General features: G+C 42.1%; 1 protein-coding gene across 1 annotated transcript; it reads right to left on the reverse strand.

Annotated features, from left to right (window-relative positions):
- Positions 1-18,860: 18,860 nt before the first annotated feature.
- NR3C1 (nuclear receptor subfamily 3 group C member 1) lies at positions 18,861-116,318 on the reverse strand. Its single transcript, XM_048491415.1, has 9 exons — positions 115,841-116,318; positions 112,347-113,515; positions 75,255-75,418; positions 42,536-42,652; positions 38,838-39,116; positions 37,650-37,794; positions 23,836-23,966; positions 23,050-23,207; positions 18,861-21,842 (listed from the first exon to the last, which is right to left on the reverse strand). Exons 2-9 carry the CDS (start codon positions 113,510-113,512, stop codon positions 21,690-21,692), a joined length of 2,313 nt encoding a protein of 770 aa, XP_048347372.1. The 5' UTR covers positions 113,513-113,515; positions 115,841-116,318; the 3' UTR covers positions 18,861-21,689.
- Between the last annotated feature and the right edge of the window lie 27,861 nt (positions 116,319-144,179).

Raw genomic sequence — 144,179 nt, forward strand, 5'->3', positions numbered from 1 at the left:
TATGTCCACTAGGCCTTGCCTAATGAATAATTCTCACACGTATGAATGTAAAAGCGTAAAAGGTCTCAAAATTCATAGAGGCCTTTGATTCTAGAGTTGCCAAGCACCAGGAATTCTCCCAGAATTAAGACAGATTTTTAAATTATGGTGTTCAGTTCCCCTGGAAGAAATTGCAATGTCAGGGGGAGACTCCACACGGCATCTTTTTATGTTCTCTCCCCTATCCAAACTTAGCTCTCCCCAGGGACCATCCCTAAATCTCTAGGAATTTCCAAAGCTGAAATTGGCAACCATAACTGCCTTGTATACATCCAACAACTCTACTTGAGCCCCAGAATTAGTACTAGAACTCCAGCTAGCCCTGGGTGAGCTTCACAGAAGGAGGTTTCATATCCCTCATCTAGCTTGATGTTTGGCCACATGCAAAGCCTGCTAGTTGGGCAGCTGCCTGCTCGGCTCACTTGCTCCAGGCCCATGTAGGTCTTCTGACTCCCTGGCTTGCGTCACATCAACACAAATAGTCTTTGATTTGACCAGGAGTGCTGCTGTCTCTTTCTTGCCACTATTTTATGGCGGCAAAGAGTGACAATGCTGGCAACATACCAGTGGCAATGGATGTGGAGTTTGACCTTGTAAAATGGTTGGGTGTATATAATATGTATATTAGGAGAGTAGAAAACACAGATTCTCAGTCGCTTTTATATAAATGAGTTTACTAACTATAAAGGGAGGGCTACATGGAGATAAAATAAGAAATCCTTTCTTTCCTGTTACACATCTACATCACTATACATTTTGTTACATCTTATCTATCTGGCGTTTCCTCGTGGTCGCTGTGTCTTCACATGTCATCTCGTGATGTGGAAAGTGCTCAAACAAAGAAACATAGTTAACTTTATAACCGCTGATGTATGTGCATGTAATCAATGTCTACCTGACTTACCAATAGCTAATCAATGGACCAGGTCATAAAATAGTGACCTCAGCAACTTGTTTATATACACACAGTTAACCCTTTCATGACTGAGTTGTAACAGGCACTTGCAAATACCAACAGAAATCCAGCCACAAATTAAAGCATTTGAAAAAATATATTGACATAAGGGTGTGTACGGATGTGGGCTTCTTAAATATTTTGCTACTTCTTAAGAAAAATGGCTAGAAAAATGGACAGTCTCAATGAGAAATGCATACATGAGCTGACAGTGAAAGCACTCTGCCAAATGGGACCTCTACCTGCTGCCTCCAATTATTTGTACCAAACAAATACTATCAAACGCTATGTATGCATATTCATAAGTAAGCCCTAATGATTACTTCTAGAAAAACAACACAGGATTTTAACACGATTCTTTCTGCGAAATGCCTGTCTAGTTCATTGATACCATGTGTCTTAATATATACTTTTGCCAGTCTGAAACTGGGGCAAACAATGTGCCAGGAGGCATTTTACTGTGGTAAGCCCACATTTTCCTTGAGTGCTCCCACTTTGAAGCAGAACATAGTGGGAAAAGTATCAGCCTAGGAGGAAAGTTGAGCAGAACTGTATACTCCTTTTGGTGAGAGACATGAGTGACAAACATGGGTGACCACAGATCAGCACAAGATGTGGATATTATAGAGTTTTGGTATAAACAGATAGCAGGAAGATGAACCATAAGCATGGACTCAGGCCTACCCGCCTGCTGTCTGTCCCATTTTTATGTTCAGAATAATAGAGAAAAAGCTACACCAAGATGTGGAGCTGATTAACACAGGGTGTGGTATAACAACATTTATTTCCTCAGGAGATTTTTTTATCCCTCTTTTTAATTTCAAAAGCATTCAAAGTGGCTAAAAACATAAATCTTCAAAAGCTTTCTTTTAAAAAGAGATAACCTGACACATAATCATGTTTTTCAGAAAACAGTAGCCCTGTATCTGCTTAAAATAGTAGGTTAACAGGACAGATTTTACCTGGCATCTGAAAAGGGTTTGTGTAAGTAGCAAGTGAATCTGAGTAACAAGAGATTACTGTAACTGGGATGCTACCACAGAGGACATCCTCTCCAACAGTCATAACTTCATAATCAGAGGGATGTAGAGACACCAGGCAAAAAGTTTAACATACAAAAATGCTTATTTGGGAGCAAACATTCCTTCAAACAAATCAGTGTCTGAATTCTACTTTGAATTCTGCTCAGAAACAGGTTGAGAGTCAATAAAACTGACCCACCCAATTCAGGAAATGTGTTTCTTATGGGCATCTCAGGCATCAATCTGACTGCTGTACACTGGACCAGTCGAAGTTCCCAAAGCATCTTCAAAGGCAAGCTGATGTATAATGCCTAAAAGTAATCAAAGCTGATAATTACTAGAGCATGAATAACCATGGCAAAATAATTTCTTCCTTGGAAGAGCCAAAGCTGGTGAAAAATATTTTGTGCGAGGGTAAAGTTGTATCTAAGAGTACCCTGGATCTAAGAACACTTTACATCTGATCTGCAAAGGGATGGGTAATCTTATCTGGAACAGAAGTGCCGTATAAATTGATCACTTGCCAACAGTGCCTCCATTGTGTCTGTATTCTTCAGACTTGTGGCACTGTTTGCTGCTATGGATATAGACGTTCAGGTGACTGCAAACTATTTGCAGCTTGGAGCTAGTCAGGATTTGCGAGGTATTTTTATATTTTTGTGTCACTGTGTCTCCCCCTCACTGAAGGTTTTTTCACCTCACTAATATAAACCCTGCCTATACTACTTATAATGTCTACCTGTCATGTAGCACGGATATGTCTTCAGAGCTGCATTGTATGCTAGAGGGGAAAACATCTCTCTTATAAAGCATATCTACTAATCTATGTTATTAAAATCATATTTCAATAGAGATTCTGAGTTGTGATAATCCAATGGTGCCTGAAGCTAAAGTGTATGAAGAGTTTAATAATATATCAGCCATTTTAGAGCGCTTTACTCTTGGCAGGGGGTTGCTCTGCCTACATTCTCCCTAATTATGGAGGCAATGTAAATTGGCCAATTATGTGCCCTGCACAAAGCTTCCATCTCATTATCTTTATAATTCAGTGAAGGATGTAGCTCAAGCAAACCTTAATCCATCAGAAGCAGTTCACCATGGCAGACCATTCCGTCATGATATTATAAACTGCTTCCCTTAACTTTTGAAAATTGGAATTCCATGTATGATAAGGTAGACATAATAATATTCTGTAAGAATGATCAGAAGCAGGGTTTCCAAAAGGTCTGGAGAAAAAAAGTCCTCTTCCTTCAATACAGATTTAATGGGTAGAAATGGGCAGCTGAAGCTTTGGTAAATGTTATTCCATTAAAGTTTCCATTAACAGGTTGGGTCATTTTCCACCCAGGCAGCTGGGATCCCTAGCTGGGAAAAGAGGACTCTGCATTTAAAAAAAACCCTGTTTGCTACTGTTTAGTTTGCTTATAACTGAGGGATGACAACTCACCCTCACCTTCCTGTTTTGTGGCCATGTAGGCAGGAAAGGCCAATGGCTCCATGAGGGGAGTGTGGGGGCATGGTTTGTAGAGCATAGTATTCTAGAACCTTGAAAGTCTTCACTGTGACAGGCCTACACCAGGGCAGTCCCATGTGTTCCAGTGCAGAACACCACTCACTGAACAGGTGCAACGCTGGTTTTGCTATTGCTTAGTTATTTGTGTATTTAAGATGGAGAAATATAGCATAAGGGGCAAAAGATATTTTAGAACAAATAAAGGCAAGAGTGAATTTAATCTGAAGATTTCTTGTGGGAATGAAAAGCAGGGTTTAATGTTCCCCGTGTAATTAAACTATCACTGATAGGTTTCATCTGAACCATCAGTAAAGGCAGATGTGTCATCTTTGCCAGTCAAACAGAAAACTGTGTAACATATAACCAGCTCCAACATGGCTGCTGCTGTAAACAGCACTATATTGGAGCTGCAGCCATATTCATTTATTTAAAGCATTTTAATGCCCCCTTTCCATCCAGTCAAGGGCCACAAGGCAGCAAACATGATTTTTTTGAGAAATTAAAATATATTTAAAATGATAAAACAATTCAAATATAAAGATAAATACCAGAAGGGGGCCCAGTAACTGTTATTGAAAGTATGCCAGACAAAAGATAAAAGTCTTTGCCTCCCAGTGAAAGACATTGGAGACGCACAAATCTTCCTGGGAAGAGAACTCTTAAGTTTAGTGTCACAACTGAGGAAGCCCTGTGTCAGGTTACCACCCATCTGGCTTCAGATGGTAGAGGGGTAGCTGAAGCAGGGCCTCCAAAGATGATCAGAGTGTACGAGAAGATTCCTGTGGGAGAAGGCAGGTCTTACAGTATGTTGTTCCCAGGCCATTCAGGTCTTTAAAGGTCCATATCAGCACCATGAATTCAGCCTGGAAGCAAATTGAAAACCAGACTGGAATATGATCCCTATCACGCACTCCATTTAATGCTCTGATTACAGCATTAGGAACCAGCTGTAGCTTCCAAATAGTCTTCAAGGGCAACTTCACATACAGCCTATTGCAGCAATCTAATCAAGATGTTACTAGTAGGGCATGCACTACAATGGCAAGATCCTTTCTCCAACTTTGGATCATCCAGGGAGTGCAACGTCATCCAGAATAGGGGATAACTCACTTCCTAGGTTAGACCCTCCCCACACCAATAGCACGTCTGTTTTGTCAGGATTAAGTTGACAAGCTGTTTGTCTCAGGGCCAAAAGGAACTTAAAATTACTGTTCTTTCTGTCTCTCAGGGGGGGTAGGGTGGGACCGGCTCAAAGCATAAAATGTGAGGAGCCATTTCAGTTGCTTTCTTACTAAAGTTCCCTGCTAGCACACATTTTCACCTGGTTAGACTACTTAAGAAGAGTAAAGATTTCCATTTTCTTCATATCATGCTAAAATCCATATTTGGGTGGGATTAGCCTGGAAATGCTCGGCTTCTTCCCATGGCAGGAAGGACAAAGGATGTGGCTGTTTATATACAACTGCCCAAAGATAGAATAGTAGTGTTTGGATGCCTTTACAAGAGCTGAAATCTCTTAGTACTTTTAAAAAGGCATATTTTAAATCTAGGTGATTAAATTTTTGCAAATAAGATGTTCAGAAATCAGACTTCTATTTCTATAATGCCAGTTTCCTCTCAAGTTATGCATCTTATTGAATCACTTTAGTGATGTATTTACAGTGTAAACTGAGAAGTATTTTGAGTAGTTTTTCTTCTAAGCAGTTGGCAGCATTTACATGGCAGCTGGCTACGCAGCTGCTCCTGTCTGCATATAATTTGCTGACTTGCTTATGAACCAGAGACATCATAGGGAGGTCATGCATCATTTAAAGTCAACTATAACATATATTTTAAAGTTGTCTGCTGCTGTTGCACATAAGCAATGATCACATTCATTTACGGTTGCTATGTCTTTAAGGAGAGAAATGATCAATGCTGGAGGAAGTTGTGGTCATGAGAACTGTTTTATTGTAACATAGCAGCCAACTAACTGAACTGGTCACAACTAAGCCTCAGTAAATTTATCTCCTCCAGTTATGAACACAAGATCTGAGCCTCTCCTTTCAAGAGAAATACAGAGTTGTACTTATCTGTAACTGTAGCTCGAGTGGCTTTCTGTGCAGACACACATTGGGGACTGTGCTTGCCTGGCCTGCCATGGAAAGATTTACAAGCTTTTGTCTGCTCTGCAGAATTGAAGAGCACTTGTTTCCCTTCCCCTTGGGAGGAAAGATTCCCACCCAAATGGTTACATGATGGGAAGGGGAGGGGTGCTATTCCCCCAATTCTCCTAAAACCACCACCACAGCTAGACAAAGAAGACCTGGAAAGCCAGTTGCAGCCCACAGTGTTGTAGGAGGTAGGGATGTGTGTCCGCACAGAAACCTACTCGATGAACAGCAGGTGGATGACAGGCAGCAAACTGGAAAAACGCGAAAAAACTGGCAACCAAAACAGTTCCATGCAGTAGCCCAGCCGAACCATGTTCAAAACCCCCATTGTCATTAATAGTGGCTTCCACAAATGACAGTCAATGAGACAGTCATTGAGAAAAATGGGACAGTCTATGAGAAAAAGATCAAAGATGTGTTCAGGAGGCAGAAGTCCTTCCCCTGGGCTGATTCCCAGGAGAATTTTTGGAGGATGGCAAGCCTAAAGGCTACACTGAGACCTGCAGGTGGCTTAACCGATCAACCTTGTGCCCAGGAGAGTGGGGAGGGAAGGTACTGTATGATTCATTGCACAAGGACCTAGATTCATGACAACACTCAAAGAAAATAATCTGCATGGTAGTGGTTAAAATGGGAGAAGCAATAAAACCCCAGCATAAAAACAGCAGTAAAACCATCAAGACAGTGTAATACTTCAGCAAGGTAAGAGTTCAAATAAGGTTAAAAGCAAACAACTATTTTCCTCCCTCCTGAAATCTTCCTGATCAAGTGGGAGAATAGCTGCTAAACAAGAAATACCAATTATCTGCTTGAGGACAAAGTTGGGAGGTAGCAGTCAGGCAGGAGAGTGTGAGGTCTGCTCTGTTACACAAGTACTAGAGATTTACTCAGCCACTCCCAATGGGCTGTAGCCATTCAAGGTCAAGTGCTTGATCTTGTCTTTATCTTACAAAGCAATTCAGCTTTTTCCCCAGTATGCAATTGGTCCTATGAACTTTGTTGAAACATGCTTAAACAGGAAGACTGTGGAATCTTTAAACTGATTTTTTAGAATTGCTCGGCTAAAATGATACTCAGCCTGGCTTCAACCTTCTTTTCCTGCAGAAGTAATCTTTACACTTTTAACTACGATTATTTCTTATTCCAGAGTCTAACCACTGCCATACTCACTGAGTTTTTGTCACCCAGTGCTGGGTTGTCATTGAGGTTCAACAGTAGAGTGTCTTGCTTTGAACATGAAAGGCCCTAGATTAAATTCTTGGCCTCTCCAGAGGTAGAATGTGATGTGAAAGGTCTCATTTGGAGACCCTGGAGAACTACTACCAATTGGAGGAGACAACACTTGAGGTGAGAGCTTAATGAATACTTGAACTGAGAGTCAGTAAAAGGCAGCTTGCTATGTTCACACAATTAGCCATTTTGCCCCCTGTGCAGTGTATAATGCCTATTTTACTTTGCACCAGCCATTATTATTATAAGCTGAGAGATGAAACATACATTTCCTTTTTGAAAGAATTGTTTTCAAACTAGATTGACCTTCTGAAATGTTTATAGCCTTCATGCTGTTAATGAGGTCATAATGAGACGTGTGACATTTCTTATTCATTCAAAGGCTGCTGGAGAAGTAGAAAGTGATGTTTGCGCAAGGTGGGAAAAGAAAAAAAAATACCTGCCACTACATGGTGCCACTCCCTCACCTATCAAGCTGGCTCATCTACTTATTGTTACATTCAGCATAGGAATGGTAGAAAAGTTAAAGGGCAGATTCAAACATTAGACATTTTCTACAAAGCAGTGTGTTTGTGTGACTGCACACTTCCTTGTGCTATCCATAACATACTTCTTTCTGAAAAAGCCCTGGATATAATTTTATTTATTCAAATATTTATACCTCATCTTTTCTGTTGGCTCAAGGCAGCTAGTCGGAGGAAGTGAAGATGGAACACTTGAAGTCTTGATTCGGACTGAGTTTGTCTTCTTCCTTCACATGTTGTTGGTAAATGGACCCTCAAAGGGGTGGCATGCAAGGGAAGGGGAGGGGAGGAGGGGAGGGAGTGAGGGGTGGCATGCAAGGGAGGAGAGGGAGGGGCCCCGGCATCTGGACATGGCCCACCCACCCTAGCGGAGGGAGGGGTGGCATGCAAGGGAGGGGAAGGAGGGGGAAGTTGTGTGGAAAAGATTGGAATCTTCATTTAAGTTGTGGGGAAAAGACTAGAATCTTCATAAAAATTGTGAAATGAAATAATGTAATTTTTGGTGCTGGCCTCTTTCTGGATGGAACAAAGTCTCCCTCCCTCACAGACTATGTTGATCAATGAGCAGCCTGTTACCCTCAAACCCTTAGGGGCTACTGTGAGAAAGAAAGGAATTCTGTATCCATATACCAACTCTTTGCGTAAGTGGCTTGTTAGTTGTTGAGCAGGTGGGCTTATGGATCAATGATGGTTATGATTGTATGTGTGCCTGCTGAAAGCTGCAGTATGATTTATGGCTGCTTTAATTAATACAGAAGGTAAGGAACAGAGGGGTGTCTGAGCTAATAAAAGCATGCACTTCTAAATTACTATTACAAGGGTCCCTCGATTTTTAAAAACACTGAGGTTCTAGGACAGGGGTAGGGAACCTGCGGCTCTCCAGATGTTCAGGAACTACAATTCCCATCAGCCCCTGCCAGCATGGCCAGCCATGCTGGCAGGGGCTGATGGGAATTGTAGTTCCTGAACATCTGGAGAGCCGCAGGTTCCCTACCCCTGTTCTAGGACAAATATGCTAGAGCTGGGAAGAGACTTCAGATTCCAAACAGCATTTATAAGATGTAGTTTAACAGATGTGCTGTTTAGACATCTAGTCCTGAAAAATACCCCAATTTAGGTGACTTGTTCTAGTATACAGAATTTGTTTTAAGAAGGCACCTTATTTGCACTTGGTATTGTACTAATATTGGAAATGTTGGTATCTAATTGTGCCAAGTTCAACTAATTAGGCACAAGGCTTTGCTTTTTGAAACCATAACTACTGTTCTGTCATACTACCAGTATTATTAGTCCTTGGGATAAATGCTGCCTCAGCAGGTTTCCCACAAGGCATGCCATCTGGGTTTTAATATAAAATCAACAAAAAACCTCTCATCCTAGAATGAGTCAGTTCTTCCATTCCACATTCCCCAACTTGGCAAACCTTTCATTGTGAGTTTGTTCTCAATTTTATTGCATCATAGTGTTTTAATTATAGAACTTGCAATCAAATATGTGAGGTGGTACTGATAGTCTGTATCAATTAACTTTTTGCTAACTTAAAATGTTTTGATTTTCCCCCAGAAAATCTTTGTCACAGGCAGTGTTTCTTGCAAAAAGAAACATTATGACAACAGCAATATAACAGCAACAGCATTATGACAACAGCAATATAAATCAGTCTGTCCCTCCACCAAAAGGTTTATAAGACAACACAACTGTCCTATGCATTTTATCATTATAAATACTGTCCACCTTTAGACCATTCACATGTCAGAACAAAGCCCAACTTCCAAAGGATGTGATCCTCCCAAATGTGACATAGTGCCTATGTGTGGAGGGATCCCTTCCCTTCCACAGATACAGAAACATCAAAGTTACAAGGTACGAATGATCTGGTCTCCCTCTTGGATCCCAAGTCTGCTTTTAACACATAGTCATGGAATGCAAGTTGTAGAAAGACCCCATTTAAGGTCTCCCATTTCTGTAGGGGGATGATTGCATATTAATGAAGCTGCCTTATACCTTATCATTGGTCCACCAAGGTAAGTTTTTATCTACTCATTGCCTGCTACATGATCTTTTTAAACTGGAGATGCTGGCAACCTGTGACCTTCTGTTTTCCAAGCCGTGGATGAGGGATGAAGCTACAGTAGGCCATATGGAGCCCTTGAGCTGCATGGATTTTTGCTCAGAACTTTACTTTGCCTGTGACAAATTTAACTGTTTATAGGATCTTGATGCCAATCAACATTTCTGCTGACAGAAATATTTGTCAGTGGAGGATCATCTCCCTCCTGCTGCAGCTCAAATGCATTTGAAATGCATGATGCATCTGAGGGACAGGGGAGGTGGGATTTTTTTTAAAAAAATTAGGTTTCAGATATTTCTACAAACCTGGGGCACTTTTCACTGTTTGGGCCATGTTGAGAATTATGTAGTAGGGCACTGAAATGGATCATTTTCCTCTTGCCCCTTTTCCCTTCCCTGAATGCCTCCAGAACTTCTCCTCTTTTCTGTTTTCCTTCCCAACCACCAGTCAACCTTCCTTTATCTGCCCCTCCTCTCAGCTTTTACTGTTCCTTCCCCTTGGCAGCCTCTACCTGGGAAATCCAATTGTTCAGTGTTGGCCCAGATGCATGGTACAGGCCCCCAGGCCAGCTCCACTGGCACAGAGGGGACTCTGGAAGGACTTGTGTACCTCCCTTTCCCTTGTATTTCCCTCTCCACACGATTTCTTCCCTCCTAGCAATCCCCATATCATCTACCCCTCTCTTGGTTCCCTCTTTTTTCACCCTCCAACCAATTTGCTTAACTTCTGCCTGCTCATCTTGAACTATATTTTTTATTTGATTTATATCCTGTTTTTCTCTTCAGTGGGGACACAAAGATCCTTACATCATTGGCCTCACTTTTTGCTGGTTGTGGCCAGACCTGACCCTGATGAGTCCGCTCTTCATTAGAAGGACAAGGGAAGGTCAGAATAGTCCTCCCTACTTCCAGCTTTTACTGTCAAAAAACAAGGACTGAAGGTTGCTGTAGTGCTGTGGATGCCTAGTAATCCCTATAATGGCCACTGAGGTGATTCATTTCTGAATCCATTATTTTGGGATTTTTTATCACCTCTCAATGGGGGGGAGCTTGTTTTGCTTTTTATTTTTACTATGTTTTTTTTACAAGCTTGTAAAAATATCTGTATTTTCTGTTCCTGGCTCCAGTCACTAGATTTAAGTATGCACAGGTGTGGCTATGTTGAGAGTTGATATAATTTATTAACATCAACAGAAAATCTGGAAACATTGAAGGCTAATGAGTTGTCTTGGTTTGTCAATTTGGCCATGGAACAAATTCACCTGCTGTTTCAGAGAATACTTATCTTATTTCTGGATATTTTAAATCTTGGCAAAAGATAATAGAAGTTTATCAGGAGTAAAAGAATTCACAGGACCAGGCATCTAGGTCCATAGCTGTTCAAAGGTGTGAATTTGTAGGCAACATGCTATTTTTTTATTATTACGTAGAAGAATTTAGATATACTTTTGATGTGGAACTAACTATTGTGAGAAGCAATTGAGCAATTTTGAGGACAGTAATCAAGAACACATCTATAACTTTGTAAGGCGAAAACAGAGTTGTTAACTGGCATACTTTGTTAGCAGAATGACCTAAATAAAGTTTTCTCTCTCCCAAAGTGGGAGAATTCAAGGACATCAGATTCAAACATATTGTTTTCAACAGCCGCAATAACATGCACACTGAGCCTTGAATCTCTTCACCTTGCTCTCAAACTACTTGAACAGCTTTGCAGTTGTATAGTAACTGTGGTGGTGGTGTGGTGTTTCCTTTTTCTGCTTTTACATCAGCACCAGCTTCATGAAGCCATTTAAAGTAAAAGTGTGGGTAACTACTTCAGGGCTGGGCACATGCACAACATAACATCAATATTTAGATGAACACCGAACAATAAGACTTCAATACACATGGTGGTTGACGGACTGGTTTATCTACTCTTTATTTTAAAAACTGGCTGCGGTCAAAGGCGGAAATGACAGGTCTGTGTGTAGGGGAAGCTAGGACTTCCATCAGGTGTGAAAACATGCATGTACAAAATACTGTTGACTGCAAAGCACTGTCTGAATATCTGGAAAGTAACTTCCTGAACAGGCTTAAGCTGCTCACAAGCAGCTGAACTGCCCAATGGAAAATCTGTTCCCTGCTTATCCAACTGTGAGCCCAACTGGCAAGTGTGTGAGAATACCTAACATAAACAATTTTGAAAATATAACAGATGTTTTGGAAATCTAAAGATAATCACAGGCTTTCTCTGTAGTAATAGCCAGAATGAGTCTTTTTTTCCATTTTATGTATTATATTAAAGTATATTTCTTATATTGGTAGAAATTTGCCGGGAAAGAATAACCCCATCTGATATTTTCCAAAGTATTTACATATGATTCTTTCCTAAATTTTGCCAAGACTGCAGTAAAGATTTTGTTATCTTGGTTAATAAGCAATACCAGATGATAGATACTATATGAATGTTACTTTCTCTTGTATTAAGTAATACCATGATTCAGGGCTTTCCCTTTTAAAACAAACTCATTAACAGTGTAAACCTAAACAGAATAATACTGAAGTCTCCCAGGAAATTGTTCATACAGTGGCATTCTACAATTTTATGAGTTAAGGTGACATTTAAAGTCCTGTGCTCTGTGAGGCTATATGTGAACATAATCCGCCCATAACCTGCAGTCGTTCTTATCTATAACCTTATTTTCACTCATTATAAAATCTCAAGCCCCACAGATTCCTCTTTTTTTCTTAAATCTTTTCTGATAATTCAACTTACAATTTGAGGCACTTTGAAGCAGAGGCGTAGCTGGGCCAGTGTGCGCCCGGTGTGCACTCTGGCTTTTTCGCCCCCCCGGCACACCCACCCCTGCGGGGCCCCCCCACTTACTTTAGAAACCAAGCAGGCTGGAAAACAGTCCTGTTCCCTTCCAGGCTTCAAAGGCCCTGGTGGGAACATTTCCCACCACGGCAGGGTGGGAGTGCCGCAGGGGGGGCAGGGGGGAGTGCCACAGGGGGGCCACGGGGAGAGGGGGGAGTCTGGGGGAATTTTCCACCCCCCACGTGACCCAAAAGCGTGTGCCCGGTGCACCCCCCTGTCCCCTGGTAGCTTTGCTGCTGCTTTAAAGTAAAGAAAAAAACCCTTATCCTCCTAACCTAGTTTCTCATAGTCAAATACTTTTAACATCAATTCCCTCTTCCCTCCTTTATTTCCTTTCTCGTCATCTGATCATCATCTGATTAGCCCCACCTGCAATACAATACTATCAACCACATCTTTGCATAACAAGTTCCACCCAAACACCTACTGATCGGTTCCCCACTCTGGGACATGGCCAATATATACCCCAAACATTTCCTTCTCTCTGGACACAGTGTGTAACAGATTTCCCTCTGTGATACACCTCTGAAGATGCCAATCACAGATGCAGGCGAAACGTTAGGAACAAGATCCACCGGACCACAGTCACACAGCCCGGAAAACCCACCAGAACCAGACGACAGTATCTCTACACATTCCTTTCAGTTTGGGGGTTTTTTCATGTGACTATAATTGTTAATCCTTGACATCATTTCCTTTTCTTTAATCTTCAGGTGGTTAGCCAGGACTGAGGCAATTTTCTTATTCAACTTCTCTTTTGCTGGATTTGGATCCTCTGGATTTGGACCTTTCTATGTCTCAAGCCTTTCTCTGATTTGATATTGAAGAATGGTTAAATCATGTGTTTTAACCTCCAATTGTACAGAGACCTCATATTGTTTTAAAGTTTTCACTTCCTCTTTGGTCTTTATTATTTTGTCTACTGTATGTGCTTTTTTGGAATTCAACTTTCATTTTTTTAAATATACTTTATAAGCTCTGACATTATCTGAGGAATGTTGTTATTGACAGAGTCTTTCAGAGAATCTATTTCTGCCTTAGCACACTAGCAGATATACTCTTAAGATTTGTGGCCATTTCATGTATGTCAGTGGACACCAACCACCTTCTAGTAAAGGCCATTGCCCTCTAGAAGTGGTTGTTTCCTGAAGTATTTTCATGAGAGAAATCTTATTGCCAATGCTATTTCTCGTCGTTCATCCATACATATGCTTGCATTTGTAGTTTACTGATTTTGCTAGAATTTAGAGATGCATAATTTAATTCTGAATGAGCATTATGAACTGCAGCATACCTGTTTAATATTAAACAAATATCAATTAAATTATCTTGAACTAAAGTCCAGTGCAAGATATTATACATGGAGTAGAGAAAGTGAGGGAACTTTAATACTGGAACTTCAAAGCATACAGTGACATTGATGGACAATAGATTCAGGATGGCAAAAGGAAGTACTTTTCACTCGAAGTGATTAGCTTGTAGAATTTGCTGTTGCAGCATAACACTGCCTTTAAAAGGGGATTAGACAAATTCAGAAGATACAACCCTTAGTGACTACTAGTCATAGTGACTGAAAAGAACTTTTGTTATCGCCAGCTATAACTTCCGAATACCAGTATTAGGGGGCCAACAAAAGAGCAAGGCTCTGTGTCCTTCATTTCTGGTCCAACTAGTCACCTGTTGTATGAAACAGGATGCTAGACAGATGAACAATTTGTTTGATTCAGTATAGCTATTCTTGTGATCCTATAGAACTATGAGTAAATTCATGAATGGGATTTTATTTCTAGTCTAACACCTTCCACTGGGTTTCCTCCTAGATATCTGCCTTGGCCGCACAGTGAGAGGCAGCACTCCATCTGCCTCCGGCAGCATGGTGGTTGAGGAACATCTGCAAGCACTTTCTCTATTTTGGATTTTTTAAAAGCCCTTCCTTAAAAATTTAGTGTGTGTCTACAAACATGTGTGTGTAGGGGGGCAAGTTTGGAATAAAATCACCTCTGAATGTGGCCCCAATGTGCAGATTTAAGTATGTAAAAATGAGGCCATGTGGATTGTTAAATATATTGATTGCTTTATAAGGTTCTGTATTCCCTCACTCATGTCATCTCTGTGGAGCACAGGTTTTCAACAGCTTCCATTACCTGAACAGTTTCGGTTAAAGCTCTAGTTTCAAGGATTTATCCTCATCTACTGTTTGTGACTGGTAAAGCAGTTTTTTCCAGTGCTTTTTTTAACCTGAATTTGAATGTGCAATCTCACTGTGGTTTAATTTCATCTCAAATATTTGCCTCTATTCACTTCCTATCAATTTTTTGAAACCCTTTCCTTTTTCTTTTTGGTGTTAAAGGTTTACAGACTTAACTGTTCACATGTATGACATTACTTATCTCTAAAGAATATTTAAGTCATGTTTCCAAGGCAATAAGCCATTTATTTGTATTCTACTTGGGGAATAAGCAGAATTTATTGCTCATCAGTTTCTAGATTGAGTTGCATTCACTGGGAGAGAAACGAGTATCAAGAAAATGCAGCCAGCTTTCAACCACTCTGGGGACAAATAAAACTTTTCTGTTCCTGCTAACAGCCTTACTGGAAATTTCAAGAATCTGACACTAGTTCTCATATGAGAATTGGGTGGTGGTGGGAGATACGGAGGGCTTTGTGAAGATATAAGTCTTTTTCTCCAATTTTGTATCTCTCTGCTTTAGTATTCTAATTTGTTGACAGTAATGGCTTAGAAGTAACTAAATGTTAATTATTGCATTGTATGAGAACAACAGTGTGCAAGCAAAGTAAGTTGATGAAGTTAGTCTTTAGTGCTCTGTACGAGACAAAAAACTACTTCAAAGATATTTGAACATGTAATGAAAAAGCAGATTTTTATTAATTCTGTCCATTATTCAGCATTGCTGTAAATGGTTTACATTTACTGCAACTTCTGTACAGACGTGTGGTTTTGAATTTTACTAGAACAGCGAAATTTAAAATGAAAAATAAATGCTCAACAGTTCCACACAAGATTTTACAGTCCAACATTTCACTGAGTAGGTGAAAAGACAGTTACTACAGAGTTATTCAGCATGAATAAAAAACTACAACTTTTATTTTTAAACAGGAGTCACTTGTTTTAATTTTTACACTGTTTAAAATTACTGTGAAAAATAATGAAAAAAGCTTTTTAATAATGCCATACACCAGCATAATATAGGATTTGTCTCCATTATATATCTTTTAATATACAAAGTAGAATGTTGACACACTACTGAATCCGTGCTCTTAGAATGGGAGGGGAGGGTATTTTCATACACAGCCTTTGACCAGAAAACAAAAGCCTCAAGAAAGGTCCTTTAATGTTTTCCAACAACATGAGGCTCTATTCTTTGCCTGAAAGTATTGTTCCTATAAAACAGCAGTAGTACAAAATGTGTTTACCTCTGTAGAGCTGATCCCACTAGTTTTACGATTGATCAGATGGTGGATGAGGCTTAGTTCTGAAAGGGTGAAGATGATGATCCCTTACAGAGTTCTTAAAGGATACACTTCATCTTGAAAAGGCTCAAATACCAAGGTCTTGCCACCCATTTTTTAAAATCAATTTTTAATCCTCCTACACTTTAGAGGTCATACCTGACCCCACAGAGACATTTTAAAAATGTGAAGAAAATTTGGGGCCATTTTATTTGCAATTTATTTTCTTAAAATAATGGGATCTATCATTTTTGTGGTGTTTAGCCTCCCTTCTCTACCACCACCCCTTCTGTATTTTTATGGGTTCTGCTAAAATTAGGCCCCTTCCGCACATGCAAAATAATGCGTTTTCAAACCACTTCTTCAAACCACTTGAAAGTGGATTTTGCCATTCCGCACAGCTTCAAAGAGCACTGAAAGCAGTTTGAAAGTGCATTATTCTGCATGTGCGGAATGAGCCTTAGATTGGTGGAGGCAGTTGACATACTTCCAAATACTGAAAACTAATTTACTATCAACATTGTTATCTAACAGCAATTCAGCTAAGATGCCAGGTATCCAATTTTTTTTCATAAAAGCGAATAGGATCCAAAGAAACACAAATAGAATGAGTATTACAAGTGCTGTTTTGTAAAGCTTGTTCAAAGAGTTCATGTAGTTCTTTGATATACACGTAATTCTATCATAGCTGTTATTCTACTACTTGTACAAGCAGAATAACACCTTTGAATTTTGTTCATTTTCACTGTGTAATGTTCTAGAGTAAGTGGAAAATAGTCCTGTGTTAGACACATGTAGAAGTGCAATTCTGATTCAACACTTCAGAGTACATGTGTACTTTCAGCACTGTGCTTTCCCAGATCCAACTCAAAAGTCATACTGGGGATCCCAGTTACTTTCCCTCTTTTGGATTCTCCTGGACAGCTATCACTAATTTCACTTTTTTCAAATTCAATTGGAATAATTTTTTATGTAAATCCTACAACTAAACTGGGATTCAAACACTGAGTAAATAAAGTGTTTTTGGCAAGTGTCAGAGGATTAAGTTCTTTCCATGGCCGTGTAAAATTAAGCCCCATCAACTTCCTGCAGTGCTGGACAAAATGAAGATGCAGAGAACTCTCTGATCACTCTGATGCTCCTACACATTTGCAAATAGTGGCTGGCTGGTGTGCAAGCATAACAGAGAAGACTGCAGTCTCAGTCCACTTTCTACCTTATTCATGATACCACAAACGCAGGCATTTTGTAAAGCGAGGAGGCTGCATTTTCAAAGACAGCTTGGCACTTGTTCCACCAACTGAATGCATATTTACGTCTGCTGCTGTTTTCAAGAAGGTACTTCATTTTTGGTTTACTCTGGGTGGCAAGATTGGCACACTAATCCTAAACACATTTACTGAGAAGCCAGTGCCACAGGTTTTATAAGCATTTACTTCAAAATAAGTGTGCTTAGGTTTACAGCCTAAGGCTCTGATCCCTGCTTTACTGGTTCAAGAGTTGTAAAATTTCTTTTCTCCATTAGCATGCCCTAACATACCTTATGAAAGGCCATTCCTATTAGATCCCATGTGCAGGTTAACATACAGCATGCATATCTGGGGCTATCCAATTATTCCCATGTAAGCATGATATGGCAAGGCACTGAAGAGACAGAAGTCAGAATTTTCCCTGCTTTATTCAAAGTGCTTTTTTCTCCTAGCACTAAAAAGACTAGCCAGACAAGAAACAATACATGTTTGTTGATGCTTATGTACTTTAAATGGCTTGTGTTGAAATCTTAACAGCATGTTTAGCTTGAAAGTTCTTTTCCAAATCATTTGCATTTAAAAAAAATGAAACCCATAAATTGAACGAACACATGAAATCAAAAGAATCAGAGCCTTTCCTCCCCTGCTAAAGTACTTATTCACATGTAATCATAGTACTGATTCTGGTATGTTTCAATTATATTGGTAAACAGCCACACATACATTTGTCCATGCACACCACTAGTTAGACTCTGGTAGCAGGGACTAAAATGATTAATATGTCACTTTCAAAGTTTGACTTTTCTATTTTTCTTAGAAATAGGGACAGGGTATCATGATCTATCTTTTCAGGAACCTCATGGAAATACCTGATTGTTAGAATTAGCTAAAAACTGGCAGAACAAACACTTTCATCTGATTGGTTTGCAAACTACTATTAAAATACTCTCTGAAGCTTATGTTAACTGTTAAACATACATACCATTAAGTGCTCATTAAAGAAGACCAAGAGATTGCTTACCTGCAACTGGTTTTTCTTTGACTGGTCATCTGTGAGTCATACAAATGAGTTTTACCCTTGTGCAGAGCACCATTCTTTGGAACCTTTTAAAGCTTTAGTAAGGGAACTGACATTCTTCTGGAAGAGCAATGAAAAGCAACTTAAGAGAAATGTTTTCAGCAATGCTGCACATGCAGCAGTCAGAAGAGAAGTGGGAAGATACTTATCCCACTCCTTGGGGCTGTGCAGAGAGGCTTGTCTCAGTGCCTCAGAGAAAGGGCATAAGTGCCTGCTCCCTCACTAGAGGTGTAAAAGGTTCTGACGATTTTATTTGCAGTCACAGCAACCAATCGCGGGACTTCACAGAGGCCATAAAGAATACTTACTTTTGTTAATAGATGTGATATTTTACTCCCATGTATTGAGCATAAAGAGCTGGGGATTTTCACTTATAAGCTTAACATTTAAAAACAGGATTAAGAGGCATTCAGGTAAAATTCCTACTTTTACCATGAACATTTCTGTTGAATAATAGAAATGTAGTTAGTACACTGTGAATAACCTATGCTCTATATTTACATATTGCTGGTAAATGTATGCATTTTACTGCCAAATTTGACAAGCTGCTTTGCTGTGCTCTGTGAGGCTGTATGTGAAAGTAACCCCAAATATCCAGTTGTGTACATGAATAGGCAAATGCCTGCATGAACACACTAGTTCTGTTTAATTTTTTTTCTTTTTTTTGCAGTTGAGGTCAAATAAATCTGTACAGCTTGTATAAGTTTAGTCCTGGAATGTGAGGGGTAACCAAGCACACAGGCTCGCTTACATTGTCCAACTTTCAGCCTGTTTTTTTTTTTACAGATAAGAGGTCTAATGAATTTTGGTTTCAGCCCCAGGAACCCCCCTTTAAATGCTGGGAGATTCCTTTAAATGAAAGGAAAGAAAGAAAAAGAACAAGGAAAAACACATAAAATCAGAGTACCTCTTCAGCTATTTCAGAACAATGCTGCCAGGATTAATACTTCCAGACATAACCATAATTCAACACTTTTGTGACCCCCTAGAAAAAATATATCATGTGTCATGATAAAGCAATCTGTCATCTAAAAACCATTCTTATCATACACTATACAAACTATTTTACAATCATTTGATAAACTGCTTTTAAAGCTGTAGTAGCCCTTCCATTGTTTTCTTCAAATAGCAACCAATGATACATATTTGAAACTATACCTAAAATATATTAATAGCTTAATGTTCTAGTATTTGATTTTTAACCCCCTTGTTAGGTTATTAAGTGCCACTATTTTCTCTTACAGAAATATTCAGGCCACTTAAGAGTAAAAAGCTCACCCCCCTTTCATTAGAGTGGCAAAATATTTTACATTTTTCAGAAAATTCCTAAGGTGCTCAAAGAATGGGCTACTACAGCTTACAAATTGTTTAAAATATAAATCAGTGATGACAAGGAAAATTTCACAAGACATATGTGGTTGCTTTATGGCACACTAGTAATTTGATACAGAAGGGATAGAGCTGCACAGACACTAACTTCTACTTAAACCACAGAATCAGTAGCGGAATTTTCCTGTTCTCCAGGAAACAAGATGAAACAGTTGATGACAACAAGGTGAAAAACGGGTGTGTAACCATACACAGGTTTGGGATTTTTTTATCTTCCACAAGTAAGAGGATTTTTTAAATTGTAGTTTGGTCTATTTTATCTTCTGCATATCTTATTTGAAACAAAACCTTTTAAAGAATTATTACAATAAACATAAAATATTGGGCATAATTACAACTATTTTGTAAGTCAATGATATTTATATGTTTTTATATATATGTATTTATATAAAAAGTATGTATGCATGTACATGCACATGTACATATACATACATATATATATATAGTTCCTGACTGTTAAAGTCAATGGAAATGTAGCCATCAACTTAAAATGGCATCAAGAGTATACACGTCTGCCCCAATCCAGTGAGTGATCCATGAGCAGAAAGAACATTCTTTCTACTTGTGGATCTGCTCTACTGGGAGTGCAAAAAGCTTCCATAGAGGCAAGTCCCCGATGTTCAGTACTCAGGGTAACTCCTGCACTGTGCACAGGTCGTGCAACAGGTGAATTCCACTAACAGCTCTAAGTCAGTGCTGACATCCCTCACTTTCTTTTCAACAGATAATCAGATCTGTCAGTGCTGATCACATCCTGAGGCAGAAGGGAGAAGTCTCAAAAGCAGAACTCTGCTCTAACTCCGGTCAAATTTAGCAGTTCTAAGCACCCCATAGAGGTAAATGTACAACTTTGCACCTTGTGAAAAATGATTGGTCAACAATATTGATCTCCTAATTTCTTTTTAAAAGCACAGGTTTTGTGGCTTTTAAATTGTGTCCAAGGAGAACATTAGACACACCATTGGTTGTGCATATCAGTTTTGTTCTGCTAACTATAGCTGCTCTGGATTGTGGCCACTGTATACATATACATATATATATATGCATCAATACACACAGAAGTACACACACGTATGGCAATAAATTGAGTATGGAAAAAGTTCATTTCTCCACATAGAAATAAACCTTTTAAAAATTATGCATATTTTCCTGAAAGTTTCCTGATGGGCAGTCAAGACTGATCTTTTTACTGTCAATCTAGCCCAAGATCCTTACAATTATGGCTATCGCATTAAATGGAAATATCTAGGTTGTTTAAAAAAGTTTACAGATCTGTTTAAGACAGAGCTAATTTTTTAGTAGCTCACAGAACATGTTTGACAAATAACAAAAGTATGTATTTCAGATTTGATTTGGAATAAATTTCAATTCCTACTCCCACCCCCCTTAAAGAAGGCTGAATTTATCGGTCAAAATGATTTACATAGAAGGGTCACTATGATAGTCTTGATCAGGTTAGAAAAGTCAACCTATATTCACATGAGTATATTCAAAGAGCAATATCTAGAGGTCCTTAAGCTATGAGCTGCCCCACCTTAAAAAACAGCTATACAATAGGCATCTTGAAGTTTTACAAAATTATGTAAGAAAAAATGAGCAAGCTTTCACTGTATATAAAGTTAAAGGAAATTGCTAAAACCAGACAATAATAGCTATAAAAGGCACAACTTCCCTTTTCTGATATACAGTTGTAAACTTTCTTCATGTTAACATGCACAAATCAAAAAATGCTACCTTAACTATACAAAAAAATCTATACCAAAACAAAAATCTAGAAAATTTTATCCAGCCAACTTGCAAAAATTCCTAGCAGAATGTTGACAAATGTAGACTCTGAGCTTGACACCGCTGGTTTTGGTGCATCCTATACTGCCGATACGGTGGTGTAGCACATGGATGAAAGAATCTTAATCCATATTTCCTTCCTTTTCTTCTTCCTGTAATCATTTAGTTAAAGGGGCTGCTTCTGAAACCTAGGTCTTGGCCCTCTGTAAACCACATGTAGTGCATAATTACAAAAACAAAACAAGAACACCCAATATAGTTGCAAGGACAAAATTAACAAGTCTTTTAGTTTATAAAAAAAGAAGCTATAATGACTTTTTTCTTAAGGCAATCTTTCTGTATTAAGGCAGTCATTTCTGATGAAATAACAGTTTTTTGATATTTCCATTTGAATATTTTGGTAACTGATTGCTGATGATTTCTGCCAACATTTCTGGAAACTCAACACTCATGGATTTATCCAAAAACGTTTGGAAGCAAAAGCTTAGAAGATTCTCAACCACCTGCAAATTATAAGAGAGAGGGATGAAGAGAGCTTTCCAGTATGCAAACACAAATACTGCTGCTGTGTTGTGAAATAGTTTAAATCATAAGACTAAATTATCAAGATTTCTGAATCTGTAGTAGCATATATAAACTCTGAACAGTGATTGATGGCAATGTAAATTAAACTGAAAATGAACACTAGCTTGGTTCAAATGCAACAGCAAGCCATTGTCAGTCATCATGGGGAGAACTGGGATGGGGTTTGTTCTGTCCCTTCTCCACCTTCCCGTCATGTACAACTAAATAATTAGATTTTTAGGTTCATGATAAACTATTTTGCTCCTGTGCTCAAACTAGTAAGCTATGGTCAATGCAAACTAGAATTCCAATAAAGATTTCTTCCCAGCTAGAAATCCTTGGAGAGCATAAATAGTAAGTAAGTCAGTGGAAACAGAAAAGTACGGTTTCCTGCAAACATGGGAATCTCAAATTATCTGTTAACATGAAGGAACGGAAACAGGGAGTATATGATCCTAGATTTCAGAATTCAATTTACGGAGCAGAAAAACTTGATTTACGATGCCTCTGCCACTATTTAAACACTACACCAAATCACAGTTTGCTCAATGGACACTTCAGAACCCAGAGCACCATTTGACACAGCACAAGGTATTATAGCTAGAAGGAAAACAGCTGGCTGTCCTCCTGCTGCACGAATACACTGGCTTCTTGGGAGGCTGACCAATGATTACATTCCAACCTATGTGTAATGCATTTTGGTACTTTCTGGCAAACACACCACAATCAGTTATCTCTGTTCCATGTCAAAGATTACCCCAACAATAATCAAAAAACATACAAAGAATCGTTCTGCCTTACGTTTTATCTAGCAGTACAATACTGCATAGTAGGTTCATTGTCTTTCTTCTCCTAACGGTACATCTCAATGCAAAATATCTATTCTGGCTGAATCAAGAGTTCACCCCCACAAAATACCGAAAGTGGGAAACAATTTATGTTTGTAATATCCCAAGGCCCTAAGTACCAGAAAGGTATGCTGTTGCTCCTGCCTTCATTGCCATCTCTACTGCAGCACTTTGATTTAGAAGGGTCAATACCACCCAGTCCGGGGGACTTTTCTTTTTTCACAGGATACCAGCTGCCAGTCCTAATTGTTGTGTGCACTGACTGAACAAAAGGCAATCTACATGTCATAACACTTACATCATGCATGGAGTCCAAAAGTTTAGTCAGTTGATAAAATCGCTGCCAGTTCTGACTTGAGTTCCCTTCTCTCTTCACAATGGCTTTTCCCAGCTCTTTAATGTAGGTCATACGAATTTCTTCAAACAGGGCTTGGCTCTTCAGGCCCTCCTTGGGAACTGAAGATTAAGGTGCAATATTTAAATACTTTCCTTATTCAAGTATTTATTTACATAACACCATACTCATCAGGAATCTTGAGGCAGCAGAATAGGGAAAAGATCAGTTACTTTAATAAATGAACAACTGGTAGCCAAAGGAGTCATTTTACATGTTTAGTATTCAACCTTAGAGGAACATTTAATATTGACTAGTGTATATGCCTTGTCCCTCCTTCATTCATACAATGAAAGAGATATTACACTGATTATGTACACTGAAAGCAGCTCCCTCTGCATACTGGAAGCTAGCAAGGCTGGATCTGAGAAGTTCAAATGAGGCTTAAGATCCAGAAGAATATTTCTACAGAAAGAGGGGAAGAGGTGATTTTCACTGAATCCCCTTCCTGAGGCAGACCTTCAACTCACCCTTATCTTGTTCCTAAGGTTCCCTGTCCTCGAGGAGCTGCACTGGGATGAGGCATTATGGGCTGTACTGGGAGGATAGAGAAAGCTGTACTCCCCTTTGTTACTGAAAATATCCAGTGGATCTAAGCCAGTGATTTAATCCAGCCGGAAAATAAGCTCTCTGACCCCATGCAACTGTTGATTAATTTCATTTTCAAAGGCACGTTATACATTCACCTACCTGTAGAGAGAAGTAGCAAAGTTTTCATACAGAGATATTCTTCATATGAAACTTGAAGCCGTGCTAACTCATTAGTAACCATCAGTAAGCGTTTGCATTGTTCATACATGCAGGGTAAATTCATTCTCTGCCTGAAAAAGAGAGTCCACATTTGTCAATATTAATACAAAGGCCAATCCTTTTCTGGATGGAATTGTCAAGGACAAGAGACCAGCAGAGTGAGAAATATTGGGAACATCTCTGCCAGTTGTAATGTATTCAAGCTGAGCTTATGCCTCACTTTCTGTTGTAGGTGTAAGAACCTCTTGGCCCATACCTTGCGGCTCTAAGTCTGAAGCCTTGGATGAGTCAGCTGAGTGGATTCAGCACCAACCCAAGATGCAGTTCACTATGTTTTTTACTCTTATTTAAATTGTACTTTGCTTTAGATTCCCCACTTTAGTGTAGCAAACAAATAAACATCTAACAAATATTCCAAAAGAGTCAACAAAAGAAGTTCGGATGTCAGGTTTTTAGGAGCAGGGATTTATCAGGAAGCCTATTCCCAAGTATTCAGTAACACATGAGTTTTCAAACAGTCAAAACAATCATATCTTATGTATGGTTGTGCAAATGTAATTCCAGTAGATTCACACTCAAGGAGGTTTGCAGCCAAACTACTACTAAGCTTAAACAAGCTACTATTAAACCTTAATCTTGATGCTTTGGACTGAGTTCCCAGAAAAGATGCTGTTCTATGCTATGCTACAGGAAGAGATATAAATCCTAAATTTTCCATTCCATTCAAACCTACAGAGCAATTCCTAATAAAAGCTAAAACAAGCAAGATATCGAAGACATAAAGAAAACAGAAGAAGCTGAAAACCAACAAACAATTCACCGTAAAAACAGTCAGACATAAAAAATCATAATTAAACTGGTAAAACCAGCTAAACTCCATTCAGCACTCCAACAGCATACATTAATGGGCCAGATAACCTTCCCAGGGGAGGGAATTCTAAAATAAGATCCACTGCTCTCTGTACTCTGTCAGTATAAGACCAACCACTGGAAAGGATCTGTAGCCCTGACCCAGGTCATTTAAAGCACTGAAGGTCAAAACCAGCACTCTGAAGTATGTCAGGAAACTAATAAGGAGATTGTGCCATTCATTAAAAGTGGTTGTCTCAAATCTTCCCCAGCTCTCTCAGGTGGGCTGTTATAGTTTGAAACAACTGATATTTCTGAATAGTCTTCAAAAGATACCCTCTAAGTAAATTTCATTACAGAACCCCAACATGGTATTTTGGTCACTCTCCTCTAGGCAGCAGTTGATGCATTAACTGCAATCAGCAAAAGGTATTAATTTCTACAGATACTTCATGATCATCCAAGAGTAGAAGCAGATCAAGGAATACACAAAAGTGCATACCTGACCTTTCACAGGAAGGAGAAATTCTGTCCAGAACAAATCAACTCTTAGACCACCCACAATCAGTATTTATGCCTCTAATGAGCTTCAAATTCCAGACAGCTGATCGAGAACAACTGTCCTGCATCACCATCCGCGATCTCTCTGACTGCAAAGCAATGACCCCAATCTCAACCAGCATGGCCCGTGATCATGGTACCAAAATAATCTCAGTGGACAAGCAGATTACTCGATTGCACCACCATCTATCTCCCAGTACAGGTGTTCTAATAACACTGATTTTGACTAGGCCTAAAGAGCAGAAAGATCCGTATCTACCGATTTCATCCAGAAACCTTGGACCTGCTCCAAAATTCTATATTCAACCACTATCTGTGCCAAAGCATGAAAAATGTGAGGCTGATCAGTGATTGTCGACTCCAGTTACAACATTTTAAAACAATGGTCTTAACTCAAGGAGACTGGAATAATTCCATCTCAAAGGAAAGCATCCATCATCCTGGATTACTCTAGTAATTTTCTCAATGAGACACCTCTCCAGCAACTGTCAACATTTTCATAGGTGGAGATGCAAAGTGTCCACAAATTTTGAAGCCATGGAAAAAGCCTGGGTTTTGTCTATTTTTCTGAAAGTTTATGTCTTGACAAAAAATGATGAATTGTATCTTTAAGAGTCCTGTAAGAGAAATGGACCTGATGAAATAATGAACTACAATATGACCAAATGGATGGGTTAAGTTGATGGTTATGGGAATTATATGAATTATGTGTAAAATTAATATATCATGCTTGAGTTCAGCCTGAGTGCAACGAGTGTTTATGAGTTTATTTAGGCTATTGTGGACGTTGCACTCTAAGAGGTAGTGGTGGTTGATTTACATATAATTATGACATGAATGTGTACTATACACCTGAGAATAATTAAAAAATAAACATGAATACTAAATATACCAAACCTGCAGCCAACTTTGCCTATTAGAGCAAATGGTTAATAATGATATGGAGCTAAAGCAAATCTGCAGTGTAATTACATTCTAATTTCATTGCAACTACCCTGCAATTACAATTCCCATTTCTCCTTGTGTTAAATGCCCTGTGAATACACTTGTTGTTATTCTAAAGCTTGGGGTTTTTTTTAAAGGTAGTTATTTAAATGCAGCTATCTCAATATTGAAAGAAATCCCAAGGTGACTTTTTATTCCCCAACACTCTATTTTATTTTAAAATATTTGCACTTTGCCATTCCTATCATTTGAGGAAGTATACAAGTAAATTAAAAATAGAGACCAGTCAAATTAGAAATCTACAACACACACATACCTTAGTGTACAGCAAATCAATACATTTCCCCCAGACAAAAATAAAATAACCCAGTGAATGTAACAACTGAGTGGGGATCAGAAAAGATTTCTCCAATCTGACTTTCTGTCCACCATTGGCTTCTATCCGATGAGTAAGTTCATCAATAGGTTATTGCACAATATGCTAGAGATGACAAATTACAAGAAACTATTTTTTTGCTGTCCAACGTTGACCCATATGCATCTGAAAGAATTGAGCTTTGCATATGCCACCAGAAAGATTGGATTACAAATGACCCAGTAACCTTTGAGGGGTGTGTGTGTGTGTGTGTGTGTGTGTGTGTATACACACAGAGAGAAAGAGAATGTTTTAGCTTGTTGTTTGCAGATTGTGATGGCCAATGGAATAAAACTTTCTATTACTAACAGGCTTCCAGCTTAACTGAATAATTATCCGAGATGCATGGCTGCCTTATGTTGTATATAATACTTCTTGGTACAGAAATTCATTTTATGTTGGCAAAAAATGTTTTCCAGACACCAAGCAACACTTTAAAATGGTTTTTAAATGTGGTTTTATTATGTATGTTATAATTTTGTACAATAAATAAAAACATTGTATGGTTGCATAGTTCTACTTAAGAAAGACTCAGAAGCTGAAATTCCTATTCATTTAATAGATAACAGATGAATAAACAGTACAGATATTTTTGTTTATTTTTGTTTATAGAGAACTAATTACTTATCCTTAATAGGACTGCAATTAAAAATAAATAGATGAAATAAATGTGCTCAATTATTAGTGAAAACTATTGTAGGCAGTAAGCTAACAATTTCTATTTCCTGTTTACATCTTGTTTCCTTTTCTAAAAATGTTTCAATACAAGTTAAAGCTCTTTGGGGGAATTCTACACAACTGCATGCAGCAGATCATCTCAGCTACTGTACCAGTGGGCTGATTAATTAACTGAGGTGCAGAATATAAGTTGTTCATTTTCACGGTGTAATTAACTGGTTACTCTGACATGAAGAAACATTTGAATATCTCAGTTTTCTTGCCATTATCAGAATTATTTGGAAATATGGCAAGGATGTAAATTATTTTGGGAATCAGGTTCTTTTACCCACTGGCTTCATGCTCTTATATACTGGAGCAGGGGAGAGATTAGACAGGGTGTTAGTTGATGAGTTAAAGAGGTATATTTTCTCTCCCTTCAAATACAGCAGCTGCTTGGCAGCTATCCAGAGTTCTTGTGGCTTTACCCAGCTGCAACCATATCAAATCGCTGCCTGAAAGGCAATCTACACAATCTTTGTTCATTGCTTGCTTATTTTCACTTCCTTACTTTGGGGGATGATCTAATCCTTGCACATGCAAGCAAAGAAATATAGGTGCTCATCAGTTCATGGGATGATGAACTAATAAGATTAAATAAGACAGACTGAAGTTCAGTGATGCCCGATCTCACAATGTATAACAACTTAAACAGATGGCCTATCAGGTCCCTTTCAGTTCTCCCCTGGCTCCTTATTGAGGGCTGGCATATATCGACTTGCAAGGACATACATCCACTACAGATGCTCGCTCTGTTGGGACAAGCCTTCTGTGTGTGTAGAAGCCATCTCTGCACAACAGTTTGCCAATGCATGCCAGTCCGTCTCAGCTGGCTTAACCAGCTACCATACCCCTTATCTAAATGCTGAGGTCTCCTCATGTTAACCACGAGGGAAGAAGGGAGTTTACCTCCTGTCTTCTCTCATCATTGTACCTCATTTCTTCTCCTGTTATTTTGATTACACTTTGCAACAGTGCTTTTTCTTTTGCACAAAGTGACAAACAAACCATGAGAAAATGAAACTACATTTATTATTCACCCAAACACCCTCAAATTATCATCTGAAGTTCAAAAGTATTTCTCGGTTTAAAGCTGAAAGAATACTTAACAAAAACAATTGATGTACTGCCAATTGATATTCTAGTTTACAAAGAAGGAACAGTAATGAAGTCATTCTTCATTCCTTGAATTTGAAGAGTGGGAAAGAGCTTGACAAGTGGGCTGTTTTGGCAGTTGACAAACACCCGAGGAAGCAGTTTTTTGATGGCCAGGAATACACGCAGGAGAACAGTATTTGAATGTCATTAAAAATAATGCTGGACTGAGCTAGAATCAGTAAATGTGTATCAAGGTTGGTCATTTAGAATCTCTGCAAACCAACCCATCTACCATTCATCTTGCTATTACCATCTAAGTTAAAATTGCCAATAAATTAATTGCCTTTGTTCCAGTAGCTCAGAAAACCTATCTTCAAAAAAAAGTGAGATTCATGGCTGTGAATTATTTTCTGTATTAAATCCAAGTGAAAGAACAATTCCCCCCGCCCCCCTCTTATTTATTTATTTATTTCTTAGATTTATATACCGCCCGATCCCCGAAGGGCTCCGGGCGGTAAACAACATTGTCTAAGCATCAAACAGGAGCAATCGTACAAAATATAAATATATAGGCTCCATCCCATAAAATGACTTAAAACTCATAAAAACAGCGAAACAGTAATACATAAATAAACAGATAGAGGCGTCCAACCCCAATTTAAAACCTACCCCAGAGGAAAAGGGGGGGGGGCGGTGGGGCTCCTCAATAAAAGGAGCCCTGATATAACTGCACCGAAACACGGAGCAATGAAGAGCGACAAGGGGACACGATATCAGCGGCTGGACACTCCAAAGGCCCGGTGGAACAACACGGTCTTACAGGCCCCTCGCGGGAACTCACGGAGGTCCCGCAGGGCCCGGACCTAACTGGAGGAAGGTGAATTCCCACCAGGCGGGGAGCCAGTGCCGTAAAAGTCCCTGTAGCCCGGCGTGGAGGCCAGCAGCATCATAGAGGGCAGGGGACCACCAGCAAATTGGCCTCTGCAGAAGCATGAAGGTGCGGACTGGGGCAGTGTGGGGTGATCTGCGGTCCCGCAGAGTACGAGGAGGTCCCAGGCAGCGCCAAGGACCTTAAAGGTCAACTTACCCACACCTTGAAAATGATTGAATTCAACCCGAGGGAGCCAATGCAGCTGACGTAAGCTTTACCCAGGCTGGATATTATTGTGTTCTCTGAAGCCTCCTGTGAGGCAGGCGTGCTGCATGCTGGACTTCCAGTTTTAGCTTCAGAATCAAGCGCAAGGGAAGGCCCTCGCGTTAAGAAGCGGAAGTTACAATAGTCCAGCCTGGGAAGGTGACGACGTTTGCATGTGGATCACGAAGTGGCTAGATCCGTTTGGGAGAGGAAGAGGAGCCAACCGCCGGGCCTGTCGGAGATGGAAAAAAATGCAGTCCGGGTTATATGGAGCCACCTGGGTGCTCCATGGAGAGAGCGAAGTCCAGGTGGACCCCAGATGGGAGACGGAGGAGGTCGGCGCCAATGAGACCCCCTCCCACACCGGCGGCTGGAAGTCCCCAACCTCACCCTCGCGGCCCAGCCAGAGGATCTCCGTACTTCCGATGGATTCCAGTTGCAACCTGCTCTGTTGCCCAAACCAACCAGCTACCGCCTCCACAGCAATGCTGGAGAGCAGAAGGGAAGCGGCAACAGCTCCCCCCCCTCCATCAACAGAATGAGCTGGGTGTCATCCAGCATATTGATGACCAAATCCAGCCCAAAGCTCCAGTACCAGCTGAGAGCAAGTGGTAGCATATAGATGTTAAATAATGGCGAGGGGATAGCGAATGGCGCTCCCTGAGGTACTCCGCACTGAAGCGGGCACCTCCCTGGAGGAACTTCATCCCGCACCACACTGCTGACTCCGGTCCCGGAGGAGCGAGGAGCCAATCCCACTGAAGGACAGTGCCCGCACCCGGAAGCAACCAGGCGGTGGGTCAAAAGGTGCGTGATGCGAAACCATATCAGCAAGCGCTGCGGTAAGATCCTAACAAAACCAACGAAGCGCCCGATCCGCCTCGGTCAGAAGCGCTGTGGATCACGGAGGTGTGTCTCGCGATGGCGACAAAGAGCAGTCTCCGTCCCACATAGCTTAACAGCGCGGAAAGCCAGACTGGAAGGTTGATCGAGAGGCCGTCGTCATCAGGAAACCCCTGAAGCTGCTCCAACACCACTCTCTCAATTACAGCCTTCCCCAGAAGCGAAAGATTGAGCCAGGCAGCGTGGTAATGGCCAGATCCACCGAGGATCCTAACGATGGTCTTTTTAAGGTGGGCGGACCACTGCCTTTCCCTTCAAGCCTACATCCGGAAAGACCCCTTGCTCCAAGGGAGCCATTGATGATGTTATTCAACAGATGGGGTCGTAACTCCGCCCGGCAAGCTTTTATAAGCCAGGAGGGGCACGGATCCAGAGGACAGGTAGTAGGTCTAACAGCAGCCAAGGTCCTGTCAACAGCGGCTTCAGAGAGCAGGGAGAACTGGGCCAAACTTGGGCCTGAAGACGACAAGGGAGCCTCCAGTTCGCTAATTGTAGATAACGTGGCAGGAAGGTCCTGGCGAAGCGACGTGACCTTATCTGCAAAAAAGCTCATAAATGCCTCACAGCTGACAGCCAATCGAGAATTTGTGGACCCTTCCGATAAGGAGGTCAGAGACCGAATTATACGGAATAATTGTGCCGGGCGAGAGCTAGCAGATGCAAGAGAGGAGGAGAAGAACGCTCTCTTCGCCTCCTTCGTTGCCATCTCATAGGCCTTCATAAAAGCGTCCTATAAGATGTTGGGCGCGAAGCTCGTCCGCGAGATTTCCGCTTCACTTTTCGCTCTGGTGCGTCCTAAGCACCACGTTTCATATGAGGCGCCAGCTCCCTCGGTATACCAAAGGAGCCTGCCGAATTACGACGTGAGGCTGACGAGGAAAGGCGCCGAGGGGAGCAACAGTCTCCGATGGCATCCCAGGGAGGAGGCGAGGAGTTCCAGTCCTCCACCTGCTCATCCCGGAAGGTGTGCGGCCCGAGGTTCAGGGTCCCGCCAAGAGCATTCCAAGGAAAACCAATTGGATCCATAGAAAGTCTCAGCGAGGCGGAGACATAAATCAACCCCTCGCCTAGGCGGCGAGGTTGGTAGACGGCTTAGGTCCATCCGAACCTTCAGGGCATAATGGTCAGACCATGGCACTCTATCTATGGAGGATATGACCATATCCACCCCCAAACCAAAGACCAAATCCAGCGTGTGACCGGCCTCATGAGTGGGGCCAGAGCTTACCAAGGAGAGGCCTAGTGCTGCCATGGATGACACCAGGTCCGCAGCCGCTATACATGAGGCGGTGTCGACATGGACATTGAAGTCACCCAGAACAATAAGTCTGGGGAACCGCAATGCCCAGTCTGCCACCACCTCCAGCAGCCGCAGCAGGCTGTCCCTCGGTGCGCTAGGCGACCGGTACACCAAGAGGACAGCCATCCTCTCCGCGGCCAACCACTCCAGGCCGACACATTCCATGCCGGTGATCTCTGGGACGGGGGCAGCCCTGAAGGGAATGGATCACCGCCCCATTTAGCTGCACAGTTGATATGGAGCACTGAGGAAACAACATGACGTCTATGAAAGAAATGAAAATGCTTGCAACATTCCTTTCTTTTTTCCCCACAATCTTTCCCCCTCAGACCTGAGGTGGATCTAGGAATTATAGTTCCCACAATGCCTTATGTTAACAGTCTGATGTTCTGTGAAGGGAACATGGGACTTACTATTGAAGGTTCTTTCTATTTCAGGTAGAGGACTATATCCTCTTAAGCTGAACAATCCTTCTCCAGTGTTCCTTGGAGGCAGCAAACAGGTCTCTCTATCACTGAGGGAGAGAGAGCACCCACCCACTATTCAGTTAATAAAAATACTCAGTGGGTACACACAGAGGTGGGATCCAACCAGTTCTCACCACTTCTCTAGAAGTGGTTACTAATTTTTTCTGAGTGCCGAGAAGGGGTTACTAAAGCAACCTCCCTGCCCAATAGGGACTGGAGGTGCATGTGTGCGGCGGCGCCACTGTTTAATCCCACCACCATCGGAACCTGTTATTAAAATTTTTGGATCCCACCACTGGGTACACATAACTCCACAATGTGTACCCATCCAGGAAAAAAAACATGAGAGTTGTTCAGTGTGACCTCTGAACTATAATAAGAGATGATCAGAAACCAGGAACATAAATTTGCGGGAGAAATGAATATGCAATGACAACTAAAAACATGATCACAGTATAATGAATGAATTGCTGCATAGACCACAACAAAGGACTTCATACCAAATTACATGTGGGTCCAGGGTGTCCTTCTCTTTCACAAATAGAAGGAACCTTTGTGGCAAAGGTCAATGTTGTGTTCTCATTTGAGAAAGATGAGGGAGAACATCCTGCTAAGCTTGGGATGTTAAAAAGACAATGACAAAATGGAGGGGTGTGTGTGTGTGGGGGGGGGGCCAAACTGGAGCACCGTTTGAACAAGCCACCACCCACAAACTATACCAGTCATGGCAGCAGAGTCCATTTTATAGTGTCTGATAAATGTGGAAACAGAGGCCCACATTGCTTCACTACAGAAGCTAGTGCTGAAAGCTGTGAATGTGGAGGTACTTTTAGTTGAATGAGCAGAGACCCCCTGAGAAGGCTGCAGACCTTGGACGTTCATCCTGTGGCAGCACTTTCCTTTAGCTACCACCTGAGAATTACCTTGGATATCTTCTTGCCCCTAATCATAGGGTGATATGCCAAGAATTTTCTGGTGGGAGTCATTCATATCATGTATGTTCAAGTCCAGTTCTTTTCTTTGGGATGTGCAGGTTCCAGAAAGAAGGGAAATCTGTGAGAGGGTGAGCTTATCTTGGGCATAAAGGAGATAATGAGATAAAGAACTACTAGATCTTTATGGAAGACACATAACCCTTTTAAGATGGAAAGGGTTTCCCATTAGACACAAGCTGTGCTGAAATCACTGCTATGGTATTCAGCAAAACCTGATTAAGTGGCTCGAATGAAGGCCAAAGTCAGTGTGTGAAGGACTATTTGTAGACTCCAGGGCTGGAAGCAGTGGACTACTGAAGGATAAGCGAAGGCTGTTCCCTTGCAAAAGTATTTCCTCAACAGATTTCTTGCTTGAGAGAAACCGTCTACACAAGTTACTGCAGCCAGCTATCCACACAGGTATTTGCTCTGAGGCCCTGCAACAGTCAGTTTTGCAGAAAAAGCAACAACTGGGGAAGATCAACTGTGCCTGCTTGATGGTTCTTCCTTCTGCACCTCTTACATAGGCATTCCAGGCACAGTGGTGAATCCTCAATGCAGAGGCTTTACAGATGGTAGCATGGTCTATGTAACATGATCTGAAAATTCTTCCACTCCTCAATCTCCGTGTGGTCACCCAAAAGCAGATTGGAATGACATACTGAGGCAGACCAGGAAAGTCCTCAGAGGTTGAACAGAGAGATTTATTAGGTCCCTGAACTACAGCCTCTAGGAACAGTTAGGAACTATGCATTAAAACTTTGTCTTCCCCTTTTTGAGTTGGATAACTGTGGAATTGGGAAACAACATTCAAAACTCTGTCCCGGCATTAAGTTGTCAGGGTATCTGTCTGCTTTGTCAGGTGACACTGATAACGAGAGTAGTATGTCACCTTGGTGTTCCCCCAGGAGGCAATCAAGTTCACATCAGGGTGACAAAACCACTGTGTCAACTTCTGATTAAATCTTTGCAAACTGACCATTCCCTTGGGCCCAGCTGGCTCTAACCGACTCAGCTGGCCTGGACACTGCCACTCTGCTGATGTGCTCTACTGTGAGGGCATGATGTGTTGTTCTGTCTAGAGAATCACTGCTTGCATTCTCTGCCGAAGAGAAAGTCTGCATACAGGTGTCTGGAAGATGAAAACTGTGTTGGAAGTGCCTCATCACAAACTGAATGGTTCTGAATTCCAAAAACTGATATTAGTGGTTGCCTTGGATTATAAGTGCCCTGAACATGATCCATCAGACCACCAAGCCTGCACCCATGGTAACATGCAGACATCCAGATACCAGTGCTGTTATATGGGATGATGCAGTTTTGTTAGCTAGATCTCAACTGTTGAGGACCTTTTCAGAACACTGCAATACAGAAGGGTTGACAGTCAACTAAGCAAAATCTAAAGTCATGGTGTTTTCTAAATCTAATCACCAAAAGAAGTATAATTGAAAAATTAATGGGAGGAGGACCAAATTAAGAATGCTCATAATAAGACCTGAGTCACAACAAAAGCCATAATATGGGTTTTTACAGTACAGAGTTCTGGTATGGATCCACTAGATTCCCCTTGATCATTATTGTTGCAGAAGATTACAGAAATCCAAGTTGTGTGGCTAATGTCTCTTTAAAGGCTGAACTAGGAATACACTTGGGAAAATCAGCAGCGTGCTCTGCAGTGAATAAATGTCTGTATGACTTGGACTTTATCAGTACCATGAAGAGATCCCATATTGTAAGCTCCCCTGTCTTACCCAAAAGTGCCCTTATCATACTTAGGTTTTGTTTTTTTTACAGAAAATCATTTATGCTTGCAAGATTAAACTCCCTTCTCAAGCAATGCAAAAGAATTGCATACTCAGATAGACTTTGTGACTGTGCTTCTGGACAGATAGAAACATTGTGGAGTATGGCTTACTGGAATGGGATACCTTTTGCAGTATTAGGAATTTGTGGATTACTCCTCTTTTTTTGTGATAAGGAGGGGGTGTCAATACCAGATAAGGATAAGAAACTACTGGTGTGGATTCAGGAGATACAATGGCTGTAGTCAATTTTTTTCCTCATGTAATTGCATTCAAATGACTTGAAGCATGGTAACTGGTAATTTAAATTATTTATTTTTGTTGCACCTACTGTGACACCGCTCAAGGCCTGTAGGCTAAATGGGCATTATCATTAAAGAAAGTAAATATAATCCACAGATTAGTTGTTATGCGAATTTGCCTATCAGAAGATGTGATCTGATGTTCCATTAATGGAGATCATGCTTCAGTTACTGATCTGCTAATCTCAAATGTTGATAAGGAAGTAAGTACTACTGCAGGAGTAGTACTGCAGGAGTACTGCCTGGATGGGGCAGTGCTGGCTACTACAACCATGGAGCCCAACAGTTGGGCTACAAGCATCAGATAAACTGTGTTGACAGACTGGATCAATCTTACAATCTCCATTCATTTCTTGGCTTTGTCTGGGGATAGTGACAGTTTCCTGTAGTTTAAAATTAATAATGGCACCAGATGCCAAGCTACTTCTTAGTGTAATTGATCAGGGATTCATGGGCTGAGAGGCATTCAATGGTGGTCTGGATATTCGAGAATGTTCTGCTTGTGAATTAATTAGAAGGTCAGAAGGTCATCCAGGGAAGGATGTATATGAATATTCCTTGTCCTGTGCCTTGCTGCGAGAAAGATGATCGACATGGCCCTGAACAGGAAAAGTTTCTTCCCAAAGGTGAACTGAAGTCATCTTATGTTTGGGAGGGTACAAAAAGATAGGTGCATGCAGGTATCCTTCAGTCAAAGTTACAAACATCATGTAATCTCATTGGAGAGCTTCTACAAATGTTTTGAAGATGTCCATCTTGAATTTTTGACAAAGGCAAGAGACAAAAAGAGGAGGCACCCAAAGAAAAACGAATAACAAGCTTTGCAAAGAAAAAACTCAGAGGTCTCTGAAAACCCATGCTCTCTCAGAGAAGGCAAGAAAAGAACTGAGTAAACATGTACATTCTTCCTTCTCAGAAGCAAAATGAGCTACCAATTTCCTGCCATCAAGGGTTATGGGAAATGGAGCATAGTAGCACGTCCTGCTCTTTCTCAAATGAGAACTATACCCCCCAAAAGCATCAGATAGCTCCTCTTCCCAGCCTCAGTGCAGTCCAGGAATTGCAGTTCCCAAAATGCCTGTCATTAATGATTCTGTGTTCTGGGCACTACAATTCCCAAAATGTACAGAGGGAGAAAAAAGAAAATAAGCCCCAAGGGAGATGCTTCATCTTTCCACGACATGAACAAGGCAGACAAGTTAGATTAAGGTGGACGGGAAGAGGAGAGGAAACTTCATTAGGATATCTAGAACCTGTGGCATTCCTGATGACATCATTATGTATTCCATGATGTTCCCAGTTAATGAGAGCACAGATTTCAGCTCTAATAAAATATATTTTTTGACAAATTATTCTCACTGCTCCCCTTAGTTTGTTCAAACGTGAATCTGACATGAACTGGGTAGGGTGAACATCACCTATACCTAGAAATAACAGACTTCAGGTATGCAAGCACTAGATAGCAATGTAGTTAGATCTAGCAACTCTTTTTAGTAACAGACAAAAACAATACACATCCTCTTAATATTTTGTTGTTGTGGAAAATATTTGATGCAGTTATTTAATTTGGCTTGCATTTTAGCATTAAGTCCATCATCTAAAACGTATAGGATGCAAACAACTTTCATACAAGATTGAAATACAGAAATAACACATTCTTAAGAAACACGTGATTGTTAATTATTGTTTCAGTGAATTTTCTTGATGTGTTACAGAAATTCTATTCATGTTATTAGGATTCTATGTTACACTATAAACCACCCAATAGTATTAGAGATATCATATATTATGCAGAGCTCATGATATAGAGGGCATCTGAAGGATAAGGCTTATTCAAAAGTGGCACAGCATTTAATCGTCTTAACTTAATACAACAAAAGGATGCACAGATAGGGTACCTACACCAATATCAGTTAATATAAACAAACATGCTATCTATACGTAATGTGACTGATACTGACCAAGTATTATTGCCTCTAATCCTGATAATCCAAAATATTTTTAAATCAATAAAACATTATATTTAAAACATGATACAGTGATTATCAAAGCCAAATGTAACAAACAGGAACTTACTGGGGAAAAATATTTGTATTACTTCATAGAAAATGAAGGGCAAATATTTATCCTATTTTATTAAGTTCTGTGCAGTTTAATTTTTGATATATTAATTAGGAAACAAATTTTAAAACATAGCTAGATGTCTATAAAATTTTGTGCCAGTAGATATGTCCGGAAGTTTAATCATGCTTTAGAAATAGTTAAAAGGGCTCTAGTACAACTTACTCATTAATGATCAAGTCTGGTGCAAAACAAAGCAGGCTTCCATTAGACTGCTTGTACGATCTCCATCCCAGAGCAAAAGCCATCAGAAACATCCATGAATACTGCAGAAGGGTCATTTGGTCATCCAGGTGCAAGTTTCTGAAACCTGTTTAGAAATAAATGTATAGGTTCTGAAATATTTCCTATCATCATTGGTTTTAAGTAATATTTTAACATTTATAAGCTTAAATGAAACAGAACTCTAGTACTGTCCCACAGACTAACAAAATATATTCTGGCATAAGGTTTTGTGAGTCAGAGATCAGTTCATCAGATGAAGGAAGTGTATATCCACTAGACTGATGTTGATATTGGAATAAATTCTATTAGTCACCAATGGAACTCCTGTCTACTGTACTACTATAGACAACTACCCATCTGAAATTACCATTTTGAACTGTTTCTCTTATAATCACTTAAATGAAACTTCAACAGAATGGTGTTACCAGTGGAGGGAAAATATGATGATCTAGAATGAGAACAACCCATTTATGCTTACTAAATATGAATGTGGAAATTGGCAACAGCAAACCTCGGCTTATGATAAAGCAAGGAGACCACCCTGTGGAAGTGAGCAGGTGCTAGTGGGCAACACACACTGAGAAAAAAATAATAGGCAATTAGCAGTAATGGGGCAAACCCTGTGCCATATATTATGCTATACCCAGGATTCAGGAAGGAAATAAAAAATATTCTCATGTTCCTGTTGAAACTTTCACCCTTTACAAGCACTTGTTTTCTCATTTGTAATTTTTTCCAGCGCTATGGTTCACTCGCTGCATCAAACAGCTACAATCGCTCTATCTGAGAAATTGTATTTCATAAAGAAATAATTAGCTAGCCATAAATCCTTTACAGAAAATTCAATGAAAGCTGTTAAACTGAAAGATATTGCAGGGACAATGAGAGAGAACAATATAATAAATATCTTTCACCTAGTAGCAGTTCTATGAAGAAGACTTATTTCTTTGTTGCCTATTTTTAATTCTTCAGCGACCACAACATAGTATGGGAATTCTTTGGTAATATTCAGGTAATTTAGGGCCACTCCATCATGACAGCATACTGAGGAAGAATACAGCTGATGCCTAACAAACATGTAGTAACTACAATATGTCCATCTTACATATATTATAGAAACATATTTACCTGGTATCGCCTTTGCCCATTTAACTGCAGCTACCACTTGCCTTCCTCCTAGCATATTGAGAGTTGACATTATACGCCATGTTGTGTCTGGTATTGTGCTGTCATAGCCGGAAAACATCACTTCTGGCTCAATGACTTCCAGTAGGGAAACCAGAGTAGGAGTAAGTTGTGGCAGGGTGACAGGAACTACAGCCTTGTTTACAGAACTTTCAGCAGTATCCCTCCCAGCAGTAATGTTGGACTGCTGAATTCCTTTTATTTTCTTCTTAGTCTTTCGAGCTAGGGAAGTATTTCAAAATGTCAGTCAACAAAAAAACTTCTAACTTGCTTATCAATGTTATTTGGATGAGCCAAAGCTGAAGCTCTGGATTAAAAATGAAGAGGAACAAAGGACAGCAGTGTATATGAGCATTAATACAAATCTTAACCCTGAAAGAGGCCTAGAATTCAATAGTTTCCAACTAGCTTTCCCAAAGTAGTAAATCATTACAAGAGAAATAAGAGACAGTAATATTTGGCAATGAGACAACAAAATAAAATATACACTATGGAATTGTGCATACGTGCGCATGCATTGTGTGTTTCTAGACATGAATCACCAAAGCCAGGAAAATTTTGTTACTAGAACAGCTGGGCCAAAGATGATTTTTTTCCTTGGCGACCGCTTGTCACTGAAATTAAACAATGGAATACATATGCCAAATGAACTACTTAAAACATTGCCTCACTAAATACTATTTCTAAAAAATACTTCCACAGTAACTATGCCTCTTGAATGTCTTTTAACTTTTATGAATAGTATTCTAACAACAGCCTTTCAACATACAAAGGCAAACTTAAATTCATCTCTCTGCTTTGCAATTAGAGTAAAAAGAGAGCAAGAAGGAAAGCTAACTACTGAATTGCAGTTAAAGATAATAGTGGCAAAAGATACAACAGACATATTTTTTTCAAATTCTTTGTCCCCTAACAGTAGAATCTTAAAAACATTTCTATCTTTCCAAGTCCTCTATTTAGAACTGAATTGTCCGTGACAGTCATACTAGATAGTAGGAGGGCTATAATGACATCCATCCATCCATCCATCCATCCATCCATCTATCCATCCATTTATTTATAGACCGCCCTTCCCTAAAGGGCTCAGGGCGGTGAACAACCACAATAAGACAAAGCATTACAACACAATACAACCAGCACAGTACCCCAATATTTAAAACAGGAACCATATTTAAAACAGGAACCATCATCCATTTCAACTGCTTTAGTAGCACTGGTCACAGCTGAAATATTTAAAACAGGAACCATATTTAAATTTAACCATATTTAAATATGGTTAAATATAAAAATTTTAACCATATTTAAAATATTTAAAACAAGAACCATATTTAAAACAGGAACCAGCATCCATTTCAACTGCTTTAGTAGCACCAGTCACAGCTGAGACATCAGATGTATAATATTCCTGCAGAGGAACTGGTGATCACACATACTCCAGCGGTGAGTCTACACAATGAACATTTGGGGTGAAAGGAGTACAAAAATGCATGCATTTAAATCATTTTTGACACCTTACTTGTGGCATTCAAGTAATGAAATGAAGGAAACCATTAAAAAACACTTAAGCTTCCTGTCCTGAATTTTAAAACTGTACATTACTCATACATATGAGGGTCAAAAACACCCCACAGTCAGTCACACAAATAGAAGATTTTGCAGTTTCACTGAGCATTAAACCAGCTGCAAAGAAACACAATCTATAACTTCACAAAATATGCCCTTTGGCGGTATAGGAGTACAACACCATCATGGAGAAAATGTAATTTGGTCAATATGTGTATTTAGGTTTCTAGTTCAAAATAAATGGTGGTGAAAATGACTTCAATCACATTAGATGATACTACAAAAATTACAATTGAGAGAGCATAAAGCAGCATGAGAGAGCATAAAGTTGAATGCACGGAATATGAAATTCCAGAAGACTAAAAATGAAGTGTGATCATTTCTACTTTATTTCACTTCTTCAGACCATTCCATGAAAGATATGATAATGAAGGACAGTTTGCAAGTCACTGCCATTAAACTTATCCTAACATTCTACTCTGTTCTTTATCCTGTACTTGCATAATAATTATGGCATTTCAGATTGTTTTGAGTAGTCCAATTATAAGAAATAATAAAAGGGAAATGTCCCAAATCTAAAACATTCCTTGTTAGCATGCCTAAAAAGAATTTACACATAAACAGAATAACTGCTCAGTGGGTCAGAGGTTCCCAGTTAATTATTTTCACACCTATTCTGAGTTGTTAGTGTTCCCATTAGTTCATTAGTCAGCTCTCTGACCCTCCTCAGACAGCAGATCTGAAGAATCATGGTAGTCAGATTGCAGCAAAAGGTTTATAAAAAGAAAAAAATCAAATTAAAAACAGGGCTTTAACCCCCCCCCCCATGATAGAATTGCCGTTCTGTATCTGTAAAGTAGCAGATCACATCAGGCCATACTAAATGAAAACATTTTTATGATAGATGCCACATTGTATTTGCTAAGTATTCTGGGTCTGTCACTCTATTATAGCGTTTGGCTCCAGAGAGAAAAAATGTAACAGTTTGGAGAAAATTCTTTCGTGTTAGAATAATAGCAAACACAAAACATATGGTTCACTGACACTGCTATACAACAGCACAAGCAGCCAACTATTTCAGTTGTTTGCCCATCAGGCCTTCTGCATAAAACATTCACAGCAAATTTTCAGCCTGTTCCTCTCCTGCTGGATAAAAGCACATTCCACATTTCAAAAGCGCTCTAAACCAGCGTTTCTCAAAAGTGGGGTTCACAAGAACACTCCAGGAAGTGAACTGAAGGCACCAACTAAACATATCCATTCATGTAGCTGGTAAAGCTCTGCCCTTCTCATTCATTCACTCACTCCAGTAACAGCGGCTCCATGATTGCATTCCTCCACCAGTAACAATCCTACAGGAGAAAACAACTGGAGGCAGACTGATGTCACCCAATGGTCAGTACCAATGTGTGCAGCATATCAGAGCAATGGCACCAGCAAGAAGACAGCAGCTCCTGGTTTGCAAACACCTACACTCACTCATAGAATAGAATAGAATAGAATCTTTATTGGCCAAGTGTGATTGGACACACAAGGAATTTGTCTCCGGTGCATATGCTCTCAGTGTACATAAAAGAAAATACATTTGTCAAGAATCATCCTCTAGCATGTATTCTCAGTCATTGACCTGGCTGAGTCACAAGCAGTCAAATAAGGGAGTAATTGCCCGGGTTTCTATGCAGAGGTCTGAAATCTGATACTTGTAGATTACGAAAACTCAGCTGTATCAGATTTTCAAACTTCTGTAACCCACTTTCTGCATTATGGTTTGTTGTGTCTTGGACAATTTTTTTGTTTGCCTTTTCTCAAATTCTTCATTGGGGGTCTTTGAAGTCTCACAGAATTATTTTCATCAACTGTAATCTACTTAATGAAATATCATAAAATAAGAATAAATCTGCATTCAAACTAATTCAATATCTAAGCATTTCCTTGAGTATCTACTGAAAGAAACCCCACCCAAATAGAAAGCATCTGGTGCTCAAGGGCAGGGAAGAGATAAGCAAAAAAAAAAAAAAAAGATTTGTACAAGCATAATATTTTATAGGAAGACTATAATTAAAATTGCATTTCTTTACCTTCTAGGTTCATGCCGGCTTGAAGACATTTCCGGTAGCGGCAAGCAGGGCAGTTCTTCCTGCGAATTTTGTCAATAATGCAATCATTCCTGCCAGCACAGAGATAATTGTGCTGCCCTATAATTGAAAACAAAAAACAGCAAATATAAATACTTAGATTTTAGTGTACATTCCATGAGAGAGAATGAACTTTGCTATACTCTCCAACTAAAAATATAAGCATACAATTTCTCCATATTAGCCAAGAAAATACTCTCTCTTAAATGGTATAATTATGATGCGGAATGAAGAATCAATTGCATATTAACCACTGACAGTAGTGGTAAAATGGTGAAAGCAGTACGTGCTCAGGAAGGAAGGAAGTCCAACAACAGCATGCAGAGTGATGAGAGGTTGAGACAATCATCTTATGCTTTTTATTCTTGCTGTTTCAGCGAGAAGCTTGTGGTGAGATACAAATTTGACGGCCAACATTTTAATCTTACAAGTACCCTTTTAGGCATCTTAAACTGAGAAAAAGCAACTGGGGCATGGTCATCCAGTGAGTTCCAAGGGCAGAGCAGGAGTTTAAAGCCAGATGTCCCAAGTACTAGGCTAAATTCTTACTACACCCAACAGGCTTGTGCTTCAGTTCCGTGATATAATCAGGGATCATAAGTACGTCTTAACAACATGGATCAATCTACTTGTTGAAAGAGAGAAGAGGTAATAACCTAGAATATCATCCCCAGAACTGCTATCAGACAAAGACTTAGAGTGCTATTCATTCAAATAACAGTTTACAGGATTTCAAAAGCTCACTGCTACTCAGGCTTTACTGCTTATAAGTATTTTACAAAAAGGTTTCCATCCCAACAAAATTTGGACTGGATCTTCAGGCCCGTGATTCTATTAGAGATAAATATGAGGGGAAATTTAGAGGCAATTTAGAGTGGCAAATTCCACTAGCAGCATGTTCTCTTCTGTTGCAGCAAACACAAATAGGATTATGGCACCTTAAAGCCTAACAGCCTTTATTGTGGCATAAAAGGGGTAAAAGAGGATTTATCTACCATCTAATTCCCTATAGATTTCTGTCAATGACTTTCATCTGTTTATAGCAAAAAATGAATCAAACTATCAGAACTAGCTATGAGAAAAAATGATCATTTGGACTTTTATATTATCATACCTGGACCTTCAACTCTCCAACATAGAAGCAAAAGAGAAAAATACATTAAAAGTACCTATGGAATATTTTTCTGCTTTTGAAAGCACGCTTTAACATGGTAAGGGGGCTTGCTTGTGTTGCTGAAGCTGGAAGCAATACCATAAGCAGTCTAGACTCTATTAAGAGGTAAAACGCCTAGAAAAGTCACTCATGATGGAATGGTCACAGCTGAGACACCAGACTTGAGTCTATCCCCTTCAGGGATCAATGGCCATATCAGCAGAAGATAGCAGACAGTTCCAATGTTGGTGGGGACAGGAGAATCCTTGAAGGGTTGTTACTGGGCAGCAGCAGTTGTGGGAGGTGAAACTGGCAGAGGATCTTTCGTAGACAACAGTGGTGCTACTACAGCTAACTCTGGTTAGTACTGCACGTAAGAAGGAAATGGTGAGCTTCTTCTGAGCAACCCCTACCTTGAAAACCCTATAAGTTATTCCAAAATGGAAAAAAAAATAGTGCTGGAAGATGGTACCCCCAGGTTTGAAGACAAGAGTGGAGGACAAATGTGAGTAGTGCTAGTATAGGGATGTAACTGGACTAAAGCCAAAAAGACACTCAGTTGTGGATTTGAGTGGATGCAAAAGGAAATCCAAAGCTGTTGGATACATATAATAGGAAGGTGATGTAGCACAGGCAGTCAGGAGTTAGAATGCAAAATCTGTCCAAATAATATCAATCAGACTTTAAGGAAAACCTATCAATATAACTATAATTCAAATGTATGCCCCAGCCCCTGATGCCGATAAGGAATAAATTGAAAGCTTTTATGCAAGTGTCCAGGAAGAAACTGACCTAAACAAGATGTGCTGATAATAGGTGATTGGAATGAAATATTAATATTGAAAATAAGACTAAAGCTGAAGAAAAATACCAGAGCATTCATAGTGCCAACATACAATATTCTGAAAAGTTTAAAGACCATGTAAAGAACAAATTTGCATTACTAAGTTCAAGTGAATGTGAACCAAAAGAACTATTTAAAGGTATTATCAAGAAAGTCTGTACAAAGACTATTCCTGTAGACAAAAGAAATTAAAAGACAATGGACGACTGAAGAAACTCTTAAAATGGCTAAAGAGAAACAAAAAGAAGAGATGATAGAAACAGTATAAAAAATCTAAATGCAAAATCTAAATGTATAATTCCAGAAACCTGCACACAGAAACAATTATAATAACCAGTGTAAAGAAACAGAACAACAACAAAAGGAATAAAACAACAGATCTGTTTCACAAGATCCAAGAAATCTAAGGGAACTTTAAAACACAGTTTTAAAACAGTTTTAAAGTACATGCTGAAACATCAACATAGAAATATATTAACTGAACTGGACAAAACAAAGAAAAGGAAGGAACAATACATTGAATAACTCCATGTAAGAGATAAAAGGAGTGTACATTCCTTCCAAGAAAAATCTTTTGAAGAAGAATTTACAATTTTTGAAAGGTAAGTGAAAGCTGCACAAAAAGGAATTGAGGAAAACAAATCACAAAGAGCAGATGTGATATGAAGTAGAGCTCTTGCGAGCCACAAAAATGGGGATCCATTAAAATCTTGACAAGAATGTGCCAATAAATATGGAAAACAAAACAATGGCCCGCTGCCTGGAAATGCTCAGTTTACATTCCAGTTCCAAAAAAGGAGACATCAAAGACTGCAGCAACAATTGGACCATCACATTAATTGCTTACATGAATAAAGTGATGCTCAAAATCTTACAATAAAGACTGTATATGGAATGAGAAATGCCTGATGTTCAAACTGGATTCAGAAAAGGAGGCACTAGAGATCATATTGAAATTTATGTTGGTTACTGGGGCGGATGAGAGAATTTCAGAAGAAAATCAGAATACAGCAAAACTTTTGACTTTACAGATCATGAAAAGTTCTTGTTAGCTTTAAAGGAAATGGGTGGGACACAGAATCTGTTTGTTTTGTTTTGCAACCTGTACTCCAGACAAGAGGCTATTGTTAAGAAAGAATATGGAGAAACAGAATGGTTTATTAAACCATATTGGCAACAATCTTAAACAAGGAAGTATTTTATCTCCCTGTTTCTTCAATGTGTATGCGGAACTTACCATAAGGAAAGCTGGATCAGATTTAGATGAAGGTGGAGTGAAAATTGGTGACGGAAACATTAACAATTTGAGATATGTCGGTGATACTACATTACAGGTAGAAATCAACAACGACTTGAAATTATTACTGCTGAAAGTTAAAGAAGAAAGTGCCAAAGAAACACTACAGTTGATCACCCAGCTATATCTGTTAATGGATGGTCATGCGGACTCCACTCCAGATACTCTGGCCAGTTGCCTGGGAGCTGTGGAGGAATGGTGAAGAGAGTAGATTGAAACTGAATCCAATAAAGACGGAGGCTTGCTAGGCAGGGGGTGGACAGGTTTGTCAATTGTTGGTTTTGGACGATGTGCAACTCAACACTGTGCAAACCATGAAGAGCCTAGATATATACCTGGGTGCCTCCTTATCAATGGAGGTCCAGGTAACGCACATTGCTCGCACAAATTTTTATTATCTATGCCATGCAAAACAGGTGGCACCTTATCTGTCCTAGGCTGATCCAGTCACAGTGATCCATGCAACAGTCACCTCTCGATTAGATTACTGTAACTCATTCCACACAGGACTACCCTTAGGCCTGATCCAGAAGCTCCAACTGGTTCATAATGCAGCAGCGCAGGTCCTTGTGGGATCCTGGCACACACATATTCAAGCTCTGCTGCGCCAGCTGCATTGGCTCCAGGTGGAGTTAGAGTTAAGTCCAAGGTTCTGGTGTTAACCTTTAAAGCCGTAAACGATGAGCCCTGACCCAAGAGAAGTCTGTCTAGCCACGACCAGGGCCAGGGCCTTCTCAGTCCTGGCTCCTGCCTGGTATAAAGCTCTGCCTGGGAGACCAGAGCCCTGAGGGATTTACTACAATTCCATGGGGCCTGTAAGACAGAGCTGTTCCACCAGGCATACATTTGAACCAGCTACAGCGATATATCAATAGGCCCACTACCCACACTCTTTCCTTGCTTTTACCCTCCTATTTCCCATTTTCTTTCCCCCCTTTCATAAATATCCTTCCTTTTCTTCCCCTTCCTTTTATTTTTTAGTTTTCCCTGGTACCTCTGCAGGAGTCCAATTAGTAAGGTTATAACAGAAGGTGGGACTCATGTACAAAATGAAATGATGCCTGAGGGAATTTAAGTTGAGATATTTTAAATTTAATTAATAGTTTACAGTGCAATTTTCATGTATTTATGATTTTATGTATTGTACTGGATGATGGAAACCCTGAATCTTTTAAGGAAGAGTGGTAATCAATCAATCAATCAATCAATCAATCAATCAATCAATCAATCAATCAATCAAGAAGACAAAAGTAATGACTACTGGAGAATTACTGAGCTTTAGGGTGGGCAATGAGGAAACTGAAATGGTTGAAGGAGGTCTATTCCTTGGTTCCATCAGCAACTAAAAGGGAGACTGCAACCAAGAAATCAGAAGGAGATTGAGACTAGGAAGAACAGTCATGAAGGTGCAAGAAAAAATTCTTAAGTATAACAATGTGTCATTGGCAACCAAAATCAAGCTATTTCGTGCCCTAGTATTCCTTATTAGTATGTATGGGTGTGAAAGCTGGACAATGAAGAAAGCTGACAGGAAGAATGCAGATTCCTTTGAAATGTGGTATTGGAAAAAAGTGTTACCATAGATCACCAAGAAACAAATAAAACTCAAATAACTTGGTTCTAGATCAAATCAAACCTGAAATGTCCCTAGAAGCTAAAATGATTAAACTGGGACTGCTATACTTTAGTCACATAATAAGAAGACAGGCGTAACCAGAAAAGGCAATAATGCAAGGAAAGATTGAAGGCTGGAGGAAAAGAGGAGGCCCCAAAATGAGATAGATTGACTGAGGGTGTTAATGACAGGACACTGTGTAGGACACTGATTCACAGAGTCGTCATGAGTCAGAGGCAACACACAGATACGGAATAGCTTACTTAATGTGTACTGAAATATTTTTTCTTGTACAAGAACACAGTAAGAACTAACTAAATAAAACCAAAAAGAAAAGAAAACAATGCAGAGAAAAACAAAAATGAAGAAAAGAAAGGAAAGGAACGAGAGAGACCAGTTAAAGTAACACTATGACTGCCTCAACCATAGGCCTGGTGGAACATCTCTTTCTTCAGGGACCAGATCTTATTGGAAAGAATGTTCCACTAGGCCAGTGGTCAAAGACAGCCTGACAGATTTGGGGCTGGGGGTCACCAATAGGTTGTTACTTGCTGAGCACAATGTTCTCCAAGGGACATATTGGGAGAGGCCATCTTGCAGTCGCCACACCATTTAGGGCCTTGAACCTGATTTGGTTCTCCACATGGAGCCAATGCAGCTGACAGAGCACTGACTGCATTCTGAACCAGCAGAAGTTTCTGGATCAGTTTCAAAGGTAGCCCTGAACAGACTGAATTACAGTAGTCTAATCTGGAAGTGACTGTTGCATGGATCACATTGCCTAAGTTGGGATGAGACAGGAAGGGCACCAACTGCTTAGCCTGATGTAGATGCAAAAACTCCAGTCTAGCTACATGTATGACCTCTGCCTCCGTAGTAAAGGAGGTGTCCAGAATCACACCCAGGCTCCTGACAGCAGGCATAGGTGTCAACTGCACACTGTCAAGAACTGGAAGCTGGTATGTGGATCTTTACCTTGTGTCCGTCTGCCCACCAAAGTCAATTTCTGGGATGCTGGATCCTTACAGAGGAACAGAACTGTGGATAGGGGAACTGCACTGTGGAGATAAAAGGCGGCAACATCCCCCCCCCCTTCTAACAGTGGAGATGTTGATAGATAAAAGATGATGAAGATCTGTCTCTCTTCTTCCTCAGTGCAGCTTCCTGAACCACACAGAATTTAGTCCATGTAGGTTTCATAAGCCTAGGAATCAACTTTTCCAGTGTCAAAAAAGGATATAGGTGGGAAAGATCCACAATCCTTGTACCCTCAGAATGTGGGATCTAGTTCTATGCATTCTCTGCATTTTTCCAGTTACAATAAGCCAACAACTTCAGAGAAAGATGCCAGTAAAGCCAGTCTGATTTTTTTTTTGTTGAAAACTCTGTTTTACCACTTTAAAAGAACAGGGAGGAAATTTCTTGGGTTTTGGAGGCCAAGAAGTGGGCAAACTAAATCCTTTGGAATTTTTATTATACCAGGGATCCAAGTGCCGGCTGGACTTGGAAGCAAAGTAATTTCTACTACATTTCTCAGAGACAGTCAATTTTTCATGCTGAATTACACAGCAGTTTAAATACATTTCCTCCTTTATTCTGATAAACAAATATAAAATAAGCTATACATGCAACTTGCTGTGTTGTTTTAGTACTTCAGGCAATAAGTATATACCATCTGATAATAGTGAAATCTAACATTAGATACTAAAAGAGGTATAGAGATACTATAAGAGTATGACTACTCTTATAGAAACCTTCTCCAGATCCTTTTCAGTCAACTACCGCCCAGTTTCAAATGTATCATTTTGGGGTAAGGTAGTTGAGAGAGCAGTGGTGAAGCAACTGCAAGTGTTTTGGGATGATACATCAGCTCTGGACCCATTCCAGTCTAGCTTCTGGCCTGGCCATGCTGGTCTCCATCAAAGACAAGCTCTGTCTCCAGTTGGACTGGGGTGGGTCAGCACTGCTGTTGGTTTTAGATCTCATAGCAGGATTTGACATGGTCAGTTATGGTCTTCTGTCCCATTGCCCCATTACTGGAGTTCAGAATACGATCTTACAATGGTTGACCTTGTTTTTCCAGAATCGGGGACAGCAGGTGACATTTAGGGAGGTTCTCTTTGCTTCGTAATACAGGGGACAATCCTCTCTCCAATATTATTTAACATCTACAAGTGACCCCTGGCACTGCTGGTCCAGAGCTTTGGGTTGCCATCAATATGCTGATGACACCCAGCTTTTTCTGTTGATGGAGAGCCAGCTGGCCACTACCCACTATTTTGGCTAAGTGTTTGGAGGCTATGGTGGAATGGTTGAGAAAAAGCAAGCTGAAACATCCATTGAAGATGGAGGTCCTGTTGATAGGGGGAGGATGGGGGGTTCAACTGCCAAAATTGGATAGAGTAACTTTAACACCTGCCTCTTCTATCAAAGCTTGGGTATGTTTCTGGAGTCCTTTCAGATCACACATACAGCCTTTTCCATCTTCGGCAGGCAAGGCAGTAAGCCCCTTACCTGTTCCATTTGGACCTTGCCACAGTGACCCATGCAACAGTCCTCTCCAAGTTGGATTAGTATAACTTGCTCTACACTGGCCTGCCTTTGAGACAGATTCAGAAATTACAATTGGTCCAGAATGAAGCGGTGAGGGCTCTTATTGGAGCTCTGGTAAGAGCATATATTCAACTTGCACTCCGCCAACTGCACTGGTTACTGTTGATTACAGATCTTGTTCAAGATTTTGTTATTAATCTATAAGGCCTTGAGCAGTGTGGGGCTTTCCTATCTTTGTGACCACATCTTCTCACAGTGCCCTCTTTTTTGTCCCTGGCCCCAGCCTGGTGGAACTTCCTATTATCTGACACCAGGACACCAGACACTGCAGTATCTTAGTTCCACAGGGCAAGCAAGATAGAGATGTTCCACCAGGCCTTTTGTTGAGGCAGTCATGGTCCCCAACTTACTGGCCTCCCAGTCCTGTTCCCCCTTCTCACCCACTAACTGCTATAAATTAAAAGTTTTGTGCAGTGGGGGTGGGAAGAATTTTTTAGGCTATAGTGTATTCCTTGTGGGTACCCTCATGATTATTTAACTTGTCAGTTGGCATCACTGATGTAATCAGATGTTCATGTTTTAATGTTCATTATTATTTTATTGTGGATTCTTAGTATTATTATGATTTGATTTACTAAAACTTGGTATCGATTATTGTTCGTATATTATATGTGTGAGTTGCCCTGAGCCTAGCCTGAGGCTGGGAAAAGGCAGGATGGTAAATATAATATAATAAAATATATAAATAGAATACTCAACCTACAATCTTATGCCCACTTCCTTATAAATACATTCCTTATAAGTACACAACCACAGGACTTGACAAATCTCAGGTACCACATTTCCTTGGTGCCTAGAAATTTCATTGTGGTTTCTAGAATTTTAGCCAAAATTATACGAAACTGTCTCTCAGCAATTCTCAGAGGCTTGTTTATCATTTCCCATTAGGTTGTAATGCTGGCATGACAAAAATAAACATGCATGAAGTTCTTAGCATTGCTTGTCTGTATGGAAATATAACTTTAGGTCATTTTATGGGGGTGGATGAATTCAAGATCTAAGCAGTTGCTTTTTATAGTGGCTACAACATTCAGTTAAATTTGAGCCTCTAAAAGCAAAAATGAAATTATTAGATATTTGGCAGTCAGACTAGAATAAGACAGTGGCTTCTTCTGTGGTGATAACAACCAGAAATACCCCTATAATTACTCATATGCCAACAGACATTTGTCCCAGCTTTAGTAAAATGGTATGAAGGATTAGTTTGTGGTAGCAGTAATTCAACTGCAAAACTAAATTTTGCTGTGAGCTCCAGAAGCCCACCTCAAAAAAAATTAAGCACTGGAGTAACCCTATTAAAGTGATATTTGGCCACGCAGAGATGTCACAAAAAAACAACAACAAATTGCTGGAGTTCAGGTAGCATTTTGGTTACTATAGCATACAAACATTGGCTTCAGTCAGGATTAGGAAGGTGAACAGGTGGCTGTCAGCTGCAAAAAGCTGTCAAGTCAGAGAGGCAAGCCAACCTGGCAGTGAAGAAGGGGAACCTAATCTGGCAGTGGAGGGGAGGGGACCAGATCTACAGCCAGGGCATAGAGGAAAACAGAATTTCCTCTCCATGTGAATTTTCATGATCCCTAATAATTTCCAAGTATTAGCCCAAGTGAAGATTATTCACTGCTACAAAACCTTTCTACTTACAAAAAAATTGTGCAATCCTATACTCTGATAAATCTGATGGTACCTAAGTTTAACTAGACATAAGCCCCACTGAGTTTCATTAGATACAATACACACAACTGATTATCTGAGTGTAAGTCCCACCAAACTCATTGGGGGTTACTTATGAGTAAGTATGTATAGATTTGTGCTTCCGCATAAATGCAGAGTTTTAGGTTCCCCATCGGTGTGTCTCTTGCATATGCTGTTCAACCCAGTTCCAAATGCTGTTAACATGTCTTTTCGAGGTTCTCCCTCTTTTATTTATATTTATTTATTTGTTCCACTTTTATACTGCCCTCCCCAGGAGGGCTCAGGGAGGCTTACAACATAAATACAAACAAGTGGATAAACAAGATAAAATGCTAAAAATTAGTACCAGTTAAAATGCAGCGATCAAAATTCATTTTGCTCTTGCTGCCAGTCGTTCCAGATCTAAATGAAAGTGGGGGTTAAAATGACCGCTGGGCACTTACCGTGAAGGATTCTTCTGAACCGAGTAGAACAGTTTCTTTTCCTCAAAGGAAGAAACAGTATTTAGTTTCCTTCTGTCTTGCCGTACTTTCACTTTTCACTTTTGCCTTTTTCCATTTTCTCCTTTGTTCTCCTTTGCTCTTTTAGTCTGTGATACTCCAGGAGGCTTACAGCCAACAGTTGCCTGTGTCTGCTTTTGACTTCCCAGCTTAAGCAGCACCTAGCCTTAGGTCTATCTTGGCCCCGGCCAAAGAAAATGTTGCTTCGAAGAACTCTGCCTCACAATGGCTGAAAGCAGCTCAGATGAGAGTTCCCTTCAGAAGACGAGGATGGTGCGTCCCTTACACCAGCAGTGCGGCAAGCAGCAGGCCAGGAGAGCATGTCCCCAGAACAGGCTGCTTCTGCCTCTGGAGCCCGGGGATTGTTGACACCATCTTGTGCTGCAAAAAAGCTTGCCAAAAAGGGCGTGGCAAGCTAAAATGGCCACTACCACTCCAGAGCCTCCTCCAGTGGCAACAGAGACTCTGCAGTGCATTTAAGCACCAGGGGAAGGTCCTGCATGCCCACCCAGTGCCCATGGTAACCCCTGCAATCCACGAGTGAATCCTAGCACCATCCTGGACAGCTAAAACTGAGAATCCTAGACAGCTAAAACTAAGAAAATCAGCCCAACTTAATGCTAACAATCACTTTGGCTGATAAAGATGGGTAGGGTCAGCCCCATCAGGGATATCTCCTCTTCCTCTGATAGTGAGGCGAATTCTAAGGAGAAGGGCGAGTTTCCTCTCCCAAGACGAAGCTGAGGGGCAGATGCAAGTCACAGAAAAATTGCGCAGGTTCTTCAAGCGTAAGGACTTCCACTACCTCCTGAGCAAGTCCCTGATATTCCTTAACGTTAAAAATTCCTCTGGGGAGCAGGAGATAGTCAGTGATCCAGACATTAGGTCTACCTACACAGGAGACCAGGAATTATTTCCTCAGTTCACCCCCAAGGAAAAGGCTTTTCATTCCCCAAGTTCTTTGAGATTCTGGTTAACGCAGAGTGGGCTAAGCCCACAGCACACAGACAGGTGCTGGGTTTTCTTTAAAAGGTGTGCACTACCCCTGCGTACACTGTTCACCTCATGCAAGTATCACTCATTCATGCGCCCATTGCAGCGCTCCAGTTCAGCGAATTAGTCTCTTGGAATGGCAAAAGATCCAATAAATATGGCCCAGATCGCAGGGCTGACTAGTTATCTGGGAAGACCCATGAGGCCATGACCATGTCAATCAAGGCTTCCTCCACAAACTCCATAGTGCACATGTGTCAAACTCAAGGCCCACGGGTCACATCCGGCCTGGCATACAATTATATCCAGCCCACTTAACACATACTTCAAGTCTCATTGTCCGGCCTGGTCCCAGCCCTGGATTTGCCCCGCCCGCCGCCCGCCGCACCCCATCTCCCAGGGAAAGGAGCCACTCCTTCCCAGACTCACTGGGATGTCAGGAGCCGAGGCAAACTGGGAGGGGAGCAGCCGTATGGGGCCAAATGGCACCCGGAGGCAAACCCCCCTCCGGGCGCCCCCCCCCCCACGCGGAGCACTGCAAACTCATGAGTAAGCTCCACTCCCCAGCCCAGAAGCCAGGATGACTAGTGTCCCAGCTGCTGGGCAGGAAGAGGAGCCAAGGGCAGCCCCTCTTCCCAGCACAGCAGCCAAGATGCCAGTTTCTCTGGTGACTGCTGGGTGAGAAGGAGAGACCCAGCAGTTCCTCTTTCCAGCCCAACAGCTGGGACCCCGGTTTCTCTGGCATCCCTGCTGCTCGGCTGGGAAGAGGGGCCAAGGGCATCCCCTCTTCTTCCCCAGCATCCAAGACACCAGTTTCTCTGGCGTCTGGGCTGCTGGGTGAGAAGGGGAGCCCACGGCAGCCCCTCTTTCCAGCCCAACAGCGGGGAAACCAGTTTCTCTGGCATCCCTGCTGCTGGGCTGGGAAGAGGGGCCGAGGGCAGACCCTCTTCTTCCCCAGCAGCCGAGATGTCTGGGCTGCTGGGCAAGGAGCCCATGGCAGACCCTCTTTCCAGCCTTATCTGGATGACTTGCTCATTAGGGCCCCGTCATTTCCCAAGGTCCTGAGAGACACTCAAGCCACTATCAATTGCCTCCAGGAGCATGGCTTTTTGGTTAACCTCTCCAAAAGCTCTCTGCATTCATCCCAGGTCTTAGAACATCTAGGGGTCTTGATAGACTCCACTTCACTAAAATTTTCATCACAACCAAGAAGGCCAACAAGACCAGGACAATGATTACTCAGGTCTCTGATGAGCCTCTGGGGGTTTCGCATAGCCAAAATTGAGGCCACTCAGTGGGGCAGGTTCCATTCCAGGATCCTTCAGCACTTCCTTAATCCATTCCAGCTTCAAAATGCACACAAGGTCAACATGTCCTTAGTTGTTCCCAGCCCAGTTAAGGCATCTCTCATCTGGTGAACCAAACGCAGCAACCTTTGTCAAGGGAAGACCTACTGGATTCAATTCTTCAAGAAGATCTTTACAGACATGAGTCTCACGGGCTGGGGTGCCACCATGGACTGAATTCTGGCGCAAGGGCTGTGGTCATCCCAGGAGTCAAGGCTACCGATCAATTGCTTGGAGCTTGAAGCAATCCACCTTTCCCTCCTAGCCCTCAGTCATCTGATCATAAGTTCTCATGTCCTTGTCAGAACAGACAACATATCAGCCAAGGCATACCTAAATCGCCAGGGGGGTTCCAGATCGAGTGTTCTCCACAGGGAAGTCTCCATCTTGCTACTATGGGCCGAGAAACACAATTTGTTCTTCAGGGCGGAGCACATATGGGGTCTTTCCAACTGTCAGGCAGACTGGCTCAGTCGTCAGTGACTTCAGGATGAGAAGTGGTAGCTGAACAGGGAAGTTTTCCAACTGATCTGCAACATCCTGGGGATCCCGGAGGTGGATCTATACGCCCCTCACACCAACCATCAGCTACCAAGGTTTTTGTCCTGGTTCTTTCACTGCTTCTGGCTTGCTGGCAAGAAGGCAGTGCACAGGCATGCAAAAGTGTGAACATACAGTGCGTGGCTTTGAAAATGTACATTGTGTAGGGTAATCTACTTTTCCATGATAGGTTGCTGTAGTATTTTCTGCACACATATTTCCCGTCTGCCCACAGTTATCAGTTGCTTATTACAGGTTTTCCCTAAATCACATGTCCATTATCCCTTGAAACACAAACTGTGAAAAGTATCTGTTTAGAAATGTAAAATGTTTTAGGAATGGAGTTGTAACCAGAAAATATGATATGGGATCTCTGGAATCAATCTATGATGCTTTGAACCTATTTCCCCGGATATATGAAATACTCTTATAAACATTATTGCATCTAATCTAAGCACACGTAAGTTGATAACCTATGCAGAAGATCCTATGCAGGATAAACCATGTTTGAAAAGATGAGAACTAAAAATCATGAAAAGTCTTTCAAAAGAGCACCGGCCAACATACCAGCAGTAAGGATGTTTTTCATCCTGGCAATTAAATATCCCAAAGACAGATGCATTATTATCAGGCATACAATATGACATCATGGAGAGTTGGAAAATTCTACTTCTTTTTAATGAAGTTTGGCTCGCTTAATTCTGCTCAGGATAGCACTGTGAGCACAAAGAAAGTAAGAGGCTTGAGTCTGTGTATAGACTGCATCTGAGAGAAGTGCTCCGACAACCACAGTAGACGGAGACATGCAGATGCAGGCAGACCTCTACTGTATATGAGTGCACATATACTAATTTCATTTCTGTCACCAGTGGGGAAGAGATCTCAAGAAAAGGCACCTGAGACTGAATGAGGCAGGAAGCAGCCTCAAGGAGGCCTAGAAAGGAAGGGTAAACTAAAACATGAAGCTTATGTAGAAGATGGAAGGTAATCTAAAATGTGGACCTTCTGGAGGCTTCTGGGTCAGGACGCAAGGAGGGCTGACCATCTCTCTGGCAGAGGGAAACCTCACTAACTGCAAAAGGGATAGGGAACACCTAGACCAGAGGAAGCTCTCCTGGATTAAAAGAGAGATATTGGTGTACAAACTACAGTCTCTTGGAGGCTTCCCCAATACCTGTCGGGAGGTGAAAGATGCCTCTAAGATGTGTGGAGGGTGCCGAGATGAGAGTGAAAACCATCTTGCGGAAGTGAGGATTTGTGAAAGCTTTGCTGTCCTGGCCTTCTGTACAAGAAGAATAATCCAAACAAAGAGAAACAGCGGAATCGTAATACACAATTGTGCTGGTAAAAGACTGCGAAAGACCATGAAGGTAATTCTCTATTCTGGTTTACAGGAAGTAATGTGACCCTACCTGGGATTGTACCCAGGATCTTACTCCAACAAATGGCAGAGGTATTAGAAAGAGACCTCTGACAAAGGAAGGATCACAGATAAGGAATAGAAGAAAAGAAAGGTGGACCAAAAGATGATTGCCTAGGCCAAGAAGAAGGAAGGAAAAATAAGGAGAGAAGAAAAGTAAAGGAAAAAGAATAGAAAGTTGGAAAGGGTGTCACTGCACCTTTAAAACAAAGAGAGAAGCAAGGTGGAAGCAGAGAGTAGCTGGAGACAATCTGGGAAAATCCCGGAAGATAAACAAAAGACATCATTAGAAACAGCAAGAAGCAGAAAGACCCCAAAGGAAGTGGGAATCACCAGGACAAACATAAAGAAAGATCTGACAGGAAATAACAAGCTGCAACAAAGTAAAAGCTTGAAATAGAGACAACGAGGAGATGGAACCCAGAGACGGAGGAAGCAGTAGATACCGAGATCAAAGGAGGGAAATAAGTGAAGCATTGGATGCGTGGCCATACGGTAGTCAGTGCCGCCACCTGTCGTCTTAGGGTAAAGCTCCTCAGACCTCTGTCGAATCCATCCTGCAGAAATTGTAGAATCTGAGGTGTTTTGGGACGCATGGGGTTGGTGTCGTTGTTATTAGACCACTGTACGAAAGACTTCCAAGAGGAGTTATATATACGGATGGTAGAGGGTCTGCGTGATGCCATGATGGTTTCTGCGACTTTCCTGGAGTATCCTTTCCTGGTTAGTGTTTCACGCTCAATTTCCAGGCAGTTAGACAAAACCATTGGGGGTCTGGATGGTATATTGGCCCTTGGGACAGCATGTCTACTGGAGTGGGCAGACGTAGAGGGGAGGTGGTTGAAAGCTGCAGAATGGAGGAAAACCACGGCCGTCTGGGCCACCATGGTGCCACTAGGATGATCTTCTCTTTCCGTGCCTTTCTCAGGAGTTTGGGAATTATGGGAATGGGAGGGAAGGCATAGAGAAGTTTCTTTGGCCATTGTGAGGTCAGGGCATCTGTGCTTTGGGCTCGAGGATGGAAGTACCTGGTGAAGAACCTTGGAAGTTGATGATTTTCCGCTGAAGCGAACAGATCGATGACGGGAATCCCTAACGTCTGTGTTATCGATTGGAAGATTGAGGGATGTAATTTCCATTCCGATTCCAGGACCGTCCGTTGGCTGAGCCAGTCTGCCTCTATGTTCAGATTCCCACTGCCTTTGTTCTGCTGTCAACGATGCTAGGTGAATTTCTGCACAAGAGAGGATCCGGCATGCTTCCTGGTGAAGGCATGACGATCGAGATCCCTCTTGGTTGTTGACATGAGCCTTCGCTGCCACGTTGTCTGTGCGGATCAAGAGATGTTGATGTCGAACAAACGGCTTTAATTATTGTAAGGCGAGACGAATTGCCCTCATCTCCAGGAGGTTGATGGGGAGTAGAGATTGGTCTTCATTCCAGGTGCCCTGGGCTAGATGGCCTTGGCACGATGCTCCCCATCCCCGCAAGCTGGCGTCCGTGAAAAGCTGGATCTGGTTGTCGTGTAGGTATACCTTGCCCATGGAAAGGTTTTTGTGATGAACCCACCATGGCAGGCTGTTCTTGAGTTGGCTGGAAAGCGTTACCGATAGGTCTTGCTTGTTCATGATCTGATGTTGATATGGTCTCAAGAATCTTTGTAGGGTCCTCGCGTGGAACCTTCCCCATTGTAACATGTCTATGACGGAGATAAAGAGTCCCATCAGTCTGGCAAGCTGTAGAATTGAGGCTCTTTTTGCTGTCTGGAATAAGTGTACCATTCTTTGAATCTTGGTTATTTTGTTGTGAGGGATGAATAAGGAGTTGTGAATGGTGTCTATTATTACACCCAGATGCTGTATCCTGGTACTCTGAGTCAGCGAACTTTTCCGGAAGTTGATTATGAAACCGTGGTGCGTCAGTGTGGAGATGACAACAGATAAGTCCAGGGGATTCTGTTGTTTGGATGTCGACCTCACCAGGATGTCATCCAGGTAGGGGTGGTCGTGAATGCCCTGTTCTCTGAGGGCTGTCAGAGGGGCTAGGAGGACCTTCGAGAATACTCTGGGGGCGGTGGCTAACCCGAACGGAAGGGCTTTGTATTGGAAGTGAAGATTGCCTACTGTGAATCTGAGGAAGGCTCTGTGGCGGGGATTGATGGGAACGTGAAGGTAGGCCTCTGTCAGGTCCAGTGAAGTGAGGTGATCTCCCGGACGAAGGTATTCCACTATGGATCTGAGAGTCTCCATCTTGAACCGACATAGGCAAATGTGTTTGTTTACATACCTGGGGTTCAAGATGGCTCTCCACTCCCCGTTTCGTTTTGGCACTGTAAAGAAGTGGGAGTATACACCGCAAAAACGTTCCGAAGGAGGAACTGGTTCTATGGCCTGAATCTTGAGAAGATGTACAACGGCCTCTTGAGTTCTCATTTTCTTGACAGGGTTTGAGTGGACTGGGAACTGACGAAAACGGGTTTCAGAGGGTGTTGAAACTCGATGAGGTAACCTGTGGTGATCACCTCCCTGGTCCATCGGTCGATGAGGCTTCCAATCCATTGATTCTGAAAGGATTGGAGTCAGCCGCTGACCGACACCTCTGTCTGGTCAAGATCTTGATTGCCGGTCGGGTTGGAAGTTCTTCCCTCCTCTGCTGGCTTGTCGGAAGTTGGAAGGACGAAAGGAAGTGTTGTTTGTGTTGTTGGCATTGTAGTTGGTACTATAGTTACGCCGGTGAGAGGAATTCTGAGCAGGCCACCTTTTTCCTTCTTTGGGGGCTCTAGCCAGTGTGCGTTGTGATCTAAATGTAGTGTATGTTTTGAATGCAGATGAGCCCTGTTCTGCTCTAACGTATCTAGGCATTGTTTTCTTGTTGCCTTTGGTTTTGACTAGCACTGCATCCAGTTTTTTGCCGAAAAGGCGAGAGCCGTGGTAATCGTATGAGGCGACCACCTGTTTGGAATGAAAGTTTGCCTGCCACTGGCGGAGCCAGGCTTGTCTTCTGACTACCACACCTAGTCCTAAGATACGTGAGACTAGCATGAGTGTGTCGGTGGAATCTGCCCAATAAGAGACAACCGTGAGCATTCTCCCCACCCCCTCTCTGATTCCCTGGAATTCTTGGGGGATGGTGGCCAGGATTCTGTGTGCCCAAACAATGGCGGCTCTTGCCATGGTGGAGGAAGGGGCTAAGGCTCTGATGGTAAGCGCCAGGCGATCATGTATTCTTTTCAGGAACACCTCAGCCCGTCTATCAGATGGGTCCCTCAGCGAGCCCTCCCCATCCTTATTTACCAGGCCACCTGACTGGAGGGCCACTATGGGATCATCCACCAGGGGGGTTTGGATCATGGCATGGATGTGCTCTGGTAGCACGTACAATTTTTTTAAGGAAGGATGGGCAAGATCTGCTAGCCTCTAAGTTTTGCCACTCTCGTCTCATTCTCCTCTCAAAATATTCTGGGAGAGGGAAGGCTTGGGGGGTATCCTCAGACTGGGGAAATATGTCCTTTTTCCCTTTGGGGCATCCTTTAACTGGTTTTTTGAAAGCAGAGTCTGCCATGGGGTCCTCTGCGTCTGCCGCGTCCTGTAATTCAAGGGCGGCAATGGTTTTGGCCAACATCATTGCAAGGTTTTCCTGTTTAAAGAACCTTTTGAATTGCTCATTGGTCTCAATCGGGGCGTCTTCCCCTCAGAAAAATGGTTGGATGACTCCCCAATCTCCCCGTCACTGGTTTCATCCCCGGGGATGTGGAGGGGGTCCCTAAATTTGGAGGTGGAGAGTTGGGGGCTGATAGACTGGGAGGAAGAACTAGATCTTCATCTCCTGCTTTCCCTGTGGTGGAATCTATGCCTGCCCCTGCTTTTGGAAAGTTTTTCTTTGTCATGTTTGTCCATGACCTGTCTGATGGTTTTTTCAAAGATTTTCATAAGGGCATCAGGGGAGGCTGAAGCCCAAGTAGAGACATCAGTTAGGGATGGGGCATTGGCAGCATTTAACTGGTCTCTCCCCCCCTCTGGTCTCTCAGAGGCGGTTTCAGAATCCCTGTGGGGCACATTTTCAGCCTGCTGGCTGGAGCCTTGGCCGCCCCCATTTTCACCTCTTCGGCATTCGGGGGGGGGGCAGGGAGCTTCACCATCCGCGGCCCTTACAGGGGCGCTGGTGCTCCCGCTCTCCGTCTGGCTGCTACGGCGCTTCTGCCGTTTGGCGCTCTTCTTCGCGCCCGCCTTTTTTTCCTTCGACACGGCTTTCTTGCCAGCCGGCCGGGATGTCGATGCGGTGACTGCATGAGTCATCGCCGTTGCGACCAACGCTTCTGAAGAGGCATCTAAGACCTCGGGCACTCACGACCCTGCTCAGGTGGCTGCCCTCGTTCCCTCCGCAGCTGTCAGCTTTCAGAAGAAGGAGAGGAGAAGGATCGAGTGGCGGCCATTTTGAGGCAGCCCCGATTGGCGGGACTTAGCTGGGAGGGTAGAGACAGGAAAACTGAGAGCGCACACAAAAAACACAGAAGAGTGAAGGAAAAACAAGTTGAAGGAAGAATTGGAAGTAATGAGAAGAAATGGAAGAAAATAGAAGGAATAGCTTGGAGCTAATGCCAAGCCCTGTACTCCCTGCTCAGGCAGGAAACTAACTGGAGCAGAAAGGGATCCCAATCCCACACAGGAAGTGACATTAAATTAGTCCTGCCTCCCTGAGTATGGATTGGGAAATCACCCAATCAGGATGCCCGAGGTCGCCTTCAGGAGAACAACTAATAGAACTCACACTTAATTTCCAACAATTCAAACAACATTTTAAAAACTAGATAATTAACTTCAAGAGTCGAAAACAACAACAACTGGGACATATAAAGAAGACAGAAAGTGCAATAAAACAAATAAATGTTGGCCTGAACGACACAACTGAAAAAATAGAAGTGATAGAAGATAAATTAGGAATGTTCCAAAGACAAGTGGATAAATATGCAGATAACACTGGATTATTAGAACTGAAGCAAAAAGACATCTTAAGATTTCATGGATTGAAATAACAGGAAAACAAGGATTTAAAAATAAGAATAATACCAGTACTGGCAAAGTTACTGGGACAGAAGGTGGAAGAAGTAGAGATCGATAAAATGTTTCATATAAATTGAAGATTCATGACGGAGTAAAAGACACCATGGCATATTTTGATCTACCTCGTTAGAAAAGTAAAAAGAGCTGAAATCCTCAGAAGACATTCAGATGAGAGATTATGCATAGAGGGAAATATAATGTATTAAAGGAAATTCCAATGCACATTTTAAGAAAAAGGACTACTATTTCCTGGCGGAAGAAAACATGAGATAAACTTCTGATGGCCTCAACTTGAAGAGATGTCTTTTAAGCATAAGTCCAGAAAACATACACACAATACAGAAGGTACAAGATTTTCTGGCAAGGAAGAAGGAAGATTTAATGGTAACAGTTTAATGAGAAGTGATTAATTTTCCCCAGTTGATTATAACTGTAAGAGCTATATTTTTCTTGTTTTTGATTATTAATTGGGGTTTTTTTTGTAATTTCGGAGGTTGTTTGAATTTTTCAAAATGAGTTGTAAAATGCTATCATGTAATGTGAATGGGGTGAATGTGACATAAGAGAAAAAAGGTATGTCATTATTTAAAACTGAATAATGATGTAACTTGTATACAGGAAACACATAAAAAGCAAGGAAAAATACCTTCAATGTGAACAATTGGGAGTCTTAATGTATGTATCTATCTCAAAAAAAGAGAGAGAAGTAGCTCTCTATGTGAAAAACCATTTAATATTAAAACCATTTAAAATTAATATTTGCTGACTCAGGGGCAAGATACACAGGAGTAGAAATACAGATACAAGAAGTTAAAGTCCTTGTGGTAGGTATTTATGAACCCAGTAAGAACATAAGAACATAAGAACAAGCCAGCTGGATCAGACCAAAGTCCATCTAGTCCAGCTCTCTGCTACTCGCAGTGGCCCACCAGGTGCCTTTGGGAGCTCACATGTAGGATGTGAACGCAATGGCCTTCTGCGGCTGTTGCTCCCGATCACCTGGTCTGTTAAGGCATTTGCAATCTCAGATCAAGGAGGATCAAGATTGGTAGCCATAAATCAACTTCTCCTCCATAAATCTGTCCAAGCCCCTTTTAAAGCTATCCAGGTTAGTGGCCATCACTCACCCCAAGTGCGGCAGCATATTCCAAACACCAATCACACGCTATGCGAAGAAGTGTTTCCTTTTATTAGTCCTAATTCTTCCCCCCCCCAGCATTTTCATAAATGAATGTCCCCTGGTTCTAGTATTGTGAGAAAGAGAGAAAAAAATGTCTCTCTGTCAACATTTTCTACTCCCATGCATAATTTTGTAGACTTCCAATCATATCCCCCCCTCAGCCTCTCTCAAACTAAAGAGTCCCAAACGCTGCAGCCTCTCCCTCATAGGGAAGGTGCTCCAGTCCCTCAATCATCCTTTTTTGTTGCCCTTTCTCTGCACTTCTTTCTATCTCCTCAATATTCCTTTTTGAGATGCGGGCGCACCAGAACTGGACACAGTACTCCAAGCAAGCGGCCGCACTCTGCAAGTTTCTTTTATATAAGGGCATGACAATCTTTGCAGTTTTATTCTCAATTCCTTTTCTAATGATCCCCAGCATAGAGTTTGCCTTTTTCACCGCTGCCATGCATTGAGTTGACATTCCCATGGAACTATCAACTAAGACGCCTAAATCCCTTTCCTGGTCTGTGACTGATAGCACTGACCCCTGTAGCGTGTATGTGAAGTTTGGATTTTTTGCCCCTATGTGCATCACTTTACATTTTGCTACATTGAACTGCATTTGCCATTTCTGAGCCCACTCATCTAATTTATCAAGGTCCGCTTGGAGCTCTTCGCAATCCTTTGTGGTTCTCACCACCCTACATAATTTGGTATCATCTGCAAACTTGGCCACCACGCTACCCACCCCTACTTCCAGGTCATTTATGAATAGGTTAAAGAGCACTGGTCCCAAAACGGATCCTTGGGGGACACCACTCCCAACATCTCTCCATTGTGAGAACTCCCATTTACACCCACTCTTTGTTTCCTGTTTCTCAACCAGTTTTTAATCCATAGGAGGGACTTCCCCTTTATTCCTTCATTGCTGAGTTTTCTCCAACAGTCTCTGGTGAGGAACTCTTTGTCAAAAGCCTTTTGGAAATCCAAGTAGACAATGTCCACCGGTTCACCCTCTTCTGTCCACATGCCTGTTTACACCTCGAAAGAACTCTAGTAAGTTTGTAAGTGACAGGGATTTGCTATACCTCAGTGCAAAAGCTTCTCAATGCTGACTCTTTCTCAGCAGGTCTTGCTTTTCTACATGTCTTATAATTTTATCTTTAATGATAGATTCTACTAATTTACCAGGAACAGATGTCAAACTGACTGGCCTGTAATTTCCCGGGTCCCCCCTAGATCCTTTCTTAAAGATTGATGTGACATTGGCCATCTTCCAGTCTTCAGGGATGGAGCCTGATTTCAGGGATAAGTTGCATATTAAAGTGAGAAGGGTCCATTGAATACTTACTGTGAAGGGTCTTTCTACTGTAGGTAAGGGGGACATCTCAGATGGGTGTCTTCTCCACCAATAGCAAGGAGGCAGAACTCGTAATCGTTTTAGCCGCGTCACTTCCTGTCCACTCCCGAGGCCATATTTCTTCAGTATCCGTATGACCCAGCAGTAGTCTCCAGTTTTGAAGTGACCGTACTATAATGTTTATAACAACCAACATAACACTTGGTGAACTATAACTATATCGAGAGGCTCAGATGTGTGTTAGTCAACATTCAAACTATTTACAAGGCATCGGGGACTAATAAGGACCAGGGGATCGAGATGTCCTTCTATACCTACAGTAGAAAAGACCCTTCACAGTAAGTATTCAATGGACCCTTCTACTGTAGGTGGGGGACATCTCAGATGGGACCTCCCCAAGCAGTGTCCCCAATTAGGGTGGGTCCATCAGTCCCCGATGATATGTTCTAGCACTCTGCGGCCGAAGGCAATTTCCGCTGAGGCTAGAGAGTTCATTTTGTAGTGTCTTACAAACGACGAGCTTGACGACCAGGTGGCCGATTTGCAAATTTGTTCGACTGATGCTCGGTTTCGGAAGGCAGCGTTCGTTGCTGCGCTGCGTATGGAGTGTGCCGTCACGCCTAGTGGTATTGGTAGTGTGGCAGCTTTATATGCTTCAATGATTGTGGCTTTTAAAGTGGTGCTTATGGCTGCTGTTGACATAGGAGCTCCTAGGTTTGGTGAGGTGATGTTAATGAAGAGGTTTTCCGTTTTGTGGATGTTCTCTGTCCTGATAATGAAGGCTTTGAGTGCCCTCCGGGCGTCCAATGTATGCCAGGCCTTCTCTTTGGGGTGAGACGGATTGGGCATGAAGTTAGGTACCACAATTTCCTGTTGTAAGTGAAATTTAGAGTAGACTTTGGGAACGAAGGTTGGATCCAGGCGTAACACCACTCTGTCTTTGAAAAACGTGCAGAGCTTTGCGTTGACCGACAGCGCTCTAAGTTCTGAGACCCTGCGGGCTGATGTTATAGCGAGTAGAAAGAGAGTTTTCATTCTTACCCATCTTAGTGGGATAGTTTGGATCGGTTCGAATGGCTGTTTTGTTAAGGCTGTCAGGACTACGTGTAGCCGCCAGGAGGGAAATCGGTGTATCACCGGTGGTTGCGACATTTTGACTCCCCTGAGGAAGTTCGTTACGTCCGGATGGGTTGAGATGGTTTTGCCGTCTACTGCTTGGCACACTGTTGACAGTGCCGAAATTTGCCTTTTCAGAGTAGCGCATCGTAAGCCCTTCTCAAATCCTTGTTGTAGGAAGTCTAGAATGTTTCCTATAGAGGGAGCTTCCGGGTCTAGTTCTCGCGGTTGGCACCATCTGACGAAAGTCCTCCAGGATGCGTTATATATGTTTACTGTGGAGCGTCTACGTGCTGCCATTATGGTACTTGTTACCTTAGCTGAGTAGCCCCTTCTCCTCAATATTCTCCGCTCACACTCCACGCGGTCAGCTTGAGCCACCCGGGGTCTGGGTGGGCTATGGGACCCTGTGTTAGGAGGTTGCGGTGTATTGGTAATTTTATGGGCTGACGTGTGGACATTTCTAGGAGAGTTGAGTACCAAGGTCTTCTGGGCCATTGTGGCGCTATGAGGATGACCTGGGCCTTCTCCAGTCTGATTTTTCGTAGGAGCCGTGGGATTAACGGAATGGGAGGGAAGGCGTATAGCAGGTGTCTGGGCCAAGGGGCAGTGATGGCATCCACTTGGCTTGCTTGTTGATGGTAATATCTGGACATGAATTGTGGAAGTTGCGTGTTGTTCGCCGTGGCGAACAGGTCCATTTTGGGTTGTCCTAGTTGTTGACAGATGTCCGTGAAAATTTTTGGGTTGAGTCTCCACTCGCCCTCTTGCACCTGCTGTCTGCTGAGCCAGTCTGCTTTGTCGTTCTTTATTCCGCGGATGTACTGCGCCTCGATGGATAACAGGTGTTTTTCTGACCAATTGAGGACTTTCAGAGCTTCCTTGTGTAGCTTTGTGGATCTCGATCCCCCCTGGTTGTTTATATACATCTTGGTCGAAATGTTGTCCGTCCTCACTATAAGGTGTTGGAGGTTGATTTGTGGGGCGAAATGTTGTAGGGCCAGAAACACCGCTCGGGTTTCCAAGATGTTGATGGGGAGTAGTGACTCTTGTTTTGACCAAATGCCTTGGACGAATTGATGGTTTAGAGTGGCCCCCCACCCCGACAGACTTGAGTCTGTGAATATCTGTGGTCTGTCCCCGTGTAGGTAGCATCTTCCGTTTTTTAGGTTGTCTTGGCAGGTCCACCACTTGAGGCTTGCCCTGACTTGAGGAGTCGGGTAGAGCTTCTTGTCTCTCTTTAATATGATATCCAGCTGAAACGGCCTTAAGAACAATTGCAGCGGTCTGGCATGTAGGCGTGCCCATTGATTCAGATCTATTACAGAAATGAATAGGCCTAGAAGGCTTGCCAACTGCAGTAGCGTTGGTCTGGGCGTGGCTAAGATTTTTTGAGCTAAGTTTTGTATTTTGTGAATCTTTTGTATGGGAATGTATAGGGCATTTTTTGATGTATCTATGATTGCCCCTAGGTGCTCTATCTTTTGAGCTGGTAGAGTGGAGCTTTTGTCCAAATTTATGAGGAACCCGTACTGTTGTAGTACTTGCTGAACTCTGGCGACATCTTGTATTCCCTTGGTTCTGTGTGGGGACCTTATTAAAAGGTCGTCTAAATAGGGGTGTATATGTATCCCCTCTTCCCTGAGTTGTATTATGGGGCCCAGTAGAACCTTTGAGAACGTTCGGGGAGCCGTGGCTAGTCCGAACGGCAACGCCCTGAATTGGAAGTGTGCGTTCCCTACTGTGAATCTGAGGAATTTTTTGTGTGCCGGATTGATGGGGATGTGTAAGTAGGCTTCCCTTAAGTCCAGGGAGGTTAGGAATTCTCTGTGCCTCAGAGCTAGTGTGATGGATCGGAGGGATTCCATTTTGAATTTTGGCAGCCGAATAAATGTGTTGACAAAGCGGAGGTTTAGGACCGCTCTGGATTCCCCGTTTCGTTTGGGGACTGTAAAAAAATGAGAATAAGTCCCTGAGGATCTCTCCTGGGTGGGGACTGGTTCTACTGCTTGTATTTCCAGTAGATGAGAGACCGCATCTAATGATCTTTTGGCCTTTGCCGGGTTCGTGGGAAGAGGTGAGGGAACGAATAGGTGCTTGGGTAGATTGAGAAATTCTATTGCGTAACCCGAATTTATCACCTCCTTGGTCCACTGATCTATGTGTGGTCCCTGCCAGGCCGGTAGGAAGTTGGCCAGGCGTCCCCCCACCGGGAATTCCCGGGAGTCATTGTTTGTTTTTGTCTGGTTTGAAACCCTTTCCTTGTTTTTGGAAAGGACGGAAGGAGTTTTTGCCACGAAAGGAGTTTTGGCTCTGCCATGAGTTGCGGCTGTAATCCCTGTTGAACCTGGGCAGTGTTTTGTGTGCTCTAAAGGTGTTGCGTGCGCCCCCTTGATTGGGGAAGGTACGTTCCTGTCTCACTGACTTTGGCATAGCCTTTTTCTGGTCTTTCGTTTGGATCAGTACCTGTTCCAGTTCTTTCCCAAAGACTAATTCCCCGTAGTAGGAGTAGGCTGCCACTGCGTTCTTGGATTGCATGTCCGCCTGCCAAGGGCGTAGCCAGGTATTGCGCCTGGCTACCATGTTGGAAGCTATGGTTCTGGCTACCATGGCGATGGCGTCAAGCGTGGCATCTGCAATAAATGCCGCTTGATGGCGAGTACTCGTTCAATGCCCTCCCTGATAGCAGTGTGTTCTGCTGGAATCATGTCTAAGATTCTTTTATTCCAAACCAGGGTAGCTCTGGCCACCGTGGAGGCCGGTGTGAGGGCTTTGATGGCTGCTGCCAGCCAGTCATGTGACCTGCGTAGGGCCGCCTCGGATCTTCTGTCTAAAGGGTCTTTAATGTTACTTTCTCCCTCTTTGGCTACTAAGGCTCCTGAGTGCAGTACTGCAACAGGGGCTTCCACTGTTGGAACTTTGAGTAGCGTGTGGAATTGAGGTGGCAGAAGGTATACTTTCTTGTATGACGGGGGGAGTCCCTTCCTGCCAGTGGGGTTCAGCCATTCGCGTTGAATGCGCTTAACAAAATACTCCGGCACCGGGAAAAATTTATGAGCCTCAGCGTCTGGGGGGAAGTCAGTCAGTTTTCCCTTAGGGTAGCCTTTTATTGATTTAGAGGAGTTGGAGGTTTTATCAGGTGCTGGGGGTTCCTCAGCGTCTGATTGATCCTGGAGGTCCAGGGCTGAGATCGTTTTATTTATTAATAACTGAATGTCTTCCTGTTTGAAGAGCTGTGGAGTCAGTTCTGTCTTTTCAATGATAGGTTCCTCAGTGTCTGAGAACCTAGCACCTTCTACCCCTTCCTCTTCCTCCCCTTCCATATCCTCCTCTTCTTCATCCTCTTGCAATGCGAGAGGGTCTCTATACTGTGTGCTAGCCGCTTTTTCCGTCGGGCCGGTGATAGCTCTGGGAGAATGAAGGGGATTTCTATTAAGGGCGGAGCGTTGCTCCCTAGCGTCTAGTACTCTCTCGATTTGCTCTGATAGCATGCGAGCAAAGTCTGCGGGGGGGCGCGCGCTGCCAGGCAATAAGCTCTTCGTTCGTTTCCTGGGCCTGCGCCAGTGTCTCCGGCTGTTCCGGATCGCTCTCCTCCCCCTGGCCAGTCTGGGGCCTGCACTCCCTGCAGCTTCCATTGTCGCCAGAAGTCCCCGGCCAAGCGCCCTCAAGGAAAGGAGAGGTGGCCGACGGATTGCTCCAGCACTCCCTAGCCCTCACGGGGTGGGAGGAACTGGGCGGGGAGCCGCCGTCCGCGGCCGCGCCCTGGGAAGGCGCTGAGCTCCCAGGCAGCTTCTTCTTAGATTTTTTGGACGCCGGAGGTCCCTCCGCGCGTCCTGCTGCCTTGCCGCTTTTTGATGAAGTGGGCTGCTCTTCTGAGGAGGAGGTGTGTTTTCGTCCTCCTTTTGCTGCACGGGTGCCTTCGGCCGCCGTTCTAGCGAAGTTTTGGCGGGGCGGAGTAAAAGAACCCGACGCCATGTTGCAAACGGGCGGTTCTTGAAAAAGGCGGGAAGCCGATTTCTAGCCCTTTTTTGCTTGCGTTGTGTTTGTTCGTCGCCCTAGTTGGGCTATGCCTCAGCCTCCCCGGCAGCCGGGATTACAGGCGCGCGCCACCGCGCCCGGCTTGAGTCAAAAAAGCCTCCACACACACATACATAGTCTCACTGTGGAGGGGCGGCGGGAGTCCATCATGGTTTTGATGACGTCTGTTGAGTAGCCCTTGCTAGTTAGAAGTTGCCGCTCATGAGCCAGGCGGTCAGACACAGCCAGCCGGGGTCCGGATGTCGGAGGGGGGCCCTGCAGAAGTAGGTCCGGACGTACCGGGAGGTGGAATGGAGGAGAGATCGCCATTTCTATTATTGCCGTAAACCAAGGTCTTCTTGGCCAGAAATGGTGCTACCTAGGGATGGCCTCTGCTCTCTTCTGTTCTCCAGACTGCCTCTGTAGTTTTGGTATTACCGGTGTTGGGGGAAAAGCTGGCAGAGGGAGGCCTGGGGCCAATGGAGCTTATCAGGAGCGCCCAATTTCTTGAGCCTGGTGATGAAAGAACCGGGAAAAAGAAGGTCGGTACTCATGCTGCGTTTTCCACAGCCGGCTAGCGCTGGGTCTACTCTTGGGTTGCTGGAACCGGATGGTAATCTGGTGGAAGATCGACCTGTTGAGTGCCCATTCGGGTGGGAGACCGTTTGTCAGCTCAACCAATCGGCGCTTAGGTTGAGTTTCCCCTTGATGTGTTCGGCCTGCAGGCTCAGAACGTTTTCCTCTGCCCAGGTGAGGATCTTTTTGGTCTCTTTGTGGGAATTGAGGACCAAGAGCTCTGGTGATTCAGGTAGGTCTTGGCCACCAACTTGTCCGCTCTGACGAGTATGGCATGCTTGTTCTTCAGTTTGGTGCTGAAGTGTTGGCTGGCTAAGAGTATGGCACGTGAAGCCTCGGTGCAGGCTGGATTGGCAGTGAGGATGGCGAGGTCGGCCACTTGCCCTGTACGAATTCGTCTCCCAAGGTTGCCCCCCAACCTTGGAGACTTGCGTCCATGAACATCTGGATCAGGGTCTTGTTCGCGTATATTTTGCCTTGTGAGAGGTGGGATCTGATGGTCCACCAACGAAGGTCTGTCCTGAGGGACTGAGGGATGTTCAGAAGTCTGTCCCGTTTCTGTAGAATGTCCCATTGATAGGGTCGCAGGTGAAGCTGAAGACTCCTGGAGTGGAATCTGCTCCACTGGATCAGGTCGAAGGTGGCTGTCATGACCTCTGTGACCTTTGGATAGGGAACAACAGGGAGGCAAACCCTGGATCTGATGACTGTGGTTGCCTATGTGAATTATTCAGAGGATCTTCTCCCTCTGGGACCTAAGAGGCTCTGACTGTATCTATGAAGTCTCTGTGGGTGAACCACTTTTTGGGTTGGCAGAAGGTGACTCTTTTCCAGGGATTGGATCAGAAACCCGTGGTTCTGTAGGGACCTGTATGGTGAGATCTAGGTCTCAAGGCGTGCAAAGCCAGAGGGCCAACTTGGATCGTGACTGTGAACAATGTCGTGGAGGTAGGGGTGTATGTGTGCTGCCCTGTTGCCGCAGGGAGAGTAATGGGACCCAGTAGGAGCTTCGAGAAGACTCTCGGAAGAAGCTAGTCCGAACGGTAACGCTGCTGAACTGGAAGTGTTATCTCCTAGACAGAATCGGAGGAATCTCAAGTGTGGAGGGGCTAATGGGGGACGTGGAGGTAGGCTCCCGTGGAGTCCAGTGAAGTTAGGAAGTCCCCTGGGCGCAGGGCTTCCGTGATGGATATCAGAGATTCGATCTTGAACCTTTTCAGGTGAATGAATTTGTTTAATACTGTAATGTGAAATTGAGGATGGCTCTCCAGTCCCCGTTTTTCTTGGGGACTGTAAAAAAGTGTGAGTAGTGACCTGAGCATTTCAAGCGAGATTGGGACCGGTTCTATGGTTTTTATGGATAGCAGGTGGATGACTGCTGAGCGGGTTCTGGTAGCCTTCTCTGGTCTGGAGCTGATTGGAGATTGAAGGAAGTTGGCGGGGGGGTAGTTTGAGAAATTCTATGGTGTACCCGACTGAAACCACTTCCCAGGACTGCGTCCACATGGTCTCCCTCTCTCCACTGATCTCCTCGGGTTGAGAAGGCTGGCCCCCACTGGGAGGAAGTTTGAGCCAAGATCTAGGGGTGGGGTCTGGTCTGGGGTTCTTGTCGAATTTGTTTTGTGGTCTGGAAGTTGCCTCTCCCACTTAAAGGAGCCTCTGCTTGGCCATTGTGGGATGAGTTTTGGATTGTCCTTGTGTGGACGCTTGGAAGAACTCTTTGGGGTCGAAAGTTATTTCAAATAGACGCAACCGGCTAGACCGCATACATAATTGGGCATGGCTTTCTTATGGTCTTTTGACTCTACAAGGATGTCATCTAGTTCCTTGCCGAACAGTCTCCCCCCTTGAAATGAATAGCCGGCTACGATCGATTTAGATTGGTTGTCGGCTTGCCAAGTCCTAAGCCATGCTAAGCGTCTGGCTACCATGTTAGACGCCATGGAGCGGGATGATAGGCCTGTGCAAGGCCTAGAGAGGCGCCAGCAATGAATGAGGTCGCACTTCTGATCCTCTCCAGGTCAGCCCTGCACTCCACGGGCTTCTCTTGGAGGGAGTAGCCTCCATTATGTAGCCAGCTAGCTAGACCTAGAAATGGCTCTTTGAGACTGTGGGAGGCGGGGGCTATGGCCTCTCATGGCCAGGGGCCAGGGATTCTTGAGAGCGCCTGAGTGCTGCCTCAGACCTTTTGTCAAGGGGGTCCTTGAGGTTCCCCTCCCCGTCTTTGGATACCAGTCCTGCAGATTGAATGGCTACTCTAATGGGCGCCTACCAGTGGGACCTTCAGGAGGTCCTCCAATGAACCTCCGGTACTGCTGCATATAATTTTATGGCATTACAATAACAGGTGTTTGTTAGTGTTAGGGGTCTCCCACTCTTTCCCAATCTTTTTTATGAAGAATTCTGGGAGTGGGAGGATAGATTTGGACCGTTCGTCCAGTGGGAAGAACGCTTTATTGCCCTTTGGGGACGCCTTTGATGTTGGTAGGTGTGGCTGAGGTGGATGGCTGATCAGTTTCCACATCCTGCAGTTCTAGTGCAGCCACCGTCTGAGCGATCAGGAATTGGAGGTCCCTCTGGATTAAAACATTTATAGGACTGATCTGAGGAGGTCTCCATGACTTCCTCCGTGTCAGAGAAGCTTCCAAGGAGGCTGACTCAGGGCCTCTGCCCTAGTGTTCCCTCTCCACCCTCTGAGGGGAGGGGGAGCGCTGACCGGGGATCTAGGATAGCCCCTAGTTTGCCCTTGGCTCATGTGGGTGCAGAAAAGAGCGGGTGCGTTGGAGGGAGGTGGAAATGCTAGTAGCCCTGGGATCCCCTGCCCCTTAACAGGCCTCTATATGATCTTCTATGGCCCTCTGAAAAGCGGATGGGAACTCAGCTGGGAGGCCAAGCCTGTCTCGTCCCGGGGGGGGGGATAGTTGTCTTTCCCCATCGGGAGAGCCCCCCCCCCCCCCGGATCGCTTCGGCCCGGTCTTGGGAGAGGGCAAGGATGATCCGGCGCCAAGGCTGCCATCGCGATGGGACCTATCGGTGAGTTGGGCTGCCTGGCTGGCCCTCCGATGCTCTGGAAGAGGAGCTGGAAGGAGCTGGGCCCGGCAGCTGACTTGTTCAGCTTGGCCGGAGGTTCGGGCTGTGGCTGCCGCCGGCTCTTTAAGGCCAGCTTTGGTCAGCTAAGTGGTCAAAGGGCCATGGGTTGCTTCCTCAGCCGCCGCCTCAGAGAGGGTCAGGCTGGTTGCAACGGGAGGCTAATGCCTGGCGCTGAGGCGCAAGGCTTGTCGCTGGGGAGGTTCTTTTTGGAGGCTCGGGTGCCTTCGGCTACCCCCCCCGTGGAAGGATTCCCTGGGGGGAGAGAATTCTCTGTCCGCCATGAAGGCGGGAAGGGGAGAGCAAAAAAGGCGGGAAAGGAGGAACGCGGGAATTAGAGGAAATTCCCAAGCCTCCTTGTAGAATGAGATAGAATAAGGTTACAGAGGGATTTTAGACTTGGAGAGAGAGGAGAAAAGGGAAGGATTTTTTAGAAAAAGGCTAAAGGAGTCCAAAGGATCCGTGCACTCCCTGTCAGGCAGGAAATAGAACTGGGGAAGTTGAGTGAGTCCTAACCTGAACAGGAAATGACGTTTGATCCTGCCTCCCTGAGAGGGTGTGGTAATCACCCACCGAGAAGGTCTCCTCCTACAAGAGAAAATTAAGTTCTTACCAAAATTAATATCAGATCATAACCTTATTCAATGGGAAATAAGTATTTAAGGGAAACAATACACACACACGCACACACTAAAAACAATGTAAAGAAGTTATGGATTGTTCCATATTTCTTCATATTTTTGTGAAACAAATTTCTTCACCAGAAAACATATGTTATACAGTATTCAAGACAGTAAACATTCTGTATTTGTTGAAGTAAATGTATCTGAAATGAAAACAGTGCAAAAATTAAGAAACTGTTTCCTTTTATTAGCATATTTAGTATTAGTATATGTTCTGGTTAATTTAGGAAGCATCTTATTGATAAAGGTAACGAGGAGTCTATAGTAGAAAATAAAGGGCAGTACCCTACCATTCATGTGCATACAGAAGGCATACCAAGTATTCTCACATTTCCTTCCACTATTGCAGCTTCCACCAACTCTTGGAAAGATCACTTCCGGATAGCAGAATTCACAGGCAGGAACAGATGTGAGGACTAGCAGGATGGAGCAAAGAGAAACAAGGGGATGTAAATGCCCCCCTCCCCCCCCCCCATGTGCAGTTCTGCTAAGGGAGAACAGGGCAGAGGAGCAATTTGAATTCTTTGTCCTGCCTCGCTTCAGCATCCCAAAACTGTGCAGCTGTTCCTTCATGTGGGCTCTATAACCTTGGATCTTATCTTTCCATCAGTCATAAACAGTCAGATCAATGAAGAGGAATATAAGAGAGCTATACCTTCCACAGAGTGACCGGATATTGCCCAGTGACTGGCTACTAGCCCAGCTACAGTATGTGGACACTGGCCATTAATCAGCTATTACTGTTGTGCAAAAAGACTGCCCTATGCAGTTCAAAGCAAACAGAATAATAATTTGTTAGTGGGTAAAAGGCTACACTGGCACTCCAGAAAACTGTTAAATGCATACAGAAGCCTCCCAAAGACTTAGTCACTTTAATGCACACTTTCAGTATATACTCCTAAATCACTGAGAAAGTTTCCACAAAGAGGAAGTGTAGTTTCTTGGATACAAAAGCAAAAGAACTATACGTTTAACACAATAATGTAAAAGATCAACAAATCAAAAGCCAGAAGAAAACCACAAAAAGAAAAACAGTATTTTACCTAATAATGTACTGTACCTTTCAGTAACAATATGGCAGATTCACAGCTTTCCTGTAGCATTCATTGATCTACTATCCTAGACAGATTCCCTTTTACAGACATCAATTGCATGCAAATATAATATGGCCATTTTAGACTTCCTTGAACAGCTAAGTGGGAAAACTGTATTCCCTGCTTGTCACAAGCTGTTGAAAGTAGGCAAGGTTTGCTCATGCCTCAGGAGCTGTTTGAGAGCACAGGACCAGCACAGGGACTGGTAAATTTATTTATTTTATTTATTGGATTTATATCCCCGCAGGGCTGCCATTACCTGTGTTAGCTGGCAAAAGTTGGCATGTACCAGGCAAACACAGGTGGATTATACAAAGGGATTAACTACAAGTATTCCTTCATCAAAAGTAAGGTGTGAATAATCCTTACTGTTCATACGTTTTAATTTGCAAAGAATAGAAGCGTGTAAATTCCAAGATGTTCACAAGTAAACATACAGTTCATGCATTCATTGAAGCCATCTTCCATGTTTTAATTATATTATGTCCTACCTTCCACAGCTCTTTTGAAGAATACTTTACAACTGCCGCAAGTTAAGACACCATAATGGCATCCAGAAGCCTCATCAGAGCAAACAAGGCAAAGTTTGGGAGGTGGTCCCGTAGCTGTTGAGGAGGTAGATGGTGAAGTGCTCACATCAGATCTTATTCCAGGACTAAGGGAAGTAAACAAAGTACAAAGCAGTCACAATACAGAATACAAGTACACAAAAAAAGTCTTGCTTTCAAAGAGATTAATTCTGCTAATCTTGTTTTACTAGATTACTAGAGTCCACACGGTCAAAAATTGAGTTTTTGTGATAGCCATATTACTTGTAGCCAAGCACTTCACAAGTTATAAAGCCTTAGTGCATTTTATACAAATTTCAAGACTGTGTTCAGCGATGTTCAGACTGAAGAAAGTGCACCTACTTTTTTCAAAAAAGTATGCTACTATTATTAAAATTTTATTTAAATGTATAGTTTTGCTATTTCCTTCTTCATTAGAAGACAACATAAAAATTGGACAAGTGATGTGATACAACAGCTTAGCTGTGTTTAATCTATGTAATTTTATCTGAAGAAGTTAATTGGAAATATGCCTAGATGCTCTTTTTACAAGTACTGTCTTGAGGCTATCAAGATCGACAGAATGTTTAAATGCTGGAGTTTACACACATGGTACTTTCACAGGAATAAAACCACAATACTTTCTTGGAGAAGAAACATTACATAATCTTGGCCCAACAGAAACTTGGAACAGTGTTGGCTGCTGAGGGATATTAGAATATAAAATTCTCTGAGGCAATCACTGCTAATTGTCATTTAACATATGAACCTGCCTAGCAAAACTAGACGATAGGCTGACTGAACTTATATCTTACTAATGAATTGACTGGAGATTGTTTTAAAACAAAACCTTATTACTATACGTTAAAAACTGATAATCATACTATTCCTAAGTGTGACAACAGATATTTAATTTGGGAATGGACCCTCATTCCCATGAATTCCACCTGTATTTTTGAATGAAACACTGCCCTGAGCCCCTCGGGTATAGGGCGTTATATTAAATTAAATTATTATTATTATTAATAATAATAATAATAATAATAATAATAATAATAATAATAATAATAATAATAATAATAATAATAATAATAATAATAATAATAATGGTAAAAACTCTCACTTGCGTTAAACTTGCTAATGTCTTATAATCTAGTAAAATTTGAGCATATGAGAGCTGTATATGTCATTATTAAATATTAGCAGCAAAGGCCATTGCGGGGGAGATACAATGAGCCCTAGCAAACAGTGGAGGAGAAACCATCTCCCCCTGCAGTGGGCTTTACCAGGACTGTAGAAGCCCCTCCTGCTTCTGGCGCAATGCTTGCCACCTACCTGGTTCTGAGTGGCTTGGAGGTGGGAGAGATTGGACACGGGTGGCTTGGGGTAGGTGGGAAGATTAGGATAGGGGAAGGGTGGCCTGGGATGGGGGGGAGGGTGGCAAGATGGGGCTTGGGGTGAGGGAGGATGGAACAGAGTGGCTTCAAGTGGTGGGGGGTTGGAGGGTGAGGTCTGGGATGTGCGGAGGGTGTAAATGTGAGGCTTGAGATGGGGGAGAGTTAGAAGGTGAGTACTGCTGTGGGAAGGTGGAGCTTGGGGTGGGGGAGGATAGAATGGAGTGATGTAGGTTGGCAAGAGGGTTGTTAAGGTGAGGCTTGGGGTGGCAGGAGAACTGGAAGGTGAGACTTGGGGCAAGGGGAGTGTGCAATGGGGATGCTTGGGGTGGGGGAGGCGGTAGGGCTTCTGCGGCCTGCAGAACAGCTGTTCTGTGGGCTGGGTTGGCTTTTGGGGGTGAAGGGAGAAGCAAGGGGTTTCTGGGGGCCCATGGAGCAGTGGCATGAGTCCTGCTCCCACATTTGGTGGAGGTTTCATCATTGCAACATTCCATTTCCTTAGCCATTTATTGTTTAGGATTTCGAAAACCATGCTCTTTGCCTACTGAACTATGTGCATCAGTATAATTGTTTATTGATACAGTGAATATCTGTGTGAATTGCACAATATCCTTTGACAGAAAATGAACGCTCTATCTGCAGAGATCTTTCATTTATGACTCATTATGAACTACTCCTTTCTGTCACTTTTAACATGCATTGAAATACTGGGGCTAGCCCAGTATTATTCTTGTTGCAGGGTGGTTCCTAAAGCACAGAGAAACTAAAAATGGCTGGGGTGTCAAACATTAAATTTAGAAGAACATTTCCAGGTTTCTGTCCATTCTAAGGAAGTGACAGTAGTACAAAAGAACAGGCTAATATCATTAGATATACTGAGCTAGCAACCCCATCCAAAGTGTACAAGCTATTTTTATTCTTAAAACCTTTTAAAAACCTTTGGGCAAAATCGTGTGTTAATAAATCTTCTGTCAACTGACCCAGCCTTCTTCTGTGTGTTCAATGATGTTTTGCTATTTATGCTTATATTTGGGAGAGCACTGATGGTCATTTACTTCAAATCAAATTTGCATTTAGAGCTCTTAGGTCATTCACTGTCAAGAAGGGGTAGAGACCAATGCTTTCACCACCTTTATATACTAAGTAACTTCAAATGTATAACTGGAGATTTATAGTTGTGGGTGCGGGGAGTTAAATCCTTCTCTCTCCTCACTTCATTTCTCACCAGGTTTGTACACATCGATGAAGCCTTTAGGCCAGGCTGTCCATGCTAATATTGCAAGGCAACAAGATGCAACTAAACTATCCAGGAAGCACCGCCAGACTGAGAAATGCAAAATGACATGCAAAATGCTTCTCAAGACCACACATTCCCATGTGCCACTTATACCTAGCTGCAGCCTAAGATGGAAAGCAGTCTAGGTCTTATTATTCAGGTTTACAGGTCAAAAGTTGTTGCTTGTTCTTTCCCTTACCTGCGTGCAGAACTGGAATAATTTTCCCAGTGCGCCAAAAGAGGTAAGGATAGCTATTCAGTATCAGTGGTAAGAATTGTGATAGGAACTCAACAATTTGCTTGACTGAATGCTAAATTAACTGTAAACTATACAACACTATAGCATGAAAATTTGGGCTAGAATAGAAAACCTGTTGGTTCTTAAAGCACCACGCCTGTTTATTTTTGCTGCAACTAACACTACTATCCTGTCGGACTTACTGACATAGGGAACACAACATTTTTATTTAGTAGCATCCTTGTATAGAAGTGCATTCTTCTATACTCTTCCACTAATGGATTAAAGTAAAATTATATATTCATTTGCCATTTGCTGGAACTTCTTTGTCGTAGAATGCTTCACTTGGGTCCTAGTGCCTACCTAGTTCTGTTCCCTCACCCCCCACAGTTCGAACACAAAAATAAAAATATTTGCCTTCACAACTTTGTTGGGGATTGAGGAATAGCCCAGGGAGAGGCAACTTACAGGGCTATGTAAATTTTCCTACAGAGCCTCCTGGGCAACTGCCTTGGCCTCCCTTGCCAGAACACATCAGGGCTGAGCTCCATGGAAGTTCACACACTCACACAAAATAAACCAGGAGAAGTTGGATCCCAGCAGAAAAAAATGTCAATGTGCAGGCAGGAATATATGATGGCCTGCCCCTAAGCCATTTTACAAGCAGGAACGTATGGTTCCATGATCCCAACCCATTTTCAGTGCAATCCTATGCAGAATTACTCCAGTATAAGTCTAGGAATCAAAGAAATAAACCAGGAAACAGAAAGACAGAACAGAATGGCAAAGGACAAAAAGGAGGCGTCCTCCCTCCCTGGCCACAGGCTCAAACAGAATGACAATCAAAGGGAGCCAGGATAAGTCCTATGTGGAGGCTCCCTGCACATCCAGGGAGAGGGTGAGGAACACATGACCAACAGAAGTATTGGAGAAGTCAGATTTGGGAACAGATGACGCAGTTTGCAAAAGGCAAATATTGCTGACAGTCATTCAATGCACTATAAATGCTCTTGTATCAAAGTACTATATTTAATAATGCACAGAATAATGGTTTTGACAAAGGTAGCCCTTAAAAATGAATGTCAACTCTCACATTCATTCAGGACTATTTTCTAATGTGGAAGCATACTATTTTCTCTGCTGCCACACCAGAGCTGACCACATATCAGTCTTTCAGAGGTAAAGAGTATAATTTGTTTCCAAACCTTGAAACATTGTGTTCAAATAATTGCAGAGGGACAGAAAATATTTCCCCATTGCAGCCAAAATTACAAAAGAGGTATTGTAGCACATTAAACCCATGCAGCATTAGCTTTTGTGGGACACAGCCCACAGGGCTCATGGTTCTATACCACAATCAATCTGTTAAATGTAAGGTGTCACAAGACACTTGCTATTTAATTAATGATAATTTTAAAGAACAGACTTCACAGTGCCACAACACAGAGATGAAGAGTTCTATGTTCCATTGCTTTTTGACATTTGAAAGTTGTTTAATCTCAAGCATGCCTTTGAATACAAGTAACACTTTCTAAATTTCTGAAATATTTTGAATGGTGTTCTTTTTCTTTTTAACAGAGCACCACCTTATACAGCTGATGAGGTTGCCAGAGGGCATTTAAATCTGACTTGTGTAAAACTCGAACTGCCCAAAATAATCTTACAGAAATCTCTGGAAGAGCATTACACTGTGAATAATTAACATAATTCATTTACCAAAACAATTAAACATAGTTTGAATATACTGTCTCAGGCTACATGATTACAAACCAATCCTTATTTTATGATGAATAACCTTTGGACTATAATATATATTAAATAGAAAACTGTTCATCTTCAGATAGATTTTTTTCCTCAAAAAGCATTATTTTAAAAAAACTTACTTGATTTTATTTTTTTAAATATTGATTTTTATTTATACTGAAACAAACTATTCTATAATATACTTAGTACAACAACACTTGGAATGGTACATATTTGATTAGCAGAGTTGTTACATCATCTAGTACTTAGTCTCAGTAGCTACCTTCAAAACGATAGCAGCTTTTTGTGTGATATGTACATTCTCCCCACCAAAAAAGAACAAACACAGGAAAGCTTTTACCGTATATATTGCGTATAAGCCGAGTTTTTCAGCCCTGTTTTAAGGCAGAAAAATGCCCCCTTGGCTTATACACGAGTCATCGCTTACCAGCAATCACAAGTGCATGTTGCTGCCCTCCCCAGAGGGCGAAGGGGAAACCCTCGCAGCCAGCGGGCTCTTCAGGCCTCTGCCCAGACTGGGGGCGTGGCCTGGGACGACCTCCCTGCAGCTGCACAAGCCGCTTGTTGCTGCCCTCCTGGAAGGGTGAAGGGGGAACCCCGAGGCACTGGGCTGGCTGGGCTTCCTCAAACCCCAGCTGGGAGGCAGAGGGAGCTCTTTATTTGGGCAGTGACATCAGGGGGAGTCACTGCCCAAATAAGGAGCTCTCTCTGCCTGCCGGCTGGCTGGGCTTCCTCAAACCCCAGCTTCCCACCCTCGGTTTATACGTGAGTCAATAAGTTTCCCCAGGTTTTGGTAGTAAAATTAGGTGCCTCGGCTTATACATGGGTTGGCTTATACATGAGTATATACGGTATATTAACATGTTGTAAAATTTTGCCATCAGAAATCATACATTACGAGAGGTTGTGATTAACATCTTAAATCTGCATAATGTAGCCACTTCCAATATATAGCTTGGACAATTACATCACTTCTTCAGGCTCATCAGCCTTATAAAACATCTACATTCTGGGGATGACATCCTGTTTTCATCTTTATCTTTTAGCCATTTCAGAATTTTCATCTGAAAAACACTACTTAATATATTACCCTCACAATATTTTGAAAGGATAAAAATCTTGAATTCCAAATATTTGAAAAGCTACATTTTTATGCTAGGATAAAGTTTATACACGAGCAAGGCTGGGTGACTGGGTGACTGACTCAGGGATGCAAATAACAACTCACATCCATACCTGAGGACAGACATAATTATCCTCAGGTCAACATGTGCTGACTTTTAAGGTAGCCAAGAAATAAAACTGAACCAAACCCATATTTTTAAAAAATACAAAAAAATTAAGGTTTTTACTTCTCAAAATTTTGATTGCAGTAAGTATCTTTTAAAAAAAATAATCTGGTTTAGAAAGGAAACCTATTATTATAGTCTATTTATTATAAGATAGTATAAGGTAGTTGGGCCAAAGGACTATTATGTCACAGGCACAATACTGACAACCTAAAACTCATATTGTACGAGCAATTTTGCTGTATACTTCCAAGCATCTGAACTTTGCAACGTGCTTAGCTCTCAAATATTTTTACCTTGCCTGATAAAAAAAACCCTAGCTTCCAAGATGGTTTATTTGATTTAAAGTTAAATAATACTATGATTACAACCATAAAATAAAAGGAACCATAAAAATAGAAAAGTTAGGAAGCAGATTACCAATACCATCAATCAACTGTATGCATGTTATTAAAACCACAAGTAAACAGGGCAAATATTTCCTGATTGTTATAGGGTAACAAAGAAGCTAAATGAATTTCTCTGACTTTATAAGTCAAAATAGCACTTTCAATTGTGTCCCAAAAAAACAAGTCAATAAAATCTTTATGCATTAAGGAAATATGACTCCCTCATCAAATCTCAATTAAAACTCTAGCTTCAAAATCAGTATGATTTCTGTAAATACTTTTCAAATTCAAAGACAACACACAACTGGTGTATCAACGCATCCATTTACAATGCTGGTTGTATACCCCGAGCTGTAAAAGTGGTCTAAATTTTCATCTTCATAGTCTGACAGATCACTTAACAACAAAACTTCCATTTCATATGGATTAAATGTCAGCTTGTTAACCCTTGCCTAACCCACTGCTGACTCCAGGATAACCTGTTCAGGATATTCAAAGCCAATGGTGGCTCAGATTTCTGGGGGAAAGGCAGGCCTATCAACAGAGGAGAAATAATAATAAATGCCACCTGCATATTGATGACACTTTACTTTCAATCTGCAGATGACGATCCTAAGTATTTATGACTACCAACTTCACAACACAGACCTTGATTTTTCATTTCTAGTGATTCATATGATAACTGCCACTTCTTCCATCTGTACATTTTCTGACACCTGTTACAGCCCTATCATGTGCATGCTAATTTGGAAGTAGGTCCTACTTTGCTCAGAGTTCCAAATAAGCAAGCAGAGAACTGCAGGGTTATTTTGCAAGTATGTCATCTTGCATTTGCACAGAAACAAACAAAAATATGTCTGCTACCTCTATGTTATATTCTGCAGAGCAAAAGGCATATTGGGCTCCATATTGAGGGCATATTGAGCCCATCAGGGGAGGGCGGCTAATTAAGTTCTCTCTCTCTCTCTCTCTCTCTCACACACACACACACACACACACACACACACACACACACACACCCCCCAAACATCCAGCCTTGTGCCTTATGCACAATATTTATGTATTTAAACAGTCTTTATTTTTTGGGGGGGAAGCACTTTACGGCTTGTAGTACAGCCTTCACTCACTTACACATGGGGAAATGGGTTGTATAGCCCCACCCCCACCAAGTTTAACACAATATCATGATCATAATCCAGGAATAGTGCACTTTTTAAGAGCTTTCATTTTTTTATTATTAAAAACAATATGTCTACTACAAAAGGATTGTGCAGTATTTACCTCCAGTAGGCTAAGATAAAGAGTACTCTAAAAGTTCAGAGATCAATTTATGTAGATAAGTCAAAGTTGCCCAACACCATTTTCTTTGTTAATGATTTGTCAGAGTCTATCAAACACAAGGTCCAAACTTATTAAAAAGGAGAGTGAAAGTTTGAGTGTTAAAAGGAAGCATATAATTTTGATGCCAAATTGTAATTTCAAAAAGTACTGTTTCGCCAATTGATGGAATGAAAAACACACAAATATCCTTAATTATAAGTATGTTTGTTGACAGTTCCATGAAGAAACTGAGAAAGAATAATGCATGTCAAAATTTATGATTAAACCATAGCTTTACACAGAGACAACTGTCAATGGAACTCGTAGGCATTCCACATACCCTGTGTAAAACAGGAGCATAGTAAGTCAGCTATCTTTGAAAGATTCTGCAGAAGCAATTTTCAGAGTCTTCCATAATGTCTACTTTTTTATCTACCAGGAACACACTTGTCTGCTGGTGTTTTGTAGCCAAGTACTTCAGGACACGTTCCTAATAATACACCCACTAAAACACACTGATATTACAAACAGAGCAAGTCTGTAGTTCATCTGAACAAGCACATCTAGATACATAAAGCTTTCATTTGAAGTGGGAGTTTTAATAATGCGTCCAGACTTTTGCTCCTACCATATTTTCTACTCTTGGCAGAGATAATTAAAGTTTTGAGAAGTAAACATATCAAATTATAATCACAACTCAATTCAAAGGATAAAATGCTGCTTGCATTGTGAACTCTGTTTAATAACATGACCTTCCTGTTTCATTGAATGAGACAGTAATGACTACATATGGGTATGTTCTTAAGTTTTCTATATGGAAGTTCCATTTAAACTACACAAAGAAAGCACCATGTGCTCTCTTTACAGAAATTTTTACACACCTTAAATAGATTATGTTGATTATATTCTGATGTCCACAGAGGTTTGTGGGTTAAATCCCCAAATAAAATTAAAAAGAGGTCTGGTATAGTTCAATCAATATATGGCCCATCAGATACAAAGCCCTTCATGGCTCTGTGCCCTCATATTGGCAAGATCTCCTCTCTTCCTATCTTTAATATGACAACTTTGTTAATCTGAACAGGGACTTTTGAAAGTGGCATCCCGAGATCAGAAACTGCCACCCCAAGATGAGAAACTGCTCATACACAAGCATTTCGTTGTAAACCCAACTTTGTGCAAAGCAAAGGTGGTCAAGGCGGCTCCCACATGTCTGTTGTTCTGCAAACCTTATAAAACAGATTTGTTCACGAGAGCATTTTTATAAAGGTGACAGGGCTGTATCTACTATATAACTGAGCAGTGTCTTCCCAACGACAAAACAGAAAAAGCAAAGGACTCTGTGAGATGTAGTTGGGAAGAGTGCCATTTCTCACGTACACAGGGGCTGACAGGGCTACAACTCCCAGACTCCTCCTCACTCAGCCAGTAACACTTCTTAAAGCTCTGGGGTCCTCACCCAGCTGTCCTATTCCTTGCCAGAGCCAACTCCCAAGTAAGTCAGCAGCGAGCCCGGCCCCAGCAGCCAAGACTGAACAGGCCACCCTGACCCAGGCTGCTTAGGGAGAAAAGGTAGACCTCACCACTCATGGGACGGCTCCAGCTGAGGCAGAGAGAGAGAGAGGAACTGTGTGGGGAGAGGCCTTACCATGCCCCCCCCCCCCCGAGCATTCTAGGCAAGCTTCTAAGAATTGTGGTTAGGGAGAGAGAAAGTGATAATTGGAGCAGGAGCAGAAAACAAAAGAGTATGGTAGGTGGCCAGAAAGAGAGAATGAAAGATGGGGTAGGGTGGCAGAAACAGAGAATAGAGAGTAGAAAAAGAGAGTTGGAATAAGTGTGCAGACAGAGAGAACTGGGGGTGCAGAAAGAGAGCTGGGGTAGAAGGAAGAAAGTTAAAAACAGAGCTGGGGTAGTGGGACAGAGAGAGCTGGGGTAGGGGCCAGAGAGAGAAATGGGGGTAGCGGCACAAAAATAAAGATGATTAAGAGAAGTAGTGACAGGATGAAGAGTAAGAGGCACAGAAGGGGGAGAACAGAAGAAAAAAGTGGGAGTAATGTCCTCCCTAGTCCCCATCTCCAGATTTTGACTTGCTACAGCCCATTAAATTTTTTTCATACAACAGGCTCCCCATCTTCACAGGCACCCTGCTGGCTCCCCCCTCCTTTGCAAAGTCAGTATCCAGTTTGCAAACAAGTGGGAGGTTGCATATGAAGATGGGGAGAACAGCTGCCCCTCCATGGCAAAGCTGGAATTTGGAGGAGTGCAATTTGAGTTTTTACCAGGCAGCATTTCCTTTAGATATGCCCTGTCCACCTCTCTTGCCCTGGGAGGATTAAATTTTTACAGCCTGTTGTATTTTTTTGCACAATGGACTTTATTGCTAGTGAAAATTTAATTGTTCAAGAAATGTTCCAAGAAAACAGCCCTGTGACCTAACTACGGTTTATGGTAAATGTTATCTGTTGTTATGTGCATTATTTTGTTCTCAATGTAACATATTTCTCCTTATGTAATACCATTTATTTTTCTTTAACATCTCATGATTAATTCTTATGCTTTGTTCAGCTTTCTACAATCCCATTCAAACAGCACTGCTCATTAGAAGAAGAAAAGGGATTCTATACCCTACTTTTCTCTACCTTTAAGGAGTCTCAAAATGTCTTACAATTGTATTCCCTTCCCCTATCCAAAACTGGAACCTTGTGAGATAGGTGGGCTGAAAGAGTTCGGAGACAACTTTGACTAGCCCAAGGTTACCCAGCAGGCTTCATGTGGAAAAGTGGGGGGGGGGGACCCATTTCATCAGATTAAAGTCCGCCACATGTTGAGGAGTGGGAAATCTAATCCAGTTCTCCAGATTAGAGTTTGCTGCTGTTAACCACTACATCATGATGGCTCTAACAGATGTCCCATCTTATTGATTGCTTGACTTGCTTATGTGATTATTTATTTATTTATTGTTTCGATTTATAAACCGCCCCATCCCCTGGGGGCTCTTAAATTAAAAATAAAATCTCAGCTGCTGTTGCCAGGATATGCAGGGGAAAATGAAGTGGTAGGTAGTGTATACTCATGATCTCTACCCAGTTTATGTAGATCTCTACCCGGTTTATGTGTATACTCATAATCTCTACTCTACTCAGCTTTTCCCACAGATGTCCTGAATACATTTCCCTTGACAGGTGACCCCCACTAAAACAATAGGTCAAGATACTTTCTGTAGTTATCTGGACTTGAATAATTTCACATTGGTTATCCCTTGATAGGACTGGTTTTATAGATCGACAAGGGCATGATGTTAACCCTCAGATTGAATTACTTCTTAATGCCATACTAATATTGAAAGAAGAAACAGTTGGAGAGGATTCGCATGGTATGTTGCTCACTATGCAGAAATAATATAGGAAAGGAGGGAAAGAAGAATATCTATCATCTGTGCACTATCTCTGCTGAAAATTGCTTTTCCCCTTAGGTACTATATAAAGCTCAGGCCCAGCCAAGGGAATGAGACCTGGGGTGCGGAAAGATAAAAATCAAAGGGTTCCTGTCTTTTGATTCTTAGACCTGTAGCTTGTGACTTCAATCTCGCCAGTCAAGGAATCCAGAACGAATCTGAGCTGCACTTTTCCCCCATTTGCTTTGCAGTAGCATATGTATTATTTTTCTTAAAAGCAACTTCCAGCCTTTCTGAAGAAAAGCAGGATATAAATAAATGGAAGGAAATTTAGCAAGGAAATGTATAGTAGTCTATTTTGTTTTCACAACTTGCTCAACAGACTTTTCTGAACTTTTTCCATGCAAAAATGACCTTGTCTCAAGTTGAATCAATCACTACACTAGCTAAAAGATACACAGAAATGGATCCTGAATGCTCTTCTGAATGCTGACTGTGAACCACTGTTACCTCAGGCATTTCACCACGAAGGTTATGTCCCTGTATGCCTGCTCCTTGGATGATGTTGACGCTGTTAGATCATCAAGGTAGGAATGAAAGAGTACTCCCCAAAAGTAATACCGAGCTATCAGGACTAACATGGCTCTGGAAAAAACCCATGGAGTGTTGTTCAGTAGTGCCTTGAACTCACAATGCATGACCACATATGTGAACCTCATATATCTGTGATGACACAAAGATTGTTGAGGCCGAGGGAGGCCATATAAGTGTATACATGTCTCTAGCAATTAGCATGTTCATTTTGAAGTGTGTTTCTAAAGAGCTTATTCACAGTTTAAAATCAGTATTGCACTTGAGGCACTGTTGCATAAAGACATAAGTAGGCTGAACATGGTGGCAAGATCTGGGTTGCCCACACTTAATGAAGTTGTGAGCGTTGGTCACATGAGTTCACACTAAGATTTCCTCTAATTCTGTTTTTTGAGAAAATAGTTAAATGTGCACAATACAATAAACATGTATAATGTTGTTTTGATTAGTTATTGTATCATGTTTCCACAGTGCCATTGCAGCAATTCAAATAACTGAAGAAGTATCTCTGTAAGCAAAATTACAGAATTCCCTCCTCAGGGAGAATTTCAGTCATATAAAGTTGCACTTATGTTAAGTCTCAGAACCTTAAGCCACTAAACAGACTCTGAAGTGTTGACCAGCCATGTTTATTGATGAGGTATAGAAGCACCACACTTGGCAAAGCCAGTTCTGACAAAACTGGCATTCACAGTCCCCTTTATTCCCCGCTGAAAGCCCCCCTCCTGATTTTCCAAGAATTTGGAAAAAACAGTCTTTGGAGACAAGGCACCCCAAGGTCAGTGGCAGATAGTGAGAGAGCCACCTGGCTTCCTACCCCATTAGATAATGAGTAATTCTTTTCTCATGGGTTAGAGGTGCCAAGGAAGTCTAGTTTCCTACAAAGCGTGTGAAGATCAAGGAACGAATGAACAGACAGCAGTGGTTACATATAGCAGCCTGGTTACATATATCTCTTGAGCAGTATTGGTTTTTTTATTTCAATCAGTTACATGGAGTTAGGAATGCATCTCAATCACCCAGATAACATCCCCCTGACAACTTATAAGTAGTCTAGGTTCAATTATTAAGAAAGTTGCCATTCTACCGTAAAAATATTTTCTCTTCATTTTCCATCATACATTTTTAACAGTAATCTAGTTTTAATGACTCATAAGTATATAGAACTATTCCTGTGAGAAGCAGAAGCTTGACCCTCAACTGGTTACAGCAGGAGGAAAACTGATGTTTGTCGCCATGGAAAGTTTCATTATAAAATTTATTTACACAAAACAGCATGCAAATTATTGGAGAATTTACAAAGAGAAACCAGCAATTACTGCTTTGCAGGTAGACAGTTCACAGTTAAGTCGAAGAGACACCTCACATATACAGATGTTAGATTCCTTCATAAAGCTGAAGATCTAGGAAGGATCAATAAAAAAGAGCGGGACTGAAAGACATAGTATTTGTTGAAAATAATGTCAAAATCAACATGTGGTCTGTGGTCTGATAAGGGTTGGGGCCTCTGCAACACAGGGGCTGAGATACTAAAATACCTACTCTTTTTGTTATATTGAATACATTATTATTTGTACAAGCAGGATTGTGCTATGTAGTGCAGAATATATGCACACTTCTAAAGTAAGCTCAAAATAGTGACCCAGGAGAAACAGTTTTCACAGGTACTAAAGTTCAGTTGCATGCTTAAAACAGCACTGTAGGCTGGCTATCAAAGAAGTAGTGGAGTTGCTACCTGGACTTGTAGAAATGCTGAACTTTTAAAACACAGATCACAAATTCAAAATGTGCTCCAGGAGAGTCTGTAGAAAAGACAGCATAAAGAGGAAAATCCCATTTGTGTTACAGATTCTCTAGTAATCTGCTGACTCATGCCATGTAATTATTTTATGATTGTGAGCATATGCAGGAAATGACTGGCATTTCCTAATGAAGTTTTTGACAAGCAGCAAAGCTGGCTTGCAGCAGGGCAAACTTGGACTTCAAGGCTAAAAGCTGCATTTACCAGTTCATTAACAATATTATAAGAGTTAGCATGCTCAAACACTGCACATTCATAGCTTATTAAATGCCAAACGCTATGACTCCTCCTTAAGAAGACAGGAGATAAATATATACACAGCTTCAGGATAGATTTCAGTTTTCAGATACTGCACAGATCTTATTAAGGATTTATAAGTTTAGTAACATAGGTTTTGCAGCGATTTTTCTTCAGATGGTACAGTTTCTGGTGTTTCTGGGTAATGGATCATCACAGGATCCTAACAGGCTTTCACAAAGTACCCACACACAGCCTTGACTTAGATACCCAAAACAAACATAAAATTATCTCTTAAAGCATAATATACCAGACGGGATCCATCTAGAGAGTATATAACCCTTCACAAACTGGTCCAGGAATAATTCATCTTCCTCAGAAGATCTATTTCTATCCATTTATGGCCACTTGTGGAAAGTCTAGTTATGGCCACTTGTGGAAAGTCTCAGCTCTTCCATCTCTGCCTTGGCCTATCAATAAACAACCAGTTCTCCTTGTCTTAGTATTATTTGCTTTATCAGCTCAGGCTGACACCATATAACCAATCAGATTCTTCACACTGACAGATATACCCCCTCAGAGTAGATATGTTTTGACATACAGTTGATTATATGTTCACTCATAGGAATCAGAATCCAAAAGCAAACTTTCCTGTCAGAGAGATATCCTCCTCTCTCTCTCTGAGGCATCCAGTTGCTACACCAATCAGAGTGCGGGTTAGCATACTCTGTCAGGGTGATTTCCCTGCTCCTAAGGAGTTTATTCCTCACTCTGAAATGTAAAGAACATTTTTCTATACTCTTATACTGAGTAGTCTGTTACACTCCCGGCTAATGACTACCATTTCCAAAGGAAGGAATTCTCAACTGCTATGATTCAGTGACGTATGCATACTGAATATAGTGAAAGGTGATCCACAGTTTAAAGTTATGTGATCACAGATAATAATAAATCAGTCTTTGATTTTAACAGTTGCTTTTGACACAGCCGTATTCAAAAATATAATGCCAATGGTTTGAACTGGATGACTAGGACACTGATAATATTACCATCATCTATATACTAATAAAAGTTGGCCAAATCTGAGGATGCTTATGTCCAAAGACTGAAATGCTTAATGGGGAAGATGGCTCTTTCCACAAACGGGAGCAACATCTCAAGTTTGCAGAAAAATCTGAAATCTAAAAAAGTACATGGGGGGAGGGTTAAAACAGAGGGCCTGTAGCTTTAAGTAAGCGAATTTCCTGAATGACCTCTGCAAGGTAACCACACATTCTAGACTTTGCTCTGTCAGTAAAAGAGGTGGAGGAGAGAAGGGCCCTTTACAGACCTATTTTGGTTTTTGAGGGGGGACTCATGGGGCCAGGCCTAGCTAGAGTTGTGAGCTCCAGGTTGGAAGATTTTATAGTGGAGTCTGAGGAGGCAGGGTTTGGGAAGGGGAGAGAACTCAGTCAGATACAAGGCCACAGAGACCATCCCCCAGAGTAGCCATTTTCTCTTGAGGACAAATCTTTGTCATCTAGAGTACAGTTGTAATTCTGAGAAATTTCCAGGACCCACCTGGAGTTTGGCAGTCCTAAGCCTGGCAGCAATCTCTGAATGACTGGATACAATCTGACTTGTGTGACTCAACTGGACCTACCTGATGGCTATTGTTCAGAATCAGCCCCCTATGAAAGCCATCATGGTGTAGTAGTTAGAGCTACACAGCAAGATCTGGGAGACCCAGGTTCAAATTCCCATCTTACTGATGATTTTGTACCAGTCATATGCTTTCAGTCTAACCTACCTCACAGGGTTGTTGAGAAGCTAAAAAAGGAAAGGAGAATAAGTAAGCTGCTGATAAATACTGTTGAAGGTGGGAGGCAGATAAAAGGTAGGTTCCCGAGTGACTGCGAAAGAATGAATGAAGCTGGAAAGGGCAGAGAATATGGGGGTTGCCAGGAAGAGAGAAATAGGAAATAGTGTAGCGGGTTTATTCAGAAAAATTATGTGCACCTCCCCCCCCCCTTACAAGTCCTTGAGGTTTCCCTACCATGCAAGTGGGTCTGCATAGTTTTTGTAGGTCAAGGCTGTTGGAGAGGAACTGAAGAAAGGGGGGGGGGGGAAATAAAGGTAGATTGGCTGTGAGTAGCAAGGAGAGAAGGTAGAAGTGGTGAGGCTTTGAGGCTGCCAGAGAAGGGGAAAAGGAAATGGGGGCGAGGTGAGATCCCACCCCATTTGTAGGTCTTTGATTCTTAGCCAGTGCTGCAAAAATATTTGGCATTTTGGTCTGTTTTGAAGGGAAGAGTTTCAGATTACAACAGACTCTAAATAATTAACGGAATCAAAAGAGAGCCCCTTTAGCAAGCAAAATTCCTTTGTCGTTGCAGAAAAGAGTGTGTTTCTTTGATTACACGAAACCCTTGCTAATCCCAGGTGCAGTCCTCTGAACAGTGAACACTGTTCCAGAAAAGGCCATTCAGGTGTGGCTTTTGGGAGAGTGGGATGGGGGAGTTCAAAAGCCTGCACCAGGTAGAATGTGACCAAAAAGCAAAACACTGCTTTTTATTCCAAGCTAATTTGCTGACAGAACTAAATATGATAAAAATTAGAGTTGTAGATGTGATGATCCATACACTTACATTAAGGGTATCATTTATTAAAGATGAATTTGGTCTGAATACTTTATGCATGTGCATAAACTGTTAAAATTATTTCCTCAAATTTGTACTGGAAACCCTTGATGGAGTATATAGACAAAACAGAAAAAATAAATTAGTGGTTTTGCAAATTAACAGCTCAATCCAAATAGGGGAGGGTTGAATGGCCACTGGAGTTGGCACGTCTGCCCTCCCATCTGACATAAGTGGCACTTATGCTAGCTAGGAGGCCAAACAGGGTGGCAGGTGGGTGATGCGGAGCCCCTTAATGCCCAACCCGCCTCTGGCCCCCGCTTCCACAGCTCTGCCAGCCTAACATGAAGACCAATGCAGCTGGTAGCATTCCAGAGGCATTCTCAGAGATGGAACTGACATTAATTGGCTCCCATCAGGCTTTGACTTTGGGAACGCCAGTGGAAGGGAAGATGGACTTACACCATCTCAGTTTTTTTCTGCCTCCCCCCCGGACAGAAATCCCCCTGGAGGCGGTGGAGTGGCACAGCGGCAGCCCCATCCCCAGCTGCTTCAGGCTGTGAGTTGGGCAGCAAAGACTGTTAAAATAAGAACCAATAGAGAAAAATGAGACTTTTTACTTGTAATGACATTAAATATTTGATTTTATCTAGATGCTTAATGATCAAGTGCTTAAAAAATTTTAAACTTTTATTTTTGTGCATGTTGGAAAGATTTGGAAGTACAAGTACAAATAAAAATTTTATGTAATCAAACAATTGTTTCGAGATTAGCAGGAAGTTCCTGTGCATGTGGGAGAAAGGTTTTCTATGGCAGTCATACAGCTTGAGGTAGGAAAATGAGAAAGCCACATGTGTTTGCTGTGGATTATTTTTCTTCTGTCGTAAGGTTTCTGCAAAATTATATTGTACAACTACCACTGGATACCAACAGCAGCAGCTAGGCACAGAATCACTTGATTAAAATTTCCACCACAAAGTGGGTTTTAATTTTTTCATTAATTTAATTTTTGCAGCTAGACAGTACTTATTTTATAAAAATGCCAAGATATTTAAGAGAATTTAAACAGTATGATTTACGTATAAGTAGAACGATTAAGTGTAATAAGAAATATGATTTAAGTATGTTTTGCATATTTTAGTTTGCGAATATTCCCCAATTAATGGAATACTACAAAGGCTTATGGCTTCATATCATACTGGAGAACACGAAGGGTGGGAATGAGGGTGGGGGTGGAGCAAAATCTACGCAAACAGACTTGGGCTATCTTTACCATTCAGCTGGCAACTTCCTGTTCTCTCTCACACACACTAAGATACCAGTATATCTTCTTTTGAAGTAGCAAAACCTAAGTATTAATTGTCCATAAACTATGTCTCATTTGTTGAGTCATGGGAAGTTGGTCAATTTGTCAGTGATTAACCTGCACTGAAAACCTGCTTACATGACCAGTCTAGTCATGCAACTATTACAACTTTAGAGTCACGACTCATATGTGGTTAGGAATCTGTCTCTTGATGAAGCCCACCATAAAGAAGTCTCCTCTCCTTTACAAGCTTCTGCACATCAGATGTCCCATTTGATGAAACTCATGTGTATTTTTAGATTCCCCTAGTATTAGAAAACCTAGCTAGATCCCAAAATATGAAGCTAGTTTTGTATCCATATATGAATTCTAAAAAAGTAAATTTCAAAATGTACTCATTTATGTAAAAGTACAATAGAGATTTACAATTTTCAAAACAAAAACAGACCATTGGATACTTACTGAGAAGGGTCATTCCCCTGGGAGATAGGAAGACATCTTGGTGGATGATTTCATACCCCATTCTCCGGGAGGCAGGAACTTCAATTTTTTCTAACTTCCTGTCTTTGCCGTAGACTCCATTTTGAGTCAGTATTTAACTGACAAAGCTGCTAAGAAAGGAACCTTAAACATACTACACAAAAACACAACCAGACAACAGTCTTAACTTATGAACTGTGATTTGAAACTATTTGGATTGGTCATGGAGATTATGAACTGTGATTTGAAACTATTTGGATTGGTCACAGATAGGAGGACCACTACTGGAAAACATGTCTATTAGGGAGGGCCAAGATGTCCTCCTATCCCCCAGGAGAAGGACCCTTCCCAGTAAGTATCCAATGGTCCGTTCTCCTGCAGGCGGAGGACAGCTTGGTGGGACCTCCTAGAGAAGTGTCCGCCAACAACGGAGGGTTAGACATGGTCCTCCAGTATGTGCTCCAGTACTCTCAGACCAAAGGCAGTCTGGGCAGCTGCCCATGACTGCAGATTGTAATGCTTAATGAATGACGACAGGGAAGACCATATTGCAGCTTTACAAATGTCTTCCACTGAAGCGTTGTTCCTAAGGGCTGTGTTGGTAGAAGCGAACCTAATGGAGTGTGTGGTGATCCCTGCAGAAATTAGTAGATTGATGGCTTTATGGGCCTTGATCATACAGGCCTTGAGAGTGGAACTAATCGCTGACATTTGATGACCAATATTTGGAGGCGAGACATTTATGAAGATGCTATCGGATTGACGAATCTATTCCGTCTGAATGATGAACACCTTAAGGGCCCTGTGGATGTTGAGGTTATGCCAAAGACGTTCTTTCGGATGGTTAGGTTGTGGGCAGAAGTTGGGTAGAACAATTTCTTGTCTCAGATGAAAATCGGAGCTGGCTTAAGAAGAAGAAGAGTTGGATTTATATCCCCTCTTTATTTCCTGTAAGGAGACTCAAAGGGGTTTACAAACTCCTTTCCCTTCCCCCCTCATAACAAACACCCTGTGAAGCAGGTGGGGCTGAGAGAGCTCAGAAGAACTGTGGCTAGCCCAAGGTCACCCAGCTGCGTGTGTTGGAATGTACAGGCTAATCTGAATTCTCCAGATAAGCCTCCACAGCTCAAGCGGCAGAGTGGGGAATCAAACCCGGTTTCTCCAGAGTACACCTGCTCTTAACCACTACGCTACTGCTGCTCCTTTAGATTTAAAGGTGGGGTCAGTTCTTGCTCCATTTGACAAAGGTCTTCCATGAAGAATTGTAAATTCTTACTGTGGCCTGTCTTCTAGAGGCCAACAGCGTAGAAGTCACCTTGTTAGAGTAACCTTTCCTCTTTTTAAGTTCTCCCTCTCAATAACCACGCAGTCAGTCAAAACCAGTCGGGGTTCAGATAAACTATTAGCTCCTTTAAAAGCAGGTCTGGAATCTGTGGTAGATGAAATGGTGGCCGAACGGCCATTTCCTGTATTACCAAGAACCACAGGCACCTCGGCCAGAAGGGAGCTATTAGGATTACTTCTGCTGTTTCCGTGATAATCTTCCATAGGAGTTTGGGAAGCACCGGAACTGGCGGGAAGGCATATAGTAGCTGTTGTGGCCAGGGGGCCATCAGTGCATCCGTGTCATAAAGCCTTTGGGTTGTAGTATCTCAACATGAATGACAGGATCTCGCTGTTCTCTCAGGTTGCGAAGAAGTCTATCTCCGATTCCCCAAACATCTGTGTGATTGTTTGGAACACCTGTTGGTTGATCATCAATTCTGCATCCGTCACTGCTTTCTGGCTCAGCCAGCCCGCTGCTACATTCAATTTCCCTTGAATGTGTTCTGCGTGAAGAGAAAGATGTTCTTCGGCCCGAAGTAAGATTCTGCGAACTTCCTGATGTAGTTGGGAAGATCGTAGGCCTCCTTGGTGATTGATGTAGGTCTTGGCAGGCACACTGTCAGTCCAAATTAGGACATGGTGATATCTGATGGAAGTCTGAAATTTTTGAAGGGCCAGGAAGATGGCCCAAACCTCTAGAACATTGATGGGAAGCTGAGATTCTGCGGGTGACCAAGTTCCCTGCACCAAGTTGTCGTCTAAGGTGGTTCCTAAGTCTTTCAGACTCGAATTGGTGAAGACTTGAGGCCGGTGCAGGAACAGATTACCTTTCCTTGACTCAGGTTTCGACTGAGCATTCACCACCGAAGATGGAACTTTAGTGAAGTGGGCATGGGCAGCATGAGATCCTTTTAGACTATTATGTTGAACTGGTAGGGTCTGAGAAATTGCTGAAGGGGTCTGGTGTATAGTCTCCCCCATTGGATCTGGTTGAAATGAACAGTCCTAGCAGACTGGCTAGTTGTAGAAGGGATTGTTGTTTGCTGCGTAGCAAAGTTGCTGCCATATTTTGTATTCTGGTCATCTTGTCCTTGGGCAAGAAAAAGGCATTCTTAGAGTTCCAGCCTGAACTTCTAGATTTTGATGTGTTTGTTGACATACTGCAAGTTCAGGATGGCCCTCCAGTCTCCATTCTTCTTGGGGACAGTAAAAAAGTGCGAGTAGACCCCCAAGGTCCTTTCAGTCTCTGGAACTGATTTGATCACTTTGATCTGCAAAAGATGTTGTATTGCTGCAATTCTTTTGCGAGTTTTGTCGGGTCAAAGACTCAGTGGAGATGGAATGAAAAGGGGTCTTCGGAATCTGGTGAACTGTACTGTGTATCCCTGAGACACAACATCCCAGGTCCAGAAATCTATGTGGTCGCCCTGCCACACTTAGTGGAAATGTAGCAGATGACCGCCTACCGGAATCTCTGTGCAGTTATGCTCTTGGGGGCTTGTCTGAAGAGGAGAACTTCCCCGCTCTTCTGTAAGGATGAAAGGAACCTCTCCTGTGAAAGGATTGAGAAGGTTGCCAGGTGGATCTTCTGCTGTCCCAGGAGGGTATTCTGCCATCCTTGGAGAACCTGGGGACTCTTCCTCTGGGTTCTAAAAGAGGATCTAAAAGAATTATGGGGAGAGCTCATCTGGACAAACTTGGGCTCTTTTTTTTGTCCTTGCTTCCCACTAAAATCTGCTCAATCTCTCATCCAAAGCATGTCTCCTTGGAATGAATACCCTGAGATCACAACCTTGGAGTGGGGATCAGCTTGCCAGGCTCTCAGTCATGCATTCGTTCTGGCCAGTACCGCTGAAGCCATGGAACAGGCTGCTAATGACATGGAATCAAGTTGAATCAGTGAGGAAGGAGTTCGCCATCAAGACTTGCTCCAGATCTTCCCTCATGCCTGTCTCTTCCGGTGGCACTATGTCCAACAAACATTTGAGCCAGACAATGGAAGCCATGACTATTTTTGAAGAAGGGACCAGTGCCTTGATGGATGATGCTACCCACTCATGGGATCTTCTGAGCGCAGTATCTGATTGTTTATCTAACGTGTCCTTTGGGGTCCCTTCTCCATCCCAGGCCACCAAGCTACAGACTGCAACCCTACAATGGGAGCATCAACCAATGGGACGCGAAGCATTTTGTTAAAGTAGTCTGGCATTACATACAGTTCCTTGACTATAGCAGGCAGATCCTGCTAGAGACTGGATTCATCCAGTCCTTCCTAATTCTGTTTTCAAATAATTCAGGCACTGGGAAACAGTGGGGATGCTCCTCTTCACTAGGAAAGTAATCTCTGTTCCCCTTTGGTCTTCCTTTAATAGGTTGCCTGGACTCGGAGGGTAGCCTCAGGTGAGTCCTGCGCATCTTGTAGATCCAGTGCGGCTATAGCCCTATTGATAAGGAAGGGCAGGTCATCCATTTTGAAGAAACGAGAAGCATGGTCTAAATTGCCTGAAGGAATTTCCTCTGAGTCAGAGAAACGTTCCTGAAACTCTCCTCCCTCCCCTTCACTCTCCTCATCTGAGAAGACAATGGGATTCCTATGGCAATGAGACTGCCCCTCCAATTCCAGTCCCGCAGGGGACGTGGTGGGTGGGGGAGAGTATTGCCTCTAGCGTGCTGAGTTCTACCATTTGAGCACTCCACTGCTTCTTTTACTGTTCTAGATAAGAGGTCCACAAATCCTTGCCAGCCCTGATTAGCCCAGACAGAGGTACTGTACCCAACATCCTTCTGTGGGGGCTCAGTGGGTTCCCTGCACCCCCCGGGCCCAGTTAAACCTTGTCTGATCAATGTGTTCTCTGTGGCTTGGGGATGGCTCTCCGAACACGGTTGCACAGCTTGAGCGCTTGTGGCACGCGTTTTTCCTTTTGTGCTGGTGATTGTTCATCTCGTCCTCAGTTGGCCAAGTGGCCTCCTAGATGGGCTCCGTCGCCCACCTGTTGGCTAACCAAGCGGCTGCCTGAGGGGGAGTTCTTAGATCGGGCTACTGCTGCCCTGATGGCCTCAGCGGAGGTCTTAGGAAGCTCTCCTTCAGGAGAGAAAACAGGAGCTGCCATCTTGCAGTGAGGAAAAAGGGCGTGAAAATTAAAGTAAGCTCTCAGACAGTATAGCCTTCCTCAAGCATACACAACAAGGGGTGGTAGGGAAGGGAAAAAACAACTACACACAAGTAGACTGCAGACAATGACAAACAGGTTCCCCACAGTAAGTATAGCAAGGAGCGGCTGGAGGTATGTGCACTCCTGATTAAGGCAGGAAAAATACTGGCTCAAAATGGAGTCCACAGCAAAGACAGGAAGTTAAAAAAAATTGAAGTTCCTGCCTCCCGGAGAATGGGGTATGAAATCACCCACCAAGATGTCCTCAGCCTTCAGGAGAAGGGAATAATTGTAGAAGGTTTTAAAAATGAGTCAAATAATTTTACTTCTTTGTACTGTCCATTTTCTCAGAGGCAGTCATTTATAGGAGGGATGATTTCATGATAAATGAGTCACAAGTGAGGAATTTAGGAATTACCTTAAACATGTCACTTGTAATAAAACTTAACATATAAGAATAGAAAGAAATAGTGTCCAGTAACATGGCCGCTGCTAGATTTCCCCCCTGATTTACTTACATTAGTTTACTTTAAATGCTCTATTTCCATAACTTAAATTTCATCAGAAGTGATATACTTTTTCTTCTAGATTAAACAGATTGGTTACAGAAGGCTATTCAGCATTTAAATCCTTCAACATTTACAATCTTAACCTGTTCTCAGGGAATGGATACTTACTGTGAAAGTTCTTTTCCTCTGAGAACAGGAGGAAATTTTGTGTGGGTGATTTCACCACCTTGTTCAGAACGAGAATTCTTCAACTTTCTGTCTCCTCGGTGGGAGTCATCCACTTCCAGTTTCTGTAACTTGACCAGCAGTACATAACTTGCCTAACTAACCACATCCATAAACTATATAAATGTTGTAACTCAGAAAATAATGATGCATAAAACAGGAAGCATTGAGATAAGAGTCAGAACAGTTCCTAAGGCTTTGGGATGGTCAAGATGTTCTCCTGTGCTTGGAGAATGACCTTTCATGGTAAGTATCCAATGGCCTCTTCTGGCTTTGAGGAAGAAGGACATCTTGTGTGGGACCTTCCAGAGCTGTGTCCCCAATTTAAGGGTGGGTTATCATCTAACTATTTATTACATGCTGAGGCCCCTCCTTCCAAAAATGGCATCTGATGAGCAAAACATGGTTCAGGCCAACAAGACAGAGATGTTCCACCTGGTCTTTGGTTGAGGCAGCTACGGTTCTTTCCAACTTTCTGGCCTCCTAATTTTTTATCTCCACGTCCTTCCCACTCCCACTGCAGTAGAGATTTAAATTGTAATGGGGTGGGGGATGTCATTTTAAGTATATTTAGTTTACAGGAGCTCTATTAATGTTTAAATGTTTAGTCACGATCAGTGTACTTGTGAATTTTAAATGATTTTAACATTGTAATTAGTTATTATTAATGTTGACTTATACGTGGAATTACCTATATGTTACTAAATTACATGTGTTAGCTGCTCTAAGCCCAGCTGTTGGCTGGGAAAAAGTGGGATGGCAAATTTAATAATTAAATAAATAAATGAAAATAAGTGCTGCATGAAGGTGGAAAGAGAGGCTCAGGTAGCTGCCCTGCAAATCTCTTCTACAATTCATGTCTGGCAAACACAGAACTGGTTGCTACGCCCTTACAGACTGGGGTCTACTTCCAAGGAGTATGTCCATCTTTTGTTCCTTAAAGACTTCAATTATACAAGCTTTCAGAGTAGAACTAATAGATGTTTTGGACATTGGTTTTCCTAAATTTGGAGAATATATGTTTTCGAACAGAAAATCCAATTTTGATGTCTTGTGATCTAATGAGAAAGACCTTTTGTGTTCTCACGTCAAGCTGGAGCCACAGGGACAGAAAGAGGAGAGACACATTTTATGAGACAGATAAACTTTGGCAACTACTTTAGGTTTAAACATGAGAGCCCAAAATAGCAGTGTTTTCATACACAGTCATTTTAATGGTATAGACTGAACCAGTTCAAAACAGTTTAGTTAAGTGCTGATAAGATGGTATATAGATTCCACATGGAAAACCTGGGGATCTGAGGGAGAGCCATCTGAACAGTTCCCTTTAGGAACCTTTGAATGTGCAGATGTTGAGACAGATAGTTCCTATGAGGTAATAGGGTAGTCAGTGCAGCCACCTGTCTTTTAAGGGTGGCACCCTTCAGGCCTGACTCATGACCATCTCTTAGGAATTTCAGAATCAAGGAAACCCTAGGTTTTAAGGCTGAGAATCCCTTCCTGTGGCATCACTGCACAAATGCCTTCCTTTGCGAATTGTATATTTGTATAGTAGAAGGATGTCTGGAGCCCAGAATGTCAGTAACGCCCCTGGAATTGTCAAAGTTTAGAAATTTGCACTGTTCAACTTCTAAGCAATTAGCCTGAGCCTTTGTGGTTGAGGGTAAAGAACTGGGCCCTGGCTGAGCATGCCAAGGTCAAAGGATAGAATCATTGGTAGAGTTTCTGCCATCTCTCTGAGGATGGAGAACCAGGGACAATGTGGCCAGTATGGAAGCATGACAGTGACCAAGCTCTCTGTTCTTGGATCTTGCACAGAACTTGGCAATACTGGCATCAGGGGGAATCCATATAGAAGCCCCCAGGACCATCGGGAGATGAGCACATCTGTGGCCTCTGCCCTTGGATAATAATACCTTGAGATGAACTTTTCCATCTGGTGGTTCTCTGCATTTGCAAATGAATCCATTATAAGCAGATCAAACTAAGAAGCAATTCTCTAGAATAAATTCCTCTTCAGCTCCCATTGTGCTTCCAATATGAACTGCCAGCTCAACCAGTCTGCCTGAGAATTGAGCACCCTCTTTATGTGCTCTACCTGGATCAATAGGAAGTGAAGCTCGGCCCATCTGAGACTCTTGGTTGCATATACATGAAGTCAAGATGATTTGGAACGCACCCTAGTTTTTGAAAAATATATACCTTTGTGGTATGCATGTGAGACCATGTTTCCCTATTGAAACAATGTGAAGTGACTGAAGGCCAGCAAGATGGCACGCGTCTCTAGAAGACTGCTTGGAAGTTTGTATTCTGCAGGAGACCAATGGCCTTGGACCGGATGACTGTCCATAATAGCTCCCTATCCCAGGAGGAAGATATCTAAAAAGATCTGGACTTGATCCCTCTTGAAGATCTTCCCTTATTGAAAATTCTTCAGCTTGTTCACGATTACTGATTGAATTTGGCTTCTACTGGAAGCAGTAGGACATGGTACGTCCAATCCATATTGCCCAACTGGAAAGGTTTTAAGAAACACTGGAGTGGATGATCGTGGAGATGACCTCACTGGATCATGCCTATAGTAGAGATTAACAGACCCATCAGTTTGGCCGGTAGCATAAGGGAAGATGATCTGCTCTTGATGATGTTCATGGCCTGATCTTACTGGCCTTGTCCTCTGGCAAGAAGAGAGTTGCATAAGTTGTATAAAAAAATCCCAAGGTGTTCCAGATGCTGCTTGAGTGTTAACAAGCACGTGAGGAAATGCATTTATTAATTTCTGGTTTTATGGACTATACAGGTTATTTTATCTTATTACTGGGTACTGTTTTGTTTTTAAATCATGATTTCTTGTTGAAACAGCTTTTATATATTGCACTCTTGATTGTATATTGCCCCGAACCAGATATGGGAGGGGCAATTAGCAAGTAAGAAAGTAAGTACGTAAGTACGTACGTATGTACGTACGTAAGATCACACAGAAACACTCACCATAGCCATCTGCTGAAGTTGAGAAGTTGGAGGCAGTGGCAATCACCATCTTTTCCCCCATTTGGGAGGAAACATCCAAGTTGTATATCCCCATATGAAATTAAGATATAAAGATCCTGCTGCTGATAAGCCTAACAAAACTGGGAGATCTTCCTAAAAAGTGTGGAATAATGAATGACTGCAGAATGTAGAAAAAGAGTTTAAATAAAGTTATATTAAAAATATTCTCAGAGAAGAAGGCATTGAAGTGAGAAAGCAGTTTTAAGGCAAAACCCCCAGATCTTTTCCTCCTCTGAGTTGGCTAGTTGCCAAAACAAAACCGGAAAATAAACTACTTTACTAATATTTCACCATCCAGAGAAGAAATTTGAGCCCTATAATAAGCTACTGAAACTGTGGAAACAGGGGCATCTAGTGGACCTTGTGGACATGGCAGCCACCAGAAAGGGATCCATGCCCCTTGAAATAACTGAAATGACTGCAAGTCTTAAGAGCATATCTGCTGCTATGCTAAACCTTAGAGAAGAATTAGATTCCTTGAAAGATTCTGTCAATAACATAATACAAATGATGTTACAGCTCAGTAAAGATATTAAAGAGATGAAAGATCAATTACACAAAGTAGCACAGATGGAGTGGAGAAGACCAAAGAGGAAGTAAAATCCTTAAAGCAAGAGATGAATTCTGAACCATTGAAGGTTAAAATACAGAACTCAACCATTCTTCAACTGGAATATCAACTCAAACAGAAGCCCCTAAGACTGAGAAAGGTACCAGAGAACTGAAAACCAGAAAAAGAGGCGTTAAAGTGGAAAATTGTCTTAGTCCTGGCCAATCATTTAAAGACAAAAAAAGAAGATATGGTGTCAACACAGATTGAGAAAATTTACAGTCACACTGAAAAGTCCCAAAGTGAAAGGACTGTGCAGAGATATTGTCATCTATTTCCATTCTAACGCAATGGCAGAGCAGATTCTGAAAGCGCACAGTAAATCAATAATCAAGACAGAAGGTAAGGACATCATTGTGATGAGGGTGATTCCCTTAAGAATCCTAAAGAAAACAAAATACCATGCATTTCTGGTGGACATGTTGAGAAACAACCAGATAGGATTTGCATGGCTTGGATGTGAAGGAGGCTTTTTTTTACTTGAAAGGGAAAACAGCAAAGAATAATGAGTGCCAAAAATATCTGTAAGGAAACTTTAAAAAGACTCTAAAAGAATGTGTTTTGAAAGATCAATTAAAGATCCAACAAAAGGGGAAGCAAATGGATCTATTGAGGATAAATAAAAATAGGAGAGTACAATCTGTTTTAAGGTTGAGAAAAGGGGAATAAGGGAGGTATGGGGAAACTTATGTTAAAAGGGGGGAAATACTTTGACTATGGGAAACTAGAGCTTATTCCGCACATGCAGAACAAAGCATCTTTCAAACTGCTTTCAGTGCTCTTTGAAGCTGTGCGGAATAGCAAAATCCACTTGCAATTAGTTGTGAAAGTGGTTTGAAAACGCATTATTTTGCGTGTGTGGAAGGGGCCTAGGTTAGGAATAAGATGTTTTTCCTTTGTTATAAATTCCCTCAAAATTGAAGTAGATAAACACACACACACAATTTCTGTAGTTTATGTAGTACCAACCTTTGTTTTGTAAGAAGTTTAAAGTGACTGGATCATTGGTATCTTTTCCCTCCCATGTTGTAGTTTAACGTCAGGGGGATGGTATCTATATGATGGAGATGCATTCCTGAATCAATGTAACAATTTAAAACAACAAACCAATGCTGCTAAAAGGCATATGTAACCATCACCATTTGGGGCATTTCCTTGATCCTTACTTTGTGGCTTCACACACTTTGTAGATAACTAAGCTTCCCCGGGCCCTCTAGTCCCATGAGAGAAATAATTGCATCCTTTATCTCATGTGGTAGGAAACCAGGAGGCTGTCTCTTACTATCTGCTGCTGACCTTGGGGTGCCTAAGCTCCAGGGACTGTGTTTCTGTGTTTCACAACTTCTTGGGAAAACAGGAGGGAGGAGTTACAACAGGGAATAAAGGGGATGGCAAAGGCCAGGTTTGTCAGAACTGGCTTTGCCAAGCTTGGGTGCTCCAATACCTCAACAATAAACACTATTGATCAATACCTCAGAGTCTTTTTGTTAGCTTAAGGCTCCGAGACCTGACATGTTTGTTGTAGATGTTATAAAATTAATAAAAATATTTTTAAAAGGAAGTCATGCTTCTGAAGAAAGGAGATAGTTCTGAGTGTCCTCTGATGATTTGGCCTTGGAATCCAATCTGATCAGCAGATCATCAAAATAAAGGTGAATTTGTATTCCCTGTTCTCACAGACACATGATGGGGTTAACAAAATTTCACAAAACACCCTTAGTGTGGTTGATAACCCAAAGAGCAGTGTTTCGAATTGGTTGCTGTTTACTGCAAATCATAAAAAATCTCTGTCCTGGGATAAAAGCCTGCTGGACAGGATAGCGGTTACAGGGGCGTCCACCAGAGGCACCTGGAGCATTTTGTTGGCAAACAAAAGCCGTAGATCTTTTTGATGAAGGTAGGGAAATATTTGTTTGAGGTACATCTGACCCACTTTTTCTTAATCTGTCTCCCAAAGAATTCTGGGAGAAGAAAGACTTTCTTCTCCATATCAGAGTGGGGGGATTTCTTGGTTTCCCTTAGGTTTTTCCATCACCATGCCTTTAGAAATACCAAATTCCTCTGCAGAGTAAGAGTCCTGAAAGTCTAAAGCGGATAGACTTTGCAAAGAGATACTGAATGTCATCAGCTTTTTAAAACCTGGCTGCTTCCTCTGGCACATCTATAGAAACCTCCTCTTCACCTGATCCTTCTTCTCTTTCCTCCCTTCACTATGGGAGTATTGGTCATGGCCAATTGGCCATGCTGACAGAGGCTGATGGGAATTGTAGTTCCTGAACATCTGGAGAGCCGCAGGTTCCCTACCCCTGGTCTAGGTCATCCAATGGATCCTCTCTGGGATGCTTCCCTGCTCATGCTATCTTCCTAGGGGCCTTGATGGGCCAAGGAGAGGATCCAGGATTAAAAGTAGAGTATCCCGAGAAGAAGGAAGGCAAGTGAGCCCTAGAGACCATCCCTCTGCTCTGATGATAGAAAGCAATCTCTTCCCTCGTTTGTCCCATGAATGTTACAAATTCAGAGATTATTTGCGATTGGAATGTTAAGATGCTACTCACAAGTAAATTTGCTCTGTGCAAATCCCCAACTCCCTGCAAGGGGCTGTTAGGAGTGGAGGTGCCTTCCAAAATCTGTGATGGCTCAGAACAGTCAGAATTGGACATAGCTGGGATGCTAACCAGCACAATAGTTTTAGGGCCACTTTCTCAGACCAGCAAAATGGTGTCTGTCATCCCTGCTGGTCTGGGGGAAGGGCTCCTTTTCAACAACCTTTGTCTAATGATCTGCTTCCTGCCTCAGGGTAAACCAGAGTTCTGGTGTCTGCTCGAGCTGAACTATTGCCACCTGCAACATTGTATGCATTGGTGGTTAAGGGAGCCACCATGTCTGACTCAGAGAAAAAGCTGTCCCTGCCTTCTTCTGTCTGCATCTTGATGTTTTTGGTGTGAAATGGTTGCCACTTCTGTTCTCCGCACCTTCTAAGAACTATACTTCTCTTTCTTCCATTAATAAAGAGTAATGGATGGGGGCAGGGGGAGAAAGCTATGCAGAGTCAAGCGAACAGAAAAAGGAAATTAGAAGAAATGTTAGACTGGAAGTACAGCATCAGAGACAGAACCATCACTAAAGCTGCTCTCCTTAGCTGAGGCAAGAAAGAAACTGAAAGGGGATGACTACCACTGAGGCGACAGGAAGCTGCAGAATTCTAGTTCCTGCCTCCCTGAGCAAAGTGGTGGAAATGACCAACACTATTTTCCTCATGGGGAAAATATCTGAACAAACAACTGAATATTCTTCATTCATCACAGCAAGAAAGCTGTAACCAACATTGCTAAAATAAAGAGGAAACTTGATACTAAACTGTGTAAACTATATACAATGAACAAAATAGTCTTAATTTGCTTAAAGTTTATTTTTTGTTAAGCACTGCCCTAAAAATTAAAAGTATGCTTTATTATGGTATTCTTTACAACAAGTAATTCTGAAACAAAAATGTTTGCTAAACTGTTCAACCAGCGTTGCAATCTACTTTTGAGACTCACAGTCTCTTGGATTTTGTTCTTTCAAAGTCACTGATGACTTAATCCTTCTGAAAACACCCAATATATGCAAACTCCAGTAATTTAATAAAAGAGCAGATTGGTGATCTGGTTTTAGATTACGTATTCTATAATCCTAATAAACACATACAATTTCCAGCTATTGTCTGGCATACTGGTAACAGTAAAATTTCTCACGGACATATGATGAGTGGAACAAATCTAAATTACAGAGAAAGTCAACACATCTACATCCAAGTAAATTCCCAGATTTAACAGATTATATTTTCAACAAAAACAGCCTCACAACGAACATACATAAATTTCTGGCAGAATTTCTGACCGCAGTCTGCAGTCACCAAATTTGGATGGGGCTGCCCAATGGGAGACTAACTATCAAATGACAGGACACTTTAAGATGACAGTTGATTTCATTAAACCTGATTTATGTCAGAGGTCTTCCAATGATGTATTTTAAACACTGTTGCAGAAAACCTAGAAACACTGTATGTTATAGCAAGATTGGTATCTGTCTGCAAAAGAGAAGTATAAAATTATCTTGTGCAACCCAGGAATCTATACGGAAATGACAAAATGAAACTACTACATATTTTTTAGAGGAATAACTAGTTATTAGCCAGTGTGGTATAGTGGTTAAGAGGGGTGGACTCTAATCTGAAAAACTGCATTTGATTCCCTGTTCCTCTATATAAAACCTGCTGGGTGACCTTGGGCTAATCACAGTTTTCTCAGAACTCTCTCAGCCCACTTACCTCTCAACGTTCCTGCGGGGGGGGGGGGGGGGTCTTTGTAAGTCACTTTGAGACTCCTTATGGTAAAGAAAAGCGGAGTACAAAACCCAACTCTTCTCTTAGTATATAAATAAGATGCACAGTAACATCAGATTTTATAATACCCAAACAGACTGCTAAAAGTTGTTTGCATTTTCTGTTCTCACTTTAGGTTCCCCTCCTTCAATGTCTTTATTTATCTGTCTCTCCTTTTAAACAAATAATACATCCAGGTGAAAGAAAAAGATAGTTTACCAAAGGTGCCATCTTTTTCTTACGGTGAGATGTGTAATTCTGGACCATCTAGCTTATTGTTAATACATATTCACAAAGAATTGTATAACCCACACAGAACAAACTGGTAAGTTATGAGCCACAATTTTACAACTGGATTGAAACTTGATCCAAGATGGGGTAAGTACCATAACCAATGGGAGAAGAGGTCAGATACACTTGGATATAATAAACACAAAAATAATAAATTACAGAAGTTCGACTGCTTCTAAACAATTCAGTACACAAAGTATTAATTAAAATCCCAAAATATTATGTTCCTCAAGTAGCTAAATAACCAAAACAAAATCAACCTTGCTACAAAGTAAAAAAGAGCTGAACAATGGGAAAAAAGAGAACACTGAAACAAAACCTTGAAAATATAACCATCCTACAGAGACCCAAAGTAGGCCCTGATATGGAAAGGATGGAGGTTACTGCTTAGTTTTGACACTTCTAATTAATGATGATTAAGCCATTTAACAGTTTACCAAATTGTACATTCGCAGAACTTTTACACAAGATGCCTTTGCAATACAAGACAAAATTAAAGACTGAAATTTGTGGATGTGAGGGTGATCTGGCTGACTGAAATTTGTAACATTCTATGGAATTAAAAATTAAGATTTTAAAATGAAATTTCCTAATTGTATAAAAACAGCCATTGCCATTTTTCAAGTAACACCACAATTCTAAAAGGGGGGGAGGTGGAAACATGTCTCTCTCCACAGACTGTTAAATGGTAGCAGTCTTCTTTAATGTAAAAAAATTGTGCAGCGTTGTAATTGCTACATGGCAACTGCCTGTATGAAAAACTGAAAGTAAACAGGATTTTTATGGTTATCACTGTTGGGAAAGTAAAATGAGCCTAGCAATAATTACAATTTAAACTAGGTAGAGTGGAAACACAACATAAAATAAAAATAAAACTGCTCCTATTGAATTTTTTAAAAGCCAGCACAACATTCTTGCACAAATGGTCTGAAAATTCTCTCTTCAACCCAAGCCAATTTCACCACATAAATAAATCTTTCACACATTAAGGGGCACTAAAAGAGATAGGCATAGATTTTCTCCAGGAATCACACAGTTTGAGACAATGTTATATAGTACCACTCAACCAATACGTTAATAAAAATTAATAAGTGGAATTTATTTTATATTTTTCTCCAAAAAGGTCAGTAGTGAGCATGCTCAACTGTAGCTGCGTAATAACAACAAAAAGGGAAGTTATTAAGACAGAATGAATGGTCAAGGTCACCCACCAACTTTCATGGGGATTTGAACCTTTGTCTTCCAGATGCTGGACCATAATCAACACACATGCACTGAATTGAAGCAATTCTGAAGCACTGTGAACATTCAATTTAAAAAATAAAGATAAAAATCAAGGTATGTATTGTATTTTCACAGTGACCTAACACTACTGTACTGACAAATTTACCTAGAGAAGAATATATCGTTGTGCATGTGGGCACCTACAAATCAGTAGTCACTACAGATTTCATTTTGTGAGTAACTGAAAATGTATTGGGCATAAAGATAATAAGAATTAGTATGTTTTAGTATAGTCCTCTATCTCAGTGTTCGTGACCTGATCAGTTTAGAATGCATCTCCTGCTTATAAAAGCAACAATTACTCATTCTAATTCTGAACCTGGCTTCCAGCACACAGATCAAAAATCCAAATTAATAGGGTCAGGTTTTGCAAATCCAGGTTTAAAATCCATCCAAAACATAAAGTACCACTGAGATCTCACTAAAATCTCACAAGATCATGGCTGGCATTACAGGGTTACCTGCCAACTCCAGCAGGATGGGAGCGTTGGTTCAAAGAGGCAATGAATGACAGTGGAGAAGAGAGCAGCAGTGGTGGGTTGGAGAGCAAAGACAGAGAAAATGAACAAAAACAGAGGAGAGTCAGCAGAGAAGCAGACAAAATTCTGCTCCCAGTGAGTATTGCAGGCCCCAACTGAAACATTTCTGATGATGGAGCAGATGAAAGGGCCTGATCTCTACTTTGAGACATCTATACCTAATGTGCTGTAAGCTCCATGTGAACTGATACCCAAAGAATGATGCCTGGTTCAGACAGAGTGCATACTTCTGTAGTCCTGGGGAACCCCCAGGTTTGCAGAATAACACAAACACTTTGAAAAAAGAGGGTTTAAACCCCTCAGAAACCGAAGGAATGCTGCCTGTGCTTCCTCAAACTGAAGCCTACAGAGAGATAGGAGAGCGGGAGCTGTAGGAACCAACTGAATGAAGCTACTAGAGAGCCCCCTGCTGACACTAGCTCTGCTGCCACTGACACTCCTACACTTGCAGATAGACAGATGGAGAAGTCTGCTTAGACTGGCAGGGGCACTCCAGGAAAGAGGTCTTTTCATATCACTTATTACCTGGTTCTTTTAAATGCAAACACTAGGCATCTAATCTGGGGCTTTCTGAATACCAAGCAGATGCTCCACTTCTATGCTTCTGCCTCTCCAGTCCCATGGCAACATGTCTATCAATTGATCAATATAGCCAATTTGATTTTTAATCAGAATAATCCCTTATCATAAGAATAATCCCTTATCATAAAAATTCATGACCAAACTGTAAACAAATGAGTTTTTAAACCTCAGAAAATGCCATATTTAATATATATAAATTTGCTGATGCACAATAGATTCAGAAAGTGAGGGAGCCCTTCGATTCTCCACAACAATTGAGAATGCATTGCCATCACTGCAACTATGCTCATAATACTGTGTGAGAGAGGAGACTTTCCAGTGCTTGAAATATCCCTGAAATACAGTCAAGGAATATTATCCATACTCACAATGGTTGAGAAACACTGATTTATGAAAAATATTGTATAGCATCACCTGCCCTCATACACTCTGGCTTAAATACTTTTGCTTTTCCTTGTTTCTATTTCATGATTTCCTTCTCTTTTCCACTTCACTGTATTGTTGCATGACCTAACCTAGGTAATAACTAAATACATTCAATTTGAATTGTCTATGTTTAATACTGATGTTGGGAAGCAACATTAGTAATAAAATGTAGAAGAATGCCATAGTCTCACATGCTGTTCCTGATGTCAGTGAGGAGATTCTTATATAGTTCTGTGTTCAAGGAAAGAACTCCTAGATCAAGTTCAAATGTACAACACAGATACAGCTCAGTTCTGACATTACATCAAACCATAGTTTGCGTTATTAATTATGTCAAACAGAAACTTTCAGCTTCCAAAAATATATAGGAAAACTATTGTTTAAAACTGCTTGTCTATTTCCATTTTCTATCTAGCCGTTTCTGTGATGTGGCTGCTTCTGGTAACCACAGATCTAACGGTGATCTGTGGCTGATCTGACAATTCAGACATCATATCTAACTACAGTTATCACAACCAGTATCACAAACAATAGTCTGGTGGCAGATCAGGCACCATACTGAATTACAGGATAACAACCAGTTTAATTAACAGATACATTCATACATTTTGATGGTCAGAAAGGAAAATAATATTTAATATTTCTGTTTTCTGTTACAGTAAAACACCGGAATTTATCATAAAGTCACAGGTTTAACAACTAATTTGCCCTTGTCGAGCAAGCAATTGCTAACATACAGCTCAAAATGCAAGCCTTGTAAAACTATATTGTAGATGCAACTCCTCTGTTGAGAAATTGGAAAATCCTAATTTACTAAGATATATCTGATTTCATGTATATTTTATAAGAATATGGATACTTTTCAATAAAAATTCTCAACAATTTCAGTTTTATTTTGAAGATAAAATAGTTTTGTGCAGTACATAAAAACCATCAGAATAGATATTCATAACATGAATTGAAACACATATTTCACTTCACAAAATTCAAGAGAATAGTCCCATTTCATTTTCATCTAAGCTAGATGATCTAAAGTCTCTATGAGGCTGCAGCCTAGCAGGTTCAAACCATAATACAAGCATTATGACTAGAGATTTCGATTCTGACAACTGCTTTTCTAAAACAATCACTAAAAACAACATTTAGTTCAAGTATTAATGTAAGCATCAAAAAGAAATTACAAGGACACCAAAGGCGTTATAGCAGATTTATATCAAGCATCTTGAAAGAAAATTTTGGCCATGCAAGGCTGTGTCATGTAAAAAGCATTAATATTTTCTAAAAGCTACATCTATATTACTAAAGTTGCCACAAAATGCATGTCTGATAGAATGTTATTTACAGCTTATGACAGCTATACTAGATTGGGAAAAAAATTAATGAACTTTGGATCCAAATTGTTTGCTTAGTTAGCATTAATAAACACAGCTGATCAACCTTTGTTTTGATCAACACAATATGTTTTTACTATGATTTGCTTCACAGCTTTAAAATCAAAATTTAGATTGGCTCATACATCTCCTGTCTTTTAAATGCTCTAAAAAATACCACCAAAACTATTAATGTTTACTGGTACTTGTATTATTTAACATGCCATCAAATCACGTGGAAATTGTATTTCTTGTATGTTGCTGAATCACTGAATTAATAATAATAATAATAATAATAATAATAATTAAAACATCTGTCAAATTCAGAAGGCAGCCCTGCTGGGATCCACACGAATACTACGCCAATACATTACAACTTCCTAGGCCTCTGGGTGAGGCTCGAATTGTAATGAAGGCTAAAGATCTGGCAGCTGTGAAATCTACAATAATAATAATAATAATAATAATAATAATAATAATAATAATAATAATAATAATAATAATAATAATAGCTATGAAAAATACAATAATATTAATATTAACAATACCACCACCACCACCAAAAGGGATCACAATTGGAAGCATAGGAATTAACTGAATAGGTTGATATGTAAAGTTACAAGAAACTGTTCATTTGATATCTATCAGTGGGTGTTATCTGAATAGCAGAATGTTAGGTGAAATATATAATATGAAAGGTTCTCTCAAATTTGTATCATGACTTCCTGGAACATTAAGATCCATTCTTTTGTTATTACTTTAATTATATAAGTAGATGTGTTTTTCTATTTTTTATAAATATCTTATTTTTGTATGTGTTGTTATAAATTTTCAAAATGGCAAAAAGCATACCATCAAAACAAACAAAATTGTTAAATATGTTCAAAAAGTTTATGATGGCCTACCAAACTGTGTGTTAAATATACACAACTTCAAGAAAAGGGAACCTTTTCAAACAATCAAAATGCAGGTAAAGATTAGTTTGAAATAAATACTACGTGATTAAACTTATTTTTTCTCACCTCACGGTTTTTGAACTATGACAACATATTACATTATTTCATTGACCATAATTGTTCTATTTGCACTGTGTTAACGTATCTAGGTAACTAATTAAAATCAGGTTATCAATTTAAAGAACAAGAAGTATATTACTACAAGAAGTATGGTACTACATATACTTATCATAAATATAAAACAAAAGATCTCTTACCTTGAATAGCCATTAGAGAAGGCAGGTCTTCCAGAAAAATTCAAAGCTCCTATCGAAGCAAGAGCATCCCCAGATCCTTGGCACCTATTCCAATTTTCTGTACTAGCAGGATGAGATGGAATGGCATTAAAAACTGGTTTCTGATCCTGCTGTTGAGAGACGGATGCCATATTCAAGTCATAATGGTACATTTGTCCTCCAGAAGTGCTGACACCATGAACAGAAATGGCAGATGTTTTATTTCCGAGCACATTAGAACCAGAGAAGCTGGCCTGGCAATAACCTGGACTGATTTTCTCTTGCTTTATAACCCCAGGGGTACACAGTTCAATAAAATCTTCTTTCTCTGTCTTCACTTGTGGCACCGTGTGGGTGGGCAAAATATCCCCACGTTCACTGATTGTAGGCTTACTGTCTTGTAAAACAGGAGGCTTACAGTCCTCAATATCCTTTTCTTCAAGAAGAAAACCCTCATCTGCACCAAGAGGCGAAAGCAAGCTGCCTTCATCCAGTAAGGGATCCATTCTCCAAGGACTCCCATTTGTTTCTTTTCCGGGAGATACAGGAGGCAAATCAAAATCCTGCAGAATATCAAAAGTGCTTTGGTCTTCAGAGAACAACTTCAAGCTGCCACCATTACTGCCAACTTGGCCTTGCACTAAAGCTCCTTGCTCTAAAGTGCGATCACGACTAGCCATGCTTGGGAACCCCGGTTCTAGGGGCACATCGAGAGATGCCGAACTCTTTGAGCCTTCAGCCAGGCTAGAAGTCTTATTCAAGCTCGCAATGCTTTCTTCGAGGAGCCTGAAATCTGTTTCTCCAGAAGAGAGACTGATTTGGCCCTGCTGCGGAAATCCAAGTTCGTTTCCCATCACTTTTGTATCTGTTTCGCCCATATATATTCCCATTGACAGCGACACTGCTTTGGAGAGATCTGGCTGTGGTGCATTGCTTCCTAATCCCTTTGACAAATCACACAGAGCAGGTTGCTGCTTAGAGTCAGACTGAGAGGAGGCAGGAAACGGAGCTGTAGATGCAGGAGTTTTGACAGGAGCTCCACCCCTAAAGGATGGAGGAAAGTCCATCATATGCCCTCCTTTGTCACAGAAATGAACACTCTTCCCTGCTTCCTCCACTGTGGACTTTAGTGATTCTTTGGACTCCATTGTCTAAACAATGATTATAAAAGAAGAGAAATATTCACTATTAGCCCAGAACGATACAAGGCAAATAGAGTCAGTACATGGTTTAATTAAAATACATTTTCCAATGTCACTCTTTTAAAAATAAAGTTCATAATCCACTCCAAATGCTTGGGACTAATTTTTAAGCCACGTTACGATCTAATAAAATTGTATTTAACACTATATCACTAATCATGGAAAAACCTACTCATTCAGAATCTCACTTTATCTATGTCACTGAATTGTATGCACACACCCACGTACTAAAAAATGAAAGTTACATATCTCTGCTACACCAGAGATGAGGAATATTTCTTATTTTAATGTCGAGCTTTTTTCTACAATTTTTAGATCTATTAACTACCAATGCAAGAGAAAAATACAAAAACTCTTATTGCACAACTTTCACATGCTTTTTCACTAGGCGCCAATGACACTTGCACAGGGGAAAAAATCCCCAGGTAATTGCTACATATATTAATTCCCCAAATTTCTCTCTCCTTTCAACTTCTACTTATTACCCTGGATTGGGGGGGGAGGGTAGGTAGATAAGGATATATAGTGTTCTAGGCTTGCCCAATTTAATATTTTACTCTAGTCCAAAGTACATTTCAAATTGCATAGGGTTTAATTATGAAGCACACTTATTGAAAAATTACTATTTCACAGATCTTATGATCCCCAAAAAAGCTATTTAAAGAATAATCAAAAATTAGATCTATGTATTTAACAAATGATATCAGATAAGCTAGTTACATTATATAATGAGTTATTTGGAGAAAAATAAATATATTACTGTATCCAAAAATTACTGAATGTTTCTACAGAACATTTTAATTCTCATTAGTAACTTATTGGACAATTTAACCAGATTTCTCTTAAAAAGAACAATCCTTAACAGTTCTAAAGTTAAAAGGAAAGGGAAACCAATATTCTGAATGTTCATTTGGTTTATTGTATTATGTCTCCTCAAAACATAAAACAGGGCTTTGTGAATTGCCACCAGACTTCTCTGAGAGCTCCCTTCAAGCCAAACAATAAAAATAGCAGGCAAAAGCAAAACAAGCTATTTGATTCTGCAACACCCTCTCTTTAGCTCTTTAGAAGTTGTGGCAAAATTTAATTTTTGTTTCACCACAGCACAATTTTGTCATTAAATAGTTTATAACAAAGTAAAGAATAGGGAAGATGTGGAGTTACTACATTTCACGACAGAAAAAAACAAAAGTCCACTAGCACCTTAAAAGACTCACGAACGCTCATATTCTGCCAGAAATTTTGTCAATCTTTTAATGTGCTAGTGGACTTTTGAGTTTTTCCACTGCTACAGATTAATACGGCTACCCATCCGGATCTATCTACATTTGACAAGTTTGTCTCACAGTCACACACGCTGATAGACAACGCCAAAGGGAGAAAAATCTGTCACATGATACTATTGCGAGCGGTCCGTCCCCCCCCCCCCCAGTTATTTAAGCACGATCTTTGCGAGCTGAAAAGCGCCCCCTTTACCCAAACTGGATTTTATTTTTTTAAAAGGAAGAAATGTGTCGGGACCTGTTGAGCATTCTGCTGGCACGCCCACTTCTGCAAAATAACACCAACCCTTTGCTGCAAAAACTCAAGTACGAAGTTTTTTAACTCCCTTGATGGTTTCCAATCCCTCGGGCCCGCCAATATTTTTTTAGGTGCAAGAGAAACGAGGACAAAAAAAAGAAGAAGAAAAGAGCAAAGCTTCTTTCTTATAAACTGAAAAAAACCCGACTGTCTGTAGAAACAAACATAATTTATGAACAAATAAACCCAAGATGTCATTTTCTCCAAGGGGGGCGAGGCGGAAGACGCGAGAACGAACTCTATACTATTAATGGCCCCTTGGAAAAAATTTTTCTGACACCAGGCTGTATAATCAGACATGACTTGGGAGAAATTAAATTAGACCCAAACGGTTGCGAAACGAGACAGCACTACCATCACCCCCCCCCCCCACACACACACACACATACACACCCCTTCTCCCACGACCACATTTAATTCAGACGAGGCTATAAGTTCGACTACCCGACAAAATAGGAGACGTGATTCCCCCCCTTCACCCGGCCTCCAAGCTCAGTCCCAGATCACTCGGTCGAAAGGGGAGGGCGGGGGGAATAGAGAGAGAGGGAAGGGAGACAGCAGAGGCTCATGACTAGAAATGGGGGGGATGACCCCTGAGAAAACCCACACCGCCCTCTTCCTCCTCCTCCGCTATGCGCCTCCCTCCCTCCCTCCGAAAAGCCCCCAACTCGAAATCACCGGGCCCCCTTTTACCTTCTCGAGTGGGTGGGGGCGCGGGGGACTTCTCTACCCGCCAACTTCCATGGCTCCAAGAGAAGCGAGGCGAATAAACAACTCGGCGGAGACGGGGAGGCAGGAGAGTCCAGGGGCGGCGGGGATTGGGCGCGGGGTGGGGGCTGACGCAGCCGCCCCTTTGCGGATGAGAAGCGAGGCCGCCCTCCCCTTCACGCGCGGCGACGCCACCAGCCCCTCACCTGCTCCTTCTTCGCCGTGCAACCCCCCCCCCCCAACACACACACACACCTCTGCTCCCCCTCCCCAGTCAATTAACGCGGACGAGCCACGCTCGACCGCCTCCTGCTCCCCTCCTTCCTTCCCCAGCCCTTCTGAGCGTCCCGCCCTCCCCCTTTCCCTCCTGCCTCTCCCCTCCGCCAGCCAGCCGCTCCGTCGGCGCTCTGGTCCGCGGCTTGCCCCAGCCACAAAATGGAGGACGGCGGCGCGAGCAGCAGCAGCAGCCGCCGCCTCCTCCTTCTCCCTCCCCCCCTCCCCCCAGACATGGAAAGAGAGTCGATAGCACAGAGGAGGGGAAGCAGTGCGGCGCGCGCTCGGCCACTCGCGGCATAGCAGAGCGCGCGTCCAGGGAAGGAGCCGGCGGGGACGCGCATTGCGGGGCTGCCGAGGGGGAACGGTGCAACCTGTTGACTGCGAGCGGCAACTGCAGCCCCAAACCTGGGCCTCCTCCTTCGCCTCCTGTGCCTTGCCGCGTCGCCCACCATGCTTCCATCTCGGACCTCTGCTTCCCCGCCTCCTTCTTGTTTATATTTTGTTTTTTGTTCCTGTCGTTTTCCTTTTTTTGCTCGATTCACTGTTGCGATTTCACATTTCCGCCTTCCCCCACCCCCACCCCCACCCCCCAAAAAAAGCAGAGGAAGAAAACGTTGGTTGTGTGGTGGTGGACGAGTTGGTGGGGCTTGCTGCCAAGTGAGTTTGCAATTGAACAGATAGCAGCTGGGCAGTCCTTCGCACCCTTGGAAGTAAAGCGCGCTCAGTTCTGCGGAACTTGTTTCTGTCGTGTGAAGGAGCAATCAGGTCTGCGCAGTGGGATGGTGTGGAAGCCAAATGCGATTTCCAAGCGAGTTCTGGTTAAATCGACGTTTTCAGCTAGCTGTATGAAGCTGGAGACATCCCATTCCCTCCCTCAACCACTATTTCTTCTTTCCCTTTGCTAAACGCCCCCATAGTTTCTCCCCTTTTCCTGCTTCTTCCTCTTCTAAATTGAGATTGCCAGCAATAGCTTGGGAAATTCCTGGAGATGATGGGGCGGAGCTTTGGCAGGGCAAGATTTCGAATGGGGAGCAATCTCAGCAAGATGTAATCTCAGCAAGATGTAGAGGCCAAGATGGGGAGCAATCTCAGCAAGATGTAGAGGCCACCTTTCAAAGCAGCCATTGGTTCAGGGGAATTGATCTCTGTCACCTAGAGAGAAATTGTTCCTCTGGGTGATTGCTAGTCCCCATCAGAAGGTTGGCAACCCTAATTCCCCTAGAGTGCAGGTGTCAAACTCGCGGCCCTCCAGATGTTATGGACTACAGTTCCCATCATCCCTTGCTAGCATGAGGCTGGCAGGGGATGGTGGGAACTGTAGTCCATAACATCTGGAGGGCCGCAAATTTGACACCTATGCCCTAGAGGAAATGGCTGCCTTAGAGAACGGAGTCTTTGGCATTATACCCCTTTGAGATTCCTTTCCTCCTCGAACCCCTTCCTTCCAAGGCTCCACCTCCTGAATTTCTAGGAATTTCCTAGTTGGCAACACTATCTTCCCATGCAACAGCCAACCTACCTTTATCTACACCTGTTTTAAACTTTCCCTCCCTTTTGCAGCCTCTACCTGGGAAACCAGTCCAGTTGTGTGGTGCCAGCCACTAGGCAAAGCCCATTTCCATAGTAGGGAGCCACAATAACTTGTAAAATGGCAGCTCACTTTCCCCTCTCTCCCTCCCTGCACTATTTCTCTTTCCTTCCTTGTGGCAACCCCGAACTAGATAGGCACTTGGACCCAAGTGGAGCACTGTAAAACAAAGATGGTCCAGCAAGTGGTGGATGAAGTTACAATTCTGCTTAGTTCTTTTTGTTGAAACCAGCATGGCTTAGGCCTGGCTCCAGTAAATTCTCTCTCAAAAGTCAAAATAAGCTTCGAAACTACTCTGCCTCCTCCCCCGCCTTTTACTTACAGAACCAAACCTGGAATAATGTGGTTGTCTATCTTCAGACATTGAGAGAATCCATTGCATAAAGCTACATTCATGCCTTTTATCACACACACACACCAGTCTGATGCTTTACAAAAGCAGTATGTTAAAAAAAATCAAGTCCTGACTGTCTAAATGATGTAACAGAAGTGGGGAAAGGCATAGAAGGAGAGTTTTTAAAGTTCCACAGAAGAGTTATGTTTTCAAATGCTTAAACAGTTATAAGGAAAGAGAGGGGCTGATAGCAGGGAAAAGGCAGTGAATTCTAGAGAAAAAGCAGTAAGGAAAAGAAAACTTGAACAGTAAAATAGAAATTGTTACTTAGAAGCAAACTTGGGTGGGGGGACATGCCCACCCAGGGATCCTTGGAGCAGGAATCTCTAACAGGTGGCTCAGAGCTACCAGAGCCCTCCGGGGGTGGGCAGTATAAAAGTCAAATAAATAATAATAAAATAATACCAGTAGTTTGCCAGCTGCAGCAGAGTAGATGGTGCATCCTCTAGAACAGTGCTTCTCAAACAATGGTGCGTGTACCACCAGTGTGACAGAGAAGTAGATTTTTTCCCCACACCAGTAGTTTACAATGTGTCTTGCTGCCAAATGCGACATTTTTTTCCTTTGAATTCCACACATTTTTTCCTCCATTTGGTTCTGGAAAAATTTCCCCTTCATTTTTCCTCCATTGTTTTCCTGAGCACTTTTACTGCAATTTTAAAAATTAATTGCCGAGCCAGTTTTCATGTTGAAACAGCCTTTATTTCTCTGCCCCACTGAATACCTGACCCTTATTCACATCCACATTTAGTCACCCAACATTCCCTTCGGCCACTTTCTCTGTTTTTGAAAGGAGTTTTATTCTCTTTGTCATATTGCATTAGTGATGTAATCTTAGAGCACAAACACAAGCCAGTCAAGGTGTCAATTTCACCTTGAATTAGTAATGTAACCTTAAGGCCAAAATACACAGGTTATGAGTGAGTGAAATTGACGAAGAGACTGCTTGCAACTCTTATTTGGCTGAAAATGTGGTTCTTTGTGGTGGTTGGGGTAGCCTAGATGTTTCTTCAGTTAATGGTACCTGCTCCAGTGTTTTTGTTTGTTTGTTTGTTTTTCTTCCATTTTGTGCAAACATCCTCCCCCATTTTCAAAAGTTTGTTTCTCTTTGTCATATCAAACTATCAATGTAACACTGAGGCAGAAATACAAACTAGCATGGTTGATTGAATCAGCTGTGTCAGTTTCATGTACAATTTGCAATTTTATCATTCAGGCAGTGATACAAGCTAGCATGGTTGATTGGATCAGCTATGTTAATTTCAAATCAAACTACTGTGGTAACATTAGGGCAGAGAGCAATTGTGAAGCTGACAGTGATTGAAAAGAGTACTAGGAGTAATGATCATGCATTACTGCAGATCAAATTTGGATGAAAAATGTGATTCTTTGTGGGGTGGGGCACTATGTGTTCTGTTTCTTCAAGGAATGGTGCATGCTCCAGAAGTAGTTTTGGCTTCCATTTTGGGTTGCTAGTTCTCAATAGTGGAAATGGAGGCTGAGACATTTTTTAATTGCCACTTCAAAATGCAACTGCACATACACTAGAGAACCTGCACAAAAGGAAAAGAAGGTGGGGGAAGAGTAGCCGCAGGTTGCAGACCCCTGGATTAGTGGAATATAAGGAGAAGAACCATTGTCCTAGGCTTTTGCAGGAGAGTGGGAATGGGATGCTGCTTAGCTGATAATTTCTAGCACTATTCCTAGTTAATGTTTTGGTTCTTGGACAGAATAAAGCATGGTAACAAGCTGTGGAAGGGCAGGTAACATGGAATATTTATCATTACTCAAAAGTAATTCTCATTAAAGAAGAGGTTGGTGACCCATGATAAGATACAACTGGATTTAATAGTAATAATGCATTCAGCACCGTATCTCATATATGACATTCTGCCTGTTGGGAAATTTGGTTTCTGCAATGAGCTACCTTTTCCTAAATTTACTAATTAATATTTATCGGATCTATGGGTATAAAACTCAAAAACACATACCTCAGAACCACATAAAAATTAACCCACAGGGTTGTGTCACTATGTGACAGAAGAAAAGCAAATTTAACTCTAAGTTTGGTTTCAGAAATACCCAGTAAATCCCTTTGGCTATCTTCTCTGCCAAACAGTGCTCTCCCAGCTCTCTCAATATGCCTTATAGTATTTATGGACTCCTGCCTTTTATGTCCCATTTCCCGCCCCCCCTCCCCACAACTTATCCTTACTGACACTAATGGGCAGCTGGATGTGGCAAAAAGGTTCCTTCTCGTCTTCCTGGTGCCATTTTTCTTTTTTTAAGTTTAAAAAAAAAAGGAGAGAGCCATAACTGGCATTTTCTTCACATCTAATATTTGCTTTTGATTTTTGTGTGTGTGTGGGGAAGGGGGCAGGGAGTGTCAGCTCATAGGCACTGAAAAAATGATACTGCAAATTATTCTTAACATGGCATAATATTAGGGTGTTGCGGGGGGCATCTTTCATTTTTCCATGATGACAAATGTATAGTCCTGCACAATGGCATTAGAAGGATTATAGTATATTTTTGTTTATTGTTGAATTGTGGGATGTAAATGCTAAATTCCAATACAATTACCCTTTGTTTCAATGGAATTTGTGAGGGATTTATGCTTTGTACAGTCTGTCCAAAATTATTTCCAGTTATGGTGCCCACACATTCCTCTAAGGTATGATTGACCATATTTATTTCCTTCACAGGTGGCAATTCAGAAAAACAACCCTAAATGACTGCCAGTATTTTTTTTTAATTGTCTGGCAATCATACCGAGGACATGGAAAAAAACCCAACCACCTCTCTTTGATCATGACTGTCTCTCTGACACCTCCTACTGTATTTACCAATAGAAGAATTTGCACTTCCTCCAGTTTAGATTGCTCAGTTTTCTGTAAGGTAGGGCAGGCAAAAGCAAAGCACGCTTTCTGCATGACATGAGCAAAGTAATGATTGATGGCACTGAGTTTCTGCCTGAAGAAAAATATGATTCCTCCCTTCCCTCCCACGTTGTATTTATTGGGATATTCTTGCAACTTCTCACTCACCTGTAGTAATTAAGGATTGAAATACTTTGTCACTGGGTTTGAAAAGAAAGTAGGGTGGTATAAGCTATGGATGCTACTTTAGACAACAAATGTTTCAAAGCCTTTTCCATGACCATGTTGTATGCATGGTTTTGTGGACTATATTCTTCTCTCAAAGACTGTGTTTTCTATTGATTGCAGCCTCCTATTTGGGTTCCTTTAGCAGATCTCTGCTGGTAAGGATTCATTACACCATTTTTTCTCTTTCTATCACTTTTCCCATTCAATCTTCTGGCAAGTAGTAGTCACTAGAGCAGAATTAGTATGCGTACTCAGAGCAAGTGATGATTGGCTGCTGCAGATGTGAACTGGCTCAGTCTCTTTTCCCTTGCTTCTTCCCCAGTGGGTTGCAAGAAGGGCAGCCATCCACCAGAAGCAGCTAACAGAATCAGGTCAATTAAAGGGTGAAGGGGAGGGAGAGAGAGAGACTTTCTCTCTGTGAATGTGTGCATGGATTTTGAGTTCTCTGTGCTATTTGCCTCATTTCTGAGAAATCCACTGTAAAGATTTGAATACTTTGCTATGGATTGAATTAATCTTGTAGTGTGGTTTACTTTCATGAGGTGTTTTTTATATGTGTGTTTTGAATTGATTTCTATGGCATTATCTTTTGAATTACAGCATCTCAACCTCAGCATCCTCCCTTCGAAAAATGGATAGATTGTTTTCCCAACTGTGTTCTTTTTTTTGCTAATAATGTGCTAATAATGTGTTCTAATAATGTGCTAATAATGTGTTCTAATAATATGCTATGTGTATATGATTAAATACGACAACAGTGGTGTTTTTATCTTCTTGAGGTACAAGCCTGTTTACTTTTTGCTTTGTGTTTGTGTCAGAATAGAAATCTGGATGGCAGTTTATCTGGGCTGGCCTTATCATGTGCAACAGACATTTCTGCAATAGACATTTTCTGCTGGAGCTCTACTTCTATAAGTCTCCCTGGGCATATGGACTCTATCTCTTGTTGTGACCCTGAATTTATGGATACTATGTGTCATGTCCTGTGATGTCATGTGAGTTTTCTCTTCTTCCAGTGTATCTTGCCCACCTCCATCCTTGGTTCTCCATGGCCAGTCTCCAGTTTGTCACCACTAGCAACTTTTTCTTCCTATTTCTCATTTGACATCCTCCTCCTCTGGGGGCCTATTTTGTGCCATCATTCTGTGAAAGGTCTGTCTTCCACCTCCGCACAGGCCTTCCAGTCTCATCTCTCACTTCTGGGTTGGCTTGTGGCCTGACAATACCTGTTGGTGTCATTATTTCTAAGCTGGAGCCAAATCAGGTAGACTTTCTGAGGAGATGGAGCCAAGGAGTAGTCAGGGAAACATTCAGAGGGGTCAAATGAACCAAACTCCTCTTTTTCTTGAGCTTCTGAACAGGATTCTCTAGACTTTTTCAGGATCCTTCTTTATTGATCCTTTTCAATAAATTGACAAAGGAATATTCAACATCGGTCGATTCCCCACTCGCTGTTTGATGCGGGCTACTCATGGCAAGTAACCCGGGGTCCAGCAGCACTCCCCACTGCACTAGCGGCAACAACGCAGCCCCCCCGATTCTGCCGCTCTCCTACCCCCTCAGCTTGCATCATTTCTGATCCTGGACGAAAGAGCAACTTCTGAGAAGTCCGGGGGGTGACTCCGGGTTTGAGTTTCCTGCCCCTGATAGTGGCGTGGAGCCTTTTGCCCAATAAGGAAGCAGTGGGCTGTGCGCATGCAGCTTTTTTTTAATATTGTGGAGCTGAGATCGACATCTATTTGTGGCAACATGGGGTCAGTCAACAATGCAAGGGAGCACTCACTTAAAGCCTAGTATTCTCCCCTTCTGCTATTAGAGCTTCTGTGGCTTAGCTGGGTAAAGCAGTCTTCTGCTGCAGTCTAAAAGGTCGTTGGTTCTTGTCCCGCTAGGAATGAGTATTTTTTTTTTATTGTGCATGAAGGAATTGGGGCTCACTTTTGAACAGGACAAGTTTTTTTCTGTTTGGGCTGAAAGCAGAGTGATTCTGATACACCATTCCACTGTCATTTGGGTTTACTCGAAACACACCACCATGAATCCCCACAGTTTCTGTCCCCAGCACAGTTTAAGCACCTTGCATTCACTTAAAGCCTAGTATTTATCCCCCACTGCCACTAAAGCTGCTGTGGCTTAGCTGGGTAAGGCAGCCTTGTGTTGCAGTCTAAAAGCTTGCCAGTTCTAATCCAGAGGTGAGTAAATTTTCAGTCTGTTTTTATAAGCCATTTCTTGGTCTCCTCATTTCTATGTTGGTCTGTGCATGCTTGCACAAACGTGGAGACGTGGATACGACAGGGAAAAAGTAAAAAAAAACCACCCAGCAGCAGCAGCAGCAGCCGCCGCCAATCAGGATGGCCCCTGAGCTGAGCACGCGTTCGACAGCTTCAGAGTGGGGAATCCTGGTGGCTGCTGCCTGATGATCGTTTGTGGGGCAGAAGCTGCAGTGGGCATGCTGAAACAGTGCTCAAAAGGTCCTGTTTTTTCCCCAAAACGGTTTGACTCTACTTCCATTTTTGAAGTGGGGAATCGACCATCAAATTTTTCCTCATTTTTAATGTTGATATGAAACAGTGTTAATAGAGAATATTCTTCCTTAGCTTCGAATGCATTTTGTGGAATAAATTAATGTAATGATGTATGACTGTGGACAAATACTGAGGTAATGTTTGTTCTCCTCAGAGGCCTTCTAGTGGAAAATAATATATATAAATGTTTATGCTGGAGTGCAAAATCCCAGTGGAAATATCCATAGGCAGAAGACTACAGTACTGCCAGCTGTAGCTAGTATATGCTTCCATGGAAAAATCCATGGGGACTGAGCTGTAGCTCAAGCTAGCCTTCCTCAATGAATGAGGTATCCTATTGCCAGAAGAGACAGATAAAACAAATGGAAAACCAGTGACCTCATTATAATTATCCAAAACATTCATACCCTCAATGTGTAATTGAAATCTCTATTTATACTGTAGTGCTTACGTATTGTTAGAAGCATGTAAAGTAATTAATAACAATATTTCTCTAGCTGAATTTACAGGCCTGTCCTGAATGACTTTGTGAACACGTAGACAAAGGGAATGGGCTGCAGCTGAATCTGGGCAAGAGAGTGATTACCTTTTTTAAAAAGGTAGATTCTCTCTGCCTAATCAGTTCAGGGTGCTGGGGTGCTGTCAGGGCCTTAGAGGCAGGAGGTACATCCTCACTAGGATATCCCATCTTCACACAGTATTGCCAAGGAATCCAGAATTATTTAACATTAATTACTTGGTTCACTCATAAGAGTCAGTCCTAATGGGTAACTGTTACCCCATCAGTTAGCCAGTTCTCTAATCGTTGCCTTCACCAGCCTTCACTCAAGCCCTATGTTTGCTTTCTCAGCTGGGGTCTTTCTGTATGTCCTTCTATCTCCTTCCCTGACTGCTTCACCCTTCATGCAAGGTTAAGCCATGAAGTAGCTAGCCAGCTCAGGTTTGGGGGAAGGTATTATTTGCTGCCATCTTGGGTAGGAATGTCACCTAACTCCCCAGAGATTTGGTTCTCTTCAGACCATTGAGATCCCAAGCCTGACTGGCTATTCCCCTTCCAAACGTCCTGCTGGCACTAGCCAACTGCTCCTTGCTCCAGCCTTTGATTCCCTTTCTCCCTGTTCCCTACCAGTTTCTGCCTCCTTTTGCTTCTTAGGTCCTTTCTCCTAAGGTGACCTTTACCCCAGATGAGACCTTAGGCGGGCTAGTATTGGTTGTCATTCCTCCTATCTTTTTGCTGATGCTGAGCATAACTATTATTTACTAATAATGACTCTGTATTAACTGAAAATGAGAAAGTGTTGACTTTTTTGAGGATTTTGTTTTGATGGTTTGCCGGTCAGAATTTTTATTTTAATTATGTGTGGATTTTTGTTTGATTTATGGTGTCTGTTGCTTTGAGCCCTTTTGGAATAGGGTATAAATATATGCCCTTTCAGATCTTAGAGAACATATAGAATCATAGAGCTGGAAGGAGTCATATAGGCCATCTAATCCAACCCTCCTGCTCAATGAAACATCAGCCTAAAGACAAATGCTCATCCAGTTGCTGCTTGAAGACTGTCAGAGAGGGGAAGCTCCTCGCCTCTCTAGGCAGCTGATTCCACTACTGAACTACTCTTACTGTAATTCTTTCCCCCTAATATTCAGCTGGTACCTTTCTGTTTATAATTTATACACATTACTGCAAGTTCAATCCTCTACTGTCAACAGGAACAGCTCCCTGTCCTAGGGGCGTGCATTCAGCAAAACCTGAACCCCCCCCCCCCCAATACCCTACTGGTATTTTTCAGGGGTTTTTTTACCCCACAAAAGGCAGCAATTTAAAGGGAGCCAAGAAGTGAATCCTAAATCATGCTGAAAAAATTTGGGCTTCTTTAGACCCCTGGTTTCCCCTAACTTACCTGCTTGTCAGCTCCACCAGTGTAACCTCCAGGGTCCACATGTAACTCAGAAGCAGCTAATTGCTGGAGTTCAGGTAGGTAAGGGTCAGCAGGAATATGAGGGTATAGATGGGAGGAATTTGGATTTGGGTCTAATAGATCTAATTTGCGGGGGGGGTGGGTGGGTCCATGGTTTTTTAATATGGGGGTTTAGAAAATCTAGAGTTTCCAAAAAAATCCAGGTCCATTAGATTTGAATTCACTGACTTTTTAAAAATTGCACTGCCCTCCTCTAAGTGACCACCTTTCAAATACTTAAAGCAATCATCTCTCCCCTCAGCCTCCCCTTTGCAGACTGAACATTCCCAGGTCTCTTACCCTTTCCTGGTAGGGCTTGATCTCCAACTTGAAAGTTAAATTTTGGCGGCATTCATATATAGGTATCCCTTTTCTCAGCTGTCAACATACACCATTGAAAGCTTGCATATGGTGATTGTGGTGCAACATGGTTTTGCCAATTAAGATTGCCATCAAAGAAAAAGTAATGAATTACTAGATTTGCATTCCCAAAAGACTGCTGTTCTTCATTTGTGGAAAATTCAAGAGATCTCCAGTGTGTCAGAAATTATGTTCATTACTTTTAAGTTCCATTAACGAGATCTTTTGAAAAGCCAGCACTATGTAACAAATGGTTGAAATACTCTGGGCTTGAGACTAGAAAGATAATAGAAATGCCTTATAAGGAAAATGGAGGAGGGTTTATTAGTGTATTTATGGAGAAGGAGCCTTCTGAACTAGTCTTCATGGATGAAGTCATGTATGCAAGGGCATACAAATACATTTTATGTTTGCAAGAGCTGTGGAAACATCTGGCAACAACATGGAGTAATGGAGAAACTTTTGCGTTTTGTGCATCGAGTCTTGGTTGGAAAGGGAGGAAAACCCTCACCAGTTATGAACTGAATTTTTTTTTAAAGCTCAGGCATCCTTGATGTGCTAATGCTGCCTTCAGTTCATGTCAGGTCATATCCAACATCCTGCTCCCTTCTTTAGTGCAAGTTAGTAGAATCTATCATTAAAGATAAAATTATAAAACATGTAGAAAAGCATGACCTGCTGAGGAAGAGTCAGCATGGTTTTTGCAGAGGCAAGACCTGCCTTAAAAACTTGCTAGAGTTCTTTTACAGGCATATGAATAAGGGGGAACCAGTGAACATTGTCTACTTGGATTTCCAAAAGGCTTTTGACAAAGTGGAAAATAAAATGTAGAAAATAATTTCAGCTGTGGGAAGCAGATGAATGTCCCCAAACCACTGTAGATTATACCCTCTGCCATTTCTACTCTTCTAGTTAATGAGGGGAGAGAAAGTGCATAGTGATGGGTGGTGTGTGTTTGTTTTCAGGAGGGAAGACAAGAGAGGAAGCTACAATAGTCACGTATACATCCTCTACTATTTCTCTTGAGTGTCTATGTTAGGAAGACAAGGAATAAGTATCTCCTCTGGTATCTATCCTGTTCTACCACCAGTTATCTGGTTGAGACTGACAGCTCAGGATAGCTTAAAGTTTGTTTTAGGAGTGGTGCAGGGTAACTAAAGCAAGAAAATGGTTGTCATTACTTTCTGATACCTGATAATTACTCATGTACTTTCCATATTTTCCTATTGTACCCAGGATACATTTTATGTTTGCCTCAGTTTTTAACTATGTTGAGTTATTTTTTTTTTTGCAATTACCTTAATGAAAGGTTCATCTACTGTGTTTATTCGGCTCAGTTTGGATTACTTGTGTCCAACCCCGCCCCAGCTTGTTTGAGAGTCTCATTTGGGTTCTGTTAAAAAACACTTGGTTTCTGAGGACCAGAACCTGAGGAGGTGGATCTCAGAGGGATAGGAAGGCCCAATTGGAAAGCATGTGGCAGGGAACATCCCCATTGAGTGCAGGAGATAGCTCCTTGTGTGGTAGTATTTTTAAAAATGCATTTATTCTCCAACTATTACCAATTAACCAGGATTGAAAAATGTATTTGTAATAGAAAGAGAGAGAAGATATAGTTTTTTTTGCATACTGCTTCCCCTTTAGAAATGTAGGGAGAACAGGCAGGCATTTAGCTGCTAAGAAATAGCTTTTTGAAGTAGAAAACTAGACATTTCCTATATAAATGTAAACATTATATTTCTTTAGGATTCTTTAGAAGTGGGTATATTAAAGGACTGTTCTAGAATATAACCATCAGTGAAAATCCATATGGCCATTTAGTGTTTGGAAAACCTTTACTCCTTTTTACACCAGTCTGCAATATTTCATTTATTTATTTATTAAATTTGTATTCCACCCTTCCTGACTACAGTCGAGCTCAGGGTAGCATAAACACATTTAAAACAATATTCAACAATACAATCATAACATTAATTAAAACTAACCTTGCCATTTCAATCTAAAAAGATTGGGGGATGGCATAACACTCTAATCTGACAGATGGTGAACCACACATTCACCCTATAAAATCCCCACCTGCACAGTCCCTTTACTTGGGACTGTCCAAGTATGGGAAAGGTTAAGAGAAGGGAATAACACATGGGACCTCTGTTTTCAATGTATTCAGCCTTAATCCACTCTTTTCCAACTATCCAGCCATGGCCTCCAGACACTGTGCCACTGTGTCAGCTGGCCATCCATCAGCAGAACTGTCTGAGTGTCATAAGCATATTGATGACAACTCAGCCCAAAACTCTGGACCAGCTATGCCAGGGACCTCATATAGATGTTACATAACACTGGGGAGAGGATAGCCCCCCTTTATGGCATTCCACAAACAAGTGGGTGCTATTGGGATATTTTCCCCCTCCCCAAGTGTAACTTGCTGTCCCAGTTCCTTGAGAAATGAGGCCAGCCATCTCCAGGCTGTACCTCAGATCTCAGTAGTCGTAGGTTAAGAGATTGTGATTGACCATGTTAAATGTCCATTCGGTTAGATCTAATAACACCAATAGAGCTGATCCATAGCTCATCTGTGATGGTGACAAACACAGTCTCCATCCCATGGCTGCAGTGGAAGCCAGACTGGAAGGATTCTAGAACCAATGCACCTTCCAGGAATACTTGCAGCTGTTCCAAAACAGCTCTCACAACTACCTTTCCCAGGAACAACAAATTTGAAACTGGACAGTAGTTGGCCAGATCCATAGGATCTAAAAATGACTTCTTCAAGAGCAAGCATACCACCACCTCCTTTAACCTCCCTGGGAAGACTCCCGGTGATAGGGAGCAGTTGACTATTTCCAACAGGGGGCTCCGTAACACCTCATGGCTAGCCTTCACTAACAGCGAGGGATATGGATCAAGAGAGCAACTGGTAGATCTCTCAGCTGCAAGTACTCTGTCAACATCAGAATGAGATAACAGATCAAAGTGGTCCAAGACAGGACCAGAAGATGGTCAAGGGGCTTCCAGTTTACTTACTGTTTCAACTGTCAGAGGGAGATTGTGGTGGAGTGCAAAGACTTTATCCGCAGAGAAGCTCAAAAAAGTCTCACAGCCAAGTGCCATCTGTTTTGGACACAATTGGCCTTCAATGTTTATCAAAACAAATGGAACTTGCTGAGTGAAAAACCATATGCATAGGGATGGGAGGAGGAAAACCTTTGACCTGCAACATCTTCAAGGATGCTTCTGCAGATTTTTGCAGACATTGTGTTGGCAGTTTTCCTTCTCCAGGGTCCTAGTGTGAATCATTTATTGTTCTATGGATACCAGTGTATCCTTTAGAAGTGACAACAATAAATTCTAGGTGTAAGGTCAACTCTAGGTTTCCTGAATAGCTCATTTTAATACTAAGTTCTCCACCCCAAGGTGTGAAATCCCAGCCCCTAACTGAACATGTATACCATGTTGTAGGCATAATATCTTTTCAGATTTGTACAGATTTTCATGGAAGTGGTATTGAAGTACATCCTGTTACATTTTGAAGCAATAGCCATGCTGGGGTATAGGCAATTATATTTGAATGCATTTGCTTAGATCGGGGATTCAATTATATAGCAGTTGTATTAGGGTTAATAATAACAATAACTCTGAAGTAAGATGTAACAAAAGATAACTTGGAACATTTATATATATTTTCCCCACCTTTCTCTCCACTGGAGACTCAAAGTGACTTTCAAAAATAGGCAACTAATACTCATGTACCAAACCATATGTAAGGTATTGCATATTAACACATATGCAGCAAATACAAATTTCTGTATTTGTTCGATGCAGATCCTATACGAACATTTTATACTGACGAGTATACTCTGATGCAACTATGCTTTTTTTAAAAATAGTTTTTTTAAAAGATCCATTTGATTTTGCATTTCTTCTTGGTATTATTTAAATTGTTCATAGTTTTAGGGGACTGCAAAACCTTTTTGCTGCAATACCAGTCTGCAGTCCCATAGATTTAAATCAGTGAACATTATGACTCTTGGAAAATACAACAGTGGACCTTCTCTCACACACAGAGTGGTACAATTCAACCACTATTGACCATGGGGAAGAAACTCATTGTTCCTGTTCTACCATCATCTCTCTTCAAACAGATTGTTGAAACACAACAAAAGCCGGTTTTAACAAAGAATTTAACTACTGGGTGTGGTGGGGAAAAAAACTATACATTATAGGTCAAATTCCCATTTGAAATTTGCACACAGATCCAAACCTGTTCGTTGTGAAACAGTGTCCTCTTCATCAGAGTTTCTCCCTCCCCACCACAGCAAGCACACAGCAGACACACCCGGTTGCAGAATTCTTAGCAATCCCCACTCCCAGGCAAGCTCGCTTCGCTGGTCTCCCCTGATTGGCTGGTGTGCCTTGATGGGGTGGGACCTTTTCCCACTGCGGAAATGTACATTGTAGGGGCGTGATAAAAAAAAGTGTGTAAAAGTTTAACCGCTGAATCTGTAAATGTGTTAATCGCTACCTGTGTGGAACTGGCCAAGAACACCTCCGTGCCACGCTTGACTGTTTAACGTTTGCATCCCCTTCTGCTGGCCAATCGCGAAAAGCGAAATCTAAAACCAAGGAGTACAAGGCTGTGCAAGCATCGTGAGCGCTGATTGGTTGTCTCCAATTCCGTACCGTCACACTCCAGGGCAGGAAACAAGTCAGGGTTTCAACCCTCATCCCTCCCCTCAGATCAGCTCTGAACCGTATTAATGGGGTCTATGCCACTTGCAACCAGGTCCTGCTGGAACGCGGATTAATGGGGAGAACGAGCGCCAGAAATGGAATCTGTCATGCAAGCAATGGGGAGGTCATCCCTCAAACCTGGTTAGTTTATGTTCTGAAACCTGGCTAAGACTGTGGTGGGGATTCGACCATAGACAACTCTAGCTCTATCATATTATTTTTGTGAAAAAGCTGTCTTCTTCAAGCTCCATTTCCAAATGGAGTCTTGAGGATTTTCAAGCTAAAAACATGGTCAGTGTGATGATTATAGGTTTTCAAAAGCCACAGATCATTTGCTGGACTTCTACATAGTCCATCAGTACAAATTAAAAGTCATGTACATGAAAGCTTAATCTGCTTTATTTCAAGATTAGACCTTTGACGAGTTATTGAAGGTATGCGGACGTATGTCTTCAGAGCATTCATATCTGCTGCTGCTCATTGTTTACTTGTTCAGCGAGATTCTTTTGCAGATACCTGGGTTCACAACAAAAATTATCTGCAAAGCTAGATAGTGTCAAGTCAGTGAACTGCAGGATGGACTTTGTATACTACTCTGTCCATTGTACACATTCCTGAGACCTCTCCTTTAACCTGATTTACTTAAACCTCCTAATTCCTGCCTCATCCCTCACACACACCATAAAACATTGCACAAAAATATGTGACATTGCATTTTACTTTTTAATTGCTTCTAGGCACAAGTTTGAAGTGTTTTATGAGAGCATTGTTGCAAAGGGAGAAATGGAATGTAAAAGCAACTGTGATTGAGTCACAACAAAAATCCAAATTACTGTAGAGCTATGTGTTACCCTGAGAGGCATGAAAAACATTAGAAGTGATTACTTTAGCTTGCTTTAGCTGCTTTGATGATGGTCCTATTTATACAAATACAAAAGGGAGCAGAGTTGTAATAAACAAGCAGTGTGTTATAATCTAGAAATGTAAGAAATCTAGCAGTTTATTAAGCAGAGTGCTAAACTGGTGCATGCTTTTGCATTCACTTCTATGTTTGATATAATCTTAAAATATAGTGTGGGAAACAGCCTAGCCTTATACTTCAGTCACAACAATAAAGCATAAGTGGCACAACAACTCTTCTGTTGCACAACCGAGTGTAAAGGAAACGGTTATGTACATGACCGGGAGCCAATTGTATAAGCTACTGAACTTATGAAGTAGGTTCCAGGCCATAAAATATGTATTTGAAACAGACTTGCAAATTCAGTGCAAAACTATTAGTGCAAGAAAGGCTGGCTTAGGGTTGAAATTCTGTCTTTCTCCTGTGCCAACTGACCCACTGGCTTCACTCCTGTACATACTCACCTTGTGCCAGTCTAAGGAAAGACTGCACGCATGAAGTATGATTACAGAGATCCAATACATTTAATCAGCTTTGGGGAAAGGAAGAAGCAACCCTTCTGTGGACGTGTCTTTAGCAATCAACATCATGCATGCTTTAGCCTTGATGCACAGAGAAGATTTGATACCCACAAGATTTCTGCATGAGCAGGGTTTTCCCCATTCATTTCCTGAATGTAGAACCATAGGGCATTGGATGTTATTATTATTGCAGATTTCACAGCTGCCAGATCTTTAGCTGGTTGTTGGCCTTTCATTACAATTCGAGCCTCACACAGAGGCCTAGGAAGTTGTAATGTATTGGCGTAGTATCCGTGCGGATCCCAGCAGGGCTGCCTTCTGAATTTGACAGATGTTAATTTTGTCAATTCGAAGATGTTTCAAGTGCTGCCCTAGTATTTTCGAGATGGCGCCCAGCGTGTCGATTTACCACTGGGACGACCTCAGCTGGTTTGTGCCATAGATGCCGAAGCTTGATTTTCAAATTGCAGTATCTAGTGACCTTCTCGTGTTCTTTTTCAATGACCCTGCTGTCACCGGGGATTGCTATGTCGATGATGGTCACTTTCTTGTCCTCGATCACAGTAATGTCTGGTGTATTGTGTTTCAACACTTTGTCCGTTTGGATTCGAAAGTCCCACAGGATCTTGACCTTCTCATTTTCCATTACTTTCTCTGGACAATGTTCCCACCAGTTCTTATCTGTTCTTATGTTGTAATTCTTGCATAAATTCCAGTGGATCATCTTGGCCACTGAGTTGTATCTCTGTATGTACTCAGTCTGGGCAATCTTTTTGCAGCAGCTGAGGACATGATCTACAGTTTCATCAGTTTCATTGGGGGAAAGCCGACAGGAGCTGAGGACATGATCTACAGTTTCCCCCAGTTTCATTGGGGGAAAGCCGACAGGAGCTGAGGTGACTTCGGTTCGGAATACAGAGTCCATGGGGATGCAGACACAGAGAGGTTTTCAAATCAACCACATACGTTTGTGAGCAAGAAAATGCAGATAAGTGATAGTGTCTGCTGTAATGCTAGAGGGCAAACACATAACCGAAGGCGACAGAGACAGAGTATACAAGTGTCTCTATGCTAATAGTAGAAGCTATCTCTAATCTAAAATGGTTGAGTACAGAGTTTTGTTTATGACATTGATAGCAGTGGGCATCACAGAGACATGGTGGGAATGAGGAGAACCACAGTGGATGCTTGAAGTTATCCTTATGGTTACAGGCTCTAATGGTGGAAGGATAGGACAAGCGATAGTGGGGCAGCTCCTACATCAAAGAGAGTACAGTGCCTACAAAATAGACAATGCAGGGGAGCTGATTCCTCTACAGAAGCACCGTGGATATCAATACCTAGGTGTAGCAAAGTTTAAATGATTGAGGAATATATTATCGTCCCCTGACCAAAAGTGCACAAGAGGATTGTGATGGAAAAAGAAATTAGAGAGCTGCCAAAAAAGCAAAATTGCTCGTGGTGAATGTAATTTTAACTATCCTCAATACAAACTGGGAAAATGCATGTTCAGGGTCATAGTAGAGAGAGAACATTCCTGATATGCTAAATGACTGTGGCTTAGAGCAGATGGTTGTGGTGAAACTAACCAGGGGAGATGATCCTAGATCTAATTCTCCTATGGACCCAGGACCTAAAAGGGAAGTCAGTGTTGTTGAGCCATAGGGAACAGCCACCACAATGCTGTCAGACTAGACTGCATGAACAAGTGACAACCCACGAAGGTAGTTTACATTTGCCTTCAGAAAGGGAAATTCTCAAAGATGAGGGGATAGAAAGAGGAAGCTGAAAGTGGAAAATCAAGAGAGTCAAAACTAAGGTGCTTGGAGGTTATTTAAAAAACACAGTCTTAAAGCTCAGCTGGTCGTGTTCCGCGAGGTTAGAAAGGCAGCTACCAGTCCAAAAGAAAAGCCAAATTCTCATGGTTAACAAGGGAGGTTGAGGTAATTATTATGGGGAAAAAAAAGATGCTCCTTTAGAAAATGGAAGTCCAACTTAACTGATGAAGAAATTTATAATACTAAAATGGTAAAGCGAGAAGCAAGTTAGCTGTAAGGAGGCAAAAGGATTATATGGAACGCATGGCCAACATCAAGACAAGCAGCGTTCAGCGTTCTTCAAGCACATCAAAAGCAGGAAGCCAGCTGGGGAAGCGGTAGGTCCGCTAGATCATGAAGGAACAAAAGGTGTGCTAAAGGTGACAGGAGATTGCAGGAGAAGTTGAATTGAATTCCTTGCATCTGTCTTCACTCCAAGAGGAGGTGAGGAAAATTCCGCACCTGAACCAGCTTTAGGAGGTGTGAACTGGCGGAACAGCCGGGTTAGTGTGGCAGGATGAAGGCCTGGCAGCCAGCTGATAAACCAATGCTACCAAATCCTCAGTCTTGTGATTGTATCTATCCAAGAGTTCTTAAAGAGCTCAAGCATGAAATTGCTGATGTTCTCACATTAATATGCAACTTCATTCCCGAAATCAGGCTCCATCCCTGAAGACTGAAGATGGGCCAATGTCACACCACCTTTAAGAAAGGCCCAGGGGGGACCAAAATACAGGCCAGTCAGTTTGACATCTGTTCCTGGTAAATTAGTAGAATCTATCATTAAAGATAAAAAATTATTAAACATGGTAAAGACCTGCTGAGGAAGAGCCAAAGGCTGTAGAGTGTCCCAAGTCTTACAAATCCTTACTAGAGCCTTGAGGTGTAAAACAGACATGTGGATAAGGGGAACCAGTGGATGTCTACTTGATTTCCAAAAGGTTTTTTAACAAAGTTCTCACCAGAGAGACTGTTGAGAAAAAACTCAGCAATCAAGGAATAAGAGGGAAGTCCCTATGGATTTCAAAAAACTGGTTTGAGAACAGGAAACAACAAAGAGTGTAAATGGGAAGTTCTCACAATGGAGAGATGTAGGGAGTGGTGTCCCCTTGCTGATCTTTGGGGACCAGTGTTTGTTCCATTCATAAAATGACCTGGAAGCAGGGTGGTAGTGTGGTGGCCAAGTTTGCAGATGATACCAAATTATGTAGGGTGGTAAGAACCACAAAGGATTGGCGTAAGAGCCTGCCGGACCTTTGGATACCAGGGTGAGTAATAAGAAAATGGCAATGAAATTCACCGTAGCGAAATGTAAAGTGATGCATGTAGGGGCAAAAAATCCAAACTTCACATACACGCTTACAGGCCGCGCTATCAGTCACAGACCAGGAAAGGGATTTGGGCGCCTTATTGATAGCTCCATGGGAATGTCAACTCAATGCATGCAAGCGTGAAAGTAAACTCTATGCTGGGGATAATTAGAAAGGAATTGAGAATAAACTGCAGTTACTGTCATGCTCCTTATATATCGCAGTGCCACCGCACTTGAGTACTGTGTGTTCAGTTCTACTACATCCTCAAAAAAAAGGGATATCGGCGAGATAGCAGAGAAGGGCAACGAGGATGATTGAAGGATTGGAGCACCTTCCCAGGAGGAGAGGCTGCAGCCGCTTGGGAATTTCTTTAGTTTGGAGAGGAGACGCCTGAGGGGATATGATTGAAGCTCCATAAACATGGGTAGAAATGTTAGACAGAGAGAAATTTTTCTCTTTCACAATACTAGAACCAGGGGCATTCATTGAAAATGCTGGGGAAGAATTGTAATCAAATAAAAAAGCGGGAAACACTTCTTCACGCGAACGCAGATTGGTGTTTGGAATATACGCCACAGGAGGTGGTGATGGCCACTCAACCCGGGATAGCTAGCTTTGCGGGTCGATTGGTGATTTATGGAGGAGAAGTCATCTATGGCTACCAATCTTGATCCTCCTTGATCTCAGATTGTTAATTCTTAGCACCAGGTGCCCGGCATAAGCAGCAGCAGAAGGCCATTGCTTTCACATCCTGCATGTGAGCTCCCAAAGGCACCTGGTGGGCCACTGCGAGTAGCAGAATGCTGGACTAGATGGACTCTGGTCTGATCCAGCAGGCTAGTTCTTATGTTCTTATGTTCTTATGTTCTTATCAGCTTCTTTGCACAATCTGCACTTTGCATCATCTGAGCATTTTTTGATTTTGGCCTTGATCAAATTTGTTCTAATGGCTTCCTTTCGAGCGGCTAAAATCAGGGATTCAGTTTCCTTTTTCAGAGTTCCAGTTGTCAACCACAGCCAGGTCTTTTCGTTGTCCATCTTGTCCTTGATCTTCTCCAGAAATTGGCCATGCAATGCTTTGTTGTGCCAGCTTTCATTACTCATTTTAATCACATTTTTTCTTTATTCTTGTTTGGTTTACTGGGTCTTCAGCAAATGTCTGTTCTTCACTTCAATCAATGCCTGTTCTTGACTTTCATTCACATAATTGGCCAGTGCATGCTTCTCCTCTTCCAGTGTTTCCTGTACTTGCAGTAAACCTCTGCCACCAGATCTCCGGAGAAGGTATAATCTATCAGTATCACTGCATGGGTGAAAGGCATGGTGCACAGTCATAAGCTTCCGAGTTTTTCTATCCAATGCATCGAACTCAGCCTGTGACCAGTTGATGATTCCCGCAGTTTGGAATGTATGGTACTTCTGGTTCTATGCCTAATAAAGGTTTTTGGACTGGATTGGAGTCCCTCAGTTTACCTGATGATGCGTATGGCCCAGGTGTTGATGGCCTTGATGCTATTCCCACCATTTAATTTAGATTTAAAAATTTTCCTGACTCTCTGGGTGTATTCTCTGCTGACGACAACCTTCACTTGCCCGTGCTTGATGTTATCCAGCTGAAAAATGCCCAGATATTTATAAGCTGCCTCCTGGTTGCACTTGATGAGTTGGCCATCAGGCATTTCAATCCCATCACTCTCGGTGATCTTGCTCCTCTTTATTGCCACAGTAGCACACTTTTCCAGGCCAAACTCCATCGAAATATCTGTGGTGAATATTCGGACTGTGTTCACTAGTGACTGGATTTCTGTGTGATGTCCCATTAAAATCATCCATGTATAGCAAATGTGAGATTTTTTTTGAGTCTTTGGACATTTGATAACCCAATTTTGTTTTCTTTAATATTACTGTTAATGGGATCATGGCTATTATTATTATTATTATTATTATTACTACTACTACTATTACTACTACTACTACTACTCCATCCCTGGAGGTCTCTATACCATGTTTGCAAAGTATATGAGTGACAGAAATTAGTCATGAATATACCCCGTATATACTCGTGTATAAGTCGACCCGCATATAAGTCGAGGCACCTAATTTTACCACAAAAAACTGGGAAAACTTATTGACACGCGTATAAGTCGAGGGTGGGAAATGCAGCAGCTGCTGGTAAATTTCAAAAATAAAAATAGATGCCAATAAAATTACATCAATTGAGGCATCAGTAGGTTAAATGTTTTTGAATATTTATTTTCAAAACAAAAAAGCAGTGAAACTGACTCTGTAAGTGGAAAAGAGGGTCAACAAAAACAATATGGTATCAACAATAACTTTAAAAGTACAAAAACCTTAGCTCAACCAGCAACCAAGCTAAAACACAAGAGTTAAAATCCTTCAAAACTGGATTCCTCATCATCATCTGTATGGGTCCAAAATGTAACCCAACTTAGATTTTAAGAGGGATATTATCAGAAATGGAAAATCTACTATTAGCTTCCATTGTAAACAATGGGGGATGGGGCATCCTCTTTGGGGGTCAATAACTTTGGATCCCCTGACCCAAACTTCACCAAACCTAACTGGTATCATAAAGAGACTCTCCTGATGAGACCAGCCAGGTTTGGTGAAGTTTGGTTCAGAGGGTCCAAAGTTATGGACCCTCAAAAGGGTAGCCCCATCTACTAATAGCTCCCATTGAAAACAATTGAAAACAATGGGGAATGGGGGCACCTCCTTTGGGGGTCCATAACATTGGACCCCTGAACCAAAATTTACCAAACTTGGCTGGTATCATCAGGAGAGTCTTCTGAGGGTACCCTGAAATTTTGGTGCCGCTAGCATGAAAACTGCGCCCCCTGCTGGCTGGCAAAGTAAAAACACACACAAAATTTTAATGACCCGCATATAAGTCGAGGGGAGCTTTTTTAGCATTAAAAATGTGCTGAAAAATTCGACTTATACATGAGTATATACGGTATCTGTTATTTTTTTTAAAAAAGATAGATGTATGTTCTTATTGAAGATAAGGGTAAAGGCATGGCACATCTTTACTTATTTCTTGTCCTTGGCGGCCCTTGTAAAAGTAGAAAGGTGGAATGTAAATTTTGTTGAATAAACAATAAGCATTATCACAATGCTGAAAAACATGCCACCATACAGAAATTTAAAGAACTATGAGGATGGGAGAAGGTTGTTTGGGTGTCATTACATCACTTTTAGAGGATAAAATGAGTTACATTTTCAGGTGGCAGGACCAACCAATATGATTTACTTTGCTGAAAAGTATATAAGCATCAAACAGACAGGAACTGAAAATGAATACATTTTTACTGTAAACAGAAATCACTATAAAAAGGACTCTAATCTTGATCGTTAATCTACCCATCTTTCATTGAAAGCTTTTATGGAAAGTTCTGGAGGAAAGCCTCAGTCTACAGACAAGTTTTCCATTATATATGCTCTCCCACTGTTAGTTCTCTGGCAGATTTAAACAAAATTTATTGTATTGCGATAAATGTTTATCAGGGATTTTTGAACACTACCCTAAATGGTATAACAGAACGGTTTGTAAGATTTTTTCTGTTCCTTTTGATAATTTTTGTGAGTCATAAGTTACTTTTAGAATAAATATAGATATTCTTGGTGATTGGAATCACTCTGTCTTCCACCCTGATCTGTTGATCTCCTCACTTTGATATTTTGTGTAACTCCCTTTGTTCGTTTGAGGTGGAAAAAGGAAGGGGAGAGGAGGCCCATGCAAATGAATACACATAACACTAAGTGTATAAACGCATTGAAAAATGCATTGAAAGTGGATTGAAAGTGCATTATTCTGCATGTGCGAAAGTGCCCTCTGAATCAGGCCTGACCGGAGCCATCTAAAACAATGTCCTACCTTGGAGATAAGCTAAAATCCCGGATCTTCATCTCCTTCAAGTCTTCAGTCATCAAGTTTTCAGCATCACTGTGACCTTGTTTGCATGCCTTTATTGTCTATAGATCATATGGATGTCACATTACTCTGTGGAGATCTATAATTAAAGTGGCCACTCTGATATTATCATATCATAGATATCTTTCAGTGGATAAGGACAAAAGGATTTGCACAACCTCTTGAGTAATGGACCATGTAATGAGACTTCATCTTGAATTTCTCCCACCTTGATCAACCTGTATTATCTAAGTGCAGCTTGGATGAGATCCAGGTTAAAAAAACTCTACTTTTTAAATACAAGAAAATCAATAGCTTAAAATCTGATTATAACTCCAGAAGAGTAGTCATGTTATTTTGTTGCAGAAGAATAAAACATAAGTTTGGAGGCACCTTAAAGTCTAACTACATTTATTACCACATGAGATTTCATTAGTCAGAGCTCACTTTTTAAAATGTCTCTGAGCAATGGGGAAACATGAATCTGTATATTATTAGACACAACTAAAACAAATGTTGCCAAATTCTTATTGAGCTATCACGTCATTAAAGCCTAATACTTGGAAGAATTTCAAAGCTGAGCGGGAAGTTCATGACCCTTGAAATCAACACTGGATGGAGATAGACCAGAATATGCATGAGGTGATCACTGGGCAACTTATTAAGCACAGAAGCACCTTTCTGCCAGGAGGTCTTAAGAGGAAGGCTGGAATACTATTGTATTATGTTCATTTAAATATTATTTTATAAATCTTCAATAATCACAACTCTTCAAAGAATAAAAACTGGAGGCCACACAGATTTTTCAAAGAGGTGGTTCAAAAGAGGGATTGCTGCTTATGCTGTATACATTCAGTTGTTGATTATGGTAAAGCTTTTTGTTTGTATTTAAAACAAAAACAGACTGTGACCACTCTGCAAAAGGTAATATCAACAGAAAAATTTGACAAATGCTGTATCTTATTTAAAATAATAACTATAAAATACAAGAACCTGACTTACAAAAACAAAACCAGTTGCCACCGGAGGGAAAGTTTGCTGTGTAAATATAAAACTTAGCTGTTTGATAATAAAGACAGAACACTTTATTGGTGGTATAAAATTTTTGGCCATAGTGTCAGGCCCCGCCCTTCTGGGCCTGCCAAAGCACCTGAGACATGCCCGGGCATGCCTTTCAGTGGCTGGTCTTGCATCAGCATGTGTCAGGTCAGAGGTTCAGCTTTCCTGTTTTGCTGCAAGGTAGTGAATATAGTTTAACAATCCCTCCTAATGTCTCCTCTTCCGGGAATGGCCAGGCCATTCCCAAAACAATGTATCTACTACAACTGTCTTCAACTGTCCTTTCTAATGCTGATATGGGGAATGCAAGGGTGGGGGCTATCTGATTGTAATTGTAAGGTTTATACTGGGAGCCAGGGAGCTGGGACCTCAGTCTCAGCTACCTGACCATATGGGTCAGACACTGTTCCAATAAAGCTCTAAAAGCCATTCTAGAGTCTTGTTATTGACTGGGGTACTAGGCCCTTACACATAGCCATGAATTTATTGGCATGACAGAATAGAGAGTGTAAGGCGCAGCATAAGGGTCTGATCCCAGTGTTGGGCAGGCCAGAAGGCTGTCCCCCAACACCAGCTTTTCCTCAAACCTGCCTATTTGAGGAAATGAACCAAGGCCGAAGCCTGGCAGCAATAGAGCAGGGGAAATTCAGATGGGTGAAGGGCCGCTGCCTGAAGATTTCCCCCATTACTGTGGGGCGCAAGCCAGCTCAGCCCACGCCTGGGCGAACTCTCCCTGGCTTGCTCCACCCTAAACCTTGTAAGGAGGTTTCCAGACTGGTTAGCAGGCAGCTAACCTGAACAAAGGATCAGTCCCCCATGCGCAAACCACCACAGAGCATTGACATGCACTGCTCCCGCCAACACCCCTATTCTCTCAGCCAATTATACAATTCCCCCCTTAGACTATGGAGCCAGATGTCCATGCCCCATTTAGACAGGTGGACTCCGTCCTTCCTGTACAAGGCCTCTAACTTGTGTGAAATGTCCCGGTGCCAGATGCACCTGCTGCCTGACGAGGCCACCCAGCGTGATACTGGCATATTTTCATCTTGGCTAAGTCCACTTGCTTGGGATCGATGGCCCCATGCCAGGACCGCCGCTCCAGCATCTTGGACCAGAAAATAGTTGTGTTAGGTAACAACGCAGAGATGATTTTTAAGTCCTTCAACATAGCCTGGAGTAGAACGACCCATTTGGTTGCAGGTAAGTCATTTTCCCTAAGGTGAATAACCAGGGCCTTTGGGTGGCCCTTGTGCTGCAACAAGTCCTGCAAGAGGGGCAGTAATGAGCCCCAGCGCATTCCTCTGATGCCAGTCCAGGAAACGGAGACTCTGACCAGAAGGCCTGGGTTCTTTCCCCATCGTGATGAGGTTGCAAAGCGACCTGCCCAGTAGATGATGCTATGGCCGACCACCCAGATGCTGCAGGCTCCACCTATAGGAAAAACTAAAAACAACAGAAGTCAGAGAAGTGAATGAGGCCGCACATAGGCCTTGTATGCCCCAGACCGCCAACGCCCCAGCGATTGAATTCTTTCTGTAGGGAGACCCAGAGAAGAGGCGGTGGTGGCAGTGCCTATGTGGAAGGAATGCAGCCCAAATTCTTTGTAAGGCAAGTGTAAAGCTTTCAAGCATAAGTGTAATACACTGGCCCATTGGTAACGCGAGAGGCACATGCCATCCCTGTGAATTAGAAATGGGCCTTGTTGCTGAAGACGGACTGCCAGGAATGCAGCTGAGTCAGCGACGGGACAGGGGAAGCCAGCCGGCATGGCCCCCATGAAAATGGGGATGCCCCGAGCCTGCTGGTCGGTTTTGGAGAACCGTAACAGGATGCCGATGGACTGGCCATCGATGTTCATGTCATGAACTGCAATGGCCCTGCCCCGTGGTCAGCCCGGGAGGCGGCCACCAGTTTGCTGCTGCGAAAAGCCCTGAAAAAGGCCAGCGAGAACGTGGCCCTAAACAATAGTGTTTCGTATGAGTTCCTGCAAATGTTGAGGAGAGCTAAGCTCTCTAAGAGCTTCCATGTGATGGGGCGGTGGCCATCCCGGCTCTGGACGGAGATCCTGGCCCAACCTTTAACAGCCTGTTGGGCAAAGAAGGAGTGGGAGGGGTCGGGGAGACCAGCCTTGCAAAAGAAGGACACGGCAGCTAAAAACAAGCAGGCAGTCTTAGCTGAGCGTCCCTAGCACTGAAGGTGATCTAGATATCGCAGCACTACCACTTCATGGAAGGCAGAAAGGGATATATCTCGATGACCCCTTTGGAAGAGAAGGAAAGCCTGCAGGGGCCCGTGGTAAGACCGCCCGGTCGCTGGTGCGAGGGATTCCAAAACCCTCAATGTGATGCGTTGTTGCCAAGGCTCCAGAGCTCTGAGGGGAATGGTTCTGGGAGGACCTCCGCCTCGGGAGCCAGAGCCCTGAATCTGCCCATCTGCATCCGAGACAGTGAATCTGCGACATCGTTGTTTAAACCTGGAATATGCTGGGCAAAAAATGAGATGTTATTAACCAGACAGCAAGTCACCAATCGCCTGACTAGGCGCATGACCTGCTCAGAGCGAGATGACTGCTTATTGATCACTCCCACCACAGCCAGGTTATCGCACCAGAACTTGACTTGCCGATTGGAAAACGCTCGTTTCCAGATGCTGACTGCACACAGAATGGGGAAAAGCTCTAAAAAGGTTAAGTTGGACAAGAGGCCATCTTCTGCCCAGTTCTCAGGCCAAGACTGAGCGCACCACTGGCCCCTGAAATAAACCCCAAAACCCCAGCTGCCCGAGGCATCAGAGTGGACCTGGAGGGCGTCCTGTAAATGCAACGAGGTTTGCCACAGTGACACGCCATTGTAATGAAGCAAAAACTCCTGCCATACAGCCAGGTCAGCCTTCATGCCGGCCGTGAGCCTGATGTGATGATGGGGGCAGAGATGCCCCTGGTAGCGTGTACCAGACATGCACAAAACGGGCGGCCGGGGGAGACGATCGGCAGGCAAAGTTCAAGTGGTCCAGAACCACTTGTATTTCCTTGAGGGTGCATTTCCGCCTGGGAAGGTGGCCCTGTATTAACACTAAAACTTTCGAGAGTTTATCCTGGGGGAGGTGTGATGTGCCCGAGACTGTGTCCAGAGTAATTCCTAAGAAAACTAATGGCCAGGCCCTCTGTCTTTGCACTGGCCAGAGGGACCCCCAACTCCCTGCTGAGAAGGTGGAAATGGGCGAGCCCCCTCTCGCATTTGCGAGTACCTGCTCTCCCTATGAAAAGAAAGTCATCCAGGTAGTGTGTGATGAGGGGGCATGAGGACTGGGCCTTGACTGCCCATTCCAGGAAAGTGCTGAACGTCTCGAATGCAGCACAGGCCACAGAGCAACCCATTGGCATCACTTTGTCAACATACCAGCATCCTTCAAATGTGAACCCCAGCAGTACAAAGTCATCTGGGTGAATTGGGAGCAGCCAGAAAGCGGACTGAACGTCACACTTGACTAATGCCCTAGGGCCGCAAGACCGAATGAGAGATATGGCATGATCCAGGGTATAGCAATGTGGGTTATAGCAATGTGGGTTATAGCGACTTTCTAAGGCTGTTCAGTAACAAGATGGACTTCCTTGTGGGAAGTATTTGTATAAAGTGTTCCCACATCCATTGTCAAAAGAACTGATCCTGAAGGTACGCTAAGGCTTCAATTTTAAACATAAAATCTGAAAAATCCCTTAAGTATGAACTTGCTTGTTTCACAAATGGTTGGAGGTAAAAATATCAATACTGAGCCAACTGTTCCAGAAGGCTATGGCAGCTGTAACCACTGAAGTTGTGGCCGTTCCAGCGCCAACAATGT

This window comes from Sphaerodactylus townsendi, linkage group LG03 (assembly GCF_021028975.2).
Source record: "Sphaerodactylus townsendi isolate TG3544 linkage group LG03, MPM_Stown_v2.3, whole genome shotgun sequence".
In the NCBI taxonomy this organism is placed as follows: Eukaryota; Metazoa; Chordata; class Lepidosauria; order Squamata; family Sphaerodactylidae; genus Sphaerodactylus; species Sphaerodactylus townsendi.

What these genes read in the sequence shown, in the direction of transcription:
- NR3C1 (XM_048491415.1), bottom strand. Translation starts at nt 113,512, where the DNA reads ATGGAGTCCAAAGAATCACTAAAGTCCACAGTGGAGGAAGCAGGGAAG. An exon ending in TTTGCTACTTCTCTCTACAG is followed by an intron (nt 23,208 to 23,835) that starts GTAGGTGAATGT and finishes CTTAATCTTCAG; the next exon opens with TTCCCAAGGAGGGCCTGAAG. An exon ending in TTTTGGACTCCATGCATGAT is followed by an intron (nt 21,843 to 23,049) that starts GTAAGTGTTATG and finishes TATAATTTGCAG; the next exon opens with GTGGTTGAGAATCTTCTAAG.